This window comes from Dysidea avara, chromosome 3 (genome assembly GCF_963678975.1).
Source record: "Dysidea avara chromosome 3, odDysAvar1.4, whole genome shotgun sequence".
Taxonomy (NCBI): Eukaryota; Metazoa; Porifera; class Demospongiae; order Dictyoceratida; family Dysideidae; genus Dysidea; species Dysidea avara.
Genome location: NC_089274.1, coordinates 43,774,026 through 43,891,159, shown reverse-complemented (window position 1 = coordinate 43,891,159; position 117,134 = coordinate 43,774,026). Strand labels below are relative to the sequence as shown.

Genomic DNA, 117,134 nt, shown 5'->3' with positions numbered 1-117,134 from the left:
GCATTTGTAGCTAGCCTATAGTTCAGTCTTCATAACCCAGCAGATATAATAAGTTGACTATCACAACAACCAATTCAGACAGCCCATAAATGCGAATATAGTTGCACTTTGCTAAGGATTGCCAATGGACTAGCTAATAGCTACTAATACCCTTCACTGCATTCTGCCTTTTCAGTATTCTTTATTGGTGTTAAGGCTGATGGAACAGTAAAATTTGAATGATATATGTGACCAGATTTTACAAAACCGATCCAAATCGCACATCAGGCAAAATCAAACTAACACCACCAGTGGATAGCTACACTATTGTACTAGTAGTTTTGACATTCAGTACCACTCAAACTACTCGAGGCTGGTTTCAACAGATGTCTTTTCTGGAGGGTGTGTAGAGCTCGAATAGCGGTTTTAGGCCTTGTGAAGGACCTGGCTTGGCAAGAATCAGTGGTTTTCTGGTGGACAGCCTGAAAATGTTGGCCAGACATTTTTTTCTGTGGATTTTGCTACATATCAACCACTAAGGAGCCAGCACAGCCCTGTAATCTTGTCTCTGGACTCCAATCGTGGTCTGCCTCCATTTTGAGGTTTAACCCTCAGATTTTCTATCTTATTTGGCGGGAAACTCTGCAAGCAGCTACAAGTACTGGAAGTGGTATGAAAGGTAACAGATTGGTGCATCTTTAGTGTAAATTTCATACGTGTGCTTGCTATCCTTGGAGAGTTATGCTGGCTTGAATTCTTTAAAACCGTTTATCTCGAAACTTCTAATGTGCGATTTGGATCGTTTTTCCAAAATCCAGTCACATATAGTAAATTAAAATTCCATTACTTTCCACTGAAAAACTGCTAAAAATACTCTCAGATTCACCTTTAGAGGGCCTAATTTTCAAAAATTTCCAGGGGGGGAGATACCCCCAATCCCCCCCTAGGTTGGCATGCTTTGCATACTAATGTAGTTACTATTCCAAATAGCTGATTTGACCATGAATACTACATGAATTTTACAACTAGGGCCTTGTGAGAAGGCTTGGTATCTTCTAATGTCTGGCTAGTTACCTATGTCCCTGTCCAGCTTAGCCCCCCCTTTCAAAAAATCCTAGATCCGCTCCTGACCATAGTACTCCTTGTTACTTTCAGCTATTCAGAGTCCACAACTATTGCAATTTTAGTGGTTTTAATTGTTATTCCTTTGTGTGTGTTGCTTTTATTCATGACAAAAGTTCTTGTTACCAAGTTACTTCCACAGAAAAAAAAATCGCATTAGTACTGAAAGAGTGCAAGATAATGGTGATCATATATTTGATAGGTAAATATATAGACTCTAATAATTAGGATATTTGAGGGGCATCATACATGGAAATACAGTGGAACCTCTTTTGAGAAACTCCGAATTAAGCTTCATAATTACGTAGAACAAATTCTGGTGCTAAGAGGTCTGATTTTATCTCTGAAAGAGGAAGACCTCCGTATACAAAATATAGGCCTAAACGAGACCCAACGTGTCTTATAGAGACTTTCCACTGTATTGTCTGTTAGCATTCACCTAAGCCTGTACACATTTTTCTGTCATACTAAAACATTAGTATAATACTGTGAAGCCTTTAAAATACCAGAACTGTTTATTGTCAAAAAAACCTCTTGGTATAACATCAAGAGTAAATAAAGGTAATAAGTGAGTTATGATTGTTTTAGTAGGTATAGCATGTGTGACAGAAAAATGTGTACAGGCTTACGTAGATGAATGCTATTGTCAGGTATAAACACTCTTTATACTTTTGATTTCTGCTGAACAGTTGGTGAATGCTACAGACCATAACTGTTTAACATGGACTATGTGGTCAAGTATGTGGTAATTTTTTTATTGTGTAATATGTACACCAACATAGGAAAAGTGGGCCAAATAACAGAGACAATAATATGGTCCATAATCATTATAATGAATATCAAGAGTCTCTGCTCATTTATGAAGACTAAAACTGATAACTCTGATGTATGGCCCTCTAAAAATGATAGGTAAAGCACTTTGTAGATGTATGTAGAACTTGTTAATATAGAAGCTGAACATTATGCACACATACAGTTTAGAATTGTAAGAGCAGAAATCAATTTTATAAATTGCATATAGTGTCTTTGTTTCTGTATGAACATCTTTATAACTCTCTAGCGTTCCTGATGTTGTAATCTATAATGTGCAATCTCACATCGTTATAAGTATAATTAAAGTGCATGTGATGTGAACACGTTACTATGTGTATGGTTTTTTGCAAGTCATATAATTATGACCTTTTAAGCAGTTTTCAGCTAATGACCTCTATACAGAGTGATGGTTACTAAATAAAACACAGTCTCGTAGAACATCCATAAAGGATATAAGAATTGCAGAGTTGGACTCTGCGATTCTAATATCCCTTATGGATGTTCTATTAGAATTATGGATAGACTATTTCGTAAAAACAGAATAGTGGAGGCTTGGATTTGTGTCCCTTCCCTTTGCATTGTTATCCCCAAACATCCACTAGCTAAACATAAAATGGACCTAACTACTCCAAATTTGAACTTGTCTTTCAAGGGGCAAATTTTTTGCTGATTTCGTGCTTTTGGGGGTTACAGCGAAACGTTTATCCTTGAAATATTTAGACCTCCACATAGGTAATCCTAAGGCTGCAGCACAAGTTGCTGTCAGACCTTCAGTGCTGGTCACTGTAAAGCATTAATAATAATAATAATAATAATGGTCTTAGTACATTATGGGAGTATTTGTGAATCTGCAAAAAAATTTATTACTTTACAAGCAGTGTTAGCTAACTTTACCAGATCTCCATGTGGTTTGATCAATGTATGCATTTGTTTTGTAGCAGACCAACTCAATAACAGATCTTACTAATGAAATTATTGATGAACAGAACTACCTGCCATTTAATTTTAAAGTTTGGGTGCCACTTTGTTCGAGACACACAATGGGTTACACACACTTCAGCACTTTAAAAAAATTTAATTCTGTTAAGCCAGAAGTAGAAACTTACAGTTACAGTTGAAGATATGCTAAATGTAGAAAAAATCTAAGATGCTGCTGGCTGGTTTTTAAGTCATAGACTACTTTTGACCTGATCTTCAGTTTTGCCTTTGCCTCATCATTGAGTATAGCTAGCTATATTATGTTTTATACACTTACCTCTGATCATATGCACAGCTGCATGGAGGCTATACGGTATAACTAGAACATGATTTCACTAAAGTGACAAGATTCTGGGCGAGAAACTTCCCTGCGAGACTAGGATTTAACTGGGAGTTGTGCAGATCAGACCACTTGTTTTCTGAGTCAATAGATAATCTTGTTCAAGCCACAGTCATTTCCATATGCTATATTAATAAGAATCATTAGTGCATGCTTATTGCTTAGGATGGAAGTTCCAGTGTTTATCCTAGCGCTCTTTCCCCCCTAAAATCTCAGACTCACCCCCTAAAATTGTGAGTAACTACTACACTATACTTTGGTTAAGCTGGATTTTAAAATGACACCAAAACATATCAAAAATGCTTTCAGATTCAATCTCAGTGTAGTTAATGCGTAAAATTTTCCCAGGATAAAATTGTGAATGCAACCTTGAAGTGATCTCAGATTCAGTATCAGATCGATTAATTTTTAAAATCCTCCTATAGTATGCAGCTAACGAAAGTTCATGCTATTCAATATCTGAGAGCCCAAGTTTACCCAGTAAGTACCTAAATTCTTGATTCCCTCCCCCCCCCCAAAGGAGAAATCCTAGAATAAACACTGGATGGAACATTTGATTGAGCTGGTTATAACTTTCTTAATTGAAGAATGGGTGGTGTTAACGAATGTGCAAAACCTCTAAGAAAAAAGCCAACACTATGATGGTGAGCAAACAATGGAAGCACCGAATGAGAATAGCTAATTAGATGGCTAGCTAGCTAGACTATATGGCAGAATTCATGCAAGATTGGGAAACAGAGCATCCCTCAGTACTGCACCCTCAATAACATTTATTGTAATTATTGTGTACCTGTATGCAGTAGCTGTGAAGTAGTCATAATTAAATTCCAGCAGCCCCTGATGACTGACATGGCGAGCACAAAAGAGTAGCTACTGTAATAAAAGATAGCTGTCCCTTGTGCCTACCTGACAAGATCAGCATAGTTAATTGAGGACTTTTTACAGAAAGTGTGGTAGATACAGATTGTTCAGCACAGTAAACTCTGTACTTGAACTGCACTGACGACTTAACCAATTTATTAGAATATTAATTGTCAGGTTCGAGGTAGGCGGCTCCTTCCTTCCTGTAAACGTGCTAGTTGAATTGCAAGAAGAAGACTAGCTACTGCTTCCAATATAGGTACAGTTATTAGCTATACTGTATGTGAATGTTTTAAAAATGAACTGTTTTAAATGCTATCCCGTTTTAACGTTGAATTTGCTGGTGAAATTTTCGCTGATGCGTTGTTGTGCCGACATGGGGCGTGGCTACTACTGATGATATTCTTTTGCCATGATTGCGTGAACGATGCAGCGTGTCAAAATGGTAGCTAGCTATCAGAATCACTGGATGATGTTTTATTGCACGTGTCAGTTATTAGACTAAATAATTCATTTAAGACTCTAAAAATATTGCATTGCTTGCTATTGAATCCTAGCTCCTTTAGTAGCTAATTTGATTTATTATTTACCCTCTTGGTAATTGACAAAAGTCTTACCAGAGCAACTAGCTAAATACGCAAAACACACAAGCAAAGAATTCAACATTGTTTAATGAACAGAGATGGCAGTAGCTAGTACAGTAGTGCATGACAGATGTAGTGTTATGGTTATTTAATCAACACAAGTACAGGGTTTGATTAGGGATCATGGGTATAAAAGTAGTGGTCTACACCCGAAGGGACTTTTGTACTGTACGTACCTATACTTCAATCTGTATATACTCATAACTAAATTAATCGAAAGACTGCAGCACAAGTTGCTGTCTGACATTCAGTGCTATGGCATTAGCAATAATAATAGTATATCTTATATCTTCAGCTGTAAGTGACCTGTACTTTTTATATCTATAGTAACGATCCCTAATCAAACTTGAACTAAGTTTTCATTGTACTTGTTTATGATCATTATGACTGGTAAACCCACACTTACCACATCAAAAGAAAGGACGATGTCAGACTTCATGCTTTCATCTGAATGCATGCCACAACAATGAAGTATCCATTATGCTTTGTTTATGTTCAACCTGTTACACAGCTAAAGACCAAGCACCTTTGGCAGCATAGTTTCCGTTACAAATGTAGGTGAGACATCATGTAGCATATCAACACTTTGTGCTGTCAGCAAAAAAAGGACACAAAGGAGGACAAAGGTATGTCTATGATGCATGCATTGTATTTACTGTGGTGTGCCAAAAGGCATGTACCTGTTGGGCTGAAGCGACTCATCTACAAAATATATACAATAAAAGTTACTTCTCAAGAACAATAAATGATTAGAACATGCTACCTCATTGAAGTTGTCGATACTGACATATTTAGAACTGGATTGCAATGATTGTTGTAATTATTATGTGATTGGGTATAATCTGAGTTCACCAGCATGGCTGACTGCTCAACAAATTATTGTACGGTGTAGTAATATATTTGGATCAGCCATGGGGTTTGCACTTTCTCACAAATATTGGCCAGAAACCAGCCTCACCATACCTTCATGGCACCTTGCAATTAGTAGGTATAAAACCAAGCCTAAAAGTACCTTCAGTACACTTCCAATCGGTTGCTACAAATCTTTATTTCTTTATTTCTACTACCTCCGACTGACTATCTTCAGACAAGTGCAACTCGATAACAGCTAATTTTCACTGCTAGATGTAGGATAAGGTGAAGTGTTTTGGATGGCAGTCAGTGTTGAAACCAGGTTGGGTCACCCGGGTCAAGTGGGTCACATTTTTGTCCGGGCCATCCGGATCTGACCTGATTATTGTGGTCTGACCTGAATTGGATCATGTGTGAAATGAATTAATTAGGTGGACAATGCAGAAGTGTATTAATGTATCATAGTCTAGTATTAGTTTCTTTCATGACCCACACCAGGATTACTGATGTGCAGCCATGCCAGTAGTATTGTAGTCTGTAGGCATGCATGCCACACCCAGTAATCTAATTCTTGTTACTGTATGAGACAGGTCCAGTCTTGTGGTAGGCCAGCTTCTTTTGTGAACCATGCTCACTTTAATGTTTGTAATCACATGTGGAGCAATACTAATGTATCAGTATGGTGCGTTAAAGTTTGTGGGTATGTACACCACTTAGAGGAAACATATCTTGCTTCCTGCAGACTTATGTGGAACCACACCCGCTGATTAATCCTTAATTATAAACCTTACCTGTTTAGCCTTCATATAGCCAATGTTGGGGCAATTACTTTTTGAAAGTAGCTCGTCACATACTACATAATACTTGAAACTTAACTATTTAGTTACAGTTGCATATTACCCATAAAATAAAGTAACTATAATAATAATATTACATATTATATTACTTTGTGTTCACAGCCTTAAGCTATCACATGTACGATTACCACCTTATCACTTGACGTGATTGTGTTGCTGGACAATGTGTAAATCTTGGTTATAATTGTAAGAAGCTGGTGAATAAGCTTCATTCATTAATTCAAGGTGGCTTCATTACTTCGTTATGACTAAACATTACTCAGTGGATTAGGCTACTAACGAGATTAGTAACTTCGTTACTTGTAGTAATAAAATTACTTAATAGTAGACTCATTACAGTAACTTCATTACTTAGGTAACCCGTTACATTTGTAAGTAAAATAATTTGAGTTATATTACTGGTTTTAGAGCATATTTCTGTTACTTGGTTACCACAAAAGTAATAATTATTACATAATGCATTACATAAGTAACGCGTGTTACCCCCAACACTGCATATAGCTACCCTCATACTGAACATGTTAGTTGAGACATAGTTCTTGATGTATGCCTCAGTGTTGTAAATGTATACCCTTATTATATACATGCATGTTTGTGATTGTACTATAATTAGAGTAAACTGAATGATATAGCTTCCCACATCTAATATGGCTGAGTGAATTCTGTGTGTCCCACCATCTTCTTCATTTCCCTTTTGCTTGATTCTTACATACATTTAGTCTCTTTGCAAATCACTTGACTCATTTTAGTGCTAGGTCTGCAGTTAAGTCTGCCACACAGAGTATAGTTCTTTTGGCACTTCGAGTCTTGTAGACCACAAACATATTGGTCATGAATGGCAACTTCTAAAATACTTTTTCGCCAGTCATTGCAACTCTACCATAAACTCCCCTGCTGATTCTGACTTCTGCTGACTTCTTTTAAAAACTTAAAACACTGCTATTTCTATTGTTCATGGGTGATAATGGCCTTCCAAATGTGTCATTATGTCATCAAATGTTAGTTCACTTACTGGTGTGGCACTCGCTAGATCCTTTAACTTTGCATGCATTGTCTGTCCCAGCAGTGTGCAAAAAATGCCTTCTTCCGTCATGTGGCATCATCACGAATATTGCTTGTCCCACAATAAAACTTGAATCACTCACAAAAGTCCTCAATTGATGCCTTTGTTGAGTCAAACTCCCATAGACTACCTTGTCACCAAGTATGTTCTGTATTCAAATAAAACCAGAGCCCGCCATGTGCTTCACCAGCTGCAGACTGCTGCTACAAAGATACTAAATTCCACATGTGCCAGAAGACAGACTATTTGGCCAGAGTATGCAGATCACAGAAAAAGAAGGCCGAAATAACAGCTAAGACAAGAAAACTGTCATCCATCAGCTGCAAGAAAGTGATGCTAGCAGCATAGTAGTACCAATAGTGCTCTGCACTCAGTTGTTCAACTTGGTGGGTCAGGTAGAAAACTAGTTTCTACACATATCAATGGTGTGAAACTTGACACACAGGTGCTGAACGCACTATGATTCCTTGGTCACACTTTAGACATTCTCAGCTGTCTCTGGCATGTAAATGACAAGTTCCCTCTAGTGGTTAACGGTAAATGCCAGGCTACAATTCAAGTCAATGAATAGGTAATTGCTGCAGCCTTCATAGTAGTGGATGCAGAGGCACAGTACCCTTTGTTTGGCTGGGATTTGTTGTCATTGCTTGGATTAATGTTTCATCTCATCTTCTACTTAAGTATGGAAGGGCCGTCTACTCATGAGTCATTACTTGCAGATGATTTTAAAGATGAGAGTCGGGTTATTGAAAGATATAGAGGCTAAGGGAACATTCTAACCCAAGTACCATCACCACTGATCGGTGCCGTTTGCTACAAAGGAGAAGGTTGAGCAAACTCTGCTAGCTCAGGTAGCTGAAGGAGAGCTGATACCAGTGGGCAGTACCTATTGTAAGCATGATGGTGGTATGCCTATAGGTGGGGGATTTTAAGGTTACTGTTAATCCTGTAATTTGCTCACAAATGTACCCACTCCCTACTCCAGAGGGAATGTTCATCACCTTAGCTAATGGGGAATCATACTCCAAACTATAAGCAAATGAGAGTTAGTACAGCTTTCCAGCGATTTTTAACTATCGCTACCCATTTGGGGCTGTATCAATATACCAGGCTTCCCTTTGAAATTTCCACAACCCCAGCCTTGTGGCAAAAGGCAATGGCATAGGTTTTACAAGAAATTCTTGGTATGGTATACTTTATTGATGACATACTAGTGACTGTTGAGAAATCCTTCAGATTCAAGAATAGACGGAATTAAGGAATTGGGAAATATCAGTGAGTAGCAGTGTTGTGTATACGATAGAAAATTCGTTGTTGATGTGTATATGTGGTATGACCTGATGTTGTACTCAAACCTACTAGAGATTTAGGGTTCATGTTGGGGATAATTGCTACCATGTTCTTACAGGTGGTATTGTAAATTCTTTAGATTCTGGAATATACGGGAGTAAGGAATTGGAAAATATCAGTGAGTATAACTGTGTTGTGTGATATAATAGAAAATTTCTTGTTGACGTGTATATGTGATGTGACCTGGTGTTGTATACTCAAAGATTTGAGGTGATAGTTGTAATAATGTTCTTACAGGTGGTGTTGGAAATTCTTCAGATTCCAGAATATACGGGATTAAGGAACTGGCAGTAAGTTACTGTGTTGTGTTTCATGCTAGTGATAGTTACCATGTTCTTACAGGTGGCGTAAGAGAGTTCATCAGATTCCAGAATTTAGTAATTGGGAGAATTTAGTGAGTAACAGTGTTGTGTGACTTGAAAGAAAATCATTGTTGATGTGTATATGTGATGTATGTCGTACTCAAACCTACTAGAGATTTAAAAAGATTCATGCTAGTGATAAAGTTCTTACAGGTGGTGTTGGAAAATTACAGGTTTAAGGAATTGAGAAATATCAGTGAGTTATTGTGTTGTGTGATATGATAGAAAATTCTTTATCATAGTAGAGTTGAACATGAGAAAAATTTGTGTGGAGTTTTAGACAGAATTTAGGAGTATGGGTTATGGCTTAAATGGTCAAAGTGTTTGTTATTCCAGAAATAATTAGAGCTTTTAGGCCACATAATATCCAAGAAAGGTATCAAGCCAACTCAGAGTTGTGTTAAAAGTGTACACAATACACCATCGCCATAGAACAAGCAAGAATTGCAGTCTTTTATTGGCATGATTACCTATAATGCTAACTTCATGCCAAACTTGCCCCAGACATTACACCCACTACACCAGTTGTTAGTAAGTGGTATTGGAAGACAAAGCACCAGCAGGCATGCGCATTTGTAGAAGCTAAGCGGTTGTTGTGTGCAGACACTACGCTAGTTCATTATGATGCTGACAAGCCATTAAAGCTATTTTGTGATGCGTCACCTCATAGTGTCGGTGCTTGCTTAGTGCACGTAATGCCTAATGGAGATGAGCACCCCATTGCACTTCCTCTGAATTTAATTATGCTCAGATTGAGCAGGAAGCATTAGCCATCGTGTTTAAGGTATGCCATTTCCACCAGTACTTATATTTACTTTGGTAAGTGACCACCACCCTCTTTGAAAAATTCTAGGTGAGAAAGATTCCATTCCTGGCTGCAGCAAGAATGCAGTGTTGGGCACTGTTATTGTTATAAAAATCAGCACATTCCTGGTAAACTCAATTATTGTGCAGATTGTGTGCCTCATTTACCAACCCAAGCGGCAGGAGAGATAAGGCTGAAAAGGTCCATGCAGTGGTGGTGACTCCAGAGACCTCACCAGTTCTGGCTACCCAAATTGCCAAAGCATCTGTGAAGGATAAACGATTGCTACAGTTATTGGAGCAGTTGAACATGGTAGCTGGCTTAGTAAGATTGACAAATCTTTATCACCATACTAGAACAGGTCACCATACTACAACAGGAGGAATGATTTATCTGTAGAGGATGGTTGCTTACTGTGGGGTAGAAGAGTTATTATCCCACCTATATTTCATAAACAACTTCTGAAAGAACTACATAGTGTTCACATCGGGATTGCTCGCATGAAGTCACTGGCTCATAGTTTCATAGATGGATGCGTACATAGAAGGCTCGTCTAAGAGTTGTAATAAATGTATGGGGTAAATGGTTATTGTTGGTGGCCATCAATGCATTATCTAAATGGCCTGAAGTGTTTGTTGTAAGCTCTACATCAGCTTCACAGACCATTGACAAATTACTATGTTCACTACACATGGCTCACCAGTCACACTGGTATCAGACAATCACTCTTTACTTCCTCAGAGTTTTCTGTCCTAAGACTAAACTTTCACTGGTTCATCCTTGTACGTCCCAGAGGATGTCAGTAGCTGCAGAAGACAACATTGGTGAATGATCACCACGAACATTTCACAAAACCAGAGAGTAGCACTTCATGATTTATGTTCCGCAACGGTGATCAGCAATAATACCATGGAAAATCGGGCCACTTACCTATGAAGTAGTCGTTGACAGTTATACTAGGCAAGCACATGTTGACCATTTGCGACCTTGGCCTACTAATGACGAAGCACATAGTAATCAAGAACTAGAACCTAATCAACAGCAACAGCCAGTAGCCGATCTACATGTACAGACAGCAAATGAATAGTTTAATAGGGCTATGATTGGAATGGACAGAGGAGTGTTGCATATGTATACCCTTAATGCACGCACCCATGTGTGTGTGTGTGATTGTACTTAGTGTATTGGTGAAGCATGTGGCGGGCTCTGGTTTTATTTTAGTGGGTTGCTATCCAGGTCAGTGGGTCATCTGGGTCAGCAGTTGTGACCCAGTTTCAATGCTGATAGTAGTAACCTGCTATGCTACATATAGTCATATAATACATTCTTCACAATAGCTTGACAGCATGGTTAGGTGTAATCAAACCCAAGATGTCTACAGTGACCCAAACACTTTCAACAATTGCAAGATGATGAAATTTAATATGTATAGCTAACTAGGCAATTGCCTAAGGAGCCACACAGCCTGAGTTCCAGGATTACCTCTTGTGTTTCATTAGGATTAGATACATCAATTACTGTCCCACTAGGGACCTGCAGGGAGGGTTATGGAGCAGAAACTGGCCATGACAAACTAAACAGCCAAGTTGTGTAAAAGGGCACAGCCTTTAAAACACTTGAATAAAAACTAAAGTGGTGGCCAACAAATTGCTAATGCCATTATTTTAATCAAACAGTAGGGTAGTACTGTCAGTGTTGGCCCGGGAGTAACGCGTTACGTAATATTATTACCTTTGTGGTAACTAAGTAATATAACGAAATACGCTATAAAAACAGGTAATATAACTCAAGTTACTACAAAGAAGAGCTGTGATGATTCTTAGGTATGTTGACTTCCTTAAGCAAATTCATCCCTAATCTTTCAGCACTATTGAGAACCTTGCTACGTAGAAAAAGATGTTGACTGGCATTGGCAGAACAATCAAGCAAAGGGCTTTGTGGTGCTAAGGAAGCTGATTATTGAAACCTCTGTGTTAAAGTATTTTGATCCCAGCCGACCAACTAAGAACTCTGTTGATGCTAGCTCCAGAAGTTTAGGTGCAGTGCTGCTGCAAGACAACCACTCCATTGCGTATGCATCAATGGCAAATAGTCAGCAAAGGTATGTCCAGATAGAGTAAGATGATGCGACATGCAATTCCATGTACATATTTACTGTATGGAATGCCCACTATAGAAATTGTACCTGACCACAAGCCATTAGCAGCCATTTTAAAGAAACCACTTCATCAGCCTCCTGTATGGCTTCAAAGGATGATCATGACCAGGAGATTTTAAGAAGTGCCAAAGTCTATACTGAAATGTACCATCCATGTCCTGGCAAGACATTAGTGATTGCTGACACATTATCTCAGGCATACCTACCTGTATTGGACATAAAATTGGCTCAACTGAAGGAAAATAATATCTCAGCTGGTTCTGAACTGCAACAACTGATGAACCTTACTGCAGATGGCTGGCTGAACAACAAGTCTAAAGTTCCAGCCCCATGCTTACCGTATTGGACTTCTCGTGACCAGATTACCTACTGTGACGGAGTTCTCTTTAAAGGTGAACAGATCATAATACCAAAGACCTGAAATGTTGAAGTTTATCTACAGCTCACATCTTGGTGTAAAGAAGTGTACAAGACAAGCATGTGATATCATGTATTGGCCAGGAATGTCTGCACAAATCAAAGACATCACTTCCTCTCATGCCACTTGCAACACCTACTGAAGAAGTAACACAAAAGAGCCTTTGCTCCCACACAATGTACCATGTCACCCATAGTCTAAAGTTGATGCAGACCTCTTTGATCTACACAGAAAGCAATACCTCATCCTGGTAGGCTACTATTCATGATTTGTTGAAGTCAGCAGTACTGCTAACTTCCATGTAATTGAACGCTGCAATTCATAGTTTGCACGTCATGGCACACCTGACATTCTCATAATGGACAATGGCCCCCAGTTTTCCAGCTATGTATGCATTCAAACTATACATGAAGACCTTCAGTATCATATTAAACACTGCACCTTCAGTCCAACAATAAATCCAAGTGTAGTGCAAAAGAAACTTATTGATCACAAAACACAGCAAAAACTCTATTACAACCAGCACACAAAACCTTTTCCAAAGCTAAATATTGGAAAGTCAGTACTTATGCAGGCAATGGTGGATGGAAGCCAGCAAAAGTAACAGGTGTGAGTCAGACTGTACCTTGATCGTATTTTATCACAACACCAGAAGGAAATCAAATTAATCAATACCGTAAAAACAGGCGACATTTGAGAAACAGCTAATGAAAAGCAGAACACTAGACAACCTTCTGGATGATGATCAGCTGTATGATAGTGATGTGAGAGAAAGTGCTCCTTGTCTAGTGGATCTCCCTCAATACCTTTGCAAAATATACATCCAAAGCGTATAATCAAGAAACCAGTGAAGTACCGTAAATAACTCAAGATTTATACACTTTTTGCACAAATTATATAATAAGGCAGTGTATAGTTTAATAGCTGTATGATACTAATCCCACTCCTTTTATAATTATTAGGGAGATGTAATATAAGTAGCAAGTACACAAAAATTGTACCATAGCACGTTGATAAAAAGTACTGAAACAAGTAGTGCATGATTTTAAATATTGAATCACAGTAAAACACAAAGAAGTGGTATATCCCTACTGTGCTCAAGATACCATAATGGAAATGTACAGTAGGGTATAGCTAACACTTCTTATTGTTTTACTGTGATTTAATATCATGCAGCTTGTTTCAGTACCTTTTATCGATGTACTATGATCCCTACTCTAGTTAAAACTTCCAAATCTTTTGTGTACTTGTTTGTTAACTTTTTTGTAAATAATTATTACGACTGGTGAACCCACCCATACTGCATCAAAAGAAAAAAATGGCGCTGCACGCTTATCGTCTGAAAAGTGAAGTATCCATTATGCTTCATTGTCAGCTATATTCAACCCGTTACACAGCATTATAGGTATGCCATGACATAGAAATTTTTATGTCACATGTCATAGAGGTTTATGTCATGACATAAGCAATTCACAACATGAAGCTGTTACTTATGAAACTGTATAGCTATTTTGATTCAAACATGCTATAAACATCAGCAATATTAACTATAACATCAACAACCTCATGCTTATTTGTCAATTTTTCTCATATTTATTTCATCAAATTTGATCAAAATGAATGAAAAAGTGTGCATTATTAGGAGATATTAATGCCACGACAAAAAGTAGCCTATGTCATATCATATCATGGAGCTTTATGTCATGACATGTCGTATATCATGACTATCGTGGCATCCCTACAGCATTATGAATCAAGAAAAGCACTTCTGCAATCAAAGTAGCCACTATGAAACATACAGAAAATTTCTGTTATGAAGGGAAGCCATCAAGTGCTACTGCCAAATTGACACCTTTTGCTCTCAGCAAAGATGAATGGGACACAAAGGGGGACACTGGTAAGTCCATGAAGAATGCATTGTACATACTGCGGTATGCCAAAAGGCACGTATCAGGCTGAAGTGACATTGAACAGTGAAAAAAATCAAGCCCGTAGCCTTAGCCGTTATTGAGTTACGCTTGTCTGAAGGCATCAGTCAGTTACTCAGTTAGTCAGTAGAAAATTCCGTTTTATAATTTTAAAACAACTTGCTAAAAGCATTTTGGGTCAATCTGAAGGCTTGTTTGGGCTTACTTTTACCTTACCAATACTGCCTCATCATCGTCAGGTAAAAGTGAGGCTGGTTTTTGAGTGATGTTTTTTCATGGGCCATACCCAAACCTTTGTGGTCCCTACTGTACAGTACTATCGTACTGTATGATTATGTAAGCACGTAATTTGTAGTACTGTGACGTGATTATTGTAGATTATTAATGTTTTGGTCGTGTGTTGAATGTTACATTAATCATTCATATTTCAGTTGCAAAGGGAGATATCGACCATTGGCCAACAGGTAGAGATATACAGTTGCCAAAATGCAAATGTGCACTATCTCAAGCATTACCGAATATGCAATACAACTTGTTTATATTGTAACTGAAATATGATCAATCAAAATAAATGCCTGAGGCTATGTTGTGTTTGTGACATCATTGTGGATGACGTCAGCTGTAGTGATCTCTACTAGCTTGTAAAAGTCCTAATTTTGTAACCTATCTCATTATCAGTGAACTTCCACTATAACTCCACACCTAAAGGAAATATGGCACCAGATGTATGAGGTTTTATGACTGTATGGCAAAATGTGCCCCTATGCTAATTATTAATAAGCAATGTGGCTGTTTTGTTTAGTTTTAGACTACATTCTACCCATATGAATTCTTCCTCTGCAACATATGAGGCTTGAGCCGTCCGAAATAAATGTAGCTGTTATACTAGAAGTAACTGTTTATTATAGTTTGGGTGTGTATTTAAAACAAAGTTTACTAACAGTTGTGGATCCACAAGGAAAGGACATTACAATCCTGATAGGAGTTATTTATGAGGTGATAATGTAGAGAATGGACACATTTGGTGAGGTATGGTGTGGAAACCATCTCAGTTAAGCCCTTTTGTCTTTATTCTGCAATAATTTTCCATAGAGTTGTAGTAACTCAGGATCTTTGCTTAGTTTATGAGATAAAGAACAAGTTAAAATTTTTACAAGGGTAGTAGTTGATGGAAGAGGTGGGTGGTTATAAACTTAACATAATACTGAAGTACCATCATCCTCTCATCTTATGCGAGGCTGTTGTAATTTGTCAAAAAATGTCCTCATCAGCTGGTAGACATGTAGAACACTGGCATCAACAAGTGTGGAGGGGGTGCCGGTGGGAGACTCAGAGTGAGTGTTCCAAACAGTAGGTAGCCAAGTTTGGGCTGCATATTATCAGTGTGATGTCAAGTTATTGTTTCTTGTAACTTGATTGGAGATTTTGTAAGTGTTTCATATGCATCAAGTAATGATGGCATGTAAGCAAACTGAAATTACTTAGACCACAAAAACCAGTACATAGGTACGTGTTCACCGATCAGTTTTATGACATTGATTGTTGCAACACCTAGCAGCTGTGAAGTAGAGATAGCTCAGCTCTGGAGGCAGATATACATATATATATATATATACACATATTAACATATTTTAGTATGGGGTGAAAGTCTCAGAATTTTTCCAGCTTCTTAGTCATGAACAATCACAGTACACCTTTAAATTTGTCAAAGAAGAGGCTTCAGCATGCACTCCATCTGGGCAATCACAGTTTTTTAACAAGCAAACTTTGTTAGCAGTATAAGGTTCTGGTGGGACAATGGCTACTGTTACACTGCTGTGCCGTGGGACAGTATTTCTGTTGTGACTGTCTGAGCTGCTACCAGTGATGTGGGGGGCTGGGGGCTACCTAAGGTTGTTTACTAATGAATTGCATTTCACAAAGACTGGTGTAGCATTTCACAAAGACTGGTGTAGCATTTCTGTCGGCTTTTGAAACAGGAGTATTGTGTAAGCCTAAACAATAATATTGAGACAGTGCTTCTCTTTCTTCAGTGTGTCTGATCCCTTCTGTAGATCCCTCATAACATACAGATTAAAAGGGGCCCTTTGCAAAACACACATGTACTCTTATTGGTACCTTGAAAGGAAGATGGCACATCCACTAGTGTTGGCACTGTAGTTGACTGAAAACATATCCCTTAGGGGAAGACCAGCCACACTCTAAAACTGATATCTTTTGAAAATAGCCTTTTTTTGTCTGACATTGTCCACTCCTTGCTCCATGGTTACAAGCAACTTGAAGGTTTCTATGTATATCAATAAGTAGTTTTCCAAGTGTGACATGATGAGCATTGTCTAGTCTTCAGGTGCTGTCAATCCTCTTATTTTTACAATAGCAGACTAGATGGAGTGTTAACTAGTGGGGGAGCAAATTTTCAGAAGGGCTTGGATGAGACTGACCTATAGTGTGATTGACTCTACTTCTGTAATAGCGGATCAATTGCATCGTCATAGTTACTTTTCATTAGTGGCAGGCCAAAATAGCTCTTCCCATGCAGCTGTGCTCTTAGATATACAAATTTTTGAACCTTGCTGAGATTGGGACAGTTGAGTCAAAGGAGTCATGGAATGGTCACTACATAAGAGAATCTCCTGAATAAAATTAGGAGGGTCAGTTTTGGTAGCCTACTAGCAAGTTTCCTTCAATGGTTGAGAATCAAGTATTTGCTGGTGAATGTGTAGGCACAAATGCTGGAGCTGTGGAATCAAGAATGTGAATTGTCTTGGCAAACGAACGTGGTGGTTTTATAATATGATGTTTAATCACAGTCATATAGTGCTAGCATATCTCATGTAGTGTGAGTGCATGTGGGCCAAGCTGACGTAGGATGTTAATTGACATTATTCACTGTTTGCAGCCCTACTTTCCAGTCATCTTTTTTTAAAGTACCAGTATTTTACAAAGCATCTTGTCAAATAAGTAAGTCTGCTGGATGGTGTCACATACTCAGACCATTGCCATTTTGTGTATGAGAGAGAGAATTGTTATTGACAATTCATCCTGCCCAGACTTTTGTCTTTGAATACATAGTTTGTATGTATTAACTAAATTCCTTTGTTTCTTTGTGTTAAGTTTTATATTGTTGCTTCTGTTAGTAGCTGTACCATTCTTGTCCAGGTATATAAAAAATTGTACAACCCTATTTCCTATACAGTATACACTTGTCTGTCACATGCTTGCACTTGCTTTCTTGGCTGCATTGCATATTGCAGATGTAGTATAGGTAGTAAAGAACTGACCTTTAAGTGCTTTTATGTAGGCATATACATGTACAAACTTGATCTTTTTGCAGAGCTCATGGCAACTGCAGCAGTTTTACTACTAGTGTTAGTTTCTTTGACTGCACTAAATCAGTTTGGACCTCAAGTTGATGGTAAAGTGATCACAGTTAATAATGATGGTGATATTAGTATTGAATGTTGTGTGAATGGAACATGTCCTTGTGGTTCTCTTTACTATGCTTTTCAAAATCTGACAAGTAATTCCATTATAAACGTCACATCAGAATCAGTTACACTGCGCACTACCACTCCAATAGGATCAGGAAACCTACACAACATTACAATAACTGGTAATGGTGCTACTATCATGTGTAACAATAGTGGAGGTGTGTACTGTGAGTCATGTAGTGATGTCATCATTGAGGAGATCACATGGGATGGGTGTTATACTAGTCGTCTTCTCATAAGAATTTCTAGTGTTGTAATAAGTAATTGCTCCTTTTGTTACACTGAAAATGATGTGGATGATGTGCGATACAGATTTTATGGAGACCAGCTGATATCCATACAAGATAGTAATTTTACAGCATGTGGTTCAAGGGTGGATTATGACATTACGTTAACTCTGAGCTTTGAAACTAATAGGCACTTCATAATTGTGATCAGCTATTCAACCTTTTCCATTAAGTTGATGATTTCTCAACAAATGATTATGCCATTTAGTTTGATAGTCCTTTCATGTGAATTTACTAAATACAGTATTTTATCAGCAAGTGTCACAGCCTCCCAAGCAACATTTCTAATCAATGACACAAATTTTCAAACTGGTCATCATCTAGATGGTTTTGGGTATGGCTTCTTTCTTAACAATGTGTTAGTGCCCACCACAGAAATATCAATTTCTAATTCAAAATTTGTAAATTACAGTAACCCAGCACTGTTTATTAATTCTCTGATAGGAAATAACAGCTCTATTTCATTGAATAATGTATCATTTATTGGAAATAAAGGAAGAAGTTTACATGGATGCGTGCGTATATCAGCAGAAATAGACAATAATTTCAATATTACATTTTTTAACACTACATTTATGTCTAACAATTATAGTAATATAGGTTATGGGATAGTGTACATTTTCAATATTGCTAGCACTGTTGGTGACAGTAGTTTTGATAGCAAATTTACACGCTGCATATGGAAGAATAATATTGCGGGTGGCTCAAACTTGATTTTAGAGATTCGAATGTGCAGAACATTTAATGTTGATTTTTCACAATGTGAATTTGTAAATAATACTGGATCAGCTATACACATTGCACCAACTCAAATTAGGAGGGGTATAAGCTGCAACTTTTTGCAATGTACATTTGTTAACAATACAAGTACAGGTCATGGAGCTGCATTGTACGTTTCAACAGAGAACACCATATCAGATATTGATGTTCCATATACTCAACTAATTATATGTGAGTGCAATTTTGAATACAATTTTGGAGGAAGGAGCATTGTATATGTTGTTGATACACTTAAGCAGGTAAACCCAGAATTGATTCTTAGCTCTACAAACTTTACTAACAACATTGGATCTGCTCTGCTTATTTCATCAACTGTACTTTATTTGCAACCCCAAAATTTGTTTGTGAACAACATAGCTGATAATGGTGCAGCAATATATTTTAATGAAAATTCTTATCTTATTTTGGATGTAAATTCATCTTCTTTAGCAAAGTTTATTGGCAACACTGTACGGTTTCGTGGAGGAGCTGTTTATGTTGATTTTACCCCAGATAGCTTCAGTTGTAATCCAGTGCTTTTTGTGAGGACAGTTGATGTGGCAGCGATCTCCTTTGATAGTAATTCTGCTGGAATTGCTGGTAATGATATATACTTTAACTTCATTGAATCATGTGATGAAGATTTTACTCTTCCTATTCTGAACATTATTAGCAGGTTCAATTACACACAGACTAATGGTGCTATTGATTCTTCACCTCTTAAGGTAAATCTATGTTCACGAGACTCATGTGATCTCATCAATGATAGCTGTTCTGTTGATAGACCAAACATGTTAGGACATCCAATATCTTTCTCCACTACAGTGTGTGATTATTTTAATAATCCTAGTAGAGAAACAGTACAGGTTTTCATAAGTTGTGTTGATTGCAATTCCACGTACCGTCTACAGAATAGTGAAGTGTGTTTGCGAAATGGAAATGAAATGATCACTGTTACTGGAGTAAATGCTACAGAGAGGAATCATGATGATGATTTTAGCTTACTGTTGAACATGATTTCAATTCCATCTCCCCAGTTTAAAGTAATAACAGCAATGTTGTCAGTGAAATTGTCACCATGTTTTAGTGGATACGTTTTTAACCCAAGTTCTCAAATATGCGATTGCTACAATAATGATGATGATGTTATCCAGTGTAATGGAGATAATGCTGAGATTAGTCAAGGATACTGGTTTGGTAGTGTCTTAGGAAAACGTACCGTATCATTATGTCCCAACTTCTATTGTGATTTTAGTCATCGCAATGAGACAGGGAATGGATATTATAGCTTACCAAGAGAATTAGATGATCAATGTAGACTACACAGGACAGGAGTAGCTTGTGGTGACTGTAGTTCAGGATATACTCTAGCATATAATGCTCCTGACTGTGTTGATGAGAGGAAGTGTTCTTGGATGTTACCATTGGTGATTGTGTTGACAATTCTGTACTGGATTATAATAGTAATAGGTGTGGCATTTTTGACGCATTCCAAATTTCAAATATCTCTGGGACATTTGTATGGGATAATATACTATTATAGTATAGTGGATGTTTTGTTAGGTAATGACTTGTACATTTCTGATGGAGTGTTTCAGCTAGTTGCAGTGATATCAAGTTTTGCCAAACTGACTCCACAAATTATTGGAAAATTGTGTTTTGTAAAAGAATTAAGTGGAATTGATCAACAGTTTATCAATTACATTCAAGTGATAGCTGTTTCACTTTTACTATTTGGGATATCTAGAGCAGCTAAATATTCAAGGAGGATAGCAAACTTTGGCCAACGCTTTATTGTACGAGCTGTGTGTGTTCTGCTGTTGTTGTCTTATACATCACTAGCATCAACCTCACTTCAGTTACTGAGACCACTGAAATTTAATGATGTTGATGGTACATTCTCTTATTCATCACCAGATGTGAAATATTTCAGTGGTAGACATGTGGTGTATGGAATTGTAGCAATTTTGTGTGTGGTAGTTTTTGTAATAGGTTTACCATTTCTACTTGTACTCGAGCCATTTCTGAGGAGCAGTTTTAATTTTGTCCGAATCAAACCATTATTAGATCAATTTCAAGGAAGTTACAAAGACAAGTATCGTTGGTTTGCTGCTTATTATCTGATATGCCGACTGGTGATTTTCATAATATCATATGCTGTCAATAACTATCAAGACAGGCTTTATTGCCTACAGACAGCTTGTATTGTGATTGTATTAATTCATGGATGGATCCAACCTTACAAATACAAATATTTGAACACTTTAGACAGTGCCATTTTGGTTATCATAGTTCTAGTTGTTAACCTGACTACTTTCAACTATTCACAATCTACAACAATCGGGATTTCAGTTGTTTTGATTTTACTCCCTTTATGTGTGGTGTTTATGTCGTTGGCTATTGAGTTGTTTATTCCCAAAATGCTGAGGAGGCAAAAGAAATATTGTATTGATGCTAGACAAATTCACAGAAATAATAATGGCCACTTGTTTGAAAGGTAAAGGAATTGTTAATAATTATTTACATTGTTTGTATAATACTTTTAATTGAGGAAATAATTTCCCACTACTTATATGTTTCTGAAAATTGTTAACCAAGTTGTTTATTTGTTTGTTAGTTAGTTTGTTTTAAAGAGGCTAAATTAATTATTATATACCAACAATATCCCCAAAATTAAAGATTAAATTATTCCATTAAATGAGACTCCACCCTAACCAGATCTATCAGAGGTGGAACTATATCAAATTGACCGGATGAAGACCGAGCACCCTAAATGCAGGCAATGGCAGATTAAAAATATGGACCACTTCTCCATCACGAAGTTACCACTTTGCATGAAGTGACCACTCTACAAGCAAGCAAGCTTACCTATCTAGGTCTTTAATAAACTCCATAATTATTCCATAAATGATTCAATAGCACTGATTAAAACATTAAACTTGCAAAACTAAAATTCTCCGTGATATCTCTAGGATTTGTCTGTTTAGTTAGGTGGCTTAGCAAAAAAATGTGGACACAACTGACAAAAGCACCAATTTTTTTCTGTGAGTTCCTTACCACATTAGATTAAATTTTTTGATAAGATCCACCTCAGGCATGCATGCTGGGAAGCCATCCAAGGCTCGGAAATATGCCTTTTTGTAATTTTGACATTTTAAATAGTAATTTGAAACTTTAGAATAACCTAGAGTATTTCTAGTGACACTAAATTATAAAGGATGTTATTAAGTTATAAATTATGTCATTAAATTTAAATATTTATCAACACATGTCTATTTTTTGTGTTTTATTCACAATTACTCTATTAGAGCAGTCAGGCAGTCCTGTAGCACAAAAAATAAGCACATCTCCACTCAGCGTTTTACATTCCCTTGAACCACAATCACTTAAAGCATGCAATAATCCACCAGACCACCACCACAAGCATCCCTAGGCTGTGTTGTGCTGTGCTGTCTTGTGCAGCGCATAGGCACTCTCCTCAAGCATGTACGTATTTTGACAGATGGAATCTTTAGATTAGCTCACTCTGAAGTGTACAATTTCCAGTGTAGGGGTCCAGATCTAGGAGTGTTTACCCCCTCAGAAATTTAATCATGTACTTGCTTATAGGAGAAGCTAGTAGAGTACATTTCATCAATTGTTTACTTATGATACAACAAGCGTACCATATAACAAAAATAAAACAGCAAGGAAAAGAACTAAGCTCTTATCAGTGCTACATGGTCAAAATTATATTTGCAGGATTGATTTATTGAATGTGGGAATTTGAAAGAATATTACTGCTAGAACAGTCATCTATAATATAAAGTTCTGCTTCACAGTAATAAAATTACCATGACCACTGTGCTAGTTGAACTCTTCTTTATATGTGATTTCAGCACAGCTATCTTACCCAATATTGTATGCATACAATTGTGCCAAACATGTCATAGTTGAAATTCTACACTTTTGATTAACTGATTGACTACATATTGCAATTCTGTTTTCCTTACATCCTAACCTAGCATGTCAAAGCTAACTATGTGCAATCTTTGGTTGTTAAGTTTCATGGTAATGGTGAATGTAAACATGCAATACTAAAAGTTATTTTTCACTGCTACAATTTGATCTTAAAATTGCAATACTTCATCAGATTGCATCATATGTCTGAAACATCTTTAAAACTATAGCATTTGATATATACATACCTGCATGTCCAGTCAAGCTCTGGTAGCAAGGCAATTATATTTACATGTACGTAGTTAGTCATTTATACTCTACCATTGCATAATGAAAGCTGTTTGGAAATTCATGAAAAAATCCATGGTGACTGCATCCCATGATTATACTGTACTTAAACCACACTGTGCTCTCACAAACCTGGTCAAATCCTATACATTATATCCACTACTACAAATATGCATTTTTAGCATTAATTCAGCTTGAGACTTTAGTAAAGGAATTTTATCTTACATGGTATATAACTGCACTGCTGGGTTAATGGTATGAGGAGCCTTATTGTTGTGGTCGTGCATACGATTTCAGGATAAACACAAAATCATGCATGTAGTATACTAACACACATTTTCATACTAAATAACAAGAGCTGGCGTAGTATAAGCTGGTAAGTTATCAAGCTATAGCTACTTCGTAAACAAGCATAAAATGAATTCTGTATAAGATGTGACATCTGCATGACTACAGTATTTATTTATTTATTTATTAAGGCTTTACAGCACAGGTGCTGAAGGTCTGTAGGACACCTGGTCCTACAGCCTGTTTAAAGTTGTTACAGAAAGTGTATTTGAAAAGGTGGAGAAAGGAGAAAAAATCCATGACTGGACCTGGGCAGCCTCGAACCTGCAGCCATCCGATTAACGCTTGAACAGGCTGTAGGACCAGGTGTCCTACAGACCTTCAGCACTTGTGCTGTAAAGCTTTAATAAATAAATAAAATAAAACATATTATGTAAGAGATATTCATTTATATACCACAAACTAATTACTGCAAATATTACAGTGTATATTCATTTCCATAATGAGCGCAACTATAGAGAAATTTCTCTATACAGTTTGTGGATCATACAAGCTGTATACGCTGTAAACTATAGGGGACCGGATTTGTGAAAAGTACACACATTTTAAATACTAGCAAACAAAATAATGTAACACTTGACTCCTTATACTGAACTTGCTCTTAGTACCAGAATGCAGCCAGATACTGTAGTTACACCCATGGAAATTTCAGGCTATTATATGCCATGATCAAAAAGTTATGGAGCTTCAAAATTCAAAAAATGGGTCAAATTTTGTGTGTCACAGAAAAGGTACCTTTTGCAGATCCAGTAACAGTCAGTTTGAATGAAATAAGCATTGAATAAAGTTTGTGAGAGTAATATTACTGTTTATCAGCTCTTGGTTTAATCTTCAACCCTGCATAATATTCTCTTGCATGAAATAGAGCAAAACTAGCACTTATATGGCTTGCCGATTTTTGAAAATTCTTTAGCTACATAACTATAAATGCTTTTATGGAAAGGTCCTTTTTAGAATAAGATGGATCCTATCAAAAAATTAAAGTTAAGGTTGTACTATATATGTGGAGAAAGTTTGGTGCTTTTGTCACTTGTGTCCACATTAGTTTTAAATTTGGCTTTAAGCAGCCTAACTAGTTCATTGTAACCGAATGTAATCATAATATAATAGCTTCTTACCCATAATCGAAATTTTTATAATATATTCAGTGGTTCACTTGTATTGGCTTGTGTGATTGATTGCCCTGTGCAGGCTATCAGCCTGATATAGATGGAAAGTGTTACATATTAGCTGTAACATGGGGCAGTCAGGCATACATTTCAGGCAAAGCCCTTATGCCCGTGTTACAACTATTACATGTACATTACTGAGCCATGATTTCAAGGTATTACATTATAACTTGAAATAGAAACAACAAAGCTACTGATGGTTTAAAGTTTAATTTGAAACATAATGTGTGGTAGTCTACTGCCATCTACTAAACTTCATCAACATCTTTGGTCACTTGTCATATAGCAGGTGTTTTGTTGAGAAAATATTTCATGATTTTTGAAAATTGCTAGCTATTTGGAAATCCCTTTAAAATATTTATGCCAATACCGTGATTCGTTTGATGCCACCCTGTTAGCAAGAAAGATTTAATGCACATGATAGCTAGCTATGCTGTTAAGACATTTTAAAATGGCATGGTATTTGGCCATGTGGCCGCAACTATCCAAGTGGAAATATGTGTTTACGCTGATGGATGTTTTCAGGTATAGCTTTACTGAAATGTAGTACTACTCTCTATAACATTTGGTGCACACTTTAATTTGATGCATGTACATATAAAATCATTTGACACAATAGAGAAAAATGGTAATAAACAATGGTAAAAAGATGTTTGAAAGTACCCTCTGGATGTCAAGAACTTGTGATACCAAAAACCTGCTATATGCTGTATTTCGCTTATAGTGCAGTACATAAGCCCTTAAAATTGACATAATCGTTCACTTTTTGATAAAAGCACCAATTTTTTTACAGAGTATATGGAGCGTGCACTAAGTGTTTTAAGAAGGGGAGGCACGTAAAAAGTCCTCAGGAACACCCCTATTTGCACCCTCACAAGAAAACCACTTGTTACTATTAAAAATCAATCATGTTTCTATCAAGCTAACTGCTGGGCCTAGTATCATAGCAGTACAAAGCATACAGCTGGAACATAATAGCCTATTAGTAATCTATAAAAAAAACAAATAGTTTTCCCACCTAGGCAGTAAACAAAATCACTAAAATTTCCATTTGCAAGGGTTCTGTTAAAGTTTTGGACCTTCAATGTTGACGATTGTGTAGTACTATGTACAAGGATCATCCTGATGTGTATTGTTTCTTTATTAAAGGGGTATAACAAAAGTTATTTAATGCTAAAGTCACAGGTGGTTATCTCAACAGAAAACCATGAACTACAGCAGTTCAATTATCAAGTACAGAGCTTGAACAAAAGGTCTCTTGTCCTTATACTGGGCACCATATGAAAGGTAATTAAATTTCTAGTTTAATGAAGGCAGTTGCAAGTTGTTTCAACATCTTGTTCTCAAGTTACAGCGCTTTCAATTCAGTGTAATATAGCATAAGCAAGAAAAGCACACAGATGAGTATTAAGGTATTTCTTAGTGCTGTGATAATGCTCAAAATAAGTATAAAGGAGCTGGGTTCTAATAAAGTGAGATTTTGAGCACTAAGAAGTACCTTATGACACATCCATGTGCTTTTCTTGCTTATGCTATATTACACTGAATTGAAAGCGCTGTATAGTAACTTGAGAACAAGATGTTGAAACAACTTGCAACTGCCTTCATTAAACTAGAAATTTAATTACGTTTCATATGGTGTCCAGTATAAGGACAAGAGACCTTTTGTTCAAGCTCAGTACTTGATAATTGAACTGCTGTAGTTCATGATTTTTTGTTGAGATATCCACCTGTGACTTTAGCATTAAATAACTTTTGTTATACCCCTTTAATAAAGAAACGATACACATCAGGATGATCCTTGTACATAGTACTACACAATCATCAGCATTGAAGGTCCAAAACTTTAACAGAATCCCTGCAAATGGAAATTTTAGTGATTTTGTTTACTGCCTAGGTGAGAAAACTATTTGTTTTTTGATAGATTACTAATAGACTATTATGTTCCAGCTGTATGCTTTGTACTACTATGATACTAGGCCCAGCAGTTAACTTGATAGAAACATGATTGATTTTTAATAGTAACAAATAGTTTTCTTGTGAGGGTGCAAAAAGGGGTGTTCCTGAGGACTTTTTACGTGCCTCCCCTTCTTAAAACACTTAGTGAACGCTCCATATACTCTGTAAAAAAATTGGTGCTTTTATCAAAAAGTGAACAAATATTTGGCTTAGGCGCTGGACTATTAATGGATTTTAACTTTATAAATGTGCATGCAATTCTTTGTTAATGCCATGACCACATTCAAGTAGAAACAGCTCTCTAATCTCTGTATGAAAATTCATCTTGTTATATGGCAATTTTATTATAGATTTAATTATGCATGAAGGCTGCTCAAACATGCAAATAGTTCATGTAATATATTGTACTAAATATGGTGTATGATTGTCCCAACCAGTTATAGAGAAACTATTTAATGAATGTATGGTAATTAAGATTGTACATGTGCTAACATAGGGTTAATGGGCCGAATGCAGCTGCTGACAGAGAAGTGTTTAATCATTACAATGATTATCGAGAGTCTCTGATTATTTACGAAGATTAAAAGTGACCATTCTGATGTATATGACTTTTAGAGTAGATAACATACTGGAGTGCATAAACGTATATAACAATGGTATACATATAATAGTAATCATGCATACACAACTATACCACTGTTGAAAATTTCTTTTTTGTGTGTTTATTTGTAGTTATTAAATATTTAGGCTGTACATGCCATACTGTTGTTTAGCTACAATGTGTACTAGGGCTGGGAGATTATATCGATTATGGGATTAATCATGATTATTTCTGAACATTGTGATGTTGATATGTGACATAGAACAATTGTGATGTTGTGACATCATATGTAAATGAACATTAGTAAATTCAAAAAGGCTGACACATATACTGCTGTGGAAGAACTTGATCTGGAAAACAAGCCAACACATTGAGACAGTTCATTGTGTGAATTAATCTTATATAGCTACAACTGGTGATTGAATTTCTAAGCATAACACATTACTTTAACTGCCTACATGCAGCCTTAATCATGTTGATCAGTTGTAAACAATTATCACCTTGCTTTGTTAAAATAAATCATTCACACTAAGTTATGCATATCTGATACTGTTAATTTATAACATCGTGATGTCTATCATAATCGTGATATGTTGCACCTTACAATCGTGAAGGTAACAAAATTTCATAATCGTTCAGCCCTAGTGTGTACCAATTGTATCTACATTGTGCAATCTCACTGAGTGTAGCTATGGTGTGTGCATGTGTTTATGTTGCATCATCAGTTTGGTGATTTACATGTTGGTCTTGCATTTACTGTATACAGGGAAGTCACTGAAGCATGAATATGTCAGTGGTTTGCTTAACGGTGCTACTTATTATTAGCTCTCTGGCAGTAAATGTTGTTTGTAACATGTACATGCAACATAATTATTTTGTTTGCAGTATAAGGATGAAAAAAGAGACCACAGTGGTCATATTTTTGTCATGTGCTTCTTTCTCTCTGATAATTGACTACAGTTAAAACAGGAAAAAAATTGAAATACAGTGAAACCTCATTAATAGGGCCACCTATGGGACCCATGATAAGTGGCCCTATTACCGAGTTGCCCTATTACCAAAAACCTCATTAATGTGGCCACAAAACAAAGTGGCCTTATTATTGAGGCTTTCAACAAACATATTACAAGGTTTTCAACAAACCAGCCACTGTCTAGCTGTAACAGCAACATTTACAATTGATCTAAACACACTATGTAGAGCTTGTCACAGAGAAAGGTAGGAATATACACTATGCCAATCATTCCAGCATTATATACTTGAGACATAATGGTTAGAAAAGTATACTGCCAGAATAATGGGTACAACTTTCAGTAGTGAAAATATGCAATCAAGAGCAGCAATGTTTGCAGTGTTACCTTGACTACTCCTCATTTTGGCCTCTTTACTGAGGGAAGATTGTATTGGTTTTACCAGTTTGGTCCTGTAGTATGTGGCCACTGGCCTTAATAATGAGGTGGCCCTATTAATGAAAATTAAGTACATGTAATAAATATAATGGAAAATATGTTTGGACTAGCTGGACCTGGCCACTATAATGAGGTGACCTCATACTGAGGTGGCCACTAAAGTTTCACTGTACAAGTATGGAATCTTTAGAAGTATACGTAGCTACAGGAGAGTGGTGTTTGGCCACCCAGGTGTTCTTTTCTTATTAGCATATACTCTACAGCTATTTTCAGTTAAGCCACAAATGGCTATAATGTTGAAATGGACACGTTTATTCACCAGTATATAGTTGTTTTTGAAATGATTTCCATAAACAGCCATACATGTAGTTCAATTAGCCTTACATCTGTTGTTGTTAAGGTAATGGAAAGAATTTACCATCAACTTACAATTGCTTTAGAGTCTAACAAACTTATTAGTAGTCTCACCATGGCTTTCATAATAAACATTCTACTGTTACACTCCTTGCTTCTACTTTTGATGACTAGACAGCTTGCCTTGATCTTTTCATTGTCTCTTAGGGTACCCGTCTCTTACTTGACCTTACAATGGCCTTTGACTCTGTTCCACTTAAGTAATTGTTACTTTGACTTGAGAGTCTTGGCATTCATGGCAATCTTTCATCATGGTTTGATTCATTCTTAACTAAAAGATTCAAAGAGTTGTGATTAATAGAAACTTTTCTGATTGGTTGCCTGTCAGATCTGGGATGCCTCAAGGATCAGTGCTAGGTTCTCTATTGTTTATAATGTATGTCAATGAGCTGCATAAAATTATCCAGCACAGTGACATCAAACTCTTTTGCTGATGATATTGCACTTTACAAAGAAATTGTGTCCCCTTGTGATCATGAACTGTATTCTTGGCCCCTTACTTTTTCTAATTTACATTAATGACCTTCCCTCTGCTGTTCATTCATCCGATATGTTTGTCTTTGCTGATGATACAAAGTGCTTTTTGAAAATAAAGTCTGAGCTGGACATTGAAAGGTTTCAAGAAGATTTGTCATCAGTTTCTCATTGGAGTATATAGTAACAATAACCTTGCCTTCAATGTTCCAAAATTTATTTTTTACGTTATCACAACAAATTTAATTCATTGTATACTATCAATGGTAATGCCATTCCTTGCTCCAATAGTTGTAAAGATCTTGGTATCTTTTTCTCTGACAGTTTATCATGGAGATTACACTATCAAAACATTACTTCTAAAGCTTATAAATCTTTTGGATTACTTCGCCACGTATTTAAAGGTAGCTACTGTTTTGTATGTTTGGGGTGATTAGATCTACTTTAATGTATTGTTCTTGCTTGTGGAAGCCCTATTTACTATCTGAGATTGAGCTGTTAGAAAGAGGGCAACCAAATATATTCTTAATGACTACACCAGTAACTACAAAGAAAGGCTTTTGAGACTGAAACTTCTTCCACTCATGTATATTACGATCTAGCTGACATCATGTTTTTATAAAGTCAGTAAAGTTTCCATCTGAAAAGTTCAACATATTAAACTTTGTAAAAATTTGTCTCTGGACCCACAAGATCAGCAGGATACTGCAAACTCAGACACATGGCAGCATCTAAAAACAGTGTAATAAATTCCTACTTTTTCCGTATACCCAAATTGTGGAACAGTTTACCACTAATTTACCTATCCCAAACCCTCCAAATTATCAAATTCAAACTCAAGAATTATTTTTGGAATCATTTTGTTAATAATTTTGACAGTAACAATCTATGTACTTTTTACTTCCGTTGCCCCTGCTCCAAATGTTTAAACACTCAAGCTCCTACAGTCTATTTTATTCTTTAACTTGTACTCTTTGTAGCTACCCCTTAAGTAATTATTATTTGTAGATATATATTGCTAATTGTAATTTGTAGGTAATTAATTATGGCTATCAGTGCAAGACACTGGTAGACCTTCAGGTCTGTAAATTAATACTTTCGCTTTTAAGTTTAACTTTGTATTGATCTCTACAGTCCTGTAAAGATAAATAAAAAATAAATAAATACCCTTTGTGGGTTTAAAGAAATCGCGTCCGAACCGATGGTGGTCGAACATCGGTGGCTTACTCTAATGTACTGTAATATGTGTGATTGTACATCCTAGGCAAATCAGCTGTGCTGCCTGCCTAGTAATTAATAATAAAGAATAAAGACCGCTTTAATTAATTAGCCCTTTCAACTAGCTAATTCCAAACAGTCAGGTACATAATATTATAATAACTGAATAATGAGCCGCGCCCGCCCGCTTGGTTTAGGCTTTCTGATCTGAAACTAGCTAACAATAAGTGGCCTAAAAATCAGTGTCCATGCATGCACCTCAGGGCACTCTGCAAGTATAGACAACCTCTCTTGTTTTACTACTTATTCCCCTGTTTCACTTTTTTCTAACCCCTATTAAAATTCCTGCTATCACGTGAAGCCCAACCGTGACCCCACGAATCACCCATGCACGCAAAACCAGCGAAAATGCTCGAACAAATTAGAATATATTCTGTTGAGGTCAACGCTAGGGTCATAGGCAACAGCGCCGTCAGTCCGGAGACAACTCGCGCGATCGGCGCGTCAGTACATACAAATTGTAAACAGGTACGCTTGTATAACTATCATGATTATATATACGTATAGTCGGCCGGAGGCTTGGATAAATAACACAATAGCTGATCAGTAGCTGGCTGCATGCTGTTAATACAAGAAAGCAAGCAGACAAAAATATTAAATTCTCCAGCGAGTTGTCTAACTGTATAGCTTTTAGCAGTAGAGATGCATGCATATACTTTGGTTGTTTTAGTTAACCCCTCAAAACTATTTGGTTGTTGCCTGCCACTGCATGTACAGCTGGCTGGGCCCCTGCTTTACCTTTTCAGGAAAAGGGGCTGGAAACTGCTTGACTACTGCAGTGAAAGGGAACCAGATATTGTTCATATTGCATGTTGAAGGTACTTGTCATTCATATAATTATGTGGATGAGTAAGGCATTGAAATGCTTGGAATGTGAGTGCTCCTGCCTAGTATATGGGCCCACACATTCCAAGCATTTCAATGTTTTACTTAGAGTATTATCACTAGAGCCTTGTACATTTTAGTTACTCATTGTGAATGCTATGTTATAACTCTACAACAGTGGTTTTATATAAGGCCACTCCAAATAAATTCTCTGTTTCCCATCCGCCGCCCACATCTGGTTACTGTCAACTCTAAATATTCCATTATTCTGTATTCTACCAATATTTTCCGGTTATTCTTGGATGCTGACAGGCTTAGTAAAAGCCATCTTGAAACAGTGTCAGTAGTGCTATCAAGTCGGCACAAACTTCACATCCGTGCTATTTTTGTAATTTAAAAAGGGAGGAACAAACTTAAGCATGCTTTTATGCAGCTTTTTATGGTTGTGCCAGTAAAATAATGGCTTGAAAAGCTGTCATTCTTATAATGAAATAATGGAAATAGACCACCTGCCCGCATGTAAATATGCTTGAGTCCAGGATGGGAAACAGAATTTATTTGGAGTGGCCTAAAAGGTCGTTCTACATACATGTGTATATCAAAACTATATGTACCGATGTGCCTACGTTCAGCCCATTACATAGCATTAGTTACAACTAAAGAACAATACAAGAAGTGCCTCTGCAATCAATCCAGTCACTACAGAACTACAGGTGGATTTCAATTATACGGGATAGTAAGCATAGTAGCCTAGGGAAGCCAATATGCACTACCAAAATTGTGACCTTATGCTGTTGGTGAAAAGAAGTGGGAAGTAAAGAAGAGCAAAGGTAAGTCCATGATACTTACATTGTAAAATGCCAACCTGTCAAGCTGAAGTGACACCTTGCAATGAAGCCTATAATCATAGTTGTTATTGGGTTTATGCTATCAGAAGGCATCAACACATACAGTAAGTTAGTCAGAAGAAAATTCCACTATTATATAATTTGAAGCAACCTATATTGGAGCATTTTGGGTTGCACCGAAGACGCTTTAGGGCTTGATTATACTTAAGCAATACTACCAAGGCATTGTGAGGTAGGTTTCTGGTCAGTAGTTTCAGGTGTAAAAAAATACAAATCTCCATGATCCTATAACACCTGTAGCGTATGATAGTTTTACTTGTCTCTTTCGTATTAGTCACATTATATCAAATACATATAATAGTGGTTGCAATGGGTATTACAATATTTAGTTATTGTTGCTGTGAAGGAAACAATCTCACTGTCTTGGTTATCTAATGTCAATGGCCAGTGCCAGTTTATCTGTCTACTTTAAGTTGTGAGCTTAAGGGTGCTAGCGCCTTTTTGAAGCCACACAAACACTGTTCTTTTTATCTTTGATACAGGCAAAAAGGAAGCTAAACTATTGCTTCAAAGATTGACCTAACTTTCTACTATACAGAGACCAAAGTATAAGAGTGTACCTTGTTTCATTTAAACGCTATGGTCCCTCAAAGTTAACCCGTACATTTTTCATATTTCAAGATACTGGCTGCTTGCACAGACGTCAAATTCACTTCGATTTCTGGGCCTTGTAACTTTGTGCTTGATCGCAATAATTATAATTCCATGCAGTAAAAGTATTCAAATTTATCACTGTTGGTCCATGAAAAGTTTGGTAGAGATTCAACTATCATGTATTCTAGAATATCACCTTTTAAAATGCAGTGTAGAACTAGCCCACACCGACCAGTTATTTACAACAAATTCCAATAAACCACAAATGCTAACTTATCAAAATAACAAGTTATAAATGAAGTTCTGAACATAAGAAAAGCTCTTGTTACTTTCTTTACACACTGGGACACCTCGCCAAACCTGCTCTTCAATAGGTAACGTTCCATTACGCACAGGCAGCATCTTGTGATGCGTGATAAATTCAGCTGGAACATCATTCCTACATAAAACAGGCATACGCAGTACAAATATGTGTTGGCTACAAACTCGCATGTGTTCACATATCTCTTCAAAACTGACACTTACTTTCAGACTACTTTACTCCAGTGTCATTCTTGGACTCCCAGATGATCATTTTCTTGGTGGTTGTATGAAACAAGCTGTCTCTTGTCCCATTACTACATGGCCGCCTAACAGGGATACTTCGAGTATGCATAGTATTGCCAACTATGATGTAACAGTTGCATGTGGTTATGTGGCTTGTCCTTGAATGGCTTCTTAATTCTTTGGACTGTCTGCAGTATCATTAGTATATTCATGATTTGGGGTTATAGTCATGTGGTAAAGTGGTGTATGTTGATAACTTTTTTGTGCTAACTAACAGCATAACCAAGCCCATAGACCAAGTTATTATGTTGTAGGAAAGAAGCTAGGGCAGCTGCTGATCTGGCTGACCCACTGACCTGGACAGTAATCTGGATAAGGCTAAAACGTGACCAGATTTAATGAAAACATGTAGCTCTATGAAGACTTGCTACCATGAGTCACGTAGCCAAGAAAGTAAAAATCACATGCCTCAAGTAAATAAGTACAAGACACTACTGTGAGTTATTTACTGGTTTGCAATCCCCACTGCGATTCACATGACGTTTATCATTTTTACCTCCTCAACTCATGGACGTACCACAAGCTTTCAACTCAATATCAATACTTGTATCCATGCAAAATTACCCACTAATTATGAGGCGAATCAATGACAAGGAGGTCAAAAGATTCTCTTTTTTGTATTGTGCACGCCTAGCTGGTTAGCCATTCTTGGATTATGAAGCCATACAATTTGGTCTTTATTTCTTACTTCCTCTGGACATATTACTATGATAATTGTTCTATTTATATTGATAAACACTGGTATAAGTGGTACCAGGCTTTTTTGGCAGATTTCTATGAAATTGACAATTCCAAATCATACTACAAATGATTGTTTTCAGTGAGACTATATAACTTTAACTGCCACAGTTGCCCTTTTATCCACTGTTTGCCTCACTCTACCACCTCCGCTGCAGAAGCTCCAACTTGTGAACTTCATTTCTTGTGACCAACTTGAAATGCCTAGTGAGGATGATGAAGATGAGTCCTTTAGTTGCAAGTATATGTTAATATTTGAAATTCCATAGCATCATATTGTTGTGCTGCATACGGTTGCACCATGCACTGACTACAGATATGCTTCATTTATAATCATTAGCTACTGTAAATGTAATAATTGTGACTTTTGTGTGTTACTAAACTACGTTATACATATAGATTTATTACTATATATTATAGTGGAAAAGTGAAATCGGTACAGCCCTAACATAATCCCACTAAGTAGGTGTGGTTCCATATATACCTACAGACACTGTACATATTTTCTATAGTATGGCTCCAAGTAGATTTCTTTATTGAGTATGTAAACCTACATTTCCATCAGCTTGTAAATTTATTTACTGTGCATGATCTGGGTAATGTGATGAGACCTACTTGACATGAGGCCCAAATGACTCAGATTGTCTGACCCAGGTTCAACCCTTCCCTGCAGGGTCTTCAAGTTGCTAAATTCTCTACTATGTCTATTATTCACATAATGCATTTGTTATTTTCTGTATAATTTTAAAATGTTGGTTACCAAGAAAAACATTTATTGCAGAGCTACATATGGCAACTATAGCAGTTTTAATTGCTTGGATATCACTCAGCCAGTTTATGTATGATGTTGATACTACTGTGATTACAGTTAATAATGATGGTGATATCAGTGTTGAATGTTGTGTGAATGGAACATGTTCTTGTAGTTCTCTTTACTATACTTTACAAAATCTGACAAGTAATTCCATTATAAACATCACATCAGAATCAGTTACACTACACACTACCACTCCAATAGGATCAGGAAACCTACACAACATTACAATAACTGGTAATGGTGCTACTATCATGTGTAACAATAGTGGAGGTGCGTACTGTGAGTCGTGTAGTGATGTCGTAATTGAGGGGATCACATGGGAGGAGTGTTATACTAGTCCACTTCTTTTCAGTACGTTAAGTATCAGCGTGACAAACTGCATCTTTCAGTATTCAAGTTCTGTAATCAGTGATCAGTACAAAGCCCACGGAAATCACTCTTTATACATATGCAATGGCACATTTTTGGCACGTGACATACATGCAGATGCAAATAATATTTGGCTTGAGTTAACACTTACTAGTGGAAATCTTGGTGTCATCGTAGACAATTCAACGTTCACTGGTATTGGCGTTCTTTTTGAAACTAATGGCTATGATCAGGAAGTGAGCATGTCATTAACAGTTCTTTCATCAAAGTTTAGTAATAACAGTGCAGTACATATACACTGTGATTACTGCCTAACAGCTTCAATATATGTTTTCAGCACTATATTTCAACAATGCTGGAGTGTTGATTATTCATCCTTACTCATTGATTTTAATCCTGTGACAACCACAAAGATAACAATTTTGAATACACAGTTTATAAACAATGCTAATACAGCACTTGATGTCCACATGGTTGGAAACAGCAGCACTGTTACTGTAAATGATGTTTTGTTCTTTGGAAATGAAGGAAATCATATTATGCATGGATGTGCAGTAATAGTAGCAGACATCTCAGGACATGGCATTGTAGATATTCACAGAACGAATTTTACATCTAACAAATACCATGAATTGGATAATGGAATATTAACGATTATGAGTGTAATTGACAATACTATGGATTGCACCTTTACACAGTGTGCATTTGTGAATAACACTGAGTCAGTGTTAAGTATTTCAACTGCAATTGTAAAAACTTTTAGCATCAGTTTCAGAGAGTGTACGTTTGTGAATAATGTGAACTCAGTCTTGATTATTACAACTGTGTTTGGAGCTTTTGAATGTGAATTTACACGATGCAATTTTGTGAATAATACTAGCCCAGATCATGGAGCTGCTATACACATGTTTACACACTCTAATTCTGCAACCGTCTTGTCCGAGTGCAGTTTTGACTACAACATAGGGCAGACTGTAGTGTATATTAATGATGCGTTGCAACGGAATGTATCTCACTTGCTGCTAACTTCTTCAAACTTTACTAACAACATTGGCACTGCTTTATATATTACTTCATACAAAGTAGAATTACAGTCTCACAATTTATTCCAAAATAATTATGGCGAAAATGGTGCTGCAATTTACTTCAATGTCAACTCAAGAATCACTTTACAGGACCCTGCAATACAGTTAATTAACAATACAGCAAAGTTTCGTGGTGGAGCTATTTATGCTGATGTAACTAATGATAGCTCATTTTGTGCCTCAGATATAAGGCAGATTTATAATTCTTACAAAAATTCAGAAAACTATTCTATAGTGTTGTTTGATGGAAATTCTGCTAGGTATGCTGGTAATGATGTATACTTTAATTTTCATAGATCATGCGAAGAAGCAATATTTTACAATACTACTTATAATGTTACTGCCATGTATGGTCTAGATAAGATAAACTTTACGAGGCACAAGGATGCTGTTGCTACTTCACCATATAAGGTAAATGTATGTTCAAAAGTTTCATGTGATATTAGCAAAGATAGTTGCACCATTGATGGACCAAACATGCCTGGACCATTGTATTTCAATGTTACTTTGTGTGATTATTATGATCAAGTGTCTGCTGAATTATTGCAATTCCAAGTGAGTTGTATCAACTGCAATTCTACATACGAAATACGCAATCATCAGGTATTTGTGCGCAGTGGCACAGAAATGATAACTATTGCCAAATTAAAAGATGATGAAGACTTTACCTTAAAATTAAATGTAAGTTCGTTTTTCTCTTTGGAAGTGAAAAACTTAGCAGCAACACTTTCAGTTCGTATGTCAGCTTGTTTTAGCGGATTTGAATACAGCTCAGTCTCTAAAATATGTGAATGTTACCAAGACAATGATGACGTTATCAAATGTAGACGTGAGGGAACTAATGCATATGCTGAGATCAAACAAGGATATTGGTTTGGTAATTTCTTAGGGAAACATACAGTAGCATTATGTCCCAACTTCTATTGTGATTTTAGTCATCGTACAGAAACAAGAAATGGATATTACAACTTACCAAGAAAATTAGATGATCAGTGTAGACCACACAGGACAGGAGTAGCTTGTGGTGACTGTAGTTCAGGATATACTCTAGCATATAACGCTCCTGACTGTGTTGATGAGAGGAAGTGTTCTTGGATGTTACCACTGGTGATTGTGTTGACAATTCTGTATTGGATTGTAATAGTAGTGGGTGTGTGTGGCTTAATGCATTCCAAATTTCAAATATCTCTGGGACATTTGTATGGGATAATATACTATTATAGTATAGTGGATGTTTTGTTAGGTAATGACTTGTACATTTCTGATGGAGTGTTTCAGCTAGTTACAGTGATATCAAGTTTTGCCAAACTTACCCCACAAATTATTGGAAAACTGTGTTTTGTAAAAGGATTAAGTGGAATTGATCAACAGTTTATCAATTACATTCATGTAATTGCGGTGTCTCTTATTATATTTGGGATTACTAAGGTGGCCAAGTATTCTACTAGAATAGCAATCATTGGTGAGCGTTTTATTATATGAGCTGTGTGTGTTCTGCTGTTGTTGTCTTATACATCACTAGCAGCAACATCTATCCAGTTGTTAAGAGTAATATATTTTAATGATGTTGACGGTATATTCTGTTATACCTCACCAACTGTGAAAATTTACAGTGGTAGACATCTGGCATATGGCATTGTAGCCATGTTCTGTGCAACTGCTTTTGTTGTATTGTTTCCTTTCTTGCTTCTATTTGAACCAATTTTGAAGCGAAGGTTTAACTTTATTAGAATCAAACCAATTATAGACCAGTTTCAAGGAAGCTACAAAGACAAGTATTATTGGTTTGCTTCATTTTATCTGATATGCCGTCTGGTGATTTTTGTAATTGCATATGTTTATGGTGGTAACCTTTCAAACAGACTCTATTACCTACAAACTATTTGTATTGTTATTGTGTTAATTCATGGATGGATCCAACCATACAAAAGCAGATTACTTAACATGTTAGATATTACAATTTTACTCAACATGGTGCTACTTGTCAACTTGACTACTTTCAACTTCTCAGAGCCAGCTACAATCAGTATTTCTGTAGTATTAATTTTACTTCCACTTTGCTTATATTTCATTGTCTTTGCTGTAATCCCACTTATTTCTTGGGTGCGTGAGTGGAGGAAGCAGTATCACATCACATCTGACAATACAGAAAATGACAGGTAAGGGTCATTCCATACCAAATCAACAAAAAAAAAATCCGGACCCCTTTTGTTTTTCATGAAATTTGGCACAAACATGGACCCTATCAAGAAACTTTCTCACACCAAAATTTGGCTCATTTCATTGGTCTCCCTTTAAGTTATGACCACTCAAAGTTTCTGTTGAAAATATCATTTTACTTACATGTCTTCAATAAAATGATCATAACTTTGCTTGTGATTGATGTGGACACTTCTGGTTTAGATTTTTGAAATGCATATTAAATTCTCTTTTAGGTGATATATGAAGTTTTATAATTGCTCAAAGGAAAAGGTCAAACCACAAAAATGTAGCTTTTTCCTTTGATCTTAATTTTCAAAAATATATATTCTTTAATTAAATTTATTTTTGATTTACACGTTACTCTAATACCCATCATTCACCACTGTGAGTTTAAAGTTGGGATCATTAGTAGATCATGAGTTATAACTGTTAATGTGTAGCCTTGTAAGCATCGCTGTTTGTATGGTCAGTATAAATAATTATGTGTATAGTAATTTCCAATACAAATTGCAAGTAAAGTATGTCAAAAATCATTTTATGCAACGAATTAGTTAGGGTTTGTATTGTCAAAGGCTCACTACAGTGAAACCATACTAACAAAGCCACTTTTAAATCTAAGAAAGTTTGTGCAGTAATAAGGCTGCCTATAAATAAAGGAGTCACTAATTATATTTTTGCTGTAAGTTCAGTGTCCTATATAAGAGGTGGCCACTATAAGAAGGTGGTCTTATTATAGAGGACTTACTGTACAACTAATGATATTCCTATCTATTCTTTCAATCTTACTGTATTATGCCGCCACAGATTATGATGATAGTTTCCAATCTTATACATGTATATAATAAGTTATAGTAACTGCAGGATGCAAATGATACAGTTATTTATACATTTGTATGTATATACACGTAATGTGTTACTCTAATGCAACTATATGAAGCAACCACCTAGGCATTAAAACCAAGAGGTTTTGGATACCATTAAGACATGGCATTTTGATTAAACAATTTCAGAAATATCCTATTTAAAGTTGGCCCTTGTATATTTATAATTATAAAGAGGTGGCCACTAAGATATGTTCTACTGTATATCACTTTGAATCATGCAGACTTTGAATGAGCATGCATACTACTGACCACTTAAAGGCCATCTTTATATGTTTGTACCTATAGACAATGTCTTTGCTGGAAAATGTACACTTCTAAAACCACTACGCATTGTCTTACTCATCAAAAATTTGATGGAATAGAGTGGAACCCATGACCTGTCTTAGTGGCCACCTGTATAGAAAGGCCACCACTCCATAAGGGCCAATTTTAAAATTGCAGTTACCTATATGTACCATAAGCTTAAATATTTTGAAGGGAAAATTTTTTGCTGATTTTGCAGTTTTGGGTGTTACCAGTGAAAATTTTATGCTTGAAATATTTAGACTATACGGTACACTTATGCAACTGTATTAAGCAGCTACCTGCACATTAACTGTCATTAAGGCCCAATAATTTTGGCCCTAAGGTAACTCCATACATCAACTGTATCATGATGAAATTATTTATTATAGCAATGTAGCTCATAATTTGATTCTATAATTGAGAATTGTAATATCATAGAAATGTTCCATAGAAATTGCTATGTGTTACATTGTACAAAAGATTCACTACAGCAATTGCACACTAAATCATGTAATATAGGAGAGTATCGTAGTAAAAGTTGAGACTGAAAGTGGTGCATATTGCATGATGGTCTCTACAATTATTCACATGTAACTTTTACATGCAACGAAATCTGATGCATTGATATCAGTACACAATTGAATCTTTGAAGGTACAAGTTGAAAAGACTTTAAAGCCATTCTACTGCATCAGTCATTCATTACTACTCATTAGAAAAGCTCTAGTAGATTACAATATCTGTTAAGGGCCAACTTTAAATTGTTCTAGTAAGGCATCTATACACATCGAACTATATAAATAGCCACCTGCATATTAAGGCCAAAAAAGTTTAGTCCTGACTGGCTTAGACAGATTCCACTATAACTACATTTGTGTATTAAAATACGTGCTTGCATATCAAAAATCAGCATTAAACACTAATAGTAGCAGTAGCAGTTGCTGTAGCTAGTGAAAATGTCATCAAGGCTACTATATAATAGACTTGGCGTCATAATCAGAAACCGTATATACAAGCTTGATTAGGGGTAAATTACATATTTAAGTCTGGGTTTTCTTACAAAGCACAAACAAATGAACTTTACTTACAAACCAACAATGTATAAAATGATTGTGACATAGTATTATATAAAGTTACTTGCAATTGGTATTGCATCTTTACATACTTGAACCATACAAACAGCAATGATTACAAGGCTACACATTAACAGTTATAACTCATGATCTACTATTGATCCCAACTTTAAACTCACAGTGGTGAATGATGGGTATTAGAGTAACATGTTAACCAAAAATAAAGTTAATTAGAGAATATATATATTTTTGAAAATTAAGATCAAAGGAAAAAGCTACATTTTTGTGGTTTGACCTTTTCTTTTGAGCAATTATAAAACTTTATATATCGCCTGAAAGAGAATTTAATAAGCATTTCAAAAATCTAAACCAGAAGTATCTACATCAATCATAAGCAAAGTTATGGTCATTTTATTGAAGACATGTAAGTAAAATGAAATTTTCAACAGAAACTTTGAGTGGTCATAACTTAAAGGGAGACCAATGAAATGAGCCAAATTTTGGTGTAAGAAAATTTCTTGATAGGGTCCATGTTTGTGCCAAATTTCATGAAAATCAAAAGGGGTTCAGATTTTTTTTTGTTGATTTGGTATGGAATGACCCGTAAATCAATTATTTTTCATGTCTTTATTCATGTATGCATGTATTTATAGCAAATTAAAGTAACCAAGCCATGAAAGTACCAGCTTTAAAATAAAGTCAGGTTGTAAAACATTTTTAAGAAAATGATCATGACAATGTTAAAATTGGTTGATATTGACATCACTCAGATTGCTGCAAAAGTTTTGAGCTGCAATGATTACAGACTGATTTTCTGTAAGCTGTAAATGTAGTAGGCACGACAACAAAATTGACCTTTTTACGTCAATAATCACCCACAACTCTGTGAATGCGTGTTGGATTTCACACCAATGTTGGTCCAAATATTTACCTTTACAGTGCAATTTGTGCCAAATCTGTATGGATCGATTACATGCATATTTGCTTTTGTAGTGAATTGTGAAGTGAAGAAGAGTAGGAACCAGAAAGGTTATACAACAAGCTGTTTCATGCATTGATCTGTATGGTTGCATGAATTTGTTAGATCTGCCCCTGTGTTTGATTATATATGTGACCTGCTGGTGCTACACATATTTTAAGGCATGAAATTTTGATATGTGTTTAACAAGTACAAGGAAAAATTAGGAATTTTAAGTTCAATTAGGGATCAAAAAATAAAAAGTAATGAAACAAAGGAGGCTGAAGACATGCTAGTGGATATTTAATCCCTATACTTCATGACTGAAGTAGGAATTACATGTCCACTATTATAACTTCAGGTGTAGGTGACCATCCTTGTTTTACTACTTTTTGTGTCCTTGATCCCTAATCAAACTTATTTTATCCTTGTACTAGTTTTTTTACTTTTTTACAACATTGTTTTGGCTGGTGAAGCCACATTAGAAGAAAGAATAGTGCCAGGCTTATTGTTTTCATCTCAATGTGCACCCCAACTATCAGTTACTGAAATAACAAAGTGCATGGCCATTGCACTTTGATTTCAGCTATATGTTCAGCCCATTACACAGTGCTACAAATGAAGAACACTATAAGAAGGACCTCTGCAATCAGTCCGAAAACTTGGACGTTTCCTATTACAAATGTAGGGAAGTTGTCATGTGGAAAATCAACACCTTGTGCTGTCAGCATAGATAAATGGGACACAAAGGAGGACACAGGTAAGTCCATGAAGCACATATTACTGTGGTATGGCAAAAGGCACCTGTCGGGCTGAAGCAATGTCAAACAGTGAAAAAATATAACTTAGTTGTCATCGAGTTGTGCTTGTCTGAAGGCAATTGTATTGAATAATTGTAGCAACCTATTGGCTATTGGAAGCATTTCAGGTGGTACATTTGGGATCTAACCGATACTGCCAATGTAGGTATGTAGGTATTGTGAAAGGCTGGTTTTAGGGTGACATTTTAGGCCAGAAAAGCCCAATCCTTCATGATCCCTAATATAAACATATACATAGTTATATACCTTTAGCTGTAAACACATTTAGTTTTTATAAATTATGCACATGCATGTATATTGCACAGGAGCTATGATCTATATAATACTGAAGCTTTCAGAGAAAATGATGAGTCTTTCAGTCATTTACGAGAGTCTCTGCTTGTACTTGAAGATAACTGATATGATTCTGTTGTGTGTGTGTGTGTGTGTGTGTGTGTGTGTGTGTGTTTTACTGTAAAATTTGCTGATAGTTACATATTTCTAAACTACTGAATGTGTGTGCAGACATAGTTATATATGTGCAAATTTGTGTTTTTATTTTCTTATGTATATCTTTTATTTTCAATTAAGCATGTAACATGTAACAACAACAACAGGGAATATCATTTGTTTGGGAAGTTAATCTAACATTTTATGAAGTCAGTACCAAATGATTGTTCTATTGAAGAAGGTAACAGCACACCTTTCACCTTCATGAAGTTTTCAGTTATCTGCACATTAGATGACTTGGCACCACTGTATAAGTATTCAGTTTTGCTTGTTACACATTAGACTGTTATAAGCAATGCCACACCTAAAGTAGAAAGTTAGAAACTCTTCATAATCGAGGCATTATATCAGTACAGCGGAACTCACTAAGACGGACACCACTGGGGGAATTATTTTTCCCTTTACATAGAGATGTCCTTAGTTAAGGGGTGTAAAAACTACTAGTACTATTTATTTTGGACCTGGACAAATGTTTGTTATAAAGAAAATTCAGGGGGTTAGAGGGGTTCCACTGTAGTATCATTCGATTATCGTGGCAAACACATTAACATCATATCCTTAACAAAACATTCAAAGTACTAACATATATGCTTTTCTATTGACATTAACGTCAACAGTATACAGTGGAACCCCTCTAAAATGACACCCTTGAATTCCAGACAACCTCTTTAATTATAATGAACATTTGTCCACGTACCAAATAAATAGTACTAGTAGTTAGCACCCCTTAACTGAGGACACCTCTTTATAAAGAACAAAAATAATCTCTCAGTGATGTCTGTCTTAGAGGGGTTCCACTATAAAGTAACTGTTCATTTCACTTGTGTGGTGATGGTTAATGAATTATTCAAGAGCTACTATGGAAACCTTTACAATACATGGATTTGATTAACACATGGATAATAACTGTTACTCCTGGCAACTTGAATTTTACATTATTTGAAGGTAACCTCTTCAAGTTTTAAAAGGATATGGCACATATAAATAGTTTCATGTAGAGCTCATAAATTATCACATTGTTGTAATAATAATCAAAAGCGCTGATCCAAAATTACACAATAATTTGCCACTATATGTGTATTCATTGTACATACAGTAAGCGGGTTGTAGCTAAGCATCAAAAGTGTGTGTTAAATGCTCACGTGTTACTGAAAGTGCTACATTACAATACAGGTGGTATGAATCTCAATCTCTGATTGTAACCTGTATTGTGATGTAATAAATAGGGATCATATAGAAATGAACAAGGGAGGTTATCTGCATACTACATAGTACACATTGAATTCCTACTTCAGTCATGCAAACAATGAACTCTTGACTATATATATACAACTTGTCAATAGTAAAATAGAGCCATGACTGACTCAGTAATATATGTATAGCTGCAGGTGTACATGTACCAAAGTCAATTTTATGTTTGGCTGAAGGTGTATGTACTTTCCAACAAGTTTCTATCAATTTTCTGCTAACTGACTGCTGTAGTCCTGTAGTCAGTTGGCAGAAAATTGATAGAAACTTGTTGGAAGGGCTTATGGATCATGAACTTGGGCTTGATTATGCCACCTAACCAATATTGCCAAGCTGTTACGAAGGAGAAGTGAGGCTGGTTTTGAGTGATATTTTTGGACAAATCTCCATTATCCCTACACGGTACATAGCTACAAACACTATTTTAGGGTTTAAGGAGACACCAAAGCTATAATGTATACGTAGTTGTAAAAGCATGTTATAGCTCCTGTATATATGTGAACTTTTACTATAGATGCATATCAATAGGTTGTAGCCACTGTACTGTCTTTAGTTTATTCTCACTGCAACAGCGATTTGTTTCATGTTGACTAAAATACTTACCATAACTACATGAGAATGCTTGTAACTAACATGCATAACACAAGTGAACAACATGGCCATACAGGGTATGATTACATGAACTGCAAGCCATGCAGGAAATACTAATTCCATTTATTAATTAGTTGATATAATAATTCTGGCATTACCTTGCAATACCTTGACACTATAAACCATACCATATATAGTTACATCAATTGTTCAACACTTCCTGCAAGCACAGCAGATATTCGGTATACCAGTATATTATACTGATAAACAGTGCTAAAGCCCTGGCTGGACCATTGGACTACAATACATCGAATATCATGGAAATGTACTAATCGTGTAAGAAGTATCATCACGCTCTTGTATACCATGATCATTCATTCATACAAGCTTCAGAGAAAATTAAGTGCTACAACTATATTTTATAACTACTGACATAATTACACTACAAAATTTAAGGTGCAGTTATGTAATATACAGCTCCTGTACTAAAGTTTAGTGTTTGGTAAATGTACTAGCTATGGATGCAGTATGTTGGAGGTGTCTATGACAGCTTTAATATACATCACATCATCTTTGACATAACTTGGATTGTCAAGGATTGACAGTTTGGCAAATTCTGGGCAACCGCTGGCAACATTCATATCTGACTTTGGCCTCTGGAAACTGCTTGATTGTATGTTGGGTTTAAATGTCTGCACCAAATGCTTCTTTTGATCCTGATCAACAAGAATCAAGCTCACTTTATGCTCAAATGGCCACTGAAGTAAGGGATCATACTCGCCCCTCATCAAAACAAAGAAAATTGAAAGATGTGTTCCTTCTCCAGTGCCATCACCATTAAGATAAGCTCTGATGCACATCTTGTAACCATTTCTTCCTGTGTAGAATGGTGGTGAGTAGATGCTGGTGATTCGACCAATTTTAGCATCACGAATTCTCCTCCTCATTTCTGGTATACGCCAGAGAAAAGCTCCATTGTGTGTACTGGCAAGAGATGCTTGTAATTGTAACTCTAATTCTGAATGATGTACATTAAGGATATTCACAGTACGTTCAACTTCCAACACCTTCTCTTCAACTTGTTTGATATAATCCAGTGGATAAGAGTTGTTGTTGTTGTAAGGGAGCAGTTCATTACCCTTTGATCCTTGCGATAAGAAGACATCTCGTTTTATCTTTGCCATCTCACCATTGAGCATTTCAATTTGACTAATGGAGTTCTTTGTTTTGGCAACATCAGTGAAAAGCTTTTCATAATTTTGCTCCAATGTAGAAAGCCTGTCATCAGTAACACGTACAATGTTACCAACTTGAGACTTGGCCACTTCTGGTTTGTGTTCCTTTTCTTCCACTTTCATGGTCAATTCTTTGATCAACTTCTTGCTCTCGTTGTTTTCATGACATAGTCCTTCATTCTTCTGAAATAGTTCTTCGTTCTTCCTCTCCAGATCATCACACTTAGTCTCTAGTAGTTCAATTCTACTGGTAACCAGTTGGTAATCATTGGTCATCTTCTCTACTGACTGACTCATCTTGGAGAACTGAACCAGTAATGGTTGTAGGTGACTGGCTAACTTGTTGATGTCCAGCAGGTGCTCAAAGTATCCCTTGCTGTTAACCTGTGAATGTATAACATTATAAGCATACATTACTACACTCCAGTCAGTACATAAAATAGCACAGAATAAGACCGATGTGTTTTAGAATCAATTTACTATTACAACAGTTTCCCTTAACTACATATGGCAATGTTGCACAGAACATGGTTGCTAGTTGTACTATGAACTTGTTACTTGAATCAGCGTAATTGCACAAAATAAATACTTTTGGTACATTTACTGATATCATAATAATTATTATTTAGCATAAAAGCTGGTAAGTACATTTGTAACTTGAGAGTCCTGAATTTATGTGGTTTTCAGTGTTTTGCTTTACAAAATAGGTCAACAAGTTTACATAAGAAGTCTGAGATAGCTCGAGCTCCATAGCTCGTTGAAACAGCACATTCATCAGCTTTATGCCATTTGTCATGTTAGTGTAATAGCTAACCAATTGTTTCAATTCTTCATCATTACTTGAATAGAACTTGAATTAACCTTCTATTGTCACTGCACCTTTGTTATCAAACTACATACAAGTAGACCAAAAACACACACAATCGATGCAATTGCACCTCTGAATTGTCACAAGTGTTAATGTTTACAATATGTAAGTGTTCATAATTTATTCTGTATTATGGCAGCTCTATACAGTTGATTCAGTGACAAATTTTCTTTGATACTTGGAGGCTTACTGTGTCTGCTGTGGGTTACTAAGCATCTAGTAACCTGCAGCACTGCCATAGATTGCTTTTACCTAATGAAAATATGGCAAGATGAGAGACATAATGCTTTCGTAAAAAATACTATAATTATTATTCTGTTGGCTAATGAGGTTGGAATGTGTTGCCTCGACTATATACACATTCGCAATAAATTATGCTGTAATGTTGAACAACAGAAGCAGTACCGCGCATGTCACCTACGTTGACCTCAGGTCTCTATAAAAACCATGGAATAGAACCCTTTTGCATACTTTTACATATATTCGTTATCCAAATTTTTATATCACATATTATCCAGTTAGTGACTATCTGAGATTATCACACAGTGAATGAACAATGCAGATTAGGTGGCATGTATACTAAAAACATTACACAGCTACTTTTAAAAATGGCTACACTAGTTGGTTTATTTGCATGATAGGGATCATCATAATTTTCAGCATTTTCACAAGTGTACAAAGAGTATGCACACTATTTTCACTTACCCTCCCCCTACCCAAAAGTGTACTATATTAATGTTATGCTGAATATGAATAATCAGTATTAATTTGCATTTGGTTTTCCTCACTGCATCTGCTCTGATGAATGTAGACTATTTGGATTCTGTGCACACTACTTGTCTATACCCTAAAGCAATCATCCAGACTTCAGCTGCAATTCAGCTTCCACCACTTGTAACATTCTACTAACAGGACATTACTGCTAAATTATCACAATACCCACCATTTAAAAAAAGTGTACAGGTGAATTTACTTCCGTATACCACTGTATACTCTTGTGAAATGCTACCATAGTTCTGTAACTTGTAAACAATGATATGATCAATGTCATACACAAAGTCACAAAAACTGAGAGAACTATAAATGTAAAAACATTTTGCTGCAGGATTATTTAAATTCAGGTATTGGCCAATACCGATAACCAACCCATCTGATAGCTGGTAGCTACATGAAAAAAAAATGAGCAGATTGAATGCTATGTCTGGAAAGATGACAGAATAACCATCCTATACTTCTAATTGCAAGTTGACCTATAACATGTTCCAAAATGTTAGTTGTGGCAAGTTTGTCTCAAAAACACAACACATTTTATGTGATGTACCGAAATTTACCCTTGTGTAGGAAGCATAGTTCCTACATGTGTAGGGCTATATTAAGAAATTTAGTAGGAAATATTCCCGCACTGTTGGATTTTGTAAGAAAGATTCCTACACATTGCACAATGTGTAGGACATTTTAGGAATAATTCCTACAAGTGTAGGAATTATTCCTACATTTGTAAGAACAATTCCTACACTTGTAGGAATGATTCCTGCACTTGTGGGAATTATTCCTACACCGCAAGAAGATGTCTTACACTTTGCTCAATGTGTAGGAATCTTTCTTACAAAATTCAACCGTGTGGGAATATTTCCTACAAAATTCTGCAAAAATTCTCAATAAAGCTCTACACATGTAGGAAACATGATCCTACACAGGTGTAAAATTCCTTCCTGCACTTTACCCCAAAATCATGATTTCTTATTTAATTTGGAATGTGTTCTATACTGGTACCAAGAGTATATTTTTATATTACACACTCATTCAAGATGATATTATTGTCATTAGCCCGAAAAGTCACTTCAATACACAAGTAAGATTGCAGTAAAGCCTACTGCATGATACTGCAAACATACACTAAAGCTGGGTAATTCATATTCACATAATGCATAACAATGAGCACTCTACATAATCCATGATCTTGTAGTTGAATGTACTAGCAGATTATCATAGCACTATAGAGAGCACAAGACATGTAGAACATTGTAACGTGCTTACCTCAAACAAAACATCCTCTTCACCACTACAAGGACACCTGATCCAGGTACACTCCCTCATCACATGATCAGTAAGCTACAACAGTACATTACAATGTAACATAGTTCATCGTAACTCTACTGTGACAATAATCAGTACCTTAAGTGCTGGCATCTCCTGCTGGCAGAGATGACACTTTCTCACAGCATTAGGGCAGTTGTCACCATGTACCTATTGACAAAGCCATAAATTCAGTATGTAGTCTAATACAATAGTAACACTCACTTCTAAGTCTCTAAACACTAGCTTCTGTCCACAATCCTTACACTCTACTAGTCTTTGGAGACACTCATTCTTCAAGTGATCTTCTAGTTTAGACAGTAATACTCTATCACCACATCCAGTGTTCCTACACTCCACTGTGATGTACTGACAATTTGACAGGTGTTGATCCTGTAATGGTGCAAGTATTTAAAATACATAGCATTTAAATAGCTTTCCACTATCCACAAACTAACCATTAAATCCTTGAATAATCCTTTCCATCCACATCCCATCTGGTGATTGTGACAGCTTACTTTCAAGTTGTTTATCTCTTTTTGTATAGCATGATCAGGCCATGGCTAGATATAACGTAATACAATAAAATAGTATTTAGTTGCTTTTTGACAGTATCCACAGAAATACAGAATTCTACTGCACAATTAAAGTAACAGTAAACATCAAAATCCTGAAGGCGAATTTTTGGTGTTTGGTGTAACAGTCCAGCAGTAGTTTGTACAAGAACACTTCTGTGTAGAATACTGCAAGAATTTATAATTATTGTTATAATTGTATGGTCTCATATAAATGAATATGTGGTACAGTTGAGGTGGGGAAATCATGCTTACCTTGTCATGTTCGTCCACTCCATCAATATGATTTCTGCGGTGTTGAAGAAAAAAATTAAATGAAAGAAAGGTTATTGTATTTATGCAATTGCATAATTTAAGCACTATATGTAATTTTTCATTACCTAACCAAGCTGATAACTTAATAATCAGGTAATGCGGTAATGTATCCAACTATCCATGAGTTAAATACAGTTCATAAGTAAGCTACAAGCCTGGCATTAGTGAAACCTAAAATGGCTATCTGGATGTAAACCAGAGTTATGAACCAAATGTAAACCAAGTCAGCAAAATAGATCCAGTAAAATTAATTTACAGGCAAAATATCTAAGCAGGTTTCCTTCCTCTTGTGAAGTCCATGCAAGTCCCAGTAGCCAAACAGTTTTTGTGGAATAGTAGAGCTGACTCAGAAGTATAGGTGACTCACAATCTCACATTACATGTTCATAATAGTTTGTAACATTACATATTCAAAACTGCCTTAGGATTATAATTAGCTTCTTGCAATTAGCCATGCAGAGATTTGATGGGATAGGAAAATGGTGAATTACAATACCTAACCGGGTATACAAGTGCTTAAGTTATGAATTCATTCTGTTAAGTCAGCAAAGAAACTTTAAATTGCATGTGGCATGCCATGCCATAGCTATATACTAAGTCAGCAAGCAAACGTGCTTAAGTCAGCAAACAATCCACAGCTGCTAAGTCAGCAAACAAAAGCTAATCAATATAATTATTATGCTGCATGCATGCCATACTATAGACATTAGTCTTCAAATACCGGTTTGTATAGAACAGCTATAGTGGGTCCATCATGTCGCCTACTAAGTTCACCAAGTTTGTTCAAACAACTATTCCAGACAAGACTGGGAAGTAGTGTCTTCGGTGAAGTGATGAGCATCATAGGTGCTCAACAAATAGACTACATGATGCATGAAAGCAAAGAATTGTTAAAATTTATCAATACCATTATATATGTGGGAAGAACAAGCGGCCTTTATTGCTAAACAGTCCAGACCTTTTTTCAGCTATGTAGATGCTTATAATTTCTATTAGGCACTGTAAAAGTGGTCTGGTCACACAAGAGTAAGCACTGAGAGGTATAGTTAGTACAAATTATTATGAACATCTGTCCAATAAAGTTTGGTCCAGTGGGTCCTCGGATCCATTGTTTACATTATACCCTCCAAACATGACAATTTTTCAAGGAATGTATGGGATTTTCAAGGATGAACAAATGTTATTGTAGTGTACTTTTTTGCACAAGTTTATCAGCATCAATAATCGCAAATTCTGAGGTAGGGCCATATTTATATATTGTATGTATACATATAAAGACAACTGAGGTAGCAGTGTAGCTGTTTCCTCTTTGTCAAAATAACAAAAAAAAGCAGTATATACCACACTAATAAATGTGACTGGCTGTAAAGGAGTCTTATCAAATCACCCAGTTTCAAATAGCTACGTAGTGCTGAAGGCATGAAATTGTGCAAGGATGGGAGGTTGTCATGAGATAAGCAAGTAATTTGACACAGGGATAGCTACAGTCAAATGAGAATATAAATTCAAAAAAATGATTTGCCATTGTAGCTATAATGTAGCCATGCACATTCTATACTTTGCATGAGACTGAGATGTGATAAGACCAGGTCATGGGTTTACAAAAGCTGGTCACAAATGTTCAGATATGGCATATATAACTTTGCAACTAATTTTACTAACAAGGCAGTAGCAGCACCATCATTGCCAGCTTGATCACTCAGAAGATGAACTACAAAATTGAAAGTTATAAACAGTCATGCATGCATATAGGACATGAATATAGATAGTACTATAGCTGAAAGTAGTCTCGCGTAGCCAGACCCCACTCTCCGCACGGTACTTATCGGATTAGAGATTATAAGGGACGTGCGGAGAGTAGGGTCTGAGACTAAGCTGAAAGGTAGCTATATACTATCTATACAGGCCAAATTAAATGTAGCTAAAATTACATTATACCTTACTGCTTCTTTAAAGCATTCCTTACAGAACCGTTGTCCAGTCTCACTGGTTTGTATTGGATCCTTCAAAACCAGTCTACAATAATAACACAGCAGTCCTTCACGGACTCTATCATCCACTGAACTACTCTGCAAGCAAACTTGATATCCAGGCATTTCCCGCTAACTATACTCTGAACATGTTGAAAACGTGTTCAAGGTCTGTTTTATAGAAAAACAGGTATTACGATGTTGCGCAATCGATAAATCTCGATAAGTCTGCTGATTACGTCAAAGGGAATCCACAGGGGCTTACCCTTAATTTCCGTCATGGTCTCGTCATTACCAACGTATACCTTATAACTCGCCTTATAAGGTAACTGATGTGATGGCCGAGAACATGGAGACTTGAAGAATAGGAGAAGGGATTCACGGAATGACGTCATTGTGTTTATGAGGTCATGCAGCTAGCAGCTGATTAGCACTCGGAAAGGTGACAAAATCTAGTACTTTTTTTTGGTCTTCAGCTTATACAGCTAGCTAGGCCCTGGCATCACAGTGGCGGTGTCACAGTGATATATGTTTCCCCGGGTAACGTGTGTCCCGCACACATATCACTAGGGCGGATCCGTGTTTCCCCGCACACATATCACTAACTCGCTAGCGACCTACAAGTCACAGTGATATGTGTTTCCCCGGGTAATATGTTTCCCCTTTATAAAGTCATGTGCAACGTACGCAGTGTTAGCATAGACGCACATGCACTTTTGATAATCATAGCTAGTCATACCTATAGCTACAACTAATACTATAATTATACATGTTGATGGAGGAAATCAAGCCATTCACTGGCATTCAACTATAACTGTGCTGTGATTTGGCTATGTAGCTATAGCATCAGTTTAATAAAACAGTAGCTACAAGTACATGTATACAATAAAATACTATCTCTAGCTATATAGAGTAAATCATGTGATTGCAGCTATGTATAACTAATCAATGTAGCTACAAAATAACTTTGGCATGCAGTCAGTCATTATCTACCCCATTGCCGGTTCTATCTGGGGTTCCCCAAGGGAGTATTTTGGGACCCTATACTCTTCATTATTTACATGAATGATTTACCATCTTGTGCTACCATCAGTAAAACTTTACTATTCATTGACGACACCAAGATTTATAATTTATAATACTGTTTGTAGTCCTGGAGATATTTCACTGTTTCAAAATGATTTAGACTTAGCAACTTTGTGGAGTACAAGATATAATTAAGTTCTTTAATCCAAAAAAGAGTGTCCATCTATATTAATGCAAAAGTCAAAAGTCATCACTAATTACAAAATAGCTGACACACAGGTTTTAACAAATATAGTTCACTTAAAAATCTCGGTATTATAATATCATCAGACCTATATTGGGATCAACACTACAAAAACATAATCCCTAAGACCTACAGAATGCTAGGACTGCTCCATCGCAGCTTTAGCAAGCATCAAACAGTGACAGCCAAGAGAACTTTGTATATTTCCATTAGTGAGATCGCAAGTTATATACTGTTCAGTGATTTGGAAACCTAATCATATCAAGCAGGGGCGGATCCAGGGGGGGCTTTGGGGGCTGAGGCCCCCCTTCATATTTAGGATTTACTTGATCAATATGATGCTGATTATAATGAAATTTTGTCTTAGCATAATTATATGATCACTAATAATACAAATACTCATAAAACCACCTTATAAACATCTTTCCAAGGTATTATCAGTGAATTTATGCTAAAGTTTATGCAACAAGGACCCGGATCAGCATTGGAAGTTTACAAGATCGAGATACTCTAATACAGCAGTCAGCTAACTACTCAAACCATATTTTGACTGGCTGTCCTGCTGCTCTAGATCAAGGCAGGTATACCTGGAGACATGATTCAGTTTTACAGGTCCTTGTTCATGGGCTCCAACAGCATTTACCTGAAACATTCAAACTTTACGCTGACCTTCCTGGTTATCTAGCTAGTTCCAGCCCCCCTAGTACCATCCCAACCAATCTTTCCTCCACCCTCAGCAGGCCTGACTTGGTATTGGTTTCTAATGATTCCATTTGTTTGTTCGAATTGACAGTACCAACTAATACCCAGCAACATCTTCTTGCTGCTAGAGCTAGAAAGGAAGATCGATATAGCTCCTTGCAATATGACCTCCAGCTTTCTGGGTTAACTGTCAATCTTGTTCCAATTGAAATTGGTTGTTTAGGCCACTTTTTGCCAGAAACAATTGCTCAAATGGCTACTGCTTGTGAAGTGCCAAAGAAAACCATAAGATCCTTGTTTGAGCAGGCAGCTCGCATTGCTGTGTCCTGTTCTTACAGAATTTTTAATTCTAGAGCCTCCCTGGGCTGGGATCTTTTAGACCACCTTAGGTAAACTTTAAGTATTACATATATGTAGATATAGTTTTTTTTTTTTTTTTTTTTTGTGTATTGTAATTTAATTTACCTTTAGTTAATGTAAGTCTTGCCAGGGCTCCTGTACTGATCCATCAGCACATGGTACCCCTGTGTCTAGGCCCCTGTATGCTTGTAATGTATATTTTGTCTTAATCATTAAGACGTTTATTCTCTCTTCACTGGAAACATGTAGTTGGTTCTGTTATGAAATTTTTCCAAATCTTCCTGCACCTATACATACAATGAAATGCATTAGTCTGTTTAAAGGGCTTCATTCATCCACTTGTGTAGTTAATATGTATGGAAATACTTAATTCAGGTACATAATTTCCATTGAAAATGTTGTTCAAATTTCAAAATCCCACGTTCAACATTATTATTTTAACATGCACCTATTCAGTGTTGTGCAATTGTGAGAGGGGTGCATCATGTACTTGGTTGTCTGTACCTACCCAAACTTTTCCATTAGCAAAATGCTTCAGAGAGCCATACCTATAATCTAAAGGTAGTATATATAATCTACAGGCAGAAAATATTGTGAATTTTATGTGGGAATGTCTCCAAATTGCAGTATTTTAGCATCTATTTTTCAAAATATCCTGGGGGGGGGGGGGGGCATGCCCCCAGACTCCCTATAGTTCCAGCATGCTTTGCACACCTCTACCCAAGAGATTAGTACCTTGAGTTAGCCCCCCTTTTATAAATCCTAGATCCGCCCCTGTCAAGGACATCACACTTAACACGGATCCCTGGTGATATATGTGCGGGGAAACACGAATCCCTAGGGATATATGTGTGCGGTGAAATATTAAAAAAATCGCTACGGGAAACACGTATCACTGACAGCTTTTGGTGGGAAACACGAATCCCTAGTGATATGTGTGCGGGGAAACACGGATCCCTAGGGATATGTGTGCGGGAAACACGTTACCCGGGGAAACTTATATCACTGTGACAGCGGATACAGGGAGGTTGCAATGGTTTCAGCTGAAACCCTCTCTGAAAATAACGCGCCCCTAATTTATTTACGATTTGCGCGGGTGACGATTCGCGATGGATATACGTAGTGTATTATATTAATAAGACTTTTCTACTGGCCATACTTCTTTGAAAATCAGCACTATGTCGTTCAACAGACTTTTTTTTTTTGACTTCAACTTAAAGCTAGGCCGGCTGAAGTTGCAATTCCAGAATGGACGCCCCTGCAGTTATAAAAAACTTCCTCAACCTGAAACCCCCTCTGACAATTTCTAGACCCACCACTGCATCACCAAAAGTCTGGCTACGGCCAGTGAGAGTAGTCACTAATGCACCTATCAAAGTTTTGCCCCGCCTACCCCACGTGGGATTTGATCCAACTCTTATAAGTCTGATGTTTCAGACTTATAAGATGTCTCAGCCGGATGTCTCACAGGTGTGGTATGCTGATGATGCCACTGCAGGTGGACAACTTGCTTCTTTATTGCATTGGTGGAAACATCTTTTGGCTTATGGCCCTATGTATGGCTACTTTCCAAATGCTGCTAAAACATGCTTCATAGTGAAACCAGATTAACTCAAGTTTGCTCAAACACTGTTTAATGGCACTAATATACAGATTTCTTGTGAGGGTCAACGTCACTTGGGTGCTGCTATTGGAACTAGATCATTTACAGAAAGCTATGTCTCTAACAAAGTAAAAATGTGGTCTGAGGAGATTTTATCTTTATCAAACATTGCTGAAACTCATCCTCATAGTGCGTACAGTGCTTTTACCCACAGTATCAAGCATCGCTGGAATTATGTAATGCGTACCATCGAATCAGTGGGTGCATTCTTTCAACTACTTGAAGAAGCTATTCACCAACACTTTCTTCCTGCTTTAACAGGTCGAATTCCCAGTTCTGAGGTGGAGAGGGAACTACTTTCACTCCCTTAATTGTCGCTTTGGTGGACTGAACATTACCAACCTCACCTGCTGTAGTGATTCCCAGTTTTCATCATCTAGGCTGCTGAGTGCTAGTTTAGTTGCTATGATACAACAGAAAACTGAGAACTTTCATATCCCTTGCCTTCAACAGGCTCACTCTACCATCCGGGCACTGTAAAGCATTAATACAATACAATACAATACAATACAATACAATCCGTCAGTCCAGACAACAAATAATGACATCTAGCTTAGCCAATATCACGTCTCGTGTAGATCCTCCACTTCAACTAACCATTGAATTAATAGTGTTAAATGCTCTTCACTTTGGTTAACTGCTCTTCCACTTCAAGAGCAGAGGTTTCATTTGAACAAACAAGAATTTAGAGATGCACTGTGTCTGAGGTATGGCTGGCAACTAGCAAATATTCCAAGTCACTGTGTTTGTGGAACTTCATTTAGTGTTGATCATGCCATGATTTGTCGACATGGTGGCTTGACTTTCATCCGCCATAATGAACTTCGAGACTTAACAGCAGATTGATTACAAGAAGTGTGTCATGATGTTACTGTTGAACCTCCATTACTGTCACTTAATGGGGAACTAATTACATCATCTTCAGCTAACTGCAGTAATACCGCAAGAGCTGACATCCATGCAAGGGGCTTCTGGGGCAGACGACAAGGTGCATTGTTTGACGTCAGGGTTTTCCATCCCAACGCACCAAGTTATCGTCAGACCCGGGTTGCTTCCATTTTTCGTCGACATTATTCACTGTTTGCAGCCCTACTTTCCAGTCATCTTTTTTTTAAGTACCAGTATTTTACAAGGCATCTTGTCAAATAAGTAGGTCTGCTGGATGGTGTCACATACTCAGACCATTGCCATTTTGTGTATGAGAGAGAGAGAGAGAATTGTTATTGACAATTCATCCTGCCCAGACTTTTGTCTTTGAATACATAGTTTGTATGTACTAACTAAATTCCTTTGTTTCTTTGTGTTTAGTTTTATATTGTTGCTTCTGTTAGTAGCTGTACCATTCTTGTCCAGGTATATATAAAAATTGTACAACCCTATTTCCTATACAGTATACACTTGTCTGTCACATGCTTGCACTTGCTTTCTTGGCTGCATTGCATATTGCAGATGTAGTATAGGTAGTAAAGAACTGACCTTTAAGTGCTTTTATGTAGGCATATACATGTACAAACTTGATCTTTTTGCAGAGCTCATGGCAACTGCAGGAGTTTTACTACTAGTGTTAGTTTCTTTGGCTGCACTAAATCAGTTTGGACCTCAAGTTGATGGTAAAGTGATCACAGTTAATAATGATGGTGATATTAGTATTGAATGTTGTGTGAATGGAGCATGTCCTTGTGGTTCTCTTTACTATGCTTTTCAAAATCTGACAAGTAATTCCATTATAAACGTCACATCAGAATCAGTTACACTACACACTACCACTCCAATAGGATCAGGAAACCTACACAACATTACAATAACTGGTAATGGTGCTACTATCATGTGTAACAATAGTGGAGGTGTGTACTGTGAGTCATGTAGTGATGTCATCATTGAGGAGATCACATGGGATGAGTGTTATACTAGTCATCTTCTCATAAGAATTTCTAGTGTTGTAATAAGTAATTGCTCCTTTTGTTACACTGAAAATGATGTGGATGATGTGCGATACAGATTTTATGGAGACCAGCTGATATCCATACAAGATAGTAATTTTACAGCATGTGGTTCAAGGGTGGATTATGACATTACATTAACTCTGAGCTTTGAAACTAATAGGCACTTCATAATTGTGATCAGCTATTCAACCTTTTCCATTAAGTTGATGATTTCTCAACAAATAATTATGCCATTTAGTTTGATAGTCCTTTCATGTGAATTTACTAAATACAGTATTTTATCAGCAAATGTCACAGCCTCTAAAGCAACATTTCTAATCAATGACACAAATTCTCAAACTGGTCATCATCTATATGGTTTTGGGTATGGCTTCTTTCTTAACAATGTATTAGTGCCCACCACAGAAATATCAATTTCTAATTCAAAATTTGTAAATTACAGTAACCCAGCACTGCTTATTAATTCTCTGATAGGAAATAACAGCTCTATTTCATTGAATACTGAATGTATCATTTATTGGAAATAAAGGAAGAAGTTTACATGAATGCGTGCGTATATCAGCAGAAATAGACAATAATTTCAATATTACATTTGTTAACACTACATTTAGGTCTAACAATTATAGTAATACAGGGACGGATCCAGGGGGGGGGCTGAAGCCCCCCCTTCATATTTAGGCTTTACTTGATCAATATGCTGAGTATTATAATGAAATTTTGTCTCAGCATAATTATATCTAATCCAAAACAGCCAAGCTGTAAAAAAAGTGTGCGGCCCTCAGAAAGGCTATGGTGAAAAAAGATGTGAAATCCAAGGTGGCGGCCAAGAAATGGCTGTGATGGTAGGTTAATGGTAAAAATTTTAATAATGACAATTTAGGTAAATTTTGTGAAGCGGCACAAAAATTCACCTGAATTGTCGTTATTAAAATTTTTACCATTAACCTACCATCACAGCCATTTCTTGGCCGCCACCTTGGATTTCACATCTTTTTTCACCATAGCCTTTCTGAGGGCCGCACACTTTTTTTACAGCTTGGCTGTTTTGGATTAGATTTCATTTCTTTTTGTATTTGTATACCCCAAAGCCGGCCTATGGCCAGCTTTGGGACTTTTTTAACCTATGTTTTTTTCTTTACTACAGGAAGAGGAAAAGATGAAGTAGATGTACTTTAAATATTTTATCAGTAAATGTACAAATTATATATACTGTATAATACATATGTGACCGGATTTGCGAAAAGGGGTCTTCCACACACATCCATGCCAACTTTGACAATTGATAACTTCAGAGTGGAAATAGCTATTGCCTTTATATTTGGGCAGTGGTGAGCACCACTATAGCTGAATACATGGTGAAATTTTCAGGTTAATATGTTACTTGAACACTGAGTTATGGTCTCCAACGTTTACGGAATTGGATGTGTGTGGAAGACCCCTTTTCGCAAATCCGGTCACATATATTGATTACAGAAATCTCCATGGTGGTTTCTTTGTAACTGAACACTCTACAAGGTGACTTCTTCTAATTGCTCTCTCTACAGGGTGAATTGTTTGTAGCTGAACGATCTACAAGGTAACTTCTTCTAGCTGATCTCTCTACAGGGTGATGTGTTTGTAGCTGAATTTTGTATAGGTGATTTGTTTGCAGCTGAGCTCTTTACAGAATGGTTTCTTTGTAGCTGAACTCTCTAAAAGGTAACGTCTTCTAACTGATCTTTCTACAGGGCAATTTGTTTCTGGCAGAATTTTCTACAGGGTGATTTCTTTGCAGCTGAACTCTCTACATGGTGGTTTCTTTGTAGCTGAACTCTCTACAAGGTAATTTCTTCTAGCTGATCTCTCTACAGGGAGATTTGTTTGTAGCTGAACTATCTACAAGGTAACTTCTTATAGCTGATCTCTCTACAGGGTGATTTGTTCGTAGTTGAATTCTGTACAGGTGATTTGTTTGCAGCTGAGCTCTTTACAAAATGGTTTCTTTGTAGCTGAACTTTCTCCAAGGTAACTTCTTCTAACTGATCTTTCTACAGGGTGATTTGCTTGTAGCTGAACTATCTACAAGGTAACTTCTTCTAGCTGATCTCTCTACAGGGTGATTCGTTTGTAGCTGAACTCTCTACACGTGATTTGTTTGTAGCTGAACTCTCTACAAGGCGATACTTCTAGGTGATCTCTCTACAGGATTCCTTGTTTCTAACTGAACTCTCAACAGGGTGATCTGTTCATAGCTGAACTTTCTACTGGGTGATTTGTTTGCAGCTGAACTCTCTAAATGGTGGTTTCTTTGTAGCTGAACTCTCTACAATGTGACTTCTTCTAGCTGAACTCTCTACAAGGTGACTTGTTTCTAGCTGAACTCTCTACAGGTGGGTGGTTTCTTTGTAACTTAACTCTCTACAGGGTGATTTGTTTCTAGCTGAACTCTCTACAGGGTGATCTGTTCATAGCTGAACTCCCTATAAGGTAACTTCTTCTAGCTAATCTTTCTACAGGGCGATTTGTTTGTAGCTGAGTTCTCTACAGGGTGATTTGTTTGCAGCTGAACTCTACATGGTAGTTTCTTTGTAGCTCTACAATGTGACTTCTTCTAGCTGAACTCTCTACAAGGTGACTTGTTTCTAGCTGATCTCTCTACAGGGTGACTTGTTTCTAGCTGAACTCTCTACAGGTGATTTGTTTGCAGCTGAACTCTCTACATGGTTTATTTCTTTGTAACTGAACTCCCTGCAAGGTGACTTCTTCTAGCTGATCTCTCTACAGGGAGATTTGTTTGTAGCTTAACTCTCTACAGGTGATTTGTTTGCAGCTGAACTCTCTACATGATGGTTTCTTTGTAGCTGAACTCTCTACAAGGTAATTTCTTCTAGCTGATCTCTCTACAGGCCGATTTGTTTGTAGCTGAACTCTCTACATGATGGTTTCTTTGTAGCTGAACTCTCTACAAGGTGATTTCTTCTATAGCTGATCTTTCTACAGGGTGATTTGTTTGTAGTTGAACTCTCTAGATGATAGATTCTTTGTAGCTGAACTCTCTACAAGGTGATTTCTTCTATAGCTGATCTTTCTACAGGGTGATTTGTTTGTACCTGAACTATCTACATGATGGTTTCTTTGTAGCTGAACTCTCTACAAAGTAACTTCTTCTAGCTGATCTCTCTACAGGACAATTTATTTGTACCTGAACTCTCACATGATTGTTTCTTTGAAGCTGAACTCTCTACAAGGTGATTTCTTCTAGCTGATCTTTCTACAGGGTGATTTGTTTGTAGCAGAACTCTCTACAAGGAAACTTCTTCTAGCTGATCTCTCTACAGGGAGATTTGTTTGTATCTGAACTCTCTATACATGATTTGTTTGCGGCTGAATTCTCTACATGATGGTTTCTTTGTAGCTGAACTCTCTACAAGGTAACTTCTTCTAGCTGATCTCTTTACAGGGTGAATTGTTTGTAGCTGAACGATCTACAAGGTAACTTCTTCTTACTTATCTCTCTACAGGGTGATTTGTTTGTAGCTGAACTTTCTACAAGGAAACCTCTTTTAACTGAGCTCTGTACAGGGTGAATTGTTTGTAGCTGAACTATCTACAAGGTAACTTCTTCTAGCTGATCTCTCTACAGGATGATTTGTTTGTAGCTGAACTATCTACAAGGTAACTTCTTCTAGCTGATCTCTCTACAGGGTGATTTGTTTGTAGCTGAATTCTGTATAGGTGATTTGTTTGCAGCTGAGCTCTTTACAGAATGGTTTCTTTGTAGCTGAACTCTCTACAAGGTAACTTCTTCTAGCTGATGTATCAACAGGGTCACTAGTTTGTAGCTGAATTCTCTACATGGTGGTTTCTTTGTAACTGAACTATCTACAAGGTGACATCTTCTAGCTGATCTTTCAACAGGGTGATTTGTTTGTAACTGAACTCTCTACAAGAAAACTTCTTCTAACTGATGTCTGAACAGGGTGAATTGTTTGTAGCTGAACTCTCTACAGAGTGATTTGTTTGTAGCTGATCTCTATACAGGTTACTTATTTCTAACTGATCTCTTGAATTCTGTTCAGGGTGACTGCTCTATTAGGATGACTGCTCTATTAGAGTATCTCGATCTCGCACTTGCTACACCAAGTTGGATTTCGTGTTATAACTCCGTGGCTTTAAGTCTGATTCTTCTACACCATTGAAGAGCCTTTCTAAGATGATAACTCCATCTGTACAGCGATTTTCAAAGCATTACCCAAGTGGTTTATCTGGTAGGCGTGGCAAGCATAATAATAATAATAAAATTAAAAATTAGCTAATCTCGATTGCGTAATTGTTACACACTGTTGATTTTTTCGCTGTATCTTCCTGGTTTTTAGCTCGATTTCTTTCAAACCACAAAAGGTTTGAGGTTTAATAGTTAACCTATTCACCCACCGATTTTCAGCTTCTTCCCATACGCGGTTTACCCTGTAGGCGTGACAACATATTGGTGTTATTTTTCGTGCATAATCGCTCATAACTCTTTGCCTGTTTATGGTATTCCAGCCAAAGTTGGTACCGAGATGCGCCTTTATACCCCCCTTCTGTGTGCCAAATTTCAAGGCAATCGGATAACGCGTTCGCGTTTTATAGCAGTTTTTGTAAGTGTGCGAAAAGAGGAAGAAAAATAAGAAGAAAAAAACGAAGAAACTAAGCCAATTTTTGAAGTCGCATATCTCAGGAATGCCTGAAGCGATTTCGCTCAAATTTGGAATGTGGAGTACTGAAGTTGGAGGGAATGTACACAGCAAAATTTGTCTTGTTTCATCAAGGCAGCACAGAGCTACGGAGGTGCGAAAATTGCGTTTTCTTTCTTCCTGTCAATATACTCACGGGGTTGCGCGCCGGCTTCTTGGGCCGCACGACACACTACCGTGTGTCTTGATGATCACTAATAATACAAATACTCATAAAACCACCTTATAAACATCTTTCCAAGGTATTATCAGTGGATTTATGCTAAAGTTTATGCAACAAGGACCCGGATCAGCATTGGAGGTGTACAAGATCGAGATACTCTAATAGAGCAGTCAGCTAACTACTCTAATAGAACATTCACTGGAAACATGTAGTTGGTTCTGTTATGGAATTTTTCCAAATCTGCCTGCACCTATACATACAATGAAGTGCATTGGTCTGTTTAAAGGGCTTCATTCATCTACTTGTGTAGTTAATATGTATGACAATACTTAATTCAGGTACACAATTTCCATTGAAAATGCTCTCAGATACAATCTTGTATTGTTCAAATTTCAAAATTTTCCACTTTCAACATATTATTATTCTAACATGCACCTATTCAATGTTGTGCAATTGTGTGAGGGGTGCATCATGTACTTGGTTGCCTGTACCTACCCAAACTTTTCCATTAGCAAAATACTTCAGAGTCAGAGAGCCATACCTATATTCTAAAGGCAGTATATAAAATATCTACAGTCAGAAAATATTATGAATTTTATGTGGAAATGTCTCCAAATTGCAATATTTTAGCATCTATTTTTCAAAAATTTCCTGGGGGGCATGCCCCAGACCCCCCTAGTTCCAGCATGCGAATTCGCACACCTCTACCCAAGAGATTAGTACCTTGAGTTAGCCCCCCCCCTTTTATAAATCCTAGATCCGCCCCTGGAGACCCAGGCAGGGTTTTACTCTTTTCACCACCTTTCATAACCCTTACGTAATATTAAGCTCAAAAGCATCCAGACTTCCTATTGTAGTTGTTGCTCTCTCTCTTCGACTTTAGGGCACGCATCTAGTAATTGCCGCGAGTAGTCGACTTTAGGGGATGCGTCCAGTAGTTGCCGCGAGTAGTAGACTTTAGGGGAAGCGTCCAGTAGTTGCCACGTGTAGTAGACTTTAGGGGAAGCGTCTAGTAGTGTTAGCGTTAGGGTTAGAGTTCAGCTTTGGTTTCTTCTTCACCTTAGGGTTAGGTTCTTCTTACTATATACAGCTTATTTCGTTAGTCACATTTATAAGATACAAAAGAAGGGAATCAAGGGAGCTAGCAGCGGTAGCATAATCGGTAGCACACTGGCCCATCACACTGGGATCCTGGGTTCGATTCACCCTATTTCACAACCCTACAGAACTTGGACTAATTCGACCAAAACTAGAGTATGCATCCTCAGTCTGGGATCCTCACTTATCTAAAGATATCCAAGCCATTGAGAGGGTGCAGAGAATTGCTGCCAGATGGGTAAAATCTAACTACAACTGGGAAAACAGTGTGACCAGCATGCTTTCAGAATTGCAATGGCCTGCATTGAACATTAGAAGACAAATTTCAAGGCTCTCTATCTTATACCAAGGACTACACAATTCAGTTTCACTAGAAATACCTACCTATATTACAGCCACTACCACCACACCCTTCACTAGATTTCAACATTATTTTCACTTCAATATACCTACTGCTAGAACTAATTTTTATCATAATAGTTACTTTCCAAAATCCTTTCGTGATTGGAATTTACTACCCATTTCTGCTATCGAAGCTGCTACTCTAGATAATTTTACTAATCAACTACGTGAGTTATTAATTGTATAACTATATTATCGTAACTTTTCTTTTTTCTTTCTATTGTAATATATGCACTATAACTCACTGATTGATTATAACTAGCAATTATATGTATGTACTGTATGCTGTAACTTATTATTTATGAATAGTAATTGTAATCAACACATGCACTGTTTATTATTAGTAACTGTAACATACACAATGTAGCATACATACTTTAACTCATTGATTGTAATGTGTTCTGTGATTTACATCCTAGGCAAAACCAGCTGTGCTGCCTGCCTAGTAATTAATAATAAAGAAAAAAAAAGACAAAAAACGGTGAACCAAAAAGGCGAAAAAAAAAGGTGCAGTATTGACGGGGATCGAACCCAGGATCCCAGTGTGATGGGCCAGTGTGCTACCGATTATGCTACCGCTGCTAGCTCCCTTGATTCCCTTCTCATTGTATCTTAATTATAAATGTGACTAACGAAATAAGCTGTATATAGTAAGAAGAACCTAACCCTAAGGTGAAGAAGAAACCAAAGCTGAACTCTAACCCTAACCCTAACGCTAACACTACTAGACACTTCCCCTAAAGTCTACCACTCGTGGCAACTACTGGACGCGTACCCTAAAGTCGAAGAGAGAGAGCAACAACTACAGTAGGAAGTCTGGATGCTTTTGAGCTTAATATTACGTAAGGGTTATGAAAGGTGGTGAAAAGAGTAAAACCCGCAGATGACCCTGACGCCGTTGTTGAAAGAGCAAAGCCCTTGATGGCAGTTAATGAACAAGAAATATCTACAGCAGCAGTATCCACTCGTGCAACGGAATTTGACGAACTGAGAAGTCAAATGCAACAGCTGACAGAACAGGTGGCTGCACTTACCACAATTTCGAAGAGTGGAAGTACACAACATTGTTATTACTGCAAGCAGCCAGGGCACACTCAGCGTCATTGTCCAGTAAGAAGAGCTAATCAAAGATGCTATACTTGCGGTAGACCAGGACATTTAGCAAGAGATTGCTGGCAGGGAAACAACCAGGGGATGTCTGTATGGGGCAGCAGACGTCCCCCTCGCACTTAAGTCCTATGAACACTGTTGTTATAGCTACTGTAAAGACACATGCATCTAGTATAGTAGGGAAGGTTGGTAGAATAAATAGTGAAATTTTACTCGATTCAGGTTCATCTGTGTCTCTTTTGTCACAGGCCCTTGTGCAGAAATTGCCAGCCACTGAGTCTAGACCATTACCACAAGTATTACTTCAGACTGCTTCAGGTGATACTATGTCAATTATTGATTGTGTCAGTGCTGTGATATGGCTTCCTGGTATGAAATAGGATATTGTACATACATTCATTGTCAAAGATCTCATTGCTCCAGCTATTGTAGGTGTTGACTTTTTTCAACAGCACAAGTTAACTGTGGATTTTTCAAAAGGAACTATCCAGATCTTCTCAACACCCACTGCTGTTCTGACAGATGACCTGCAACGTATTTGGCAAGCTGCAGTTAAACACAAGCCACTTGTATACCATGTAGCAGCTACACAAGATGTTTTGGATGTCACCACAGACTCTGCTATTCCACATTATGGAGCTTTAAAACAGTTTGATCTTCCCTATTGCCAAACAGCTGAGTTTTCTGGTGTTATTTCAGAATACCAAGATCTTTTCTCTATAACTCCTGGTCATACCTCACTAGCTTGCCACCACATTCCTACCCAGGGTCCTCCAATCCGTGTACCTCCCAGACGAGTACCAGCCCATTACAGAAATGAAGTGGAAAGACAAATCCAACAAATGCTTGAACAAGGAGTTATCACTGAGAGCAGCAGCCCCTGGATGGCCCCAGCTGTCTTTGTTCCTAAAAAGTCTGGTGAATTGTGTATTTGTATTGACTACCGCCAACTTAATAAGCAAACAGTAAAAGATGCATATCCCTTACCTCTTCCAGATAAAGTGCAGGATAAACTAGCAGGGTGCACAGTATTTACGACCTTGGATTTGCATAGTGGATATTGGCAGCTACCAGTGGCTCCTCACGATCAACTAAAGACAGCATTCTGCCCTGGTCCAGGCATGGGTCTATATCAATTCTGCCGTATGCCTTTTGGTCTCACAGGTGCCCGGGGTCCTTCCAACGTTTAATGGACTCAGTAACAAGAGGACTACCTTTCGTCATGACATACCTTGATGATTTACTAATTTACTCCCCAACACCACAAGTCCATCAACAACATTTACGTCAAGTTTTTCAATGTCTTCGAGATGCCGGCTTGACCCTACGTGGAAAAAAGTGTCACATAGGCTTACCACAAGTCTCTTATTTGGGTCACATTTTTGATGGCAGTGGTATGCATCCTGACCCCAGCAAAGTTGACAGTATCCATCAATGGCCACCACCTTCTAATGTTACAGAACTAAAACAATTCCTTGGCCTTGCATCCTATTACCGCCGATATATCAAAGGCTTCGCCAACATTGCAGCACTTCTTCACAATTTGACCAAAAAGTCAATCTCTTTTTCATGGACTGAGGACTGCAATAAAGCCTTTTCACTACTGAAGTCTATGCTTATTCAAGCACCAATATTGGCATTTCCAGATTTCACCAATACTGCAGCTCCTTTCTTGTTGCAAACTGATGCCAGTGCTGTGGGTCTCGGTGCCATTTTAGAACAAGGTGGCCGTGTTATAGCCTATGCCAGCCGCACATTGAACAGTGCTGAACAGCAGTATAGCACAATACAGAAAGAATGTCTTGCAGCAGTTTTTGCCTTAAAACAGTTTCGGCATTACTTGCTTGGCCACTCCTTTCAACTGCTCACAGATCATGCTCTCCTTCAATGGCTTTCAGCTCAAAAGATGGAAGGGTTATTGTGTCGCTGGGAATTAGCCATGCAGGAATATAGTTTTCAAATAATTTATCGTAAAGGCAGTCTCAATGTGAATGCTGATGCTTTATCACGCTCTCCTATTCATAGTTCATCACAACCAGTAGCAATGACTTCTGTTCAACAACTTACCATTCGAATGAAAGATGCTCAACAGTCAGATCCTGTGTTTCAACAAATCTACCAAACATTATTGTCATCACCAGAAAAGCCACCACATGACCCTGCATGGAGGCAATCACCACTACGAAGGTATGCTCAATTGTGGCACCAAATGTGTATTGTTGAGAATGTCATTTGTTGTACTTACTGTCCCAGTCCAGCTTCAGATAGTGTCACCGTAACATTAGTACCACCTACCTTACAATCAGAGTTTTTACAAGAGGCACATGATATTCCCAGTGCAGGTCACCAAGGGTACCTCAAAACCTTAAGCCGTTTGCAACAACAGGCGTATTGGGCTGGTATGGCTGGTAATGTACAACAATACTGTCAACAATGTAATACATGTCAAGCGTCCAAGTTACCATCTCCTATTCAGGCACTACTTCACAATGTTCCTATTGGCAACCCATGGGAGATGCTAGCTGTAGACATTTTGGAAGTGCCAATTTCTCGTAAGAATCACCGCTACTTACTGGTTATTATGGACTACTTTACTAAATGGGTTGATGCAGTTCCACTTCGTGACCAGACAGCAGTTTCATTCAGTGATGCTGTCATCAAGTTATGCAGTAACTTTGGGATTCCAACAGTCATACACTCTGACCAAGGTAGAAACTTTGAAAGTTGTCTTTTTTCTCAAGTGCTGCAAGCCTTTGGCATCCAGAAGTCAAGAACCACGGCCTACCATCCCCAAGGAGATGGAATGGTTGAACACTTTAACCGTTCTATATTGCAAATGCTACGATGTTATGTGGATCAAGAAGATGACTGGGAGCGTTACTTACCAGTGGTACTGTATGCATATAGAACGGCACAGCACTCTTCAACAGGCATATCTCCATTCCAACTAATGTTTGGACGTCAGCCACAACCTTCACCATTTAAACCACCAACTGCCTTTGATCCGAACACTTAGGCCATGACAAATAAATTTTATGTTTCACGGATGCGGCGGGTCACAATTTCCGGTTTCCAAAAATAAATGTAAATCACGTGACCATTTCAACATGGCTGGTGAATGTTCTTTGTCGATAAACTCGTCCTTAAATGAGTGGTTGAGTGTTGTATTAAAGCGAGGCTTAGTAATTATTAAGAATAGAGTGATAGTACAATGTTCCTGCGAAGAAATGTTTGGAGCTCTTGTTAGAAAAGTCGCACCGGAATTGGAAGAGGAAAGAGTGAAAAGGGTGGTGATTTCTGCAGATGAAAAGTTTGTTGACGTCCACGAAGTAGCTATGGAGGCACCTATCAGTGTTTGTAGGTTATTTAATTGTAAACATTGCTGTATATACTTCGAAAGTGCTGATTCCACGTCAGGCAAAAGCGTTGTCCAAGTCCCAAAAAAGAATGCCTTTTCATTACTAATGGAAAACGCTAGAAAACTCCACCTACCTTCTATACTAGTTCCCCCTGAAGGAAAGCAGTTGAGGAGTGACCAGCGTTTGGAAAATGATTTGATAGGTAAAGTTTATTGCCTGTTGTTTCATATTTCATCTTTCGTGGTACAGGCCTTCTGGAAACTTTGAACATTGGGTGGACTGCTGACAGTTTTGATGTGGGAAGATCCTTTGTGCATAAGCTTGCACAATGTTTGTGGTACCTTGATCCACACCACCAGAAATTCCTCAATAGAGGAACTAAATTGCCAGTGAGATTTAATGCTTTTCAAGGCTACAATGATTATAAACGAAAGAAAGAGAAGGAGCCTAGACTGTGTGCTAGAGAATTACTCCATCATGCAGACTTGCTATCAGGAATGTTGATGCAGCCTTGGTTTTCCCATCCTCGTTTTAGGAGTATTAGGGACGATGTGGCAGAACTTGCAGATGTAATGCATCAATATGCATTGTTTCTTGCCGTGCAAAATGAAAAGGTGAAAGCCCATCACACTGTGACCTCTACACAATATCCAGAGGATAGTGCCACCCTTGTAACTTTACCTGCTAAAGACGGACCAATTTCAAAGTGTTACAAGTCACTTTGTGAGCGTCTTCATAGACTTGAGGTATATCAGCCAGTCTTCCTTAATGAAATTGCTCCAGCAGAGAGGTTTGCTCGCAGACACTGGCTAGCAGAATTGCAGCTTCCATTCCCAGTGATGCTATACAAATTTGCTTATGGAAACCACCTTGGCACTATAGTCTTTTTGTGGAAAGTTCCAAATAGTGGTCCTGTTGATCAAACAGAAGTCAGTTGTGTATTTTCAAGGCTTACTAGTAGTCAGGCCTTTTACTCTTCCAGAGCTATGCGTCATGACTTTTTAGAGAAATATTGCCGACTTGCCAAGATTCCCAAAATGATATTGCATAACATTTATCGTACCTTACTGGAAGATCAATCTAGTGCATCGTGCAGGGCTGAAAGTGAAGTAAATGAACGACTAGCACAAGCACTTATCGAAATGAGCGACACAGATATAACATTAGACTTGCAAGGCATGAATGGATCAGCTAAATCGTCCAAGTTTGATAAGTTTTGGGAAGAATTGCAGTTGTACTTTGATGAAAGCATCTTAGCTGTTGATGAGAGGAGACATGGTGATGCTTTACATATGCCACTTGCTGTATCTCTTCGTCACCTAAGGGAAATGATAACCAGCCGTTTAAAAGAAAAGTTTCCTGAGGATATACCCCCTGTTCCATCATTAGAATGGATTCGTCTTCAGTTTTGGCCTGCAAACCCATATACTGAAACAGCGGTACACTATACTGGGCAATTCAAGGTGAAGTTTGGAGTACAGATTCGTCAGCTACGTAAAGGCCACCCGGATTCTCATTATGTAAGTGCCCTTCTGCAATATGCTCGTCATTTTGCTGTTCGTTTTTATGAGTATGTTTCATATTTGTCTGTTGATGATAAAGCTACTGTGCCTGTGGGAGAGCCAGACTGTCCTATTTCAACTGGAGTTAGGGGTCACAATCAATCATTAGTACCTCTAAATGGACCCACTCTGCTTGCTTTAGATCATGATTTTCATGTCCATGGTATTGTGCCATCTGTGGCTTTTTTTGTTGACATTCCTGAAAATCCCAAAGATTCTTTTTTCAATGGGCAGGCATTTGTCACTAACAAATACAAGGTTACTGAACCTTCCAGTCCTTTAAGGCATGCTACAGAGACATGCTATTTGATACAAACTCACGACAATGGAGCCTCATCCAGTAAACCCATCCTGGTCATTGTTAGTGATGGAGGGCCTGATCATCGTGTGACATATGGCTCGGTTAAAGTATCTGCTATTGCACTCTTTCGTGCTCTTGATTTGGACATGTTGATCTGTTTACGAACATGCCCATATCAATCTTGGCAAAACATTGCAGAACGAATCATGTCCACACTTAATTTTGCTTTACAAAATGTATCACTGGCTAGGCGTCCTATGGATCCAGAGTTTGAAAAATTGCTTCAAAGCAAAAATTCGCTTTTAGAGGTACGGGAAACTATTGAAAAAAACCCAAATCTTGGCTGTGCTTTAAAAGACTCAATGTCACCTCCACTCATTGCTGTTAGTCAACGATTCCAAGCAATGGAGGTGAAAGGAACAAAAGTAAAAGTTGGAGTCCCAGCTACAGCAGAAGAGCAGCATGCTTTATTTGAACAAGTAACTTTCAGTGATTCTTGCATCCGCAAGGACAAACTCAGTCAGAAGGACTTGGCAAAAGCAAAAGATTTACAGGACTGCTTAGAAAGTCATGCTCACTCATCTCAATATGTGTTTCAAATCAAAAAGTGCAGTAGTTCTGACTGCAGCTACTGCGAAGAGCATCCTGTTCGAATACCTGAAAGAATTTTTTCAAGTATTTCCTTTTTGCCTTTGCCACGTTTAGACACAACTAAAGAACACTACAAGGAATTTGATGCTGTATATGGACAAACTATCACTGAAGAAGACTGTCCATCACTCTCACTAAATTTTACATCTGAAGGTTCAAAGGTTGACAAAGGAAGGAAAAATATTATTATTAGTGCAAAGGTGAGAGGAACGATCACTTGTTCCGAGTGTTACAAGCCTCGATGTATTTATTCCAAGGCTAAACTGTCTCAAGCTGAATCTACTATCTTGTTGCAAATTAAAGATTCAAGGTTTTACACATGTGGCTCTTCGCTTTTTGCCCCTGGATCTGCTTTGGCTGATACTGTGGTTGTCAAAGAAGTATTAACTTGCAACTCTCCAATGGAAAGTCAGTATCACAGTGCAGTATTGGTTAAGTTTGTGCCAGTTTGTTATTACTGTGGTCTAGGGGGTGATGGAAGTTTGGTAGAAGACGAGGATATTGTAGAAATGAGAAAAAGTTATGCATTTGTGTCACCCATCTGTTTTTTATGCAGAAGTGATGGCAAAAAACCCTTTTGCAAGATGCCATGCAATGTGGCTAAGAAACGGAGAACAAACTAACAGTTTTTATTTTAACAATTTTATGCTTGCTTTGACTTGTGATTGTTGTAATCGATTGTTTATATTTGTAGCAGCCATTTTTTAAAATTTCTTATCACAAGCTGTTTTACAGGACTGTTGTTTTCTGACATTTGTACATGATGTGCTTTGATGTTTTTTGTACATGATGCATGCTGACTTTTTGTACATGATGCATGCTGACTTTTTGTACGTGATGTGTTCTGACATGTGACGTTAACTTATATTAAACTTGAATTTGTTAATACCTTTAATTCCACACATGGATGGATCTAACTTACATAATATTATATTCGATAAACAGTATAATTATGTTTCTAGCTATACAATGTAATCTGAACTGTTTTCTTGATGCCATCATTGTACTTGTCATCCCTATAGCCTTATTATTTACTCCATGTGCTCATGATCCACTTGAGGCTACAGCATATGATAAAATCATAAAATCAATATTATACATAAACTCTAATTCCGTTAGTTTATAAACTTGACAGGCACCATTCTTTTTTCCTTTTTTTTTATTTTTCGACCTGCCGGGTCACCTTTGAGGGGAAAATAATCCATGAAACATAAGATTTGTTTGGTATGGCCTTACTCTGCAGAACTACAAGCTAAGCTGGCACACTTACAAGATTTAGTTCATACGAATTTGGCCTCTGCTGTACAGAAACAAAAGTTTCACTACGATAAACATTCCAAAACTATACCAGGAGATCCAGTTTGGCTGTCCATCCCAACAAGTGGTAAATTGCAACCTAAATGGGAAGGCAAGTGGACTGTTGTGGAACTTAAGACTCCCATAAATCTTAAGATTACAAATGGGACAAAGACTAAAGTAGTACACACTAACCGGGTTCAACACAGAAGTATACCACAGCCTGATAACACATTACCAACACATGGACACTCTTCATCAAACTGGTATCCCCCTCAAGTTTCACATCATGTCATAGAGTCTGCTTCTGAATCACGTTATCCGCAATGCAGCAGAAGACCACCAGACTGGTTCCAACCTTAGTAACTTACCAAGCTTGGGACAAGCTTTTTAGAAGGGGGGACGATTGTAATGTAACTGAACTATTATATTTATGTATTTATTTGTCTGTAACCACAAGCTGTAATTATAACAAATGCACGTGTGTCTTTAATGGATTCTTATTAACGCTTGTAGTGTGTGTATGAGTGTGTTAATCCATGCTGACTATTACATATTACACTTGATTTTAGAGATTCGAATGTGCAGAACATTTAATGTTGATTTTTCACAATGTGAATTTGTAAATAGTACTGGATCAGCTATACACATTGCGCCAACTCAAATTAGGAGGGGTATAAGCTGCAACTTTTTGCAATGTACATTTGTTAACAATACAAGTACAGGTCATGGAGCTGCATTGCATGTTTCAACAGAGAACACCATATCAGATATTGATGTTCCATATACTCAACTAATTATATGTGAGTGCAATTTTGAATACAATTTTGGAGGAAGGAGCATTGTATATGTTGTTGATACACTTAAGCAGGTAAACCCAGAATTGATTCTTAGCTCTACAAACTTTACTAACAACATTGGATCTGCTCTGTTTATTTCATCATCTGTACTTTATTTGCAACCCCAAAATTTGTTTGTGAACAACATAGCTGATAATGGTGCAGCAATATATTTTAATGAAAATTCTTATCTTATTTTGGATGTAAATTCATCTTCTTTAGCAAAGTTTATTGGAAACACTGTACGGTTTCGTGGAGGAGCTGTTTATGTTGATTTTACCCCAGATAGCTTCAGTTGTAATCCAGTGCTTTTTGTGAGGACAGTTGATGTGTCAGCAATCTCCTTTACAAGTAATTCTGCTGGCATTGCTGGTAATGATATATACTTTAACTTCATTGAATCATGTGATGAAGATTTTACTCTTCCTATCCTGAGCATTGTTAGCAGGTTCAATTACACACAGACTAATGGTGCTATTGATTCTTCACCTCTTAAGGTAAATCTATGTTCACGAGACTCATGTGATCTCATCAATGATAGCTGTTCTGTTGATGGACCAAACATGTTAGGACATCCTATATCTTTCTCCACTACAGTGTGTGATTATTTTAATAATCCTAGTAGGGAAACGGTACAAGTTTTCATAAGTTGTGTTGATTGCAATTCCACGTACCGTCTACAGAATAGTGAAGTGTGTTTGCGAAATGGAAATGAAATGATCACTGTTACTGGAGTAAATGCTACAGAGAGGAATCATGATGATGATTTTAGCTTACTGTTGAACATGATTTCAATTCCATCTCCTCAGTTTAAAGTAATAACAGCAATGTTGTCAGTGAAATTGTCACCATGTTTTAGTGGATACGTTTTTAACCCAAGTTCTCAAATATGCGATTGCTACAATAATGATGATGATGTTATCCAGTGTAATGGGGATAATGCTGAGATTAGACAAGGATACTGGTTTGGTAGTGCCTTAGGAAAATGTACCGTATCATTATGTCCCAACTTCTATTGCAATTTTAGTCATCGCAATGAGACAGGGAATGGATATTATAGCTTACCAAGAGAATTAGATGATCAATGTAGACTACACAGGACAGGAGTAGCTTGTGGTGACTGTAGTTCAGGATATACTCTAGCATATAACTCTCCTGACTGTGTTGATGAGAGGAAGTGTTCTTGGATGTTACCATTGGTGATTGTGTTGACAATTCTGTACTGGATTATAATAGTAATAGGTGTGGCATTTTTGACGCATTCCAAATTTCAAATATCTCTGGGACATTTGTATGGGATAATATACTATTATAGTATAGTGGATGTTTTGTTAGGTAATGACTTGTACATTTCTAATGGAGTGTTTCAGCTAGTTGCAGTGATATCAAGTTTTGCCAAACTGACTCCACAAATTATTGGAAAATTGTGTTTTGTAAAAGAATTAAGTGGAATTGATCTACAGTTTATCAATTACATTCATGTGATAGCTGTTTCACTTGTACTATTTGGGATATCTAGAGCAGCTAAATATTCAAGGAGGATAGCAAACTTTGGCCAACGCTTTATTGTACGAGCTGTGTGTGTTCTGCTGTTGTTGTCTTATACATCACTAGCATCAACCTCACTTCAGTTACTGAGACCACTGAAATTTAATGATGTTGATGGTACATTCTCTTATTCATCACCAGATGTGAAATATTTCAGTGGTAGACATGTGGTGTATGGAATTGTAGCAATTTTGTGTGTGGTAGTTTTTGTAATAGGTTTACCATTTCTACTTGTACTCGAGCCATTTCTGAGGAGCAGTTTTAATTTTGTCCGAATCAAACCATTATTAGATCAATTTCAAGGAAGTTACAAAGACAAGTATCGTTGGTTTGCTGCTTATTATCTGATATGCCGACTGGTGATTTTCATAATATCATATGCTGTCAATAACTATCAAGACAGGCTTTATTGCCTACAGACAGCTTGTATTGTGATTGTATTAATTCATGGATGGATCCAACCTTACAAATACAAATGTTTGAACACTTTAGACAGTGCCATTTTGGTTATCATAGTTCTAGTTGTTAACCTGACTACTTTCAACTATTCACAATCTACAACAATCGGGATTTCAGTTGTTTTGATCTTACTCTCTTTATGTGTGGTGTTTATGTCGTTGGTTATAGAGTTGTTTATTCCCAAAATGCTGGGGAGGTGAAAGAAATATCATATTGATGCTAGGCAAGTTCTCAGAAGCAATAATGGCCACCTGTTTGAAAGGTAAATGAATTATTAATATTTACATTGTTAGTGCATAATAAATTGAGGAAATAATTTCCTACTGCTTATAATGTTTCTGAAAATTTACCAAGTTGTTTTTTTGTTTGCTTGTTTTAAGGAGGCTAAACTAACTATAATATACAAACAATATCCCCAAAATTAAAGATTAAATTAGTCCATTAAGTGAGACTCCACCCTAACCAGATCTATCATAGGTGGAACTCTGTCAAAATGACTGGATGAAGACCGAGCACTGTAAGTGCAGGCAATGGCAGATCACAAATATGGACCACTCCTCCATCATGAAGTTACCACGCTGCATGAAGTAACGATTTACAAGCAAGCTTACCTATCTAGGCCTTTAATAAACTCCATAATTATTCCATAAATGATTCAATAGCACTGATTAAAACATTGAACTCGCATAACTAAAGTTCTACGTGATATGTCTCTAGGATTTGTCTGTTCATTGTAACCGAACGTAACCAGAATGTAATAGCTGCTGACCCATAATCGAAATTTTTATAATATATTCAGTGGTTCACTTGTATTGGCTTGTGTGATTGATTGCCCTGTGCAGGCTATCAGCCTGATATAGATGGGAAGTGTTACATATTAGCTGTATATAACACAGGGCAGTCAGGCATACATTTCAGGCAAAGCCCTCATGCCCATGTTACAACTATTACATGTGCATTACCGAGGCATGATTTCAAGGTATTACATTATAACTTGAAACAGAAACAACAAAGCTACTGATGGTTTAAAGATTTGAAACATAATGTGTGGTAGTCTATTGCCATCTACTAAACTTTATCAACATCTTTGGTCACTTGTCGTATAGCAGATGTTTTGTTGAGAAAATATTTCATGATTTTTGAAAATTGATAGCTATTTGGAAATCCCTTTAAAATATTTACCCCAATACCATGATTCGTTTGATATCACCTGAAAATTTTAATGCACATGATAGCTAGCTATGCTGTTAAGACATTTTAAAATGGCATGTAATGGCATGGTAATTGCCCATGTGGCCGCAACTATCCAAGTGGAAATATGTGTTTATGCAGATGAATGTTTTCAGGTATAGCTTTACTGAAATGTAGTACTACGTACTCTCTATAACATTCGGTGCACATTTTAATTTGATGTATGTATGTATAAAATCATTTGACTCAATAGAGAAAAATGATGATAAAAAATGGCAAAAAGCGATGTTTGAAATCACCCCCTATCTTTTTGGCATCCAGCTGGGTGCCAAAAATTTGTGATATCAAAAACCTGCTATATGCATGGTATACTGGTCACAATGTATTTTGCTTGATGGATTTTAACTGTATAAATGTGCATGCAATTCTTTACTAATACCAAGATCACATTCAAGTAGAAACAGCTCTCTAATCTCTATATAAAAATTCATCTTGTTATATGGCAATTTTTATTACAGATTTATGCATGAAGGCTGCTCAAACCTCAAACATGCAAAAAGTTCACATAATATATTATACTAAATATGGTGTATGATTGTCCCAACCAGTTATAGAGAAACTATTTAATGAATGTATGGTAATTAAGGTTGTACATGTGCTAACATAGGGTTAATGGGCCGAATGAAGCTGCTGACAGAGACGTGCTTAATCATTACAATGAATATCGAGAGTCTCTGATCATTTACGAAGATTAAAAGTGATAATTCTGATGTATATATGACTTTTAGAGTAGATAACATACTGGAGTGCATAAACGTATAATTTATAACAATGATACACATACGTATAATAGTAATCATGCATACACAATCATATCACTGTTGAAAATGTATTTTTCTTTGTGTGTTTATTTGTAGTCATTAAATATTTAGGCTATGCATGCCATACTGTTGTTCAGCTACAGTGTATACCAACTGTATCTACATTGTGCAGTCTGAGTGAAGCTACGGTGTTTATGTTGCATCATCAGTTTGGTGATTTGCATGTTAGGGAAGACACTGAAGCATGAATATGTCAGTGGTTTGCTTAAGTGCTACTTATTAGCTCTCTGGCAGTAAATGCTGTTTGTAACATGCAACATAATTATTTTGTTTGCAGTATAAGATTCAAGAGGATGGAAGAAGTTATAAAAAGTTCTAAAAGTTATAAAAAGTGCTGAGTGTTTTGGTCATGTGCTTCTTTCTCTCTGTTAAAAAAATTGTGATACAGATCATACAGTGGAACCTCATTAATAGGGCCACCTATATGGGACCCATGATAAGTGGCCCTATTACTGAGGTTGCCTATTGCCGAAAACTTCATTAATGTGGCCATAAAATAAAGTGGCCTTATTATCGAGGTTTTCAACAAACCTATTACAAGGTTTTCAACAAACCAACCACTGTCTAGCTGAAACAGCAACATTTACAATTGATCTAAACACACTATGTAGAGCTTATCACAGAGAAAGGTAGGAATATACAGTGTTGGGAGTAACGCGTTACATAAGTAACGCGTTACGTAATATTATTACTTTTGTGGTAACAAAGTAATATAACGAAATACGCTATGAAAACAGGCAATATAACGCAAGATACTTTACTTACAAACGTAACGCGTTACCTAAGTAATATAATTACTGTAACGAGTCTAATATGACGTAATATTATTACTAAAAGTAACGAAGTTACTAATCTCGTTAGTAATCCTCTAAATAACGCCTAACCACAATGGAGTAACGAGGCCTATTGAATGAAGCTTATTCACTAGCTTCTTACTTATAACCAAGATTTGTACATTGTCCAACAACGCAATCATGTCACGTGATAAGATGGTAGTTTCACACGTGACAGCTTAAGGCTGTGGACACAAAGTAATATAATATGTAATATTATTACAGTTACTTTATTTTATGGGTAATATGTAAATAGTTCTGTTGCAAGTAATATGTAATATGTAACTAGTTACTTTTACAAAGTAACTTGCCCAACACTGGGAATATACACTGTACCAATCATTCCAGCATTACTTGAGACATAATGGTTAGAAAAGTTATACTGCCAGAATAATGGGTACAGCTTTCAGTAGTGAAAATATGCACTTATGAACAGCAAGTTTTGAGTGATACCTTGACTTCCTCCTCATTTGGCCTCTTTACTGAGGGAACATTGTATTAGTTTTACCAGTTTGGTCCTGTAGTATGTGGTCACTGGCCTTAATAATGAGGTGACGCTATTAATTAAAATTAAATACATGTAAAATATGTTTGGACTTGCTGGACTTGGTCACTATAATGAAGTGGCCTCATTACTGAGGTGGCCACTAAGTGAGGTTTCACTGTACAAGTATGGAATCTTTAGAGGTAGCTACAGGAAGTCTAGGGATAGTGGTGTTGGCCACCCAGGTGTTCTTTTCTCATTAGCATACTCTACAGCTATTTTCAGATAAGCCACAAATGGCTATAATGTTGAAATGGACACATTTATTCACCAGTATATAGTTGTTTTTGAAATGAGTTTCATAAACAGCCATACATGCAGTTCATAATAACACCTTCCTTCTAACTGTCATCCTATTAGCCTTACGTCTGTTGTTGTTGTTAAGGTAATGGAAAGAATTATTCTTACAATTGCTTTAGAGTCTAACAAACTTATTAGTAGTCTCATCATGGCTTTCACAATAAACATTCTACTGTTACACTCCTTGCTTCTACTTTTGATGACTGGGCAGCTTGCCTTGAAAGACGTAACTCTTTTCATTGCCTCTTACTTGACTTTGCAATGGCCTATGACTCTGTTCCACAACAGTAATTGTTACTTCGACTTAAGAGTCTTGGCATTCATGCCAATCTTTTATCATGGTTTGATTCATTCTTAACTAATATAGATTTCTGAGAGTTGTAGTTTATGGCAACTTTTCTGCCTGTCAGATCTGGGATGCCTCAAGGATCAGTGCTAGGTCCCCTATTGTTTATATTGTATGTTGATGAGCTGCATAAAATTATCCAACACAGTGACATCTAACTCTTTTGCTGATGATATTGCACTTTACAAAGAAATTGTGTCCCCTTGTGATCGTGAACTTCTTCAAGATTATCTAACCGAGATATATGAATGGTGCAAAAAAGTGGCTATTGAAATTGAATCCTCTGAAATGTGAATGCATTTGTACAAGCATCTTCCTCCAATATGTAGCTATTTTCTAGGTGGTCAACAGATTCCAGTAAAATCAGTAGTCAAGTACGTACTTGGGAGTATTCATTGATTCTAAGGTTAAATGGGCCGGGGTGATCATGTGAAGCACCTAGCAGCCATGCAAGGCATCTCGTTCACTGAACTACTTCACACACTATTTTCATGTTCTTCGTCAGTTAAAGCAACTGCCTACAAAGCTATTCAGACCAATTTTAGAATATACTTCCCCAGTTTGGTGCCTACATAACACGAAAGATGTGTCTCAACAAGAATTGATCCAGTGCAAGTACTGCACGTTGAGTGTGTAGTAAATTATAGATGTAACTCTGTCAGCCATAACTGGACTAAGCCTTCAGACGCTTGCCTATAAAAGCGTGACCATACTCTTTCACTAGAAGCTAATCTTTCCTGCTTTCTATTCTTTTCTAAGACATATACTTAAAGCTGTAGGTTCTACCAAGAAAAAAATTTATAGTAAAATTTAAAGGAGGGGTGGAGTGCTTCGACATTATTTTAGCAACTACATCACATACACCTGTATATAGCTGGCAGGGTTTTACACTTACTCTGCTATCTAGCCAGCTACTGTATAAAGCAGATTAGCTAGCTACAGACTACCAGTTAACATTATAATATTGTACCCAGTAGCTATAAGTTAATTGACAAACCAGCTATGTAGCTAGCTACATGGAGCATGCATGTAATTAAATTGCAACCAAACAAGGACAGTTGCTTGTGCTCCATAACATGTGCTTTATTCATTACTCAGTTAGCATACTTCAAGTTTAAGATTCACTATGTGTATGGTGGTGTCACAGTCATTGCTTGTTTTCTACTGTACTTCATCTTTCATTGTGCTATTCCTCTTTAACTGTTTGAGATTTGAAATGTGTTCAGACACTGAACCACATAGCTATTATAGATTTCAAATTTAGTCCATGATCTCTGGTATAGTCACATGATCAAATGTAAAAAATAGTAATGTGTATTGTTTAATTGGTTTTTTATCGATTATTTTATGTGTTTAGCGTTTAGCATGTTCAGTCAATGGAAGTTACGTAAGCTGGATAATTATGCAATACAAGTTTACTGGTGTGATGTGTGTGTGCGTGTGTGGGTGTGATGTATACCGTAGGTACAAGTCCAATGATTTATCATAACTTGAACATAAGAAGAGATCATGTTATTGTACAAGCTGCTTGTGTTGGCCAGTCCTTATATATGGCAAAGTAGAAAAGTCAGGTTTAACTTGAGGGGTGGAGGGAAAGTTGACTGAAACTGTTGGCCACAAAAACTGAAAATGAAGCAATTAATGAACTGTATTTGTATATAGGTATTTATAAATTTAGAATTCTTTGTAAATCATTTTTACTACGAGATTATGATATGCGTATAGTTTATGCTGACCACATAAACTTTTGCATCCCCATGCAATACTTAAAATAACAATGCAAGCTTGCAGTGTTTCATTAAATTTCTTGTCTTCTCATCACTCACCTGCATTGGTAATTATAAAGATTCAATACAAATATTACTGTGTTAAAATCAAGATACTCTAATAGAGCAGCCAGCTACTATAACACTCGGTTGTATTGCTTTTTTTTTTACCAAGAAGCATTTTATAGGTTTAAATTCCTTTAAAATGTTTCTTTGTTACTTTTATTTTGTTGGAAAGCACTTTCTTGTTGCCTGCTACACTTATAGAATATCCACTGTATATATACCTAGTCTGCAATTCTTAAAATTGCTATATTAGCAAAAATAAAATCAAACTACTGTTTGATGTATTAAAATTGAATCCCACAATCACAGTTTGTTTGGCAAAATTCAATCCCACAATCACAGCTTACTTGGTTCTCCATATAAGAGAAAGATATTCAACTAAAGATTTTGCCAATTAGGTGGGACATGCTAAAGTAGAACATATTAGTTATACCACGGGCACTCGTGTTTTGCCTGTATATACACACTCGCATTTGGGCCTGTGGCCCTTGTGCTTGTGCGTATATATCAAGCAAAGCACTCATGTCCGTGGTATAACTATACATTTATATACTGAACCGGAAGATTGAAACATGCAATTAAGTATTAGCTAGTGCAGGTCACAGATTTCAAGTCATGTCAGCAATGGTTTTATCCATGCAGATCGGCTTAAATTTATACATAACAGTAGCCATGCATTGGCAGAAACATCCAGAAACACTTAATCAGCACACTTGTTTATGAAGATCTGCAGCTGTTTAGGTATGTGACTATGACACTTGGTGATATGTAGTATCCTTGGCAATTACACTAATTTTATTAACACTACAAAATCTCATTTATCACTGCACATTTGAGCTTTAACACAGCAAATGTTAACACAGCAAATTCAGTGTGCAGTGTTAAGACCTTATTTAAAAAAATGTTTTTAGGCCCTGTTAGGCCAGGCAAACGTGATTAATTCTCTGCCCGCATCCCTTTTTACCCCACCACCTATAATTTCATTATTGCTGTTATCAGTCACGTGCACACATATTTTGATGCTTAGAAGGCTCACTATCATTTTTACAGCACAGCAAATGTCCTCAAAAAACAGTGGTAAAACGTAAGTAGCTACTGACCAGTTCTTAAAAGGCTTTAGCTAACATTTATAGTAAATTAATAATGAATAGCTAATGAAAATGACCCGAGGCAAAAATGACCCCCGCTCGCATGGAAATCCAATTTTTTTGTTGATGAGAAACAAGTAGCCAATCAAGTTTGCCTGGCCTTAACTAAGGTCACTTAATATTGTTTCAGATCCCCTGCCAACATTGCTATGTCTCACCGCCTAAATTTGGTGAGCTTTTACCATTATTTCATCATCTCAATGTTTAGTGATTGTATAGAAGTTATAAACTAACTTGCTCAGTAGTTACACAGCTAGGCACAGAGGAAGGGCTAGATGGGCTGAAGACCAATCCCAATGTCAGGAGGAGGGACCGCTTTAATTAATTAACCCTTTCAGCTAGCTAATTCCAATAAAACAGTCAGGTGCTGCATGTAAGATTAGGCATTCCAGTATCCGAGATTTTTTAATAAAAAATTTCTCCGTATATTCCCCAATAGAACCCTGGTACAAAACAACAACTCGCGTTTAACTTGGGGTTGCTCCGTAGTCCGAGCTCCAATGAGGATGAAGATCGGCTATGGGGTCTGTCCACACGCTGATCATCATGAAAATCTTAGTTTTGTCGTGCACGTTACATGTAAGCGAGGGGTCCGCCACGCTTTAAATCTAACTTATCCGAGATTCAAATCTCTTGGAATCGCCATGCAATCTACAAGAATCTTCTCAAATCTCTGAATCTCTGTGAAATCTGCAAAATCCATTAAAATCCATGGAATCTTTAAAATCTTCCTAATCTTCGTGACAATCTTTAAAATCTTGCTGAAATCTTTGAATCTGAGACTACCACAATCAAATCTTAATCTTAGAGAGATAACCATCATTAACAATTGTGATGAAAAGATGTACAACAAAACAAATAGGCATGTGAAACCTCGGACAGCATGCGAACACAAAAAGTAGAGGACTACACTGTGGGCATGGCAAGGCAAAAACAACAACAAAAAAGACTAATTACTGTAATTACAAAAATAAAACTGTCTAATTTGTGCACCACTCTGTACAGTTTCGTGCTAGAAAAATTCTCTGAGAGGCAGAGATACTGGCAGAGGCAGCAGCATCTAACCATTCCTTAATAATGTGCTTCGAAATCCTTATATCAGCTTGAACAAAGTTTAACAAACGAGATAGATTCTTGATGGAAGACACTTGAAAATGACCAAGTACCGTGATTTCAATGGTGTCATAATAGTTAGCAATATTTAGGCGATCAAATTCAGCCAACAGCTGCAGATACTCAGTTTTGCTCTGCTTCCTATTGCGAGCAGACTGGATGTGATGGATGGAGTCCAGAGGGCATGTTAGTTCCAACAGAGTGATGGAAGAACTCTGGGAATTATATATTACAATGTCTGGACGGTAGGATGTAATAAGGAGACTCATCGGAATTGTAGACTGTGGAGAATTATCAGCATGGAAATTAGGTATATCAGCAAACACTTTAACAAATGGGATGTCAGCAAATGCTTCAGAAAGTTTAGTGGCCAAAACACGAAGAACCTGATCATGACGGTAGGTATACCGCTGTTGATTTAATGCTGCAGGGCAGCTACTTAAAACATGAGCAGTTGTTGGGCGCCGTGAATCGCAAAGCAAACACTTCGCTTCACATAGGATGGACCATCTCTGTAAATTCACAGCGGTGGGTAGAGTGTCAGATGCTGCACGAAGGAGGAATGACAATTGACCGGGGTGGAATCCCTTCAGTAGCCTGTTCCAAGTTTTACAGGAGCTCTCTAGTTCAGCGGAACTCTCAAATTTTGACTGAACAGTTAGTGACTGTAAATGGTCTTTGCATTGAGCTTTGATGGAATCTGACAACTGGTGCTTAGCCTTAATATATAACGACCGAGCTGATGGGAAGGCAGATAATTGTTTTTGAGCAATCGACAGGATGGAATAGTCATTGTCTTGGATTTGTAGAGCAACATTCCCAAGACGCAAATGGAGGTTAAGTTCCTGGAGCCGCAAGTCAGAGGAGGCACTGACACAGGCTAGCAAACTTAGTTTTGCCTCCCTGGAGACATGAGAAATACTAGGACAACAAACACCTGGGTAGTACAGAATAACTCGTGTAGCACTCCGGGGCAAATTCAGCCATTTCTTCAGAAACCGTGTGGCAATAGATTCTAACTTGGAGATGGTTCCCCTGGAGACAGCATCAACACACAAATGAAACCGTGTCAGTGAGAGAATATAGTTCCGGTAAATCCACAGTTTGTACTCACCACGGATGGGGAGTGAGTCAGATGCAGAAAGTAAGTTAGTAAGATGGCTTATCATACGCTTGCCTGCAGCTTTCTTGGTAGCACTCAAAGAGACATCAATTAACTTTCCTAAAAATTTGGTTTGGCCTTCTGTGATGGGTCTAGTTGTACCTTTGGATAATGGCAAGCCCATTGGCGCAACTTTGGAGCCATCAAATAGAAAGGAAATACATTTAGATGGTTTAAAAGTCAAGTCCAAATCTGCTGCCTTCAGGTCAATTGTTTGTAAAACTGATTTATGAACATCGATATCACAGGAGATCAAAGTGACATCGTCAGCATATCCTTTGAGTAAGTGTTCCATTGAGTCAGCAAATTTAACTGATGGTTTCCCGTTGGCTTTGTTAAAAGCAGGTTTCCCATCAAGGGAGACAAAGTTCCTTGCTCTTTTAGCACATGGTTTCCACTCTATTGTATGTAAAGCAACAACTTCAGAAACAACTTGATCATCACTGTCATCATAAACAATTTTACACGATCTGTCTAGGAAGTACTGACCAACTCGCGCCTTGTACCAACCAGGTGGTTCCTCTCCAGCTTCTGTCCACTTTACATACACATAGGAATCAACAGGAGGAAGAGCTTCAGAGTCCTCAATCGGAATCTTGATATCAATAACATCATTGGACCTCAAGTATTCCTCAAGCTTGTTAGTAAATTTCAGTAAACGTTTGGATATTTTACTCAAGCTCTTGCTTGTTAACACGTATTCTTGCGGCTGTCTTGCACCTAGGCCTGTTCGTCCACGTGTACTGTGCGATTATTGGGTTCTTGCAGTCTACGTATATTGCCAGAGATATAGCCAGTTGTTCCCGAGGTTGTTTCTTCTTCGCAACGCCTTTAGCTACTTGACGAACTCGTTGGGACAAGCTAGTTAGTGACCCTGACTCGGATCTTTGTTAGGTGAGTCTACATACTGAATTCACACCTGTGAAAAGAGTGAGCATGGTGCATGTACGGATTCATATTGCTCCTGACATAATAGCCAAGATAAAACTCCAATAGCTAACAGCTACATCTCTTTAGTGAGCTCTTTAGCTAAATCAGGAGTAGCTATAGCACGTCTCGTCAATATTCACATTCTTGAAAATCATCATGCAGTAATTATAATCAACACATCTCAATCTCTATATTCTAGATATAGTATAGACCTCGATATAGACTAGCCAACATTCATGCAGCAAATTAATGAAAATTAAGTTTAGCTACACATGTGGGACCCCTGCTTTTAGTGATACGAGTAGTGATATTTGCTATGTAGTTTAATTTGTTATCCCACTCATATGGGACCTCAGCTGTGAAGGCTACTGAAAGCCTTTGTCAGTATAGGGAGTCAGAGACGTGCTGGCAAGAAGAATACAGAGAAGACTAATAATCCCTGCTATGGCTCCATAACCATATAGGCACATGTCTTGATTGTATGTGGCTGTGGATCAAGTCACAACATGGCTGGCTGGAGTCTCTGAAATCTTAAGGTTTTGGTTACAAAGAATTTGCATGCTTTTGAATATTCCTGTACTGGTATCTTGTGCCAGCATCCCACAACATTAAGCTCAGCGGGTATGAAAGCTTAGTCCAATTATAATTAGCTATGTAGCAACATGCACTATGTAATGTGTAAGCTTAACTCTACCATGCCAGCAAGTAATGTGTCCAAATGATATCACACTCTTAGCTGAACAGATTCGAGCAGATTAAATTACTATCTCATCTATTATTGTTTAGTGAAAGATAACAGGAGATGGAGCAGCAACCTCAGGAACTATCCACTTTGGAAGTTGATATACTTGCACTGAACGCATCTGATACCATCTGATACCTTGAAATGCATGAACGCATCTGATACCTTCGCTTAGCTGAGTTTATGTACGTATGTTTATACATACAATTTACAATACATGCACAAACTTTAACAAGCATGCTAGCTAATAATTTATATCTCAATGGGTCAATGTCCATATCACTTTGCTAACTCAGGTAGACAGTCTCAAAGACAGTTGCACTATAAGTTATATTATATAGAAGTGTGGAATCTATGTGTAAAATCTAATTGTGTGGTATCTTTGATATATTATTTCACATTTGCTGAAGTCAACTACACCATTGATATGCTGAAGTTCCTGTACACAATTATCAAGACAATTATGCAGTCCAACTGTCAACAGTTGCAAGAGATGTCTAAATAATGATATAGCTAAATTGTACACAACTTGCATGGACATGGCAAAACATGATGATTTTAGACATATTATTTGATGCATACAGTATTATAATACAGCTATACATGTGCGGCATGAAAGGGCAAAGTAGTAGTTAATAATAGTATTTGCCAACTCTAGTGTGAGATTTACTGAGCTTATGTGCGCATGCAGGGCTATTTGATTTGATTGAATGCTTTAGCTACGGTGACCAGCACTGAGGTAGTTTGCTATGTCACTATCTTGGTTGCTCAGTACAAATGAAGTATGTACAACTCAAGATCTAGGCATTTTCTCATCACTACTGAGATCACTATAAGGAGAGCTAGCTCTTAGTCATGATTACTTACTATGTGAGGTAACTGTATAAATGCATTGGGAACAGTTCCATTAGCTATAGGCTAACTTGCTACGTGTCAGTGGGCAAAGCCGCCAATTTAACTAAGTAAATTAGCCACATATACTAAGCTCTATTGCTGGTAGCATGCAGTATTGCAATAGCTAAAGAGTAGCCTCTTCAGTAGACTCGTACCTCGACTCATACCAGGCACAGAACACGGCTCCACAGCACTACAACATAGTATTTAAAATGATGTACACCTATGATCTTTATGACATACTTTTCTTCGTAAAATCAATCCAGCATCCATCTAATCATTTCAATATCAGTAACTATGTCAACTTTTGCCGCAATCCTACCAGATCCTCCACCAGTAACAAGCTTCAACACAATTTTACATCATCCAACAAACAAAGTAACTTCTACTTTAACAGATTACCAAGAACCTACAACAGTCTACCAGTACTTGACTTAAATCAACCTTTTTCCACCATTAAATCACAGTTATTCAAGATCTTCTGGCAGCATTTTACTAACAATTTTAACTCTGACAATCCTCACAGTATGCACTTTGTTTGCCCTTGTAGTACCTGCTCCAAGTCTCCTCGCCCACCAAACTTCAGCAGTAATTAATTATTTTTTTCTTCTCTCTCGCTCTTAAAATAAGTACTTAGCTATATAAGTAAGTTTATTATTAAATACACATGTAAGTTTTAAAATTATAGGATAGTTCAACTATATACCAAATGTAAATGTATGTAATAATCTTAGCCAGCTAACTTAATTTCATTGTAATTTTATACATTCAATTGTAAATGTAAGTTGTACGTATACTTTTTCTGGCTGTGGGCACCAGTTGCCCACAGACCATTAATGCAGGCCTTGCCTGCATTAAAAAGCAGTTAAAATAAAAAATATATATATATATATTAAAAAGTATTTCAAATCTTAACTGAAATCTTAAAATCTTGTAAAATCTTTTCAAATCTCAGTCAAAATCTTGAATCTTTCTTAAGATTTCTCAAATCTCAAATCTAAGTACTGCGTTACGGACCCCTCGCATGTAAGTAAGTTTTGTGTTGTTTCGTAATCTTTCCAAGCCTTCAGTGTAATGCCGGGGCATGTAGAATACTTTAAAACTTTAAAAAACGTAGTGTCGGGTAGGTTGTATACAATCACTGGACTGGACTGGTGGACTGGACTGGACTTAGGTATTTTCCCTTTTTTACCTAAATATTTGGGCAACTGGTTGCAAGTATGTTAATCTCATGTAGTTAGACCACTCCCCCACACACAAACAAAAGAAAGGTGTGATCATGCCAGACTTGTCAACATTGCCCAGCTTCAGCTATGTACAGAGATTCTAATAGTTCTTGTTTGTCAACAAATCTAAAACAGAAGTCACATGCGGTAATTATAGTTTAAAGTTCAAAATGAATCAATTTGATTGGTTGAAATATTGTGCATGTGATTTCACTTGTTATTGCTGTCATGCAAAAACTATAGAACCTTTTTTATCAGCTATTGAATAGCAAGACAGTTAACTGTCGCCCAGCTGACTCCATGACTATAACTTGCATGGTTACTACAACACTACATACACATGTACTGTATGCATGGTTTGTACTTCATGATAAGACAAATGGTAGTCGTACAATAGAGATTATGCCAAGAGAGAGAGAGAGAGAGAATTACACACAATTCTAAGATAACAGACAGTGCCAAGTAGACAGATTTACCTGCATATTTTACATTCAATGTAGCAATAGCTACGACCAGTTGCCCAAATATGTGCTAAAATGAAAAACAAACAAAAAAAAATCTTGAGTCAAGTAGTCCAGTCCACCAGTCCAGTCCACCAGTCCAGTCCACTAGTCCAGTCCAGTGATTGTATACAACCTGTCGGGTGGAAGGTAGTCACTGGTGCTTACTTTAAAGTGCGTAGTTACTTCGCTCGGGTTAACGATTTTCAACTCCAGAGCAATTTTCTGATGGCTGTGTCATCAGCTCAAAAATACAAACCACTTCAAAGTCAGCATAACAATGCCGGCACCGTAATTGAAGCCACAACTCCACCCTTAGGTATTGTTGCATCATTGTGGCACCTCCACTTTAGTTGTTTACCTTAATAAGTTGTTAACTTGATGTTTTTACTTACTTGAGATAGCTACTTACCTATGGATATACACCATTGTATTGAGAAGTGTGCATGCAGTAGGTGAAACATAGCTATTTGCTCACCACAAAGCATACAAAGATCGCTGAGATCTGATAACATCTGAAGTTACTCTCATTAGCTACATGTACAAACTTGCAGCTAGAAGTAACTGCAGTTTCAAGGTAGTCCAGATTGCTAGATGGCTTCCTGATTCAATTGTGCCATTTTTCCCTTTAAAATGTATGGGGAGCCCTGGAGAAAAAATGTACCTTTTTCAGTTTAGTTTTAAAGCACTGTGCATACCAAAGTAACTAATTCCAACCCAACAAACTATATATTTCTGAGATTGGCAATCAATACTCTATCTATTGAGCATATAAAAGTCCATTTTTCCAAAATTTAACAATTGGGCTGGAATGCCTAGTAAGATTGTATAAATAATGAGCCGCCCGCCCGCTCTGGTTTAGCTAGACTTTCTGATCTGAGCCTAAAAATCAGTGTCCATGCACCTTCGCATGCACCGGTCGAGCAGGCATAGACAGCCTCTCTTGCACTACTTATTCCCTTGTTTCACTGCTTTTTCTTATTCAACCCCGCGGATCACCCACGCAAAACAGCGAAAATGCATGCTCGAACAAATTAGAGTACTTATTTTCTGCTGAGGTCAACGCTAAGGTCATAAACAGCACGTCAGTCCGGAGACGATTCGGCGCGTCAGTGCATACAACTTGTAAACTGTGATACAGGTACGCTTGCATAACTGCATACGTATATGATACGTATAGTCGGCCGAAGGCATGAATAAATAACATGATAGCTCAAGTAATGTGAGCTGGCTGCATGTTGTTAATACAAGAAAACAAGCAGACAAAAAAATATATTAAATGCTGCAGCGGTTATTTGATGACTTATTTGCATCCTTTGGCATTCGCGATCAAGCTCGTTTGACTGCTTTGTCACGCATTTTTTATAACAATCGAATTGTGTACCTATATTTAGTTAAATCACGTGACATTGACCCGTAGCCAAACCTTAACGTGTATTGTCTGCTGGCATGGCAGAACAGAAGAGAGTGTTGGTGCTGTTAGCCGAACACAGCAGGTCCGTCGTATTTCATAGTGAGGAACCAGATGGAGACCTTAACTCCCTGAAGAAGGCCATTCCGGCAGGAGAGTTTTAGCGATTGTGTGGATCTGAGCAGAAGGTCAACTGATCATGGAGTGGGGGAATACCTTGGGGAATATAGTGGGTAGATAGGGGGTTAGACAAACACTTAGGCCCCAGTAGTGGGGTTATTGCTCTTGCAGGGTGTCAAATCCCCACCTTGTCCCCACATGGCCCGTACTGGGGGGGTAGGGGCCTAACATTGATAGGTGCATAAGCTTAGACTATAATTATGTATGCATACTTTGGTTGTTTTAGTTACCCCTCAAAACTATTTGGTTGTTGCCTAGCTGCCACTGCATTAGGTTACCTTTTCAGGAGAAATTGCTTGACTGCTGCAATGAAAGGGAATCAGATGATACATATTGCATGTTGAAGGTACTTGTCACCCGTATAATTATGTGGATGAGTGAGACATTGAAATGCTTGGAATGTGAGTACTCCTGCCCGAGTATATGGGCCCCTCACATTCCAAGCATTTCAATGTTTGAGCCTTGTACATTTAGTTACTCAGTGTGATAAAACAGTGGTTTTATATAAAAGGTCATTCTACATACACTGTGTGTATCAAGCTATATGTACCGATGTGCCTATGTTTGGCCCAGTGCATAGCATTAATTACAACCAAAGAACAGTACAAGAAGTGCCTCTGCAATCAATCCAGTCACTACGGAAGTACAGGCGGATTCCAATTGTATAACGAAATAGTCAGTATAGCAGCCTAGGGAAGCCAATATGCATTACCAAAATTGACACCTTGTGCTGTCAGTGAAAAGAAGTGGGAGGCAAAGAAGAACAAAGGTAAGTCCATGATGCTTGCATTGTAATATGCCAACCTGTCAAGCCGAAGTGACATCTAACAGTGAAGCCCATAGTCATAGTTGTTATTGGGTTTATGCTGTCAGAAGGCATCAACACATACAGTAAGTCAGTCAGAAGAAAATTCCACTATTATGAATTTTGAAGCAACCTATTGGAGCATTTTGGGTTGCACCGAAGACACTTTTGGGCTTGATTATACTTAAGCAATAATACCAAGGCATTGCAAGGCTGGTTTCTGGTCAATAGTTTCAGCTATCAAACCTCCATGATCCTATAACACCTGTAGTGTATGATAGTTTTACTTGTCTCTTTCGTATTACAGTTTGGCCCCTAATGTAATGGAATGGTGTGTTCCATAATCCCATAACAACACCAAGATTAGAGTAACAGAGTTGCAGATAGAGACTGGAATGTATGCATCAAAACATGATACCTGAGGCAGAGGGTGTTTACAAATCAAATATAAACCAAATGGTTGTGTAATATCTGCAGCTGGTTTGTAGTTTAGTGCTTACACAGATCACAGGCACCTATTTGTAGCATGTGTATAGAGCATTGCGTTATATGCTGGTATTCAAGCCAAGGCTTTTACAACCTATATATCAATGTTGACTTATTAGCATCTCGGCCGCGTGCCTCGTACTTTATTTTTCATATAGCACTCGCGGCTATGCTTTAGCATATACTTACAATGGATATTACAATATTTAGTTATTGTCGCTGTGAAGGGAGCAATCTCACTGTCTTGGTTATCTAATGTCAGTGGCCAGTGCCAGTTTATCTGTCTACATTAAGTTGTGAGCTTAAAAAACAGTATAGCCAAGCCCATAAACCATACAAGACATTTTAAGGTAAAAAAGTTATTATTTTGTAGCTATTCAGTAGGAAAGAAGTTAGGAGAACTGCTGATCTGGCTGACCCACTGACCTGAACAGTAATCCGGATAAGGCTAAAATGTAACCAGATTTAATGAAAACATGCTCTATGAAGACTTACTACTATGAGTCACACAGCCAAAAAAGTAAAAAGCACAAGCCTCAAGTAAATAAGTGCGAGGCACTACTGTGAGTTATTTACCGGTTTTGCAATCCCCACTACGATTCACATGACATTTATCGTTTTTACCTCCTCAACTCATGGACATACCACAAGCCTTCAACTCAACATCAATACTTGTATCCATTCTAAGTTACCCACCTATTATGAGGCGAATCGATGACAAGGAAGTCAGAAAATTCTCTTTTTTGTATTGTGCACGCCCAGCCTGTTAGCCACCATTTTCTTGGATTATGAAGCCATACAGTTTTGGTCTTTATTTCTCGCTTCCTCCTGACATATTACCATAACAATTGTTCTACGTATTTATATTGATAGACACTGGTATAAGTGGTACCAGGAATTTTGGCAGATTTCCATTAAGTTGACAATTCAAAATCCTACCACAAATGATTGTTTTTCAGTGAGACTAAATTGCTAGGCTCCCAAGAATGACATCTGGTATGGCCGTTGCTCTACTGTATAACTTTCACTGCCAGAGTTGCCCTGTTTGCCTCATTCTACCACCTCCGCTGCAGAAGTTCCAACTTGTGAACTTCATTGCTTGTGACCAACTTTAAAATGCCTAGTGATGATGATGAAGATGAGTCCTTCAGCTACAAATATATATATTATGTGATACATAGAGATTGCATGGTTACTATATATATAGTGGAAAAGGTGAAATCGGTACAGCCCTAGCGTGATCCCGCTAAGTAGGTGTGGTTCCATATATACCCACAGACACTGTACATATTTTTTATAGTGGGTATGGCTCCAAGTAGGTTTCTTTATTGAGTATGTAAACCTACATTTCCATTAGTTCATTTTAGCTTGTAAATTTATTTACTGTGCATGATCTGGGAAATGTGATGAGATCTACTTGACATGAGGCCCAAATGACTCAGATTGTCTGACCCAGCTTCCCTGCAGAGTCTTCAAGTTACTACTATTATCATGATGTGTATTTGTTATTTTCTGTGTAAAAATGTTTATTGCAGAGCTATGGCAACTGTAGCAGTTTTAATTGCTTGGATATCACTCAGCCAGTTTATGTCTCATGTTGATAGTACTGTGATCACAGTTAATAATGATGGTGATATTAGTATTGAATGTTGTGTGAATGGAACATGTCCTTGTAGTTCTCTTTACTATGCTTTACAAAATCTGACAAGTAATTCCATTATAAACATCACATCAGAATCAGTTACACTGCACACTACCACTCCAATAGGATCAGGAAACCTACACAACATTACAATAACTGGTAATGGCGCTACTATCATGTGTAACAATAGTGGAGGTGTGTACTGCAAGTCATGTAGTGATGTCATCATTGAGGGGATCACATGGGATGAGTGTTATACTAGTCCGCTTCTTTTTAGTGCGTTAAGTATTAACGTAACCAACTGCATCTTTCAGTATTCAAGTTCTGTAATCAGTGATCAGTACAAAGCCGACGGAAATCACTCTGTATACATATGCAATGGCACATTTTTGGCACATGGTGTATATGCAGATGCAAATAATATTTGGCTTGAGTTAGCACTTACTAGTGGAAACCTCAATGTCATGGTGGACAATTCAACGTTCATTGGTATTGGCATTCTCTTTGAAGCTAATGGTTATGATCTGGAAGTGAGCATGTCATTAACAGTTCATTCATCAAAGTTTAGTAATAACAGTGCAGTACATATACATTGTGAACAGTGTCTAGCAGCTTCAATATATGTTTTCAACACAATATTTCAACAATGCTGGAGTGTTGATTATTCATCCTTACTCATTGATTTTAATCCTGTGACAACCACGAAGATAGCAATTTTGAATACACAGTTTATAAATAATGCTAATACAGCACTTGATGTCCACATGGTTGGAAACAGCAGCAATGTTACTGTAAATGATGTTTTGTTCTTTGGAAATGAAGGAAATCATGTTATGCATGGATGTGCAGTGATAGTAGCAGACATCTCAGGACATGGCATTGTAGATATTCATAGAACAAATTTTACATCTAACAAATACCATGAATTGGATAATGGAATATTAACAATTATGAGTGTAGTTGACAATACTATGGATTACACCTTTACACAGTGTGCATTTGTGAATAACACTGAGTCAGTGTTAAGCATTTCAGCTGCAATTGTGAAAACTTTTAGCGTCAGTTTCAGAGAGTGTATGTTTATGAATAACGTGAACTCAGTCTTGATTATTACAACTGTGTTTGGAGCTTTTGAATGTGAATTTACACAATGCAAGTTTGTGAATAATACTAGCCCAGACCATGGAGCTGCCATACACATGTTTACACACTCTAATTCCACAGCCGTCTTGTGTGAGTGCAGTTTTGACTATAACATAGGGCAGACTGTTGTGTATATTAATGATGCGTTACAACGGAATGTATCTCACTTGCTGCTAACTTCTTCAAACTTTACTAACAACATTGGCACTGCTTTATATATTACTTCATACAAACTAGAATTACAGTCTCACAATTTATTCCAAAATAATTATGGCGAAAATGGTGCTGCAATTTACTTTAATGTCAACTCAAGAATCACTTTACAGGACCCTGCAATACAGTTAATTAACAATACAGCAAAGTTTCGTGGTGGAGCTATTTATGCTGATATCGCTAATGATAGCTCATTTTGTGCCTTAGATATAAGGCAGATTTATAATTCTAAAAAGTCAGAAAACTATTCTATAGCATTGTTTGATGGAAATACTGCTAGGTATGCTGGTAATGATGTATACTTTAATTTTCATAGATCATGCAAAGAAGCAGTATATCTTGATACTACTGATAATGTTACTGCCATGTATGGTCTAGATAAGATAAACTTTACGAGGTACAAGGATGCTGTTGCTACTTCACCATATAAGGTAAATGTATGTTCAAAAGCTTCATGTGATATTAGCAAAGCTAGTTGCACCATTGATGGACCAAACATGCCTGGACCATTGTATTTCAATGTTACTTTGTGTGACTATTATGATCAAGTGTCCGCAGAATTATTGCAATTCCAAGTGAGTTGTATCAACTGCAATTCTACATATGAAATACGCAATCATCAGGTATTTGTACGCAGTGGCACAGAAATGATAACTATCGCCAAATTAAAAGAAGATGATGAAGACTTTACCTTAAAATTAAATATAAGTTCATTTTTCTCTTTTGAAGTGAAAGACTTAGTAGCAACACTTTCAGTTCCTATGTCAGCTTGTTTTAGTGGATATGAATACAGCTCAATCTCTAAAATATGTGAATGTTACCAAGACGATGATGTTATCAAATGTAGACGTGAAGGAACTAATGCATATGCTGAGATCAAACAAGGATTTTGGTTTGGTAATTTCTTAGGGAAACATACAGTAGCATTATGTCCCAACTTCTATTGTGATTTTAGTCATCGTACAGAGACAGGAAATGGATATTATAACTTGCCAAGAGAATTGGATGGGCAGTGCCGGTCACGTAGGACAGGAGTAGCTTGTGGTGACTGTAGTTCAGGATATACTCTAGCATATAACTCTCCTGACTGTGTTGATGAGAGGAAGTGTTCTTGGATGTTACCATTGGTGATTGTGTTGACAATTATGTATTGGATTGTAATAGTAGTGGGTGTGTGTGGCTTAATGCATTCCAAGTTTCAAATATCTCTGGGACATTTGTATGGGATAATATACTATTATAGTATAGTGGATGTTTTGTTAGGTAATAACTTGTACATTTCTGATGGAGTGTTTCAACTAGTTGCAGTAATATCAAGTTTTGCTAAACTGACCCCACAGATTATTGGAAAACTGTGTTTTGTAAAAGGATTAAGTGGAATTGATCAACAGTTTATCAATTACATTCATGTAATTGCGGTGTCTCTGATTATATTTGGGATTACTAAGGTGGCCAAGTATTCTAGTAGAATAGCAATCATTGGTGAGCGTTTTATTATACGAGCTGTGTGTGTTCTGCTGTTGTTGTCTTATTCATCACTAGCAGCAACATCTATCCAGTTGATAAGACCAATAAAATTTAATGATGTTGATGGTATATTCTGTTATACCTCGCCAACTGTGAAACTTTACAGTGGTAGACATCTGGCATATGGCATTGTAGCCATGTTATGTACAACTGCTTTTGTAATATTTTTCCCTTTCTTACTTCTATTTGAACCAATTTTGAAGCGAAGGTTTAACTTTATTAGAATCAAACCAATTATAGACCAGTTCCAAGGAAGCTACAAAGACAAGCATTATTGGTTTGCTTCATTTTATCTGATATGTCGTCTGGTGATTTTTGCAATTGCATATGTTGATGGTGGTAACCTTTCAAACAGACTCTATTACCTACAAACTATTTGTATTATTATTGTGTTAATTCATGGATGGATCCAACCATACAAAAGCAGATTACTTAACATGTTAGATAGTACAATTTTAATCAACATGGTGCTACTTGTCAACTTGACTACTTTCAACTTCTCAGAGCCAGCTACAATCAGTATTTCTGTAGTATTAATTTTGCTTCCACTTTGCTTATATTTCATTGTCTTTGCTGTAATCCCACTTATTTCTTGGGTGCGTGAGTGGAGGAAGCAGTATCACATCACATCTGACAATACAGAAAATAACAAGTAATTCAATTATTTTGCATGTCTTTATTCATGTACGCATGTATTTATAGCAATTTAAAGTAACCAAGCCATGAAAATACCAGCTTTAAAATAAAGTCAGGTTGTAAAACGTTTCTAAGAAAATGATCATGACAATGTTAAAATTGGTTGATATTGACATCACTCAGATTGCTGCAAAAGTTTTGGGCTGCAATGATTACAGACTGATTTTCTGCAAGCAGTAAATGTAGTAGGCACGACAACAAAATTGACCTTTTACGTCAATAATCACCCACCACTCTGTGAATGTGTGTTGGATTTTATACCAATGTTGGTCCAAATATTTACCTTTATAGTGCAATGGGTACCAAACCTCAAGGAGGCTGCATGGATCGATTACATGCATATTTGCTTTTGTAGTGAATTGTGAAGTGAAGAAGAGTAGGAACCAGAAGGGTCATACAACAAGCTGTTTCATGCATTGATCTGTATGGTTGCATGAATTTGTTAGATCTGCCCCTGTGTTTGATTATATATGTGACCTGCTGGTGCTACACATATTTTGAGACATGAAATTTTGATATGTGTTTAACAAGTACAAGGAAAAATTAGGAATTTTAAGTTCAATTGGGATCACAAAATAAAAAAGTAATGAAACAAAGGAGGCTGAAGACATGCTAGCGGATATTTAATCCCTATACTTCATGACTGAAGTAGGAATTAAGTGTCCATTATTATAGCTTCAGGTGTAGGTGACCATCCTTGTTTTACTACCTTTTGTGTCCTTGATCCCTAATCAAACTTATTTTATCCTTGTACTTGTTTGTTTACTTTTTTGCATCATAATTTTGGCTGGTGAACCTGTGCATACCGCATTAGAAGAAAGAATAGTGCCAGGCTTATTGTTTTCATCTTAATGTGCACCCCAACTATCAGTTACTGAAATAACAAAGTGGTCATTGCACTTTGTTTTCCGGTATATGTTCAGCCCATTACATGCACAGTGCTACAAATGAAGAACACTATAAGAAGGACCTCTGCAATCTGTCCGAAAACTTGGACGTTTCCTATTACAAATGTAGGGAAGCCATCATGTGGAAAATCTACACCTTGCACTGTCAGCATAGATAAATGGGACACAAAGGAGGACACAGGTAAGTCCACAAAGCACATATTACTGTGGTATGGCAAAGGGCACCTGTCGGGCTGAAGCGATGTCGAACAGTGAAAAAGTATAACTTAGTTGTCATCGAGTTATGCTTGTCTGAAGGCAATTGTATTGAATAATTGTAGCAACCTATTGGAAGCATTTCAGGTTGTACATTTTGGCTCTAACCAATACTGCCTAGGTGCCATGTAGGTATTGTGAAAGGCTGGTTTTAGGGTGACATTTTAGGCCAGAAAAGCACAAACCTTCATGATCCTTAATATACAGTACTGTTGTACTGTATAATTTGTAACATATCACCATGATTTGTTATAAACATATACATAGTTATATACCTTTAGCTGTAAACACGTTTAGTTTTTATAAATGCATGTATATTGCACAGGAGCTATGATCTATATAATACTGAAGCTTTCAGAGAAAATGATGAGTCCTTCAGTCATTTACGAGAGTCTCTGCTTGTACTTGAAGATAACTGATATGATTCTGTTGTGTGCGCGTGTGTGTGTGTGTTTTACTGTAAAATTTGCTGATAGTTACATATTTCTAAACTACTGAATGTGTATGCACACATAGTTATATATGTGCAAATGTGTGTTTTTATTTTCTTATGTATATCTTTTATTTTTAATTAAGCATGTAACATGTAACAACAACAACAGGGAATATCATTTGTTTGGGAAGTTAATCTAACATTTTATGGAGTCAGTACCAAATGATTGTTCTATTGAAGAAGGTAACAGCACACCTTTCACCTTCATGAAGTTTTCAGTTATCTGCACATTAGATGACTTGGCACCACTGTATAAGTATTCAGTTTTGCTTGTTACACATTAGACTGTTATAAGCAATGCCACACCTAAAGTAGAAAGTTAGAAACTCTTCATAATCGAGGCATTGTATCACTACAGTGGAACTCACTAAGACGGACACCACTGGGGAATTATTTTTTCCCTTTACATAGAGGTGTCCTTAGTTAAAGGGTGTAAAAACTACTGGTACTATTTATTTTGGACCTGGACAAATGTTCGTTATAAAGAGGATTCAGGGGGTGTCCTTTTAGAGGGGTTCCACTGTAGTATCATTCGATTATCGTGGCAAACACATTAACATCATATCCTTAGCAAAACATTCAAAGTACTGCATTAACTTCAACATATACGCTTTTCTATTAACATCAACAGTATACAGTGGAACCCCTCTAAAATGGCACCCTTGAATTCCAGACAACCTCTTTAATCATAATGAATATTTGTCCACGTACCAAATAAATAGTACTAGTAGTTTGCACCCCTTAACTGAGGACACCTCTTTATAAAGGACAAAAATAATTTCTCAGTGATGTCCGTCTTAGAGGGGTTCCACTATAAAGTAACTGTTCATTTCACATTTCACTTGTGTGGTGATGGTTAATGAATTTTCAAGAGCTACTATGGAAACTTTACAATACATGAATTTGATTAACACATGAATAATAACTGTTACCCCTGGCAACTTGAATTTTACATTATTTGAAGGTAACCTCTCCAAGTTTTAAAAGGATATGGCACATATAAATAGTTACATGTAGAACTCACAGATAATCATAAATTTTCACATTGTTGTTGTAATAATAATTAAAACCGCTGATCCAAAATTACACAATAATTTGCCGTGTATTCATTGTACATACAGTAAGTGGGTTGTAGCTAAGCATCAAAAGTGTGTTAAATGCTCACATGTTACTGAAAGTGCTGCGTTACAATACAGGTGGTATGAATCTCAATCTCTGATTGTAACCTGTATTATAATGTAATGAATAGGGATCATATAGAAATGAACAAGAGAGGTTATCTGCATATTATACAGTATAATTATATTGAATTCCTACTTCAGTCATGCAAACAATGAACTCTTGACTATATACAACTAGTCAATAGTAAGATAGCGCCATGACTGACTCAGTAACAGTGGCGTAGCTAAGGTGGGTACTGGTAGGGCACAGGCCCAACCAATCAGTTTCAGTGCCCTACCAACTCAGTTTCCACAAGATCGAAATACTCTAATAGAGCAGTCACCCTAATAGAGCAATCACCGTAATACAACACTCGATCAACAATCAAACATGTTTGTAGAAGAATAAACTGCTTAAATTACTCTCATCTTCAACTTTAGAAAGTATAACTTTGAAAATTTTTCTGGGGACATGCTCCCAGACTCCCTAGCACATCCAAGAGCACATCATCATCATTGCTGCAGCTTACTAAGGGTGCCCAACCAATCCTTCATGGCTAGCTACGCCACTGCTCAGTAATATATGTATAGCTGCAGGTGTACATGTACCAAAGTCAATTTTATGTTTGGCTGAAGGTGTATGTACTTTCCAACAAGTTTCTATCAATTTTCTGTTAACTGATAATAACTTGTTGGAAAGGCTTACGGATCATGAACTTGGGCTTGATTATGCCGCCTAACCAATATTGCCAAGCTGTTATGAAGGAGAAGTGAGGCTGGTTTTGAGTGATACTTTTGGACAAATCTACATTATCCCTATACGGTATACGTAGCTACAAACACTATTTTAGGGTTAAGGAGACACCAAAGCTATAATGTAGTTGTAAAAACATGTTATAGCTCCTGTATATATGTGAACTTTTACTATAGATGCATATCAATAGGTTGTAGCTACTGTACTGTCTTTAGTTTATCTCACTGCAATAGCGATTTGTTTCATGTTGACTAAAATACTTACCATAACTACATGAGAATGCTTGTAACTAACATGCATAACACAAGTGAACAACATGACCATACAGGGTATGATTACATGAACTGCAAGCCATGCAGGAAATACTAATTCCATTTATTAATTAGTTGATATAATAATTCTGGCATTACCTTGCAATACCTTGACACTATAAACCATACCATATATAGTTACATCAATTGTTCAACACTTCCTGCAAGCACAGCAGATATTCGGTATACCAGTATATACTGATAAACAGTGCCAAAGCCCTGGCTGGACCATTGGACTACAATGCATCGAATATCATGGAAATATACTAATTGTGTAAAATATCATCACGCTCTTGTATACCATGATCATTCGTTCGTACAAACTTCAGAGAAAATTAAGTGCTACAACTATATTTTATAACTGCTGACATAATTATACTACAAAATTTAAGGTGCAGTTACGTAATATACAGCTTCTGTACTAAAGTTTAGTGTTTGGTAAATGTACTAGCTATGGATGCAGTATGTTGGAGGTGTCTATGACAGCTTTAATATACATCACATCATCTTTGACATAACTTGGATTGTCAAGGATTGACAGTTTGGCAAATTCTGGGCAACCACTGGCAACATTCATATCTGATTTTGGCCTCTGGAAACTGCTTGATTGTATGTTGGGTTTAAATGTCTGCACCAAATGCTTCTTTTGATCCTGATCAACAAGAATCAAGCTCACTTTATGCTCAAATGGCCACTGAAGTAAGGGATCATACTCGCCCCTCATCAAAACAAAGAAAATTGAAAGATGTGTTCCTTCTCCAGTGCCATCACCATTAAGATAAGCTCTGATGCACATCTTGTAGCCATTTCTTCCTGTGTAGAATGGTGGTGAGTAGATGTTGGTGATTCGACCAATTTTAGCATCACGAATTCTCCTCCTCATTTCTGGTATACGCCAGAGAAAAGCTCCATTGTGTGTACTGGCAAGAGATGCTTGTAATTGTAACTCTAATTCTGAATGGTGGACGTTCAGGACATTCACGGTACGTTCAACTTCCAACACCTTCTCTTCAACTTGTTTGATATAATCCAGTGGATAAGAGTTGTTGTTGTATGGGACCAGTTCATTACCCTTTGATCCTTGTGATAAGAAGACATCTCGTTTTATCTTTGCCATCTCACCATTGAGCATTTCAATTTGACTAATGGAGTTCTTTGTATTTACAACATCAGTGAAAAGCTTTTCATAATTTTGCTCCAAAGTAGAAAGCCTATCATCAGTAACACGTACAATGTTACCAACTTGAGACTTAGCCACTTCTTCTGATTTGTGTTCCTTCCCTTCCACTTTCATGGTCAATTCTTTGATCAACTTCTTGCTCTCATTGTTTTCATGACATAGCTCTTCATTCTTCTGAAATAGTTCTTCGTTCTTCCTCTCCAGATCATCACACTTAGTCTCTAGTAGTTCAATTCTACTGGTGACCAGTTGGTAATCATTGGTCATCTTCTCTACTGACTGACTCATCTTGGAGAACTGGACCAGTAATGGTTGTAGGTGACTGGCTAACTTGTTGAAGTCCAGCAGGTGCTCAAAGTATCCTTTGCTGTTAACCTATGAATGTATAACATTATAAGCATACATTACTACACTCCAGTCAGTATATAAATAGCACAGAATAAGACCAATATGCTTTAGAATCAATTTACTATTACAACAGTTTCCCTTAACTGCTACAGAACATGGCTGCTAGTTGTACTATGAACTTGTTAGCATAATTGCTTTCGGTACATTTACAGATATCACAATGATAGCTAATTATTATTTAGCATAACAGCTGGCAAGTCCACTGTAACTTGAGAGTCCCACATTATGTGGTTTTTAGTGTTTTTCTTTTCAAAATAGGTCAACAAGTTTACATAAGAAGTCTGAGATAGCTCATTGAAACAGCACATTCATCCATTTGTCATGTTAATGTAATAGCTAACCAATTGTGAATTGTTCTCAATTCTTCATCATTACTTGAATAGAACTTGAATAGAACTTTCTATTGTCACTGCACCTTTGTTATCAAACTACATACGAGTAGACCAAAAACACACAATCAATGCAATTGCACCTCTGAATTGTCACAAGTGTCAATGTTTACTGTTCATAACTTATTCTAATAACTCACACAACTGTATACGTGTATCAAAAATGAATGTCGTGCATAACCTCAAGACTTGTCTAGTAGATATTTCCATGCTTGTATGTGTGCAACACTTTTAAGCAATTTGTGGGAAATGGCAGCTGGTGAATCTAAGTGTGTCATCAAGCTTAAATAATGCAGAACGTAAATACTAGTAAAACAGGCAGATGTCTCAGTTGTCTATATAGCGAGCTATGAAGAGAGATACAAGCCAGTGTACCTTATCTTAGATGCCAGGATGCTATTCCCAGCTTTCTGATAAGACTAAAAGAGCAGCTTCAAATGAAGACATTTTAACTCCAGACAGTTCTAGAAATTAGTGGTGCAGTAGTGAAAGAACAAAAATGATGAAGTTAAGATTTTGGCTTTATACCTGTTGAAGACAACCAGTGCTACACCAGTGTAAGTGTATAGTGTAAGTGACCTAGTGTCACTGTCAATAAATTGGTGAAATTCCTAATAGACTGTGTTATATATGGAAAGCTGTTATCATGATGATAGTATGAAAGTGTGTTGAGTTTTACACGTTGTGGTGTGATGCTGTGTCGTTAGAGTTATGGTCCACTGTGAATCTATAAAGTGATATACTGCATGGTAGTCAGGACATTTGTGGGAAGGAGAGATGAGACCACTGATAATTCACAGTGTGTATTTACCTAATGTATTTTGTGATGCTGTAAACGTGTACAAATGAGGCAACTGACACACAGACTGGATTAAATGAGAGATATGATAGCCATTTTTTGCACAAAGTTTTCAAACAGTGATGAAAGCCCATAGGTAGGGGGATTCGGGGGTTCCGAAGGAGATAATAAGGTCCACCATTTTAGTAAACAGGTCACAATTTTAGTATAAAAGTCCAAAATTTTGAGTGACTGAAATGTCACCAAATTCAGTATCTAATTCTGGGGGAGGGCATGCCCCCCAAACCCCACTAGCTGGGTGTACTTCACACACCATGATGTAATCCTGCATCGCACTTGACAAAAAGGTTCACATTTTCAAGAACCTACCCAGATAAAAATCGTGCGAAATGGTCCCGTATCTCTTAAAATATGGCATTGGCCAGCAGCTCATGACATGATGCTTCGTATATTGTGCTCAGGACACTCTGCAAGAGATATTGAGGAAAAGTGAAGCATTGGTATGTAGGCATTGAATGAATGAATGAAGTATGATTGGGTGACTTTAGATACAGAAAAAGGTCCAGAATAGAGTGGTTCCTGTGCTCTGGCAGCTCTATACAGTTGATTAAATGACAATTTTCTTTGATACTTGGAGGCTTACTGTGTCTGCTGTGGGTTACTAAGTATCTAGTAACCTGCAGCATTGCCATAGATTGCTTGTAACTAATGAAACTTGCCAAAAACATAATGCTAGATAGCTTTCTAGTAAAAAATACTATAACTACTATTCTTTTGGCTAACAAGGTTGGAATGCACTAAGCCTCTTGACATGATAATATTGCTTTGGCTATATATTTGCGATAAATTATGTTGTAGTGTTGAACAACAGAAGCAGTACCATACATGTCATCTACATTGACCTCAGGGCATAGAAACTTTTTTTTGCATACTTTTACATATTATATTATTCGTTTTCCAAGTTTCTATATCACGTATTATCCGGTTAGTGACTATTTGAGATCATTACACAGTGAATGAACAATGCAGAATAGGGGGCATGTAAAGTAAAAATATTACACAGCTACTTTTAAAAATGGCTACACTAGTTGGTTTATTTGCATGTTAGATAATTTTCAGCATTTTCACAACTGTACAGAGAGTACGTATACTATTTTCACTTACCCCTCCCCCTACCCAAAAGTGTACTATATTAATGTTATGCTGAATATGAATAATCAGTATTAATTTTTGTTTGGTTTCCTCACTGCATCTGCTCTGATTTGTTGCAACTGAATGTTGACTATTTGGATCCTGTGTACACTACTTGTCTATACCCTAAAGCAATCATCCAGCCTTCAGGTACAACTCAGATTCCATCACTTCTACTAACAAGACATTACTGCTAAATTATTACAATACCCACAATTTTAAAAGTGTACAGGTGAATTTACCTCCATATGCCTCTGTATACTCTTGTGAAAATGCTACCATAGTTTTGTAACTTATAATATGATCAATGTCATACACAAAGTCACAAAAACTAAGAGAACTATAATGTAAGAACATTTTACTGCAGGATTGTTTAAATTCAGATATTGACCAATACCGATAACCAACCATCTGATAGCTGGTAGCTACATGCAGGGCCACCCAGAGAAATTAAGGGGCCCAGGGCAAAGAGTTAAAGTGGGGCCCCAGAGGCAAGGAGGTTTCCATTCTGAATCACAGCTTCACCCAAGCTGTAAGTTGAAGACCAGAAAGGGCCATGACCTGCTGACAATGACAATAGCTACCCTTCACCAACCATATCTCCTTATCTATAAGCTTGCTACACTGCTCCTCTGAAGAATACTGTGACTGCTCTATTAGAGTATTTAGATCTGACTGCTCTATTAGAGTATATCGATCTTTTAAATAGGTATTCATGGGGCCTCCTGGGGCCCTTTTCAGGCTGGGGCCCGGGGAAAAATTCCCCAGTTGCCCCCCCTGTGGGCGGCCCTGGCTACATGAAAAATTTAAAAGTTAGCAGATTGAGCACTACGTCTGGAAAGATGACAGAATAACCATCCTACTTCTAATTGCAAGTTGACCTATACTGGTACAAGAGTATATTTTTATATGACACACTCATTCAAGATGATATTATTGCTATTAGCCTGAAAAGTCACTTCAATACACAAGTAAGATTGCAGTAAAGTCTACTGCATGATACCACAAACATACACTAAAGCTGGGTAACATATTCAGATAATGCATAACAATGAGCACTCTACATAATCCATGATCTTTGTAGTTGAATTTACTGGCAGATTATCATAACACTATAGAGAGCACAAGACATGTAGAACATTGTAATGTACTTACCTCAAACAACACATCCTCTTCACCACTACAAGGACACCTGATCCAGGTACACTCCCTCATCACATGATCAGTAAGCTACAATAGTACATTACAATATAACACAGTTCATTGTAACTCTACAATAATCATTACCTTAAGTGCTGGCATCTCCTGCTGGCAGCGATGACACTTTCTGACGGCATTAGGACAGTTTTCACCATGTACCTATTGACAAAATCATAAATTCAGTGTATAAGCTAATACAATAACAACACTCACTTCTAAATCTCTAAACACTAGCTTCTGTCCACAATCCTTACACTCCACTAGTCGTTGTAGACACTCATTCTTCAAGTGATCTTCTAGTTTAGACAGTAATACTCTATCACCACATCCAGTGTTCCTACACTCCACTGTGATGTACTGACAACTTGACAAGTGTTGATCCTGTAATGGTGCAAGTGTTTAAAATACGTAGCATTAAAATAGCTTTCCACTATCCACAAACTAACCAATAAATCCTTGAATAATCCTTTCCATCCACATCCCATCTGGTGATAGTGACAGCTTACTTTCAAGTTGTTTATCTCTTTTTGTATAGCATGATCAGGCCATGGCTAGATGTAACATAATACAATAAGACAGTAGTTAGTTGCTTTTTGACGGTATAATTAATTATCCACAGAAATACAGAATTCTATTGCACAATTACAGTAACAGTAGACATCAAAATCCTCAAGGCGAATTTTTAGTGTTTGGTGTAACAGTCCAGCAGATTGTAAGTTTGTACAAGAACACTTTTGTGTAGAATACTGAAAGAATTTATAATTATTGTTATAATTGTATGGCCTCATATAAACGAGTATGTAGCACAGTTGAGGTGGGGGAATTGTGCTCACCTTGTCATGTTCTCCCACTCCATCGATATGATTTCTGTGGTGTTGAAGAAAAAATTATATGAAAGGTTATTTATTGTATTTATGCAATTGCATAATTTAAGTTCTATATGTAATTTTTCATTGCCTAACCAAGCTGATAACTTAATAATCAGGTAATGAGGTAATGTATCAACGAGTTAAATGCAGTTCATAGGTAAGCTACAAGCCTCACATTAGTGAAAATTCCATACAAAATTGGTGCCTCGGATGGTAAAAGTGAAACCTAAAATGGCTATCTGGATGTAAACCAGAGTTATGACCCTAAATGTAAACCAAGTTGGCAAAATAGATCCAGTAAAATTAATTTACAGGTACATATCTAAGCAGGTTTCTTTCCTCTGAGGCTGTGAAGTCCATGCAAGTCCCAGTAGCCAAACAGTTTTTGTGGAATAGTAGAGCTGACTCAGAAGTAGGTGACTCACAATCTCACATTACATGTTCATAATAGTTTGTAACATTACAACTTCTTTTGGATATTCAAAACTGCCTTAGGATTATAATTAGCTTCTTGCAATTTGAAGCAGTAGCCATGCAGAGATTTGACAGGATAGGAAATTGGTGAATTACAACACCTAACTGGGTATACAAGCATTTAAGTTATGAATTCATTCTGCTAAGTAATTCCACAGCTGCTAAGTCAGCAAACAAAAGCTAATCAATATAGTTTGCTGCACAGTAAATTCAAATGGATCAATTTGACCTCCATGGGTAAATTTAAACTGCAGAAGTTTTGGTTAAAATGACCATCTAAAAGTGGTTGTAACCCGAGTAGGTATTTGAACTAAATCAGTCAAAATAACCAGGGAAGGTCAATACAACTGTTCACTTAAGATGTTGAAATAACATATTTTGGTGATTTGAGTGTGAATTGTCAAGTCTGCTATCGTAAAGTTTAGATGACCAGCTACATGGTTAAATTTACAGTACACTGGCCATTATAACAGTTGTGTTACATCCCACAATCAAAAGTGAACATGGAGAACATAGGTTTTAAATACAATTTGAAAACTCTATAAGACCAGGTATGTTTAAAGTATATATTAAAATGCAGTATGTAACAATTATTGTGAATATGTGTCATAGATAGATTAATGTATGTTATTACTAATGATGACTGACTTGTTAATTAATGTAAACAAACAAATAAACAAATCTTTTGTGACATGGGTTAATTTTACCACAGATGGTTAAAATGACCATGATGGCAAGGTTATTTCAAACACCTGGCTATAGAGGTTGAAGAGACTATAGAGCATCTGGGTAATATGACTGTATCTTACAAAGTTAAAATAAACCAATACATCCTTGGGTCATTACTACCAAAAAATCGGTCGTTTGAATTGCAGGTAAAACAACCCAAAAATTTGGGTCATTTGTACCCATTTGAATTTACAGTGTGCATGCATGCCGATTAGTCCTAAATACTGGTTTGTATAGAACAGCTAGTGGGTCCATCATGTCGCCTACTAAGTTCACCAAGTTTGTTCAAACAACTATTCCAGACAAGACTGGGAAGTAGTGTCTTCAGTGAAGTGATGAGTATCACAGGTGCTCACCAAACCGACTCCATGATGCATGAAAGCAAAGAATTGTTAGAATTTATCAATACCCTTATATATGTGGGAAGAACAAGTGGCCTTTATTGCTAAACAGTCCAGACCTTTTTTCAGCTATGTAGATGCTTATAATTTCTATTAGGCACTGTAAAAGTGGTCTGGTCACACAAGAGTAAGCACTGAGAGGTAGTCAGTACAAGTTAGAATTATTATGAACATCTGCCCAAAAAAGTTTGGTCCGGTGGGTCCTCGGATCCATTGTTTACATTATACCCTCCAAACATGAGAATTTTTCAAGGAATGTATGGAATTTTCAAGGATGAGCAAATGTTACTGTAGTGTACTTTTTTGCACAAGTTTATCAGCATCATTAAATGCAAATTCTGAGGTAAGGCCATAATTATATATTATATGTATACATAAAGACAACTGAGGTAGCAGTGTAGCTGTTTCCTCTTTGTCAAAATAACAACTGAAAAAGCGGTATACACCACACTAATAAATGTGACTGGCTGTAAAAGAGTCTTATCAAATCACCCAACTGATTTTAAATAGCTACGTAGTGCTGAAGGCATGAAATTGTGCAAGGATGGGAGTAACTTGACACAGGGATACATTCCAATGAGAAAAATAAATTCAAAAAATGATTTGCCATTGTAGCTATAATGTAGCCATGCACATTTTATACTTTACATGAGACTGAGATGTGATAAGACCAGGTCATGGATTACAAAAGCTGGTCACAAATGTTGATATGGCATATATAACTTTGCAACTAATTTTACTAACAAGACAGTAGCAGCATCATCATTGCCAGCTTGATCACTCAGAAGATTAACTACAAAATTGAAAGTTATAAACAGTCATGCATAGGCCATGAATATAGATAGTACTATAGCTGAAAGGTAGCTATATACTATACTATCTATACAGGCCAAATTAAATGTAGCTACAATTACATACCTTACTGCTTCTTTAAAGCATTCCTTACAGAACCGTTGTCCAGTCTCACTGGTTTGTATTGGATCCTTCAAGATCAGTCTACAATAATAACACAGTAGTCCTTCACGAACTCCATCATCCACTGAGCTACTCTGCAAGCAAACTTGATATCCAGGCATTTCTTACTTTAGCTAGCTATACCCACGGATACTTTATGATGATGTGAGCCGTATTCAAGGTCTGTTTTTTATAGAAAAACAGGTATGACGATGTTGCGCAATCGATAGAATAATCTTGAAGATCTCGATAAGTCTGCTTACATCAAGGGGAATCCAAAGGTGCTTACCCTTAATTTCTGTCATTACCAGCGTATACCTTATAAGGTAACTGATGTGATAGTTGAGAACATGGATTTCGATTGTTGTTATTTGTTTTTGTGGAAGTGGTTTTGGAAGCTGTCAAGGTGCCTTCATCCGTAGTCCGTTACATTCAGGCCGGCTTTCTATCAGTGATCACAAGCAAAATGTGGGAAACTGAGGTGTTTTTCAAGGTGACACTTTGTCCCCTGTGATATTTTTACTTGCATTTAATCCTCTTTTAAAGCTTGCTGAATCACTGAACCATCCACATGGATATCATATTAAGATACCTATTGAAAATTCAGAAGCTCTTCCTCCGATCAATCCCTTTGTTTGTGAAATGGACAGAAACTGGAGAAGAGCCATCTGGATGGTACAAAGCATGAATTAACCAGTACTTTCTTGATAAATCTTGCAAGGTTGTTTATGACAACAGTGATGATCATGTGGTTTCTGAAGTTGTTGCTCTGGATGAGATAGAATGGAAACCATGCTCTAAAAGAGCAAGAAAATTTGTACCCTTAGATGGTAAACCTGTGTTTACCAAAGTCATCTGGAAGCCATCTTTAAAATGTGCCAACTCAATGATGTGACTTTGATCTCCTGCGACTTTGATGTTCATAAGTCTGTTTTACAACTAATTGACCTGAAAGCATCTGACTTGGACTTATTTTTTAAACCTCCAAAGTATGTTTCTTTCCTTTCTGATGGTGCCAAAGTTATTTCACAAGGCCTACCTCTATCTAAAGGCATGACCATATCCATCATAGAAGGACATACTATGAAGTTTTTGGGAAAGATAATTGATGTCCCTTTAAGTGCTACAAAGAAGGCTGCAAGCAAGAGCATGGTGTGCCGTCTGACTGACTTGCTTACTGCCACTGATTCACTCCCCATTCGTGGTGAGTATAAGCTATGGATTTATAGGAACTATATTATTTCATAGCTCCGATTCCACCTGTGTGTTGATGCTGTCTCCAGCTGGTCCATTTCAAAGCTGGAATCTATTGCCATTCGTTTTCTGAAGAAATGGCTAAATTTGCCCCGAAGTGCTACTCGTGTTGTACTATACTATCCAGGGGTTTGTTGCCCAAGCATTACCCATGTCTCAAGAGAAGCTAAACTAAGTTTACAAGCTTGTGTCAATGCTTCCGCTAACCTACGACTTCAGGAGCTTGGCCTCCAATTGCGGCTTGGCAATGTTGCAATGGAATAGAAGATAATGGCTATTCCATCTTGTTGAGTGCTAAAAAACAGTCATCAGCACTTCCATCAGCTTGATCCCTATATGTCAAAGCTAAACATCTGTCGAGGGATTATACTACAACTCAGTGTAAAGATCATTTACAGACACTGACTGTTCAGTCCAAGCTTGAAGGTTCAGCTGATTTAGAAGATTCCTATAAAACTTGGAATTGGCTATTGGAGGGTTTCCACCCTGGTCAACTGTCCTTCCTCCTACGTGCGGCATCTAATACTCTGCCTACTGCTGTTAATTTACAGTGGTGGTCAATTCAATGTGAAGCAAAGTGCTCGCTTTGTGACTCAAACTGTCCCACAACAGCTCATATTTTAAGCTGCTGTCCTACTGTACAACAGCGATATACATACAGGCATAATCAAGTTTTTTTTCCATTCTGTCATCAACACTTACTGGGATCTTCGCAGATACTCCATTCGTCAAAGTGTATGCTGATTTGCCAAATTTTTATGCAGATGATGCCCCCCAAGCAACAATCCCAACTGATCTCTTACCATCCAGACATTGTGATATACAATTCCCAGAGCCCAACTATCACCTTACTGGAATTAACTTGCCCTCTGGACTCTGCTCAACATAATATTATTCAGGCTGCTCAAAATAAGAAACAAAAGAAAGTTGAATATCTTCAGTTGCTGGCTGAATTTGACCGCCGTATCATCCCTAATTACTATGAAACAATTGAGATATCAGTACTAAGCCACTACCAGCTATCTACAATCACGAATCTGTTTAATTTATTAAATTTTGTTCACCCTGAAGTGAGTACATCAAAGTCTACTATCAAGAAATGTCTAGATGATGCAGCCTTTGCCAGAATAATGGTTTCTAGAAGAATTTTTCTAGCAAGGGAATGTAAAGAGTGGCACACTAATTAGGTTAAGTACTTATGTATATATTGTAGCTTATAACTTATTTTTGTATTTTATTCTTCCTTGCCATGCCCACATTGGTTCCATTCATGGTCCTGATTGTGGTCACATGTTGCCCGAGGATTCACATGCTCACACTTTTATTTGTTGTACATATTTTCATCAATCATGATGGTTTCTTCTATATGCATACGGAGATCTATGTCATGACTTCATAGTTGACGTCATTATGTTTATGAGGTCATGCAGCTAGTCAGATCAAATCTCACATGGAGTAGGTGGGGCAAAACTTTGATAGGTGCATTAGTGACCACTCTCACTAGCCGCAGCCAGTGAGAGTGGTCTTGGTGATGCCAGGGTCTAGCTGTATAAGCTGAAGACCAAAAAAATGTACTCGATCTTGTCACTTTTCCAAGTCCTAACCAGCTGCTCTTAAGTCTAATTCCCCTACGCTGGGGCAAATTTGTAGGCCTAATCCATTCATTTCTCCATCTATAGATCCATTGTTACAAGCATTGCCTAAACCACACACCTGGGGCATAAAAGTTTATCTGATCCCCTTGTTATGCCGCTCTTTTGCCCTCATGGGGGTATAGGAGGGGTAAAACTGCAGTTGCTAGTAAGGCATAAGTATTCACAACAATGAATTGTTGTCATGTAAGAAGCTACCAAAAAGTATCTCTACTCATGCAACGAGTCTCTTCTGCGTCTTTCAATATTTTAATGCATGGAGCGATTTTCCCACTCATACATTAGCAAACATAACACCCAATACTCATAAGTACACTATTTCAAGTATCATTTGCCACATCACCATGCCTGTTGCAAGATATCAGGATGTTGTTTCTGTTGGGAGAGCAGTTTCATGAGAAAAGTAAGTAGCTAAAGTGGTCACAAATATTTGACTAATGTTGATAGTATTGTTTCAAGAACTTAAATAGATCTTTGATGAGGCACTTTGAATTTGAATTTGGTAGGCAGGAAGATGCTGGTGATACTTAGGAACAAAGCCCAAAAATACATACAATTCATATACTATAGTATTTAAAAAACTTGTTAATGAAGTAGGGATCTTTGCAATAAAAAGTAGTGAAACAAGAGATGAATGATGTTATTACAGCATAGCTCGCCAAGAGATGAATGATGGTATTACAGCATAGCATGGTGGAAAAGTCCCTACTATGGCACATGGCATTGAACAAAATAGCTATGTGCCAAAGTAGGAACTTTCCCACTGAGCTATGCTGTAATACCATCATTCATCTCTTGTTTCACTACTTTTATTGTATAGATCCCTACATCATTTTTAAGTTAACAGTTTTTTTTTTTTAAATACCTGCTTGTTTAATTTTTTTGTTGTAGCACAGCTAGCTATCTACAGTGTAACTTGTGACTGTTTTGTTAGAATATGCAGTGAGGCAGTAAGACTAAAATCTAGTTTTGGCAATTCTTTTAAAATTCTGTATCCGGCTACCTGTAACATATTTAATGATTATGAACTAGTACTATTCCATAAAGGCAATTTTTATCGTATAAGATGTTTCTAGGATGATTTTCAAAGGCGGAATTTGGGCGGCGCACAAAATTTTTGGGGCAATCCCTATTAAATGGTACTACCATACCATTTGATATGAATAGTGCTGCCTAAGAGCACATAATTTAATTAACTATATATAGTATGAGTACAGTTACAGCAGACTTTATAGGAGATACCATTGAATAGTATTATAGCAGTCACTGTTATCTCGGAAGGCAGCCCTCCTTTGTACCTTCTCCAAGGTTTGAATGTCCTTAATCAGGTATGGATCCCATACTAGGGATGAAAATTCCAATATTAGACTACCAGGCTTCTGAAGTCATAGATTTGACATCTTCAGAGTGCTCATGAAGGTTGTGCTTAGCATTTTAGATGCTTTGGTACATAATTATGTTATTTGTATGTGCTGATTCTGCTGAGAATGACATGGAGGATGTTAGTGTAACTCCCAGAAAAATATGTTGGTTAATTAGCTCACAGCTATTGAGTTGATATGATGGTGTTAGTGATGTACTACACTGTAGGGTTACACACTTGGCTACATTAAATCACATTTGACAGGTCTGCGACCAGGAAAGTATGATGGTGTTAAATACAGCGATCTTCATCAGACTTGATTATTATATAATACACAGTCATCAGCAAACAGTCTTATTGAAGATGAAATATCACCGATATCATTAATATAGAGTAAAAACATAACAACTGTTCCCTGGGGGACACCACATTCAACAGGAAGAAACTCTGAGTAATCACCATTCGGCAGTATGATTCTTTGGGATCTCTGGGTCAGCCAGGTATATACTCATACAGTTGAGGGTATAGCCTTTAAAACCATAAATTTCGATTTGTTCACTGATCTCTGGTGGGTTTTTTGAAGAAATCAAGTCAATTTGATGCTGATGGTCTAGTGCTAATTGAATCTCTTCCATAACTACTAGAGATTCAAGCGTGACTGAAGTGTTATCCAACCTGAGCTGGCCCACGTTAACCAGATGTAGAAATGAACAAAAGGCTATAATGTTGTATAAGATCATAAATTGCCAAGTTGATATAAATGCTGACAATCTTCTTATTCCTAACCCTGACATCTACCACACCAGAGGACACAATAAAAGATTTATGATACCAATGACAAGGATTGACTCTTACAAATTTTTCCATCCGCTATTAAAATTTGGAATTGTTTACCCCAACATGTGATTAACTTGACAGAGATTGAACAATTCAAGCACAACCTAGCTAGTCTAGACACTATTTGTGACTGGATTTTGGAAAAACGATCCAAATCGCACATTAGAAGTTTCGAGATAAACGGTTTTAAAGAATTGAAGCTAGCATAACTCTCCAAGGCTAGCAAGCACGCGTATGAAATTTACACAGAAGATGCATCAATCTGTTACCTTTCAAGCCACTTCCAGTACTTGTAGCTGCTTGTACAGTTTCCCGCCAAATAAGATAGAAAATCTGAGCAGTTGGACGAGCGAAGTAGTATCACGAGTGCTCAAGAACACGTCTGGCCAACATTATAAGGCTGTCCACCAGTAAACCACTGATTCTTGCCAAGCCAGGTCCTTCACAAGGCCTGAAACCGCCATTTGAGCACTCCACACCACCCAGAAAAGACGTCTATTAAAACCAGCCTCGTGTAGTTTGAGTAGTGCTGAGGGTCAAAACGTGTAGTACGATAGCCGTGTAGCTATCCACTGGTGGTGTTAGTTTGATTTTGCCTGATGTGCGATTTGGTTCGGTTCTGTAAAATCTGGTCACATTTAATTAATTAATTAGTAATTATGTATAATTGTAATTGTACTATTGTTTCTTTTGTGCACTACACTCTTCTTGAGGTCTACACAATACAACAAATAATACTTGTAAGATTCACCAAGTTGTATGATGGGGTAGGGATCATTGTTTGATGGACAGTAAAGGATCACAGTTATCGTTAAGTGAGTAACTTCCCCCAAATCATTTCAGCACCCATCATGAGTGACGGTCACGGGTTCTGTCATGGTTCCATGTTTCAATCATGGTTCTGATGATCTTGGCATTTTTAGGGAGAATTTCAGAGCCCAAAAAATGTTCATCAATCTGGAATGCAGCCAAAGATAATCCGAATTATGTCTGCATTGTGATAAGAAAGTAGAACTGGTGAGCTTCTCCCCCAAATTTCCGCTGTTGCATATATAAAATTTATACATATTTATTTTTACACTTTATATACCACAGCTACCCTAAAAACATGTAATCGTTCTTAACGTAATTATTAAAACAGCATATAGATTTGGGCTCTGACAATATACTACATGAGGCATTAAAATAAATGGTATATTTGAGGCCTAAAAACAGAATTAAACAGTAGCTATACTGAACTATAAGGAAAATAAACAGTTGCGGTTAATAGCAAAACACAAACAATTTGAATGTTAATTGTGGCATCTGTAAGTTTAGTGAAAACCACGTGTTTTTGGGCCCTTTACTTGCTGTATACTCAGCCAATTGCTTAACTACCCACTATACACTCTACTTTTGTACTGCAAGAAATGACTGGATTTGCCTGCAACTGCATGCGCAGTTAAAACAGCACAAATTGCCACCTCAGAGATTATACAATCAGAAAATTTTTCTGCAGCAGAAAATTTTGCTGGAAGCATGTCTTCAGATCCCCTCAGAACATCAGCCATGTCCATTAATGCTTCAACTCTGTATACTTTAAAACATCGATAGCCAGAAGTTGGTCTCCTCACAGCAGGGCCGCCCAGAAAATTAAGGGGCCCAGGGCTAAGAGTTAAAGTGGGTCCCCAGGGGCAATGAGGTTTCCATTCTGAATCACAACCATTCTGTAAGTCAAAGACTAAAAATAAAAAATAAAAAAAAGAGGTCATAACATGCTAACAATGACAATAGCTACTCTCACCAACCATATCTCCTTATTTATAAGCTTGCTACACTGCTCCTCTGAAGAATACTGTGACTGCTCTATTAGAGTATATCGATCTTTTAAACGGGCCAAGGCGCATTGTTT

General features: G+C 37.1%; 8 protein-coding genes across 13 annotated transcripts; 5 read left to right on the top strand and 3 right to left on the bottom strand.

Annotated features, from left to right (window-relative positions):
* Positions 1 to 4,265: 4,265 nt before the first annotated feature.
* LOC136251150 (uncharacterized) lies at positions 4,266 to 27,516 on the top strand. Of its 3 annotated transcripts, XM_066043541.1 has the most exons (8): positions 4,266 to 4,352; positions 8,918 to 8,977; positions 9,097 to 9,149; positions 9,202 to 9,253; positions 9,375 to 9,417; positions 14,962 to 14,994; positions 17,865 to 21,564; positions 27,267 to 27,516. In XM_066043541.1, exons 7-8 carry the CDS (start codon positions 17,870 to 17,872, stop codon positions 27,352 to 27,354), a joined length of 3,783 nt encoding a protein of 1,260 aa, XP_065899613.1. In that variant the 5' UTR covers positions 4,266 to 4,352; positions 8,918 to 8,977; positions 9,097 to 9,149; positions 9,202 to 9,253; positions 9,375 to 9,417; positions 14,962 to 14,994; positions 17,865 to 17,869; the 3' UTR covers positions 27,355 to 27,516. The 3 variants fall into 3 exon arrangements, with proteins under 3 accessions (XP_065899613.1, XP_065899614.1, XP_065899612.1); XM_066043542.1 differs by lacking the exon at positions 14,962 to 14,994; XM_066043540.1 differs by lacking the exons at positions 4,266 to 4,352; positions 8,918 to 8,977; positions 9,097 to 9,149; ... (1 more) ...; positions 9,375 to 9,417; positions 14,962 to 14,994 and having other exon boundaries at positions 17,730 to 21,564.
* A 3,813-nt stretch (positions 27,517 to 31,329) lies between these two features.
* On the top strand, positions 31,330 to 43,678 carry LOC136251149 (uncharacterized). Its single transcript, XM_066043539.1, has 3 exons — positions 31,330 to 31,414; positions 35,399 to 39,047; positions 43,415 to 43,678. Exon 2 carries the CDS (start codon positions 35,407 to 35,409, stop codon positions 38,368 to 38,370), a length of 2,964 nt encoding a protein of 987 aa, XP_065899611.1. The 5' UTR covers positions 31,330 to 31,414; positions 35,399 to 35,406; the 3' UTR covers positions 38,371 to 39,047; positions 43,415 to 43,678.
* A 2,091-nt stretch (positions 43,679 to 45,769) lies between these two features.
* On the bottom strand, positions 45,770 to 52,633 carry LOC136251148 (TNF receptor-associated factor 2-like). Of its 2 annotated transcripts, XM_066043538.1 has the most exons (8): positions 52,445 to 52,585; positions 52,169 to 52,217; positions 50,447 to 50,480; positions 50,075 to 50,179; positions 49,842 to 50,009; positions 49,716 to 49,787; positions 49,578 to 49,652; positions 45,770 to 47,056 (listed from the first exon to the last, which is right to left on the bottom strand). In XM_066043538.1, the coding sequence occupies exons 4-8, from the start codon at positions 50,111 to 50,113 to the stop codon at positions 45,953 to 45,955; spliced, it is 1,458 nt and encodes a 485-aa protein (XP_065899610.1). In that variant the 5' UTR covers positions 50,114 to 50,179; positions 50,447 to 50,480; positions 52,169 to 52,217; positions 52,445 to 52,585; the 3' UTR covers positions 45,770 to 45,952. The 2 variants fall into 2 exon arrangements, with proteins under 2 accessions (XP_065899610.1, XP_065899609.1); XM_066043537.1 differs by lacking the exon at positions 52,169 to 52,217 and having other exon boundaries at positions 52,445 to 52,633.
* A 16,191-nt stretch (positions 52,634 to 68,824) lies between these two features.
* On the top strand, positions 68,825 to 72,670 carry LOC136251147 (uncharacterized). The gene is made up of 2 exons (XM_066043536.1): positions 68,825 to 69,463; positions 69,511 to 72,670. The coding sequence occupies exons 1-2, from the start codon at positions 68,938 to 68,940 to the stop codon at positions 72,396 to 72,398; spliced, it is 3,414 nt and encodes a 1,137-aa protein (XP_065899608.1). The 5' UTR covers positions 68,825 to 68,937; the 3' UTR covers positions 72,399 to 72,670.
* A 981-nt stretch (positions 72,671 to 73,651) lies between these two features.
* On the top strand, positions 73,652 to 78,034 carry LOC136248530 (uncharacterized). Its single transcript, XM_066040303.1, has 2 exons — positions 73,652 to 76,179; positions 77,776 to 78,034. The coding sequence occupies exon 1, from the start codon at positions 73,652 to 73,654 to the stop codon at positions 76,115 to 76,117; it is 2,466 nt and encodes an 821-aa protein (XP_065896375.1). The 3' UTR covers positions 76,118 to 76,179; positions 77,776 to 78,034.
* A 5,938-nt stretch (positions 78,035 to 83,972) lies between these two features.
* Positions 83,973 to 85,562, bottom strand: LOC136248529 (uncharacterized). The gene has a single exon (XM_066040302.1). The coding sequence runs from the start codon at positions 85,560 to 85,562 to the stop codon at positions 83,973 to 83,975; it is 1,590 nt and encodes a 529-aa protein (XP_065896374.1).
* A 5,054-nt stretch (positions 85,563 to 90,616) lies between these two features.
* Positions 90,617 to 99,400, top strand: LOC136251146 (uncharacterized). 2 transcript variants are annotated; one of them, XM_066043535.1, is made up of 3 exons: positions 90,618 to 90,700; positions 93,977 to 97,618; positions 99,151 to 99,400. In XM_066043535.1, exons 2-3 carry the CDS (start codon positions 93,981 to 93,983, stop codon positions 99,242 to 99,244), a joined length of 3,732 nt encoding a protein of 1,243 aa, XP_065899607.1. In that variant the 5' UTR covers positions 90,618 to 90,700; positions 93,977 to 93,980; the 3' UTR covers positions 99,245 to 99,400. The 2 variants fall into 2 exon arrangements, 1 of the variants encoding a protein (XP_065899607.1); XR_010698958.1 differs by lacking the exon at positions 93,977 to 97,618 and having other exon boundaries at positions 90,617 to 90,700.
* Positions 99,401 to 101,809: 2,409 nt separating this feature from the next.
* Positions 101,810 to 110,358, bottom strand: LOC136251144 (TNF receptor-associated factor 2-like). 2 transcript variants are annotated; one of them, XM_066043533.1, is made up of 7 exons: positions 110,102 to 110,358; positions 107,544 to 107,577; positions 107,157 to 107,261; positions 106,924 to 107,091; positions 106,798 to 106,869; positions 106,666 to 106,740; positions 101,810 to 103,098 (listed from the first exon to the last, which is right to left on the bottom strand). In XM_066043533.1, exons 1-7 carry the CDS (start codon positions 110,257 to 110,259, stop codon positions 101,995 to 101,997), a joined length of 1,716 nt encoding a protein of 571 aa, XP_065899605.1. In that variant the 5' UTR covers positions 110,260 to 110,358; the 3' UTR covers positions 101,810 to 101,994. The 2 variants fall into 2 exon arrangements, with proteins under 2 accessions (XP_065899605.1, XP_065899606.1); XM_066043534.1 differs by lacking the exon at positions 110,102 to 110,358 and adding an exon at positions 109,928 to 109,975.
* Positions 110,359 to 117,134: the final 6,776 nt, after the last annotated feature.

Bases quoted from the DNA above. Each gene is read 5' to 3' on its own strand.
- LOC136251150 (XM_066043540.1), top strand. From the start codon at position 17,840: ATGTACAAACTTGATCTTTTTGCAGAGCTCATGGCAACTGCAGCAGTT. The intron at 21,565-27,266 runs GTAAAGGAATTG...GTGCTAACATAG, and splicing joins AATGGCCACTTGTTTGAAAG to GGTTAATGGGCCGAATGCAG.
- LOC136251149 (XM_066043539.1), top strand. From the start codon at position 35,407: ATGGCAACTATAGCAGTTTTAATTGCTTGGATATCACTCAGCCAGTTT.
- LOC136251148 (XM_066043537.1), bottom strand. From the start codon at position 52,602: ATGCCTGGATATCAAGTTTGCTTGCAGAGTAGTTCAGTGGATGATAGA. The intron at 50,010-50,074 runs GTTAGTTTGTGG...GCACCATTACAG, and splicing joins GATTATTCAAGGATTTAATG to GATCAACACCTGTCAAATTG. The intron at 49,653-49,715 runs GTACTGATTATT...GTACTGTTGTAG, and splicing joins AGGAGATGCCAGCACTTAAG to CTTACTGATCATGTGATGAG.
- LOC136248529 (XM_066040302.1), bottom strand. From the start codon at position 85,562: ATGGAACACTTACTCAAAGGATATGCTGACGATGTCACTTTGATCTCC.
- LOC136251146 (XM_066043535.1), top strand. From the start codon at position 93,981: ATGGCAACTGTAGCAGTTTTAATTGCTTGGATATCACTCAGCCAGTTT. The intron at 97,619-99,150 runs GTAATTCAATTA...TATATTGCACAG, and splicing joins GACAATACAGAAAATAACAA to GAGCTATGATCTATATAATA.
- LOC136248530 (XM_066040303.1), top strand. From the start codon at position 73,652: ATGTGCAGAACATTTAATGTTGATTTTTCACAATGTGAATTTGTAAAT.
- LOC136251147 (XM_066043536.1), top strand. From the start codon at position 68,938: ATGTTTCACGGATGCGGCGGGTCACAATTTCCGGTTTCCAAAAATAAA. The intron at 69,464-69,510 runs GTAAAGTTTATT...TTCGTGGTACAG, and splicing joins TTTGGAAAATGATTTGATAG to GCCTTCTGGAAACTTTGAAC.
- LOC136251144 (XM_066043533.1), bottom strand. From the start codon at position 110,259: ATGCCTGGATATCAAGTTTGCTTGCAGAGTAGCTCAGTGGATGATGGA. The intron at 107,262-107,543 runs GTGAGCACAATT...TGTTACATCTAG, and splicing joins GAGTGGGAGAACATGACAAG to CCATGGCCTGATCATGCTAT. The intron at 103,099-106,665 runs GTAAGTACATTA...ATACATTCATAG, and splicing joins AAGAGGATGTGTTGTTTGAG to GTTAACAGCAAAGGATACTT.